General features: G+C 39.7%; 3 protein-coding genes across 4 annotated transcripts; 1 reads left to right on the top strand and 2 right to left on the bottom strand.

The window, feature by feature from the left end:
• Positions 1 to 60,471: 60,471 nt before the first annotated feature.
• LOC149313014 (meiotic recombination protein REC114-like) lies at positions 60,472 to 80,494 on the bottom strand. The gene is made up of 7 exons (XM_089525870.1): positions 80,367 to 80,494; positions 66,851 to 67,070; positions 65,297 to 65,386; positions 64,432 to 64,515; positions 62,474 to 62,680; positions 61,533 to 61,586; positions 60,472 to 60,648 (listed from the first exon to the last, which is right to left on the bottom strand). Exons 1-7 carry the CDS (start codon positions 80,369 to 80,371, stop codon positions 60,472 to 60,474), a joined length of 837 nt encoding a protein of 278 aa, XP_089381996.1. The 5' UTR covers positions 80,372 to 80,494.
• Positions 80,495 to 80,851: 357 nt separating this feature from the next.
• MAD2L1 (mitotic arrest deficient 2 like 1) lies at positions 80,852 to 86,068 on the top strand. Of its 2 annotated transcripts, none has more exons than XM_089525872.1 (5): positions 80,852 to 80,918; positions 83,580 to 83,726; positions 84,169 to 84,289; positions 84,551 to 84,654; positions 85,213 to 86,068. In XM_089525872.1, exons 1-5 carry the CDS (start codon positions 80,885 to 80,887, stop codon positions 85,383 to 85,385), a joined length of 579 nt encoding a protein of 192 aa, XP_089381998.1. In that variant the 5' UTR covers positions 80,852 to 80,884; the 3' UTR covers positions 85,386 to 86,068. The 2 variants fall into 2 exon arrangements, with proteins under 2 accessions (XP_089381998.1, XP_089381997.1); XM_089525871.1 differs by lacking the exon at positions 80,852 to 80,918 and adding an exon at positions 81,794 to 82,095.
• A 2,316-nt stretch (positions 86,069 to 88,384) lies between these two features.
• LOC149313016 (large ribosomal subunit protein uL30-like 1) lies at positions 88,385 to 97,684 on the bottom strand. The gene is made up of 7 exons (XM_089525873.1): positions 97,608 to 97,684; positions 96,118 to 96,226; positions 94,159 to 94,325; positions 93,614 to 93,751; positions 92,730 to 92,839; positions 91,053 to 91,267; positions 88,385 to 89,906 (listed from the first exon to the last, which is right to left on the bottom strand). The coding sequence occupies exons 1-6, from the start codon at positions 97,619 to 97,621 to the stop codon at positions 91,059 to 91,061; spliced, it is 747 nt and encodes a 248-aa protein (XP_089381999.1). The 5' UTR covers positions 97,622 to 97,684; the 3' UTR covers positions 88,385 to 89,906; positions 91,053 to 91,058.
• Positions 97,685 to 144,179: the final 46,495 nt, after the last annotated feature.

Raw genomic sequence — 144,179 nt, forward strand, 5'->3', positions numbered from 1 at the left:
ACCAGCATTGTAGTCACCTTAGGGCCACAGTGACTAAACCCAGGGAGTTGGTTAAAGGTTATGGGAGAGAGATGAAGAACAGGAGTCTAAGCACTGGTGTTTGAATAGGCAAGCTAAAAACAAGTTTTATACTTATCAAAACAAATCTTTTACATGGGCATATCTAAATAATAATGAAAATGACTACATTGTGTCCTTGCTCTCAGACTGTTCTTTTGCACCAATGCTTTAGACGATTACAAAGCTTTTCCTTTTAACAGGCTGCCCCAACATGGGGTCTTTGCAAAGTGAAAACTCAAAGTATGAATGGGTCTATTCTGCCACACTGAGCATAGTACAAAAATCAGCAAAAACAAACCAACTATTCTTTCAGATAGATGATTGACTTTAAATTCACTAAAAAGAATATCAGGCATGGTTGGTCCTCCTTCTTTTGGGGTTCTTTATTTTCATAATGCTTTACATCATGTGTGCCAACACATAAAAAGACATTTTATTTTGCAAATGAACTTGGGGGACATCATGAAAGAAGTATCATTACAGCAAGATCCATCAGAGTTGCAGGCATAAACAATACTGAATCTAAAAATAAATAGTGGTTCTTTATGCACATGCCAAAAAATGACTCAAAAATGCTACAGATACAAAACAAAAAAAGTTGACAAAAAGTGTGCTAAAATGGACAATTCCTTGCTTTAAAAGGAATTACTTTGTAATGCTTTTCATTTATTATTTAGAAAGAGCGGTGAACAAAGAATAAATCAACAAGTTTATATTGCCACCCCATTCTAGAATGTAATACATTATTACAATAATAATATCCTAAAGGAACTTTTAAAATCTATTCAGTCTCAGTTTAATTCTAAACTGTTATTGGCTTCAGACTAAACAATGGTATAGAAATGTACTTTGGAGAGAACTCCATCAAATATAATGGGCCTTACGTCTGGGTAAAGACTCACAAGATTAGATTGAAAACATTAACACTAAGATGGTAACATTTTTGAAAACTACAATGAATGGTTGATATATGGAAAAGTTATTGTCTGTGTTACATTGGAGTGATATATTGGAGGCCAGGATTTCAGGGAAGAAGGGTTAACTCATTTTTTTAGTAGCAGGGACAATTTTGTTAAGTAATACCCCTAAAGCCAAATTTCAGATGCAATTTTGGGGGGTATGTAGACAGCCCTCTGTATCCATGGACTCTGCATCTATGGATTCAACTATTAACAGCTTGAAAATACTACACACAAACACCAAAAAAATCCCAAAAAGCATTTTTGTCATTTTATATAAGGCAAAAATGGTTTTGCCACTGGGACACCATTTTATTACCCTAGTGTATATAATGGGACTTGAGAATCCATGGATTTTGATATTCACAGGGAGTCCTGGAATCAAACCCCAGGAGATACCAAGGACCCACTGTATTTTACCATGTAGGCTATAGCTTTAGATATGATGCTATCCTATTGTAATACAAAGTTTGTCCTTGAATGACCTATGAACACTCACTAGCCTCACAAAAGACACATTTCTGGTCAAGATAAACATTGTTACAACCATTTTGTTGATATAGAGCAATACAGTTGCCTGTATCCTTTGAATAACTACATGGTCAGTAATGGTAAGCACCTGTACTTGAAATTTATCCCTGCATCTATCCCTATAGCTAGAGTGTTCAATTAAGATTTTTGCTAAGTGATCACAATCACTCTAATTGTTTCAGGAAGAGGCGGTGGCAGAGGAAGAAGAGGCAGAAGAGGAGGAGGCAGAGGAAGAGGAGGAGGAGGAATAAGAAGAAGGGGTGGAGAAGAAGGAAGAGGAGGAGGCATACGAGGAGGAGGAACCTGAGGCCAGTGCCTGGATCCCAGTGGCTGGCTAAAGGGTGGTCTTCTTCCCCCTGCTGCACTCAGACTGCCATTTAGGTAAAGTTCCATTGACCCCAATGATGGCGAGGCTATGTGTATGTGGTCACACCACTGTTGGGGATAATGCAGACTCGAGCATCTGCAGATTATGGTATCTGCAGGGTGATCCAGATTGGATCCCCTGCAGATACTGAGGGCCAACTCTATACTTCAGCAATGTCCATGTGAATCTCAACTGCAACAACTGGTCAAGGTTCCGTTAGTACACTAGATTACCAGTTGTTTTTCCAGGGTTGTGCAGAAGCAGCGAGAGAAGACAGACAAAATCTGCTGACTCTGAGCAGCCTATATCTCCAATACCTTGCTACCTTCACAGCTGCTATTCTTGCACTCTTCTGCCTACCCCAGTGAAGGGTACTACAGTGTTCCCTCTCTGAAATGCCCCATCTAGAAATGTGCCTGCTTCGCATAATTGGAAAGGCTAGTGTTGGGTCCTCGAAGTTTGACATTGACAGGCACAATGTTTTTAAGTTTGCCTACATATTATATATTTTAAATAATCATTTAAAATACAGAATGGGTTGCATTTAGATAAGAAAACAACTGAGGCAGAAAACACTCTGACTGCTATGAAAACAAGAACAGAACACTTTTTTTAAAAAAATTACAAAGATGTGTAAACAAATTAAAATACAATTAATATTTCCAGCAAAGGAAAATATTTAAGAGCTTACTGAGTATAAATGGTATTACCTTGCCTCAGTGGGGGGATTACATGCTCCTGTGAGGTAAGAGGCTCTGCTGCTGGCAGCAGTGCTGCTAGTAGGGTCTGCCATGTCAGACAAATTTTGGATCAGGAGCCAGACTAAATGTGCCAAACAGCTACTGGGCAGCAGCAGTAGTGGGGGGTAACACTGGCAGAGGATCTCTCAAAGACAAGGGCGATGGCTAACCTTTACTAGAATAGCTCAGAAGGAGGCACAGTAAACCCCTTTTAAATTCTTTTTACCACAAAAACCCTATGATGGAACAATTCAAAATGAAACAAGAGATAGTGCCAGAAGATGCAACTCCCAACTCAGCTTGCTACTGGGTACAGCAGAGCAGAACTATGAGTAGTGCTATGGATAATGATGCAACTGGACTCAAGCCAAAAGGATGTTCAACTGTTGGTGTCTAAAGTCTAAAGCTGCACAACACATATTTTAGAAACACAGAATGTGGGACATATGAATCAGGGTAAACTAGATATAGTGAAAGAAGGAATTGAAGGTATAGACAATCAGATAATTATAGTGTTTTACTCAGGAAATGAAGATCTAAAAATAAATTTGGTGTTAACAGCAGCACAAAAGATGTTACAAGTATAGAGACCCTATACCATTCAGCAATTAGGCAACATACATATACATAAAGTAGACACATGATTATAATAGCCTCTACCTAGAGCCCAAGATAACTAAACTGAAATTGCTGTACTTTGGACAAAGACACGACTAACTAGAAAAGACAATAACACTTGGTATGGTAGAAGGCAGCAGGAAAAAAGGAAGACTGTTATATAGATGGTGGTGTTGTTAATTGTCCTCGAGTCAATTTCAGCTTATGACAACCCTATGAATAAGAGACCTCCAAGTCACCCTATCATCAACAGCCCTGCTCAGTCTGGGCAGGATCATGGCTTCCTTGACTAAATTGAGGATGTTGTACTGCAGCTACTTCAAGAGATGACATGACTTACTAGAAAAAAAGATAGTTATTGGAAAGGTAGAAGGCAGTAGGAAGAGAGGAGGACTGCATAGCACAGTGATGGTGAACCTTTTAGAGAGAAAGTGCCCATACTCAGTGGCATCCCCTCACTGGGTGTCACTGAGTGCTGGGAGTGGGACTTCTGGGGGGAAACCCAAGGCACACTCTCTCAACCTCAGGCTAGCAATAGCAACCCCCCTTCTGACAAAACCTGCCAAGAAAACTCCATGATAGTTTCACCTTAGGCTTGCCATAAGTGAGGAATGATTTGAAAGTGCACACACACACACACAAGTCACTCTCAGCTTCAGAAGATGGCACACAACAACAACAACAACAACAAGCATAATAAAGCACAGAAAGCACAGTACAATAACAAGAACAAAGAGAACAGAGGTTTCAGCATGCGACTCTGGAGACCAGGGCTTGAATCCCAGCTGAGCCATGAAACTCACTGGAAGATCTTGGGCAAGTCACATTCTTTCAGCTTCAGAGGAAGGCAATGGCAAAATTCCTCCAAAGAAATCTTGTCAAGAAAACTCCATGGATGGCCTCATTACACCTCACCCCAGAAATGCTTCTGTTGCATTCCTGTTGGGAACTTCAGGCCACGTGGAGCAGGCTCACCAGCCGATTGGCTGTTGCAGGCAGGCCATGCCAGCAGGCGCTTCCCAGTGACATCGTCAGGAGCTTGGTGAGCACACAGCCACATTCGGAGCCTGGCACTGACCCGGGAGGCTACTGAGGAGCAAGCTAACCAGTTCAGTAGTGGCCACTGAAGAGCAGGTTACCAAGTATGCCAGTGGGTGCATGCTGGCAGTATCAGCGGTTGGGGTGTGTGTGAGGCCTGTACAGCTCTGGCCATGGCTGCAGCCCACTCCATGGGGCATAAGGTGAGGTCCCTCAAGATAAACCAGACACAGGGCAGGTGTCAGCATTGGCCTGGGGCCTAGCCCAATGGCCTGCTTTGCACAGCTGGGGGAATCTCACAAAGAGAAGCAGGCAGAGCAGGCAGTGCCAGGAAGAGAGGAGCTGAGCAGCAGGCAAGAAGTGGTCTGGTGCCAGGAGTGGTCCGGGCTGCTTGGCATCAGCAGGGACGATCCAGGGTGGTGGTGGAGGCCTCTTGGCCAGCCCTGCTCTATCTTTAGGAGTGGAAAGGCCTCCCCTTCACCTCCTTGCCGTGGCCCAGTTCTCCTGAGGGAAACCGAACTGTGACAAGGAACCAGGCCTAGCACGTGCCCCGCTCCTACTTGCTGTGGCTGCCGTATGTCCTCAAAGATGACTTCGCATACCAGAGAGGGCACATGTGCCACAGGTTCACAAACACGGGCATAGCAGGCAGACTTAATCAAGGAGGACACAGCACTGAATCTGAAGGATCCGAGCAGACCTGTTCAGGATAGGATATCTGGGAGGTGTTTCATTCACAAAATCACCATGAGTTGAGATCAACACACCACTGAGTTCACAAGAAGCTTGCTACTTGGTTTTCTGTAATACATGATGTTTTAGTACTTTTAATACTCTATTTTTCACTTGACAAATGACTTACAGAGACTTAGAGAAAAGTTAAAACAGTAACATAAAAAAATACCAGTGAACATTAAAAAATGAAACAAATCATGCAGGAAATGTTCAATGGTAGCTCCATGCATAACATATAATAGTAATCCAAATTATATTTACCACAGTATGACAACAGGTAAATGGTTGCAACCAAAGCCAACATTTCTCTTTATCAGACTATAAAAATGCAAATTTTATAGACTCTGCCCAACATTATGACCAATGTGACTGAATAATAGATGTTCTTTCAAATGGTCTGATTATTTCGCTTTCTTTTTAAAAATTCATTTGTATAAATATAAGAACAATTATCCTAACTCCTATCCATTAATGATAGCTATCTCTCTTGGCCTGTAAAACCAAGGCATTTGAAGTTATTAAAAAGGAAATTGCATCAATTAATTTTGACCCACCACAGGTTTAAAAGAAAGAACAAATTGTTAAACTTAAAAGGCAAACTAGCCACACACACAAAAAAAAGCATTTAATAGATCCATGTGAAATATTTTGGTTACAATGAAACAGAATGTTGATGGCTGCCAGACACCCAGAGGTTGGTCTCCTGTGACTAATTCTTTTTAGCTAGTTTGTAAATTAATCTCTCTGTTCAGCTTTTCCTTCCCCCTACACCCACCCTAGTTACTAAACTAACAAAAGCAGTCTGTACCAGAACTCTACAGGTAAAGGATGGAAATTAAAACTACTTCACACCCTTATGTGACCCTGTGGCACACTTTTATCTAAAAAAATATTATTTTACAGGTTCCCCCCCACCCCTTACCTCACTTGAAATGTGTTTTTCATTTGCAGCCTCTGGACGTTGACTTGATTTTTTCCTGAGACAGCAAACAGTTTCTTTTTTAAAAAATATGGCTCTCTGTTGTGATGCCTTGAATAGTTCCTATGAAGTAGCAACCTTTGGTCTTGGGGGACATAAAAGAAAAACAACACTCTTCATAGGAAAGGAACAACATTTTACAAAGCTCTGTTGCAGGCATCTTTCTTAGATGGGTTTCCAAATCTGAGAGTTGCTCAAACTGATGCATGTTTTCCAAAGAAAATATTATATGGATCAAGGTCAGTTTACATGATTGCTGAGCATGGAGCCAAATTCTCTTTTTTTCTTTTTCTGTCAGACTGACATTGTAATTTACTTATGATAGACAAGTTGTGGGAGGATTCCAGTAACAGCCTCACTTTGCAATTGTTTCGCCAATGAATGCAAGTATTCCAAAAGTTGTTGGAGCAAGAGGGGTACTCTCAACCACCATCTTAACTCAAAGTAGAGCCCTCACTTACTTACACCATAAATGACTCCTATGCATTTTCTATATACAGAGAAGTTTTATGTAGGTTCCCCATGGGCTGATAACCGGGATAGTGAAAGAAAGGGTCTCTGCCCCCTTAGTATTTTAGGATAATATAGGGAAGGGTCAATAAGTTCAGGTGCAGCCATAAAAGCCAGCATGGTGTCATAAATGACCTGAAGGCATCCAACTGCACTAGACCTCTTCTGAACAAATCTTGCCAAGAACAGGGTTGCTTTAGGGTCACCATAAGTCATAGATGACTTGAAGGCATTATGTTAAAATGTTTTAAAAGATTTAAAAGTCCAATGGTTACAAAATTTTAAGGTGAAAACAGTCTTTGTTGCTGTCATCAACCGAGTTAAGGTATTTGGAAAGGAGTGCCCTGTCAAGCTTTCAAAGCAGCTTCAGTTCATATATCAGGCTACAGTAAAATCAGTATAAATAATTCTATGAACCAGGGCTGGGAATAATATAGCCTTCCAGGTGTTATTGGACTGCAGCTCCCAGTAGTGCTGGTCAGTATAGCCAAGTGAGATTAATGCTGAAGTTTCCAGTTCAAAATCAGAAAAATGTCAGCAAGCCACTGAGGTGAAAATTACTATTCTCTCCAAGAACAGCATTTCCCAGATTTAACATTCTCTTATGAGACCTTAAACCCTTTCTAAATAAAAAAAAGTTTAACAAATCTTCTTAATTCTTTCTTCGCAATTCTTTCCTGCACACAACAGCAAGCATAAATAGAAAGGCAGCATGTTTCAGACCAGCTCTGCTCCCCATTTACAGTAACACTGGACCAAATGGTGAGAAAGCTTACCAAGAGATTCATTGCTTTTCCAAGTAAATGTTATAATAACATGTCCAAGTTTCTCATGAAACACTTCTTCACAAACCAGCTGCTACTTTGAGCTTTTGAGGTTAAGGCACATGGATCTTCAAAAAGGCAGATTCATGCCCTGAAGGTTAAATCTGACATACATTAATGTGAACATTTGGAAGTTATACTTTTCATTCTTCATTACTTAAAAAAAAACTTGCTTAACATTTTAGAGGATTGTTAAAATGGCTACAGGAAGAGAATAATATTATTCTATAATCTTTTCATAGCCTATTAATGACAGGCAAATAGGAACCCATGAGGAAGGAAGGAATTGTTTGTCCCATATCTTTTTGCCCCTCAACTGCTCCTTTTCTCTTCTCCTTCTAGCCTCTCTTTTCTCATTTTCTGTGGCATAGACATTCCCTGCTCTGATTTAACCTACTAATTTATTAATTTTTGCAGGGCATTTTTTGCAAGGGCTTATTCAAAAATTCTGCTGTATAGCTGTTATATGAGGCAGTATGTCTCACACTCAACATTCCAGATTCAACTATCTCATTCTGCCTAATGTGTAGACATAGGACTTTATCACACAAGGCTGGCAAAGTGGAATTACTGCAGGATAGGAGCATCTGTGACTGTACTTTATTACACATTGCCATGCCTGTGGTGTAGCTGTTTGGTCTTCCACCTGTTCCTGGAGTGTTCCTTTTCATTGGCAGGCAAAACCCATCAATACCTCCCACAACACTATGGTTGATTCACATGTGATAAATTCCCTCCACTGTAGTTCCAATATGCCTGCAGTCATGTGGTGTGAGTAGGCATAATTATGCCTCTCTCTGTTACCAAGCTGTTTCTTCCCCCCCCCCCCATTTCTTTTCTTTTCTTTACTTAATTCCTGTGACTGTGCAATTGAAGGGTTTTTTTTTTTCAAATACAGTCTGAAAAGCATCCAAGAAGGCAGGGTTATGAAGAATGATGTGCAGAAGACAAAGCCTGAGACTATAGCAGCATGATGGCACTTTTGAAGAGATATGGGGAAATGGCTGTCTCTTGTGTTTCTTACACTAACTGTGGCATCTTAGCAGCCTGGTGTTATAAAATCATTGGCATTACTGTATCCTGACAAGGACTGGGTGAGATCTGGTTCCTGTTACGTTTTCTCAATCTGTTAACCGCTCTGAAACAAGATGACTCTGTGTCTTGATGTGAACAGAAATCAGATTCTACCTTTGGAGTTAGTACAGTTTGGGTATATTTGAAAGGAAAATGCTCTCATTTCTGGAGGGAGAAAAGAGGGATTGACGATTAAAACAGTTCTGTAGTGTACCACCAGGTAGTCAGGAAACCTTGGGGAGTTTAGTTCAGGGAAATACTTTTCTCTAAGAGAAGTCTAAGCACTGCAACAAACTACAGATTTATTTTATTCATTTATTTAAGGTATTTATCACTTCTCAATCCAACAAGGGCCTAAAATGATGCACAATAGATAAAAAATACTTAAAAGCACCAATATACAATACATGATACATATACAATACAATGTCTAACCCCCTTAAAACAGAATTAAACATAATACAATTAAAATTGATCTGTTAAAATAAAATATTATTAACAATACAATAATCCAATGGGCAAAGTGGTGGCATAATACATAAAATGGGGAGAATTCATTCATAGTTGAGTCATTCTATTCAGGGAAGGCCTGCCGGAAGAGATCCATCTTAAAAGCTTTTTTAAAGCTGTCTAAGCTGGTAATTTGACAGATCTCCTCTGGCAAGCCACTCCACAGTCTGGGATCGGTTGCAGAAAATATCCTCTGGGATTGGTTGCAGTTAGTCTGGTCTTTAATGGCTGCAATAAGTTCCTCCCAGAGGATCTGAGAGTGCAGAGTGGATTATCTGGAAGTAGGCAATCTCTTAGATAGGTTGGACCCAAGCCATGGAGGGCTTTAAAGGTGATAACCAACACCTTGTATTGTGCCCGGAGACCAATAGGCAGCCAGTAGTAGATTTTCCAGTGACCAGGGAATTTTGTTTTTACCTATGACCTATTTAAATTGTTTAGGGCCTGGGAATAAGCAAGTTGACAAAAACAAGGAGAAGCAACCTAGTGTGGGTCCAGATGAGGCCCAGATGTCAACTTGAGACACCTCTACATTTATCCTTTGGGAGAAACACCAGGTCATGAAGGCAATCAAAAGAGATTGGTTGCTATCTCAGACAGTTATATTTGGAAGGTCAAACCTGGAGTGCCCTCTCCCAAAGCCTGTGACTTTGTAAGAGAGAGTCAACCCCAGATCAATCCCAAGGACAGTCTCCTTCCACCACCACCTGGTCTCGTGCACTGCGGAAGGAGTTCCAGAGACCAGCCCTCCAACACAATGGGGTGCCATACTGATCTAATATCCTCTCCCCCAACAACCTGTCAAAAGAAACCTATTAATTGACAGTACCACAAGCCAATCATCCTAGTCCTGACAGGAACAGTATGGGGTAGGCAAAAAAAAAAAAAAAAGCCCCAGGTAATGGGGGGAAAATTCCTGCCTGGCCCCTTGGTGGCAAGCAAAGCGCATACTGCATTGTTTGCCGTAATTGTGAAGAGACAGTGCAAGGGAAGTGATGGCCGTATTGTCCTACACCAGAGGTCACCTGTTCTCAGGAGTGAGGAATTTAGGATCAGGGCTTTTGGGCAGAGCCAAAAGGGCTAGCCCCAACTCCCTGTCCAGTGTGGCTTTACTGATGAGTAAAGTAGTGCAGGGCAGGGACAGGGGGAGCTGGGCCCCCTCCATCCCTGTTCTGCATTGCTGAACTCTGAAGTAAGCCAAATAGGACAAGGAAGGGAGTGGGGGGAGCTGGGCCCTCTTCCTCCATGTCCTGTGTGGCTTTACTCTGAAGTAAAGCATCACAAGGCAGGGACGGGGGGGGGGAGGCTTGGCCCTCCCCTTATTTCAGTGGTATCACCCCCCTTCCGTGGTGTCACCCTAGTGATGCTACTGGGTGATGGGCTTAAACAGCCCTTCAGGCCACCCCTGACACCCAACCTCACCTGGCCAGTCAGGCCAGGCAGCTTGCCCCCTGGTCTCCATTCATGGAGAGCAACAAAGGGGCTCCCTCCCTGTGGCATCCTTGCTGTGCAGTTTGGAGACCAAGAAAAATAAAACACTCCCAGAGTCCTCTTACTTAAAAAAGTTCTAAACCCAGAGAATTAGAAATAGTTTGTTTGTTTCTTAAAGGCCCAACCAGACCACTAGAAACTAAGAAGGGATGGAGCCAGCCTGACCTCCACTGGGAGATACTTGCACAGTCAGGATGCTGCAATAGACAAAGCCTTGTCCTATCATGTCTACCCACATGACAGGCTTCTGCTCAGGATCTTAGACTTGGGGCAGGCTCATCAGGGAAAGAGAGACTTTTAGATGTCCTCCCTCAAGCCAAGATTTCTTTACCATGGTATAGAGTTGTTATAATTGTATAATAGAGATATCCCCTAGTGTGACAAGTTTCAGAAAGAGAACCAGGTACCTTTTGGGATGCACTCAGCCTTAGAGCTGGAAGGTAGATATATGTGCAGTTTTAACAATCACTGATTATTAGTTGGGACTATCAGGGAAATATAAACAGAAGCATCTAGAATGCTAGACTATAGAGAAGCTCTGGAGGGGAGGGAACCTCCACACATCTGGTTTGGGGAGATTAGGGCCATCTGGTCATGCTCTGATGTGACCAGTGAGTTATGTGTGAATAGCTCCCACACACTTGCTATGCTTGGCTGCAGACTGAGCCAAGTTGAGCCTTTGTGTGTGGGGAGAACAAAAGCACACTTTGCTTCTGTGGTACATTAAGCTTCTGTAAAACTTCTGCTCAGAGCTATCGTTAATTTTTCCAAATCAGCATAGTCATGCTTGCCACCTGCCTTGATGCTTACCTAATGCTGAAAATCTACTTCAGTTTTTTTAGCCTAAATGTAGGCATTTTTCCTAAAACAAAAAACAAAAACAAACAAAAAAACCCCCCAAAAACATTGCCTTTGGGAATTAGCCAAGGTTTTATGGAAGTAATGTCTGAGGTAATTAGATCTACCATGCTTTTCCTGGCACTGTTAAAGTTAAACTGAGGAATGCAATAAATTAAAATAGGTGAGAAAGATACAGTTGTGCTTGTCTGAGTATCAAGTATTAGTATGAAACTTATACTTGAATATGAACCATGCTTGGGGATGGTTGAACAAATTAGATTATTACAGCAAATGTCAATATTTAGAATTAAAACAGAAACAAAACTATATCTATAATGATTATTCTCATCATTTCTTCCAATCAAATATATACAGTGTAGGGTAACAATGGCAAAATCTACTACTTTGAAGCCTTATTTGATTATTTGGCTTTCTATCCAGTTATCAAGACAATCACTTAATTTGTGATTTATTCATTGAATTGTGATGAATGTGTTGATTTAAAAAAAAAACCCACAATGACCAAATGTTACCTTTTGGAGGTGATTCATGGGACACTAAATACCATTTGTTCTTTTATTAGAACACAGATGGGCAAAAATATTTGATGGATGCAACCACCACACAGAGAGATGTTACATAATTAAAGGAAGGTCAATCTTCCCTGCTAAGCAAGCTGAGAAAACAATGAGAAGACAACTAGCTGGCTACAGAGAATGTTGGAATTAATAAAGAGTGAATGTGAGAAGAACAAATAGTCTTTCCATTGTTCTATAATCTTAAAAATGGATTAGATCAGGTGTCTTCTCTTAACCAGAGCTGCTGTTGATTTTTACCTAATGTGAAATAGGAAGGTTACGACTCAGGATAAGCATTTAAGGGCTTTTTGGGAGAAAGAAAATCACATTAAAACTCCTGAAATTTATTTCATGTTTCATTTGCAGATTCTGCACATAATACAAGAGTCTCTTACAATTGATTATTTGTTTGTGTTTGTTTTCATGGCATCATCAGTGAGAGGAACTTTCCTGTCCTACAATTTAAAAGGTGAAGCCAGGGAAAGAAGCAATATGCAGCTTTTGTGTGTATAAGTTACATGCACTTAGGCTTAGTTACCTGTAAAGTTACAAAGGCGAGTGGGAACTAGGAGATTGTTCCAAAGGCTGCTGGGGGTATTTGAGTATACAATTACTCCCATGCTTTTTGACACCCTTAAAAAAGTCTAAACATTTGAAGAGACAGAAACCACCTTTCTAGAAACCACATTAATTTTTTTCACAAAGAATTTTTCTTCTAAATAATGGTTTGCATATATGCATCTGAACATCTAGTAATATAATTAGTATGTTTTTTTTTTAAAGCATAGATCTCTCAGTTTGGACATCAAAATGGAAGTCATAGGAAAAGTGGAAACTGGTGAAGGAAGTCAATGCTGCATGCATTTTAGAAGAATTCTTCAAGAAGTTTTTAGTAGGTTCAGGATTTGGTTAGGTTTGTTTCCCTAGCTGACCTGGGTTTCATCTGCACTGCAGAAATAATGAAGTTTGATACCACTTTAACTGCCATAGTTCCATGCTGTTGAATTCTGGGATTTGTACTTTTGTGAGATATATAATCCTCTCTGTCAGAGTGCTCTACTGCCACAACAAACTACAAGTCCCAGAATTTCAAAGCATTGAGCCATGGCAATTAAAGAGGTGTCAAACAATGGGGAAAATGGAAAACAAAAACAAGAGAAAAAAACAAGAAAAAATGATAAAAGAAAGAAAATCAATTATGGAATATTTTATTTTAGCATGATTCAGGAAAAACACAGACAAAAATGGTCCCCCTCCCCTAATTTTCCCACAGGCCTTCAAATCTCTTGTCAAACTGAATCATTTCTGCAGTGCAGATGCAGCCCTGGCTGTTTTATTGCAAATTTTTTTTTTTAATTTTATTTTTATTTGGTTTTTCTTTTCTTTACATCCTTATTTTCAGTAATCATCAATAAAAGATCATACATATCGTCTATACCTTCCCTTATCCCTTTCCCTTCCCTCCCTTTCCCCCCTTAAACCCCCCACCCTCTTACCCTTCCCCTCCCCTTCCCCCTGTACACATCCTAGTACTTCCAACCTATATAGTCCTTTATAGATTACATATTACTCTTTCGATTTTCCTTTACAATCATCATTCTTCCTTTACATATATCTATATACAAGTCATTTCTTTCGCTCTTTACCTCTTTACATTCCTAATCTTCCTTTTCTTTTCTTATTTCTCTCCTTTATTTTCCTTTTACTAACTTTCTTTTCTTCTTTCCACATACCGTATTACTATGTTCCATTCATCTTTATCCTTATCCTCTTCCTCTTTCTCTCCTTTTAACCTTTTAGACAATCTGTCTGAATCTCTCATATCTAACAATTTATTCGTCCATTCTTTTAATGTAGGGGTCTGTGTAGATCTCCATTTTTGAGCGTATAACAACCTTGCTGCTGTCACCATGTATAACACAATTTTCCAATATGTTCTTTCAGTCTCTCTTCCTATCACGCCTGTCATATTTAACAAAAATAACTCCGGGTTTTTCGGGAAATTCCTTTCCAACATTTCTTTCATTGCTTCATATATTTCCCCCCAAAACTGCTTTGCTTTGCTACAGACCCACCACATGTGGTAAAACGTTCCTTCTGTTTTCCCACACTTCCAACACATTTTGTTTACCTTTTTGTACATTTTGGATAGCTTAACCGGTGTCAAATACCAAAAATAAAACATTTTAAAATAATTTTCTTTCAGGTTCTGTGCCATGGTGAACTTACAGGTTTTCCTCCATGACAATTCCCAGTTTTCTAAGAATATATTTTGTTGTATTATTTGACTCCACTTTGTCATGTTTTCTTTAACCACTTCCTGTTCCAAATCTCTTTTTAGTAGTTCCCTATAATATTTTGTTATCTTTTTCTTTTTCTGTTTTTCTAATATTATTATGTCCAATTCATTGTTTTTTTTCTCTATTCCTTCTTGCTTCATGTCTTTCTTAAATCTTTCTTCTAATTGTTTATATGCAAACCATTCTATTTCTATATTCTCTTGTTCTAATTTTTCTCTAGATTTAAGTTTTAATACCGCTTTTTCCCCTTCTTCCACAATATGCTCATATGTTATCCATTTTTCTTGTACTTTTCTAAATTTTCCAAAATGAGCTTCTTGTGGTGATGTCCACCGTGGAATCTTATTGTAAAATCTTTTACTATAATATTCCCAAAATTTTAATAGTCCTTTTCTAATCACATGATTTTTAAATTCCTTATTTTCTTTCCATTTTTTATACACTAAATATCCATGCCATCCTGTTTTATTGTTATGACCCTCTAATCTTAGCACCCTTTCATTCCTTAGGTTAATCCAGTCTTCCAGCCACAACATTCCACAAGCATAATAATATTTTTGTAAATCTGGTGCACCCAAGCCTCCTCTATCTTTTACATCTATCACATTATTCCATTTTATTCGTGCTTTCCTGCCAGCCCAAATAAATTTTGCCAGTTCCTTTTTCCATTCTCGAAAACATTTATCATTGTCAATAATAGGCAAATTCTGGAATATAAACAAAAATTTGGGAAGTACGTTTGTTTTTATGGCAGCTATTCTACCGAAAAGTGACAAGTGTAATTTAGACCATCTGCTCAGATCTTCCTTAATTTCCTTCCACTTTTTCTTATAATTATCAGCAAACAAATTCCCTACTCTCTTTGTTATCCAAATTCCCAAGTAATTTACTTTGTTTTGAACTTTAAATCCAGATAACTCTTCCAATTTTTCTTCTTCTTCTTTTGTCAGATTTTTCGTAATCATAGCTGTCTTGTTCACATTGATCTTAAGGCCTGCTACTACTCCAAATTCTTGTAGCACTTTTTTCAGCTCAACAATACTATTTACAGGGTCTTCCATAAAAACCACCACATCGTCTGCATACGCTTTAACCTTATAAATTTGGTCTTTCACTTTGACACCTCTTATCTTTTCATTTCGTCTTATATTCTGCAGCAAAACATCAATAATCAAAATAAACAACAGTGGCGACATTGGACACCCCTGTCTTGTCCCTTTCTGAACCTCAAATTCTTGTGATTTTTCCCCATTTACTATTACACGTGCTCTTTGATCTTTATATAGCTCTATTATCCAACTCAAAAAGGTTTCTCCCACTTCAATTTTTTTCAACAGTTCAAACATGAATTTCCAGTTTACATTGTCATATGCCTTCTCAGCATCTATGAACACAAGTACCACCTTCTTTTCTATATGAACATTATAATACTCTATTACATCAATAACAGTTCTGAGGTTCTCTCTTATTTGTCTCTCTGGCAGAAACCCACTCTGGTCCATATGAATCCTGTTCTTCAATATTTCCGTCAATCTCTTAGCTAAAATAGATGTTAACAGCTTATAGTCATTGTTTATCAGAGAGATTGGTCTATAGTTCTTTGGATCAAAATCCTCCTTGCCTTCTTTCAGTAACACAGCAATATTCGCTCCTCTCCACGATTCCGGTTGACCCTCCTTTCCAATATTATTAACTACTTCCAGTAAACATGGTGTTAACTCTTCCTCAAATTTTTTATAAAAAATTCCTGGTAGGCCATCTGGCCCCGGTGTTGTACCACTCTTGGCCCGTCTAATTGCCTCTTTCAATTCCCCCATTGTTATAGGTACATTAAGTCGGTCTTGTTGCACTTTTTTCAAAGGTTCTATATTTTGTCTCTCTAAATATTTCGTTATTTTTTCCCGTTGTTCACTCTCTGTCTTATTTTCTTTATATAATACCTCATAGAAGTCTTTAAATACTCTTTTCAAATCCGCTTGTTCTTTATATGTATTCCCTTCACTTCTTAATTCAACAATCATCTTTCTTTCTTTCATTTTTCTTAACCTTTGTGCAAGCCATTTTCCTGGCTTGTTTGCTTCCTCAAAGAAGTTTTGTTTACATCTTTTTAGTTGCCATTCCACTTCTTTGCCTAATTCCTCCTTAATTTGTCTCTGCAAAGAGTTTACTTCATCTCGGATCTTACTACTCTTAGGATTCTTTCTTAACTCGACTTCTTTCTCCTGACACCTTTGCATCAAATCCTGCATTTTCTTTTCTTTCACCCTTTTCTTCTTAGTTCCTAATTTCAAAAATAAACCCCTAACCACTGCTTTGCAAGTGTCCCATAATGTATTTAACTTAATCCCCTCCTTATCATTTTCCTTAAAGAACCACTTTAGTTCCTTTTTTATATAAATCACGTTTTCTTTGTCTTCCACCAGGGATTCATTCAACCTCCATGCCCACTCTTTTTTTTTCCGGTTTAGATATAATACTACCGGATTATGATCCGACACTATTTTTGGTAACACTTCTATTTTCTTTATATCTGGTAACAGTATTTTGGACATAATAAACATATCTATTCTAGACATGGACTTGTGTCTATCTGAATAGAATGTATAACCCTTTTCCTTCCCATATTTATATTGCCACGCTTCCTGTAGTACACAATTATCTAACAGCTCAAACACTATTTTCGGCAGTTTCCCATGTTCTCCCTTATTTATTTTTCCTTCTCTACCACCTTGTCTCGTTCTGTCCTCTTTAGGGTCGAATACCCCATTCCAGTCTCCCATCACTATAACTTTCTCCTTTTTTTGGTCTAGAATAATATCCTGCAATTTCTGGAAGAATATCTCTTTTTCTTTAAAGGGTGCATAAATCCCTATCACTAACACCTCGTCTCCTCCTATTTTTATTTCTACCACCACATAGTGACCTTTTTGATCTGTAGCAATTTCTTTACTTACAATATTCTTATCCACATATAATGCTACCCCTTTCTTCCTTTTATTATTTGATGAAGAATATACAGTACCAAGCTTTGGTCTCTTCAGGTATTTTATATCTCTTTTATTTATATGTGTCTCTTGTAGGCAAGCGATATTAACTTTCTGTTTTTCTATATAATGAAACACATGGGCTCTCTTTGCCCCAGAGTTTAGACCTTTAACGTTCCACGTTAAACACTTGAACGCCATCGTTATCTCTCAGCTTTTGCCTTCTTGTTAGATTTTGAAAAGCGAACAACAGCAACAACAAACAAACAAAAAAAACCCCAAAAACCAACTGATTCCCTTCTTTTAATATATACTTTACTTCTTAGCTCATCTGTATTTCTTAAATTCTCTATTCAATTTCTTCCTCTTTTCTACTGTCTCCTCAATTCCTACTTTATTTCCTTGTTCCTTCTTCAATCTCTTGTTTAATTTTTTCATACACCTCTTTGGCCTTTTCAATTGTGTCTACCCTATAACGTTTTTGTTTATAGTTAAAGGAAATTCCCTCTACCCTATCCCACCTAAATTCTACTTCTGCTTTTAATAGCAACCTTGTTAAGAATTTATATTCTTGCCTTCTCTTTAAGATTTGGCTTGGAATGTCTTTAAACACTCTTACTTCTTCTTCTCCAATTACTAATTTCTTAGTGTAACTTTTTTGAATTATTAAGTCCTTTATCTTTGTCCTCAAAAAGTATACTACAATATCTCTTGGGACTTTCCTTTCTTTGGCCACAATTGAATTAATCCTGAACATTCTGTCTATCTCTAGCTCCAATCTTCCTTCCTCTATCTCCAGAAATTTCCCCAAATCCGGTATTATCTTCTCCTCTAACTTTTCCTTAGGATCTTCTGGTACACCTCTAAGCTTTATACACTTTTCTCTGTACTTTAGTTCTAATTGTGTCGTTTTCCATTCTTCCTGTTGTAACCTCTCATTGATAGACTTTGTCCCTCTTTCTAAGTCATGCGTTCTTACTCTAACTTCTTTTAAATCCTTTTTTACTTGTGTAATTTCTTCTGTTATTCTTTCTATCTTGCTACCTATCTTATCCACCTCCTTTCTCACTTCCTCCTTAATTTCCTCTCTGTTTTCCTTTAGCTCTTTCTTCATATCCCTTTTAAATGTTCTGAATTCTTCCAGCAAGTTTACCATCTGTACACCCACGTCTATTTGTCTTTCTGGTGACACTGATGGTGACCTCTCATATGTTTGTGACATTTTTTTTGTTTGCTTAAACTGCCTGGTAGTCGGTCTTCTGCTCATTCTATTTTTCCTTTTGTATTAATCTTTATTTCCTCCCCCCTTTTTTTACTACTGGTTTATTTATTTATTTCCCCTGAGATTCGTCTTCTTTATGAACCTTTTGCTTTCTCCGCACTGTTTTATTGCAAATTTATATATTGTCAGTTTTGAATAAAAGGTTTACTGATTATATGGTTGTGCGATTAATATCGGAGAGGGCTTCTGTATCTTTAAAGGTTGGGTAGAAGAAGGAATTTCAGTATGTGTTGCTTGTTATCTGATAGCATGAAACACAACATCATCTCACTTCCGTCTTCTGCACAACCATGAAAGATATAAGAGCCTTCTCCACTTTTCAGTCTGGCAGTCCTATGTTGCACTGCTTTTGTGTGGTTGAGTGTAAGAACCTATCTCTCTTCTTTCAGTGTGACATCTGGGAAACCAAAGTTGTTGTTAAAGAAGAAATGCCTAGGGACACATTTGCTTTGTTAATTTAGGTTGCATCCATACTGTAGAAATAATCCAGGTTGATGACACTTTAATTGCCATGGCTCAATGCTATGAAATTCCAGGAATTGCAGCTTGTTTCTCTCTGACGGAGAAGGCTAAATGTCTCAAAAAACTACTATTTCCAGAATTCTGTAGCACTGAGCCATAACAGTTGAAGTAGTGTCAATCTGGATTATTTCTGCAGTGCAGATGTAGCCTAAAATATATCTGCATCGCATTATATTGTTGAGCATTGGTTTGTTTTTTACCCTCCCTATTTTCCAAAGCTGGGACTTAAGACAGCTTAAGAAATAAAACAAAATACAAGTAAAAACACATATCAATTTTTAAAAAGCAAGTACAGAATGTCTTAAATGCAATTAAATTGTCTGGAGAATTAAAAAAACACACATCTGAAACATGTCAATTAGAAAGCAGATGAGAAAAAAAATAATACAGTAAATTAAGAAAAGCCCTTTCCTTGTAAAATAGTGTTCAAAGGCCTTTTGAAATAAAAGAAGTTTTCACCTTCTGAGAAAGGACTGCAAAGATGGAACATATTTAAGGAAGTTTTAGAGCTTAGGAGAAACCACTAAGAAGGCATTCTGGTCTGTTTTTAAACTGTTTGAAATTCTGTTGTTTTCACATGTTAATTTGAATATTTTAATGCTATTATAACTTTAATATTATAAGACGTTGTGTTTTTTGTGGTATTTTATTGTTGTTTTTGTTTTAAAAATCATATTGAAATCTTTGGTACCAGTAGTGGAAAGCAGCAGCATTTTGAAGAAATTAAGACAAAAGCTCAGTTTTTAAAATTTTCCTGTGTATATATTAGGATGCCCTTCTAAATCTTTATTTTTTGTGTGTATGTGTGTGAGTAATGATTGCAATAACAACAAAATCTGTTGTGTTTCATTCTGATGCCCATCCATCCATCTATCTGTCAATATATCCACCCATCACTATTTGTTTTCCAACTTTATCCCAGGCTGCAAATCAAGGTGGTTTACAAAAAGATAGAGATTACAATAAAACATATCTAGGTTGTAGTTTTTTGGGGAAAAACCTACAAATTTAAGATTAAAGAAGGATTAAATAACAATACAATGAAAACCAATTAAATCTTACTTTAAATTAGATTAAAAACAGCTCAGCAATAATTTATTTTTGTTAAAATTACTTTCCATAAGCTTCCTGGCAAAGAAAAGATTTAACTTGCTGCCAAAAAAGGAAAACAAAGAAGAACCCATCATAACAGTAGTCTAAATGGGAAGTTATCAGTGCATTAGCAGAATAGTTGGGTTCTCTCCATCCCTATTTAAATATTTGATAGAATGTCATACTAAAGATTGAGCAAGCTTGTTGTCACCAGCTCCAGAGAACAGGACCCGGAGCAATGGATTCAAACTACAGTGGACCATTGTTATACGCTGGGGTTTGGTTCCAAGATCCCCGCGTATAACAAAATCCATGTATGCTCAAGTCATATTAAATATAATGGCATAGCAAAATGGTGTCCCTTATAAAAAATGGAAAATCAAGATTTGATATTTGAAATTTATACTTTTTTTGAATATTTTAAAACCGTGGATGCTTGAATCCGTGTATAAAAAATATGTGTATAAGAAAGGCCAATGTACAGGAAAAGAAATCCACCTCAACATTAGGAGGAACTTCCTGACAGTAAGAGCTGTTCAAAATTGGAACACACTCCCTCAGAGTGTAGTGGAGTCTCCTTCCTTAGAGGTCTTTAAACAGAGGCTGGATGGCCATTTGTCGCAGGTGCTTTGACTGTGAGTTCTTGCATGGCAGGGGCTTGGGCTGGATGGCCCTTGTGGTCTCTTCCTACTCTATGAACTTTATCGCATGGGGTTTAAAACGTTCCCCAGCGCGTTCTAACGGGGGCGCGCGGGGGTGTACAAGGAACGCGATGAGCACCGGACGGGGCCCAGAATGTGACTTTACTGCATGAGGTAACGCCACCGCCGCCGCGCGTTCCCATTGCGTTCCAATTCGGTTCCAGAGCGTCCCCAGAAATGGCGCCCTCTGGAACCGAATTGGAATGCGATGGGAACGCACGGCGGTGGGGACAGCGTTACCCCGTGCGGTAAAGTCGTGTTCTGGGCCCCATCCGGTGCTTATTGCGTTCAGTGCGTGCCCCCGCGCGCCCCCGTTAGAACACGCTGGGGAACGTTTTAAACCCCATGCAATAAAGTTCTGTGTTTCTATAACTTCTCTAGAGAGGGAGTTCCAAAATGCAAGAACAGTCAGAGAAAGCTTTCTCCTACATCTCCACCAAACATGCCTGTGAAGTTGGTGAGATAGAGAAAAGTGCCTCAGCCGAAGATCTTAGACCTCATGCAGGCTCATAGGAGAAAGGTGTGTGTACTTTTAAGTTGCCTGTCAACTTACCCAATTAATTTCACAAAGTTTTTTCAAGCACTCAAAGCTGGTTTTGCCAATTCCTTCCTCTGAAATGTAGCCTGCATGCAGCACCTGGGATTCTTTGGTTGTCTCCTAGTACTATGTACTAAGCAGACCTGGCCCTGCTTAGCTTCCAAGATCAAACACAATCTGGTGCCTTTACAGTATTTGAAGGTATGGTCCTTCAAATAGCCTGGGCCTGAGCCATATATGATGTATCTGTCTCCTTATGGGTATTCACTCCCTGCAACATTACCAGTGCTGTTTGACAGTGAAACCTAAAGCTCGCGCACCAAAGCCCAGGAAAAATTTGGAAAACTATTGAGCTTGACTATCAAAGTGGTTGTCACCGGCAGTAGGGTGTGTTTGGATAGCTGCCCATTTTATAGTTCTATTCTGTCAAGTTCCAAATGCTTTGATGGTCTCATTTTAAAATCACCAAATTGCTATTATTTCAGCCTCCTGGCCCTGTTTCTGAATATTAAAATCAGAGCTGAATAATAATAGTACAAAGATTGTAAACACCAATTTGAACCAGGGTTTAGATGTTTCTGTATTACATAGTTATTAAAGGAAGGTAAAAGAAAACTCTTAGTTTAATTCCAGCTTCTTGCTTCAGTAACCACAGACCACCTGCAATCATTATTCACAGACATATTATAGGTTTTTATGCAAATACGAAAGGATATAGTGTTGTATTTTAACTGACTGCTTTTCAGATGTACTGGAAAAGGTTCTAATTTTCAGTAATTTCATATGTTTAAAAATGGATATGCCATTAAGAACTCAGGCCTTGACCCTACTTCAGTGGAAATAAATGGTTTCCCCATCCCCAGTATATTTTCCTAGAGGCATGAAATAATTAAAGTATAGTACACAATTTTCCAGCAGGTTCCAATTAACCAGTTTGTATCATGTTTATTTCTTGGCACAATGTTGTGTTGTCACTGTCCATATATTTCAGTTCAATTGACAGGAAACATGGAGAACTGAAGGGCAGCCTTGTGCATCTTTATTAGCTACCTTTTCTTTACAGCCTCTGATTAACAACCCTAATTACATATGCATGGAAAGTCTATTACTTCATCCACCTTGCCTTAACATATGGCAGAAGATCATTTTGAACAGAAAATGGGTCATTGTCACTTGGGACCGAATGAGATGTAGACAAAGAAATGCCACCAAATCTGTCCAGTTCTTCATTTCTGGTGCTTGTATTGACTCATGACCTGAGGGCATTATTCCCATTTCCTCACTTTTACTTTTTGTCCTTGAGTACCACATCACTTCTCCTTGTGTATAAAAGTGTCAAAAAAGAATACCTCCACGGACTGGCACCCAAATTTTGAAATACCTTCCCCATGAAGGCATGACTGGCACCATCTTTGCCTGGGCATTTTAATAGTTTGGTTGGTGTTACTGTATCTGCTGCTTTTCTTTATTTTTATGGTGATATGGAGTGCAATGCATGTGTATGTTTATTGTTTTAATTGCATTAGTGTACTACCCTGGTATCCCCAAAGGTGAAGAAGTAAATGCTTCAATAAATAATAAGCCATCAGCTTGAATCTATAGCACTGGTCCAAGAAGATATGTTGCGAAGAAGATATTAAACTGTGTTAAAAGCCAATGCAAAAAAGTGTTGAGCTGCTACCCAGATTCCATCAGTTCCACTGAAGCAGGCCACTTCACCTAGCTTCATGCAATCTGCCCAGCTTGGCCTGTAAATTCAGTCTCTTGATAGTTACATTCAGCTGAATTGATTCCCATATATTTTCATTCTACAGATAATGTAGAATAATGTATTTATTTTATAAGCCTTTTAAAGAGTAATAAAGACATCTAAAGGAGATACATGATAAATTTGGTCCTTGTAATTTAATAAAGTCAGTGCTTCCTCTGCTGGAATGCTATCCCTGCACAATATTGTTTAAAATTAAGGTTCTTTAGAGAGAATTAGCTTAAAGTGTGCCTTCTAGATGTCTTTAGTGTTCTGTAACAGTATTTCTTTCAAATATCATCTCAGTCAGGAACATCATATATATTTTGAAGTCAAGCTAAAGGTATATCAGGTACCCTAGAGATGTTGCCACTCATGACTTTTTCAGTTGTTTTATAGGCCATGTATTTTGCCCATAAAACCTATTCATGGGATATTTTCCCCTTGTTATAACATCTGGATTTGTATCAAGAAAGTTCATTATTTCTCTTTTTGTTATTTGGTGCTCTGGGGGGAAAAGCTGATATACTTGTAAATGTATGTATGCTGCAAATGTGTACAGGGAAAATATTAAAAGAACCTTTCAAGTATGAAATTTGCCTTAAGGAAAGGAAATTCAGAACTGGTGGTCAGACACACAGAAATGACTGATGCCAGGTGCTGACTACAATTTTTTATGCAGATGAACACATCTTATAAAAAAGTTGTTTTGGAGGTTCCGCCAAATTCCTTGCTGGCTGGGGTTGGGTGGGAGGTGTAGCGCAACTATAGATCTACTAGACTTAACTAACTGTAAGCTAGGCTTCCTGAAGTACAGATCTTTAAAAAGTTATGGATGTCATGGATGGTGGTTTCCCACTCATTCAAACACACACACACACACCCCTCTGCTTATTTTTCCACATTGGGGTCTACTCGGCATCCTGTCCCTGCTGCACATTGGAGGGGGCCTTCTAAAACTTTTCCTAGGAGCAGCAGACAAGACCTGTCCCTGTAGGGTATGTTTTTTAGAAGGGAACAGAAAATGCATTAGGCAATGGGCTTGAGCAGGTCTACAGGAAGTTGGGACTAACTGTACAGCAGATGTAAAATAACACTTCCGTCACATGACCAGTAGAAATGGAAGCATTGTTCACTGGAGGAAAACCATTTTCTGTTCTATAACATTTTATCTCTCGGGGATGCTTTGATTTTGAGTTCCTGCATGGCAGAAAGGAGTTGGACTGGATGGCCCTTGTGGTCTCTTCCAACTCTGTGAGTCTATGATTCTAAAGTAAAAATATATACAAGTCATAAGTCGAGTTGAGTCGGTGATTCATTTATTGCCGCATGGAGTCTAAGGGGAGTCCTTGAAATGACCTGAGTCCGAGTCAATTGATTTGAGTCTACAGCATTGGCAAAGAGAATGCCAATACATATCCCACCACCCTGTATTTCCTTAAAACTAGCAAGGCTTTCAAAAAAATTTATACACTGCTACAGAATTCAAACATACTAATTCAGTTTCCTTCACAGAAAGGAAATGAACAAGATATCTATGACTGTGAACCCTGGTGGCACAGTGGTTAAATGCCTGTACTTCAGGCACACAGTCACAAACCACAAGGTTGGGAGTTCAATACCAGACAGGGGCTCAGGGTCGACTCAGCCTGGTATCCTTCTGGGTTGCAAACATGAATACCCAGCTTGTTGAGGCAATTAGCTAACACACATTGTAAACCACTTACGGAGTGATTAAGTGCACTGATCAGCAGTATAAAAATGTACTTGCTATTGATGTTATCGTCATTGTTTGCACTATATATATATTCTGGTTTAGCCAGTACAGTGTGCCCGCACCATACGTGGGCGCGCCATACGCAGCCTAGAGCATACGCGCTCAAGCCGCGGCACGTGCGTGGGGTGGAAAGGGCTGCGCATCCCATTCAATTGAATGGGCGCCTGCGCCTGTTGCGCCCCGCGCGCACGAGCCCCATTGTTTCCAATGGGGCTCGAGCATAGGTGGAATTCGCCTTACGCGGAGGGATCCGGAACGGATCCCCCGCGTAAGGCGAGGACGGACTGTATGAAAACTTGCATGATGTGTTTTGTGCATTTTAGATGGCCAATAAAGGTAGCTCTCTTTTGTGGTTTTAGGATTTTGTTTTATTTTGCTTTATGGCCAGCATGGCTATAACGAATATATATTTTTCTGAATTTGAAAATGCCAGATTTAGACATAACAAGAAGTGGCATACCAGGGTTTAGTGTCACCTGGTGTGGGGGACAGTGGGGAAGGGCAGACTGCCTCAGCCTACAGAGGTCCATTTGAGCTCCAGTGTGGCTGTAATCATGCCGAAGCCCAAATGGAAGGAACTGCCACTGCCCAATAGCCACCACAACTGGAGGGGGCAGTGCCAGGCCCTCGAAGGTCCATTTGGTATCCAGTATGGATGCAATTAAGCCAAAACCCAAATGGAAGGCATTGCTCTAGCTGCTGGGCAAGTGAGAGGGGGATGTATGATTTGCCTGTATGATTTCTTTTTTACAACTTTTGCCTGATGAAGAAGCCAGTAGATTTTCAAAAGTCTTCATAATGTGTTTTGTGTGTTTTGCTTGGTCAAAATAAAGGTATCACTCTTTTTGCAGATTTTCACTTTTGTTTTATCATGACATTATAAAAGAGATACTTAAATAAGTGTAGAGTAGCAACATAGAAGCACTTCAGTCCCTGAATTCCTAGAAAGATAAATATATGTTTTTATGTGTAAATTTTAATCTTTTAAGAATGATTTTAAGGGAAAGACATCATCCAGCCATCTGGGAAGGGCCTAATCCGTGTAAATTGAGGAGATGAACTGGAGTTGTCACTCCTCATGTTTGAGGAATTATTAACACTGCACAATTGCAGATTTTAAGAGGTACACACCTCCTGCCACCGTTGCATCATTTCTCCACAACTACCAACAGTTCCATTGCTGGTGTAAAAATGTTATTGCTAGGGATGAAAATCTTGGCTTGATTTATCTTTGCCTTGTTACAAGATTTATTTTGCTTTGTTGATCTCTGGGTAATTTTATGATTTTTTTTAATACTGGATTGCACACCTTGCTGTAAAATGCACAGCACAGAAAAATATATTAATTGTTACTTTTTCACATGGACTAACAAAAGTATTACCATTTAATGGTTAGTGTGTTATTGTGATCAATCAGACTGTCTTTTTTTTTTGTGCTTGTTTTATACGTATATTTGTGTATATGCCTATGGGAAACTAGAAACAAAGCTTTGCCCTAGTTTTGCACAGAGACAGTTTGTGTAAAATATGGGAGACACACACACACACACACACACTGCTTGATATCCAGTTCTCATGCTGGAGTTTAGATTTCTCATGAGTCTGACAAATCCATACTTGCTGCCTCACTTTTCCGAGATTGACCATCTTGACCAAAATCATGGTAAGGTTTTTTTAAACACCCCTTACAATCCTAGACATACATGGATTTTCCACTATTGTATTCATAGCTACATGTTTGTTATGCAATACATTTTAAAGAGAGGTTGCACAAATACTTTCTTTTTGTTCTACACTCTTTTGTAGAATCCTTTTTTAAAAAAATTTGATTTGCCATTTTTGCAGTGCACTACCCAGAGCTAACAGTATGCAAAATGATTTCAAGACCTTTCACTTGTGGCAGCACTTAATTTAAGCATTGTGTGAAATAGTAAAGTTTTATTCTTTTTCCAATATGCCGTACTTTGCACTTGTCAACACTGAATTTGTTCCATCATTTTATTGCTCAGTCATCTAGTTTTGTGTATTTCTATAGCTCTCAAGAGGCTGGTATGCATTTCCTGTCTTGAATAAGTATGTGCAAATCATCTCATTGTTTACCTCCTTAGATTTTTCCCAGATCATACTGAATAGACTGTTTCCAGTAATACAAATGTTTCAACGGCTTGAATGCTTATTTTTGCAAATATAAAAATAACCATTCATCCCTCACCATTATCCATTATCATTTAATTATTAATTGATACTTTAAACTCTGCTCTCACCCTCTTTCTTTATTGCAAGTCAAATTACAACAAAATCCAATTCAAATAAACATGGACTCTTGTGTTCAGGGACTTAGTCCCACAGTAACTGAATTAGGGATTAGAGCCTCAGTTTATTTCATTGAACTACTTGCCCATAGCTTTGTAACATCCCAACAGTGCAATAGCAATTGGATTAATTTTGCCCATGTGCCTTCTAACATACCTAAAGGCCTAAATCCAATCGCTTGCCCAGCTAGAGTAGAACCAGTTGATTATTGAAACATAGCTTTTCTAACCTCTTTGGATTTCAAGATCAAAAGTCAAAATGATTTTATTGGAGACAAATTAAGATCAGTATCATGTGAAACTTGAAGTTTGGTTGATGGTTACAAAATCTGCCATTCTCATTTTAATTATGTTTCTCAGTATCTGTTAGAATTAGCAGGCATACCAGATTTCTGCTGGACTGAGAGACTCTGCTCCCACCTGAAACTGTATCTATTTTCTCCAAAATCTATGCATATTTCCATCCATTTACCATCCACAAAAGCTTTTTCGTACATTTTTACATACACGTATTTTAGATATGGTTAGTTTTAAAATGTAAATGTGATTTTGTATGCATTTTCCTCTTTCAAATTGCCTTGCAAAGTGCAGAAATGTGCAGATTCCTAAAATAGGATGCTCTTTTCTGGATGTGAAGTATTAAAGGGAAGTTTATGTACAGAACTGAAGTGTGTGCCTTTACCATGGCAGTTCCCAATGTTTTGTCCCCAAAAAGGGTCACACACTTAAAGCCAAAAGCAAACAAGCAATTGTCTTGACAAACCAGTTGTAGCAGTTTTTATCTCCACCAGGAACAGCTCTTTTGCACATTTAAATGGTCTTAACGGCTGTTTAAGGCCAAACCATTCCTGACTTTGCCTTCAAACAAAGATGTAGCAGGAAAATGCTGCAAAAATCACACACCTCACAGCTACTAGGAGGGTTACAGCTAAACCCAGAAGGAGCAGTGGCACCTGTGTTGTGGCAGATGACACCACTATTCTGATAACCAAAATCTTTCAGTGGTTTAACCCTGCAAGCCCTTGCTCCACCACATCATTCACTATATTGGATTACTACAACAGATCTGATACATACATTATGTTTATGTCATGCAGTGTTAGTATTTGCATAATGTTGCCATAAATTGACAATGACTTGAAGGCACACAACAGGAACAACAAAACATGAAGGTTATGAACATCTGCTCTATACTGGTAGATATTCTTTAAGAGAGATGGTCAATAGATGGTTCATGGGCTAGAGAGTGCTGAATATTCTCATGAATATACAGGGGGCCTGCCGTATCACCATGCTAGTCACCCATGAGTGTCCATGGATTGCCCTGCTCCATTATTCTCAGTGGTGGCACATGCCCATGGCAACGTCAATGCTCATTGATTATATTCATGCACAGTTTTTCTTATCTGGTGGGGTGGGGTACAATCAAACTGGCACAGATGGGAAGTGAAGATTGCATAAAGCAAGACTGGAGGCATGTTCTGGAGACCTTTCACATTCAAAAGCCCCAGCTGTCACTCAACTTTAGGTTTCTTGTCAGTCCATTTTACCTCCCACAATGGGATTTCCTCAGATATACATGCCTCATCAGTCAGACCCGTAAATGAAATCTATGTTTACTTTCCAGTCACAAAACAAAGGGCACTACACAAAAAGTACAAAGGTAAGGAAAATTGCATGTTTTGACAGATCCTTTCAGCAGTTTTGTATTTCTGCAAAAGTTATGTTAAACCTATCATCTGATCTGACCCTTCTTTGACCCTTGCATTTGATAACAAATAGCAGGGTTAACAGGGACTGTTGCAGACACCAATAAAGAGTGACACAACAGGATAGGATCCTGTTATGTTCTGTAATATGCCAGTTCAACAGTAGCTCCAGCCTATCTACTATATGTATTCATGTACAAGTCTAGAAATTTTAGTCAAAAATTTGACCCAAAAAAACCTATGACTTATTCATAGGTCAATGTAGGTACGGTATTTTAATAAAATAAGGAACCAACCACTAATGAAAAGGAAGAGCATAATCTGTCCTGGAAGCACTGACTCCCCTCTGTTCTCTCATCTATCCAGGCTTTAGTGTAAGCACAAACAATTATGTCTGCTGGAATTTTTAAGGTTCTTTGGCATTGTTTTCCTTTCCTTCATCCTTTTGATTCTTTGTTAAATATCCCTAAGTTTTACCCTTATCCAGGTCATATAAAAATCCCTAATTTTGCCCCCAATATGTGCCATCAACTTATACATGAAGTTGATGTATATGGTACGTTATGATGGCCTGAAACCAGTGCTTTTGGCCTGTGTGTTTTGGGTCATACTCAATTTGTTTACTACCTTGGGATTCCCATGGCTGTTCTGTCAGGCCTCAGACATACCTGCTCTCAGGTAGTAGCTCTTTTTCTGCCATCATGTCTTTCACCCTTTTCTTCACTTTGACATTTTTCACATAAGGAAATCTTGGGAAAGGTCCCAAGATTCTACAAACTCAATTACCCAGTGTTATCTGGCCCCTTGTGGCCTTATTGAGTTTTAAAGCAAGGTGTGGCAGAAAATTTCACATGGAAGAAAAAGAAAAGGGCCTTAGGGTTAGAATCTAGCAAAAAGGTGATGTCACTGTATTATGCAACCTTGACTATAGTGTAGCAAAATACATTTCTGGGCTCCAGACCACAGTACCTGGAGGATAAAGGGCCCTCAATTAGTACAGAAGGTGGTCATCTTTGATCTATAATATTAATTGCTTCATTTCTTTCATTCTTTTCCCAACCAAGGAATGAATTGCAACCTGAATTAACTCATGCTTCATATACCGTAGCAATGAAGTCTGCTATACTAAAAAATATTGGCATTTTGTCTTCCTTTGGTAAAATCATACAGATTGAAAGTGTCACTGTCAGCTACTCTGAAAAAGAAAACAAGCAATGCACTTGGCTGACTATATTTAAATTATCTGGATGGGTTTGAAAAGTGATGTAAATAAAGAAGAGCACATGGAATTTAGTGCGAGTGACTGATTTACTATTATATCTTTATTTCAATTCTGTAATTTATTTGTTAAGGACACTTCATATCTAGCTAATACAGGATGTTGTAATTTCATCCAGGGATTTCATCCAAAATTATTGAGAATGAGAGAGCCTGTCAGCTGAACCATTCAAAAATAAAAGTTCCATTGCAACCAAACCCTCTAAATAAACCTCCTGCACAAAGCAGTTTTTTAAACATCTGGTGGTATGAATTCATATGTGTCTCTTTATACACACACATATACATACAAAAGAAGGGAAATTGCGCATCGAAAGCCTACCGAGAAAGCAGTAGCTAACCATTGTGTCAGTAGGGCTGCAAATACTTGAGTGATCCACTCATGATGGTAGAGCCATTGAACAAAATTACAACATTCTCAGCTTTACAACATTCTCAGGGATATGTTGTCTGTTAAATAAAGTAAGCAATGGAAAGACCCAAAAACAAGGCAAAACAAAAACACCAGCTTGACAATTCAGAACTGGCTCTTTTATAATAAATGCTGAGCATGTCGTACAGAAATAGTTGTACTTTGTGGCTTTCCTGCATGAGCAACTGAGCAATAGTTCATCAGCTGAGCTGAAAGAAAATGCAACAATAAAACCCAATATATTAAGTAATTTGTTAATAACACAGGCCTGGGATGGAAACACTTTCCCCCAAAATTGTAGCTGTTTTTAATGTATTTTAAGGTATTGAATTTGAAAAACACAATAAAAATGCCATACCACACAGAGTTCTTTGACAAATTTAATATTCTTTTTATCAGTTCAGTTGTTACTTAGCTTTGACTAAGTACAGACACTGATGTTCCAGTGTAATTCTTTTAGTGCTTTTGAATAGATTTCTGTGCTTCATATCAGCGAATTAAAGTATTTTGAAAGTCTTTAGAAGACTTTCTCCTTTTTTACTTTTTGCAGGATCATTTCATTCAGTCATATATTACAACATAGAAATATCAAAGCAAACTGAAAAAAATGTACATGATGGAATAAATTTATGGTCACATTTGGATTTAGAATGACAAATCCCTAAAAAAAACCAATACTTTTTTTTAAAAAAGTTTTTATGGCCCTCAGTTTTTCAGGTCTGTGGAATTAATTTAAAATACATGCTGGACTACAAATAAGAAGCTACTTCAAAATTGCATAAGGCTTTAGTTTTTCGTAATTGATGTGTAATATATGATACAGCACAGTGATGAAAAAGCTGGCATCTATAGTTAATTCCATAAGAAATAACACGACAGATTATGAATTATGGGTCACTTGGTGCCCATTTATTGTATACATAAATGAAAGCTGTGAAATAAGCAGGCCTCAAAACCACACAGCAGGTTTTTGGATGAGATCTTTCAAAACTTTCAGTTTCAGGAATATTAATAATTTGGATTCAATGTAAAAGAAAATGAGAAAGAAAAGTTATTGAATGTAATAAGACTGATGAATTGTAAAAAATGATGGGATTATAATCAATTGAGAAGAAATTACACTGAAAGATGTAGTCCATTCTCAATCAAGTTTATAGTATGTTATGTTTTAAACTGTAATGAACAGTTATATGTACAGTATATTGCAATAAAGAATGGAGATCATTTAAAATTAGTAACATGAGATTTAACAATTTGACTCCTGTAATAAAATAAGAAGTTAATTGTTTCCTATTTCAAGTGTGCTTTCATGAACAAGTGACAGAAGCGTTTTTCATCTCTCTGTGATGAATCTGTCATATTTGCTTTCTTCTATGTTCAATTAATTTCAAGATTTTTTTTATCAAACTTATGAAGACTTTTTGACTATTGGTAATACTTTCTACAATCAAGTTGAACAGTTATCTTCCCCTTCCTCCCTTCCAGACTTTCTTTCTACACTGGCGTTATTGTTCATGCAATTAAAACTTAATTTTATCAGTAGGCAAAAATCACTTAATTCCATTCTGGTAATACAGCATATGATGATTTGCATATTATATTCTAAATTTGTGGCATGCTGTGATGCATCCACTACAAAGAATCTCTGCAAATTGTAAACTTTGCAGGTATAACTGAAGCCACATAAACTGAAAATATAAGCCATTCTATGTCTTTCTTCCAGGTCCTGTAGCAAACCATTTTTACTAATCTCCCTGAAAAGCATGTGTCCTTCCCTGCCATCTGCCTTTATTTGCATACTTACCTTTTCCCTCTTGCTTTTTCTTCTCTCCTTCTGACATACTAAGCATAGCTCATTCAAAACCAAATAAAACACATCTGGTTATTTATGGCTTGCTTCAAACTGTGTATATTGATTTCTTATTTGTCAAAAACTTGTTTTTAATTTTCTCTCACCCAACCTACTGAGGCAAGGCATTCTACAGAATGATCAATTGTAAAGTCATGCCCAATTCTAGATCTTTATTTCAAAGACTGCACAAATGTCTATGTTATATGAGAAAACTATCTGGTTTACATAAGTATTTCTTTCCTTGGGATACAACAAGAGAGCTGGGGGGTGGCAGAGGGGGGCACAGAGGGTGAACAGACTCTATCCTTTGATATATAGACAGAATAAAAAGCTCTTTATCTGCCATACTGCACCTAAGTAGGCGATCCTATTAATACCTCCATGGGCTATGTCAGAGTTTATCTATTGATTATCTAGGTCCAAAGTGATGCTGATGGAATGCAAGATAACAAGCTCTAGTGTCTTTAAGTAACACTCCATTCCAAACTTCTGGGAGAACAAGAACAAAAGACATTTTGTGACCACCAGAAAATCTGATTAATTGAGAGTGACATGCTGTGCTTCGTACAGGTGACCCAGTGATTGGGTCAAGCCCTGTAGGTTTAAAGTCTCATATGTTTCCCAAGGAAGGAGTCAAACAGGCATTGTTAACTGACATTAGCCAACTACTGTTTACAAATTTAAAGAGCGCATATGATGTGGCTATTGTTGGCAGAGATAAGTACAAGTTGAATTCACATTTGAACTCACAGACAGTTTGCCAACCATCAGTATGGACAGTGTTGATGGAAGAATGCTAATTATCCATGGCATTAATGATGAAGTAACCTTTCTGCCTTCACATCATGAACTGAAGCAATCTGCTCATTTCTCTTTCCCTCCAATTGAATAAGAAATTACATGTTTTATGATTAATATGGTAACAGAACTAAATTACCTGATCTTTAGGGTGATTTGTTTTCTCCTAATTGCTTTAAACAAATCAATGGAAGAATTATCACTGGCTTGAACCCGCGGAGACTAGAGGTAGCAAAGACAAAGTCAATTAGTTTCCCGCAGCACAATGCACTCAAATAGAAAGAGTCATTACACCCAAATGTAAGATTCAAGCTATCCAGTATTTCTTTCCTGTGGAGAGAAAGGTTAGTAGGGAACTCTATACAAAGAGCCCACACATGCTGCCAGTTCTTTGTCTATATTCAGGCTTTGGAATAGGTTTTTTAAAAAGAAAAAGAGAGAAAAAGATCCCCCCCCCCCCACAAACCATTGACATAATCTTTAGACTATTTGCTTTTAACAAAATTGAGAGATTCTGCCTCCCCCATCTTGTGCCCTAAAATTTCTTATTTCACATAGCAAAGACTACACATCCGCAGTGTTTAGTCTGTTATGATGGCAAATGCTGCTAACAAAGTGTAACATGATTGTTCTGGTTTCAGCTGATGTTAGACATCTGAATATTTTACTTGGTTTTCTCTAGTATTCAGATAAACACAGCAAGATGAAATAAACATGTGAACCATTCCATATGTCAAAACAAAAGAAGTATTATTACTTCATTTTTTATCTATATTTGCATGTCTGGTGGTACATCCACAGTCAGCAAAAAGGTACACTCAAAAATACTTCGGACAGTCAAATTGAACAGTTGTCCTTTTTTTTTTCTTCTTCTAGATTTTCTTTCTTACATCAGGCTTATTATTCATGCAATTAAAGTGTCATATTCTCATTAGGCAAAAATCACTGGCCACCCAAAGTTGTAATGCCTAAAGCAGTCAATTGAACTCAACAGTGATGTAATGTTGTATTTGAAAACACATTATCTTCCTGGTTTCTGTTCTGTACTTGTGTACAAAGAAGTCAATTGATTTTTCCCACGTCAACACAATGTCAAAGACATCCACAAACTGTTGTTAAAGGACCATGCACAGATATCAGAGAATACTGAACCACTCTATTTAGAAGCAGCTAACAATACAAGGCTGTTCTAGGCAGTAGAAAGATTTATACATATGGCCATGGTTTCCTCTATTCCAAGCTTATAAATTACAAACCAACAACAGAGAAGCCCAAAAGCCACTAATTTAGTGCCACATTAAAACTCATTCTGTCTCCTTCCATTTGCCTCTAGCAAAGTCAGGCCCCACTGACCTCTTTTTGGCCATGAAGAGAGACTGATTCAAGTGAGGCGGATGGAATCTGAGCATGAATTTGAGCAGGAACCAGATAGTCATCATGATCAATGAGAAAATAGTTTTAAAAGAGCCCCACTAGTTTTAACACATCTTATGTTGTTTCTATTTACCTTTTTTTAAAAATACATATTTCCTATGACACCTGATATTTTTAGTGATTAAATAATCAAAGAGTCACTAAGAAATATGAAGGGGAGAAAATTGGGCTTGACTGCTTTCACTAAAGAACCAATGTGGTGTAGTGGTTTCAGTGTTGGAGTAAAACTCTGACGATCAGGGTTCAAATCCCTGCTTGGCCATGAAAACCAACAGGATGATCTTAGAATCATAGAGTTGGAAGAGAATAAAAGGGCTACCCAGTTTAACCCCACCCCCCCCACCCCGCTACGCAGGAAGACACAATCAAGGCAATCCCAACAGACAGTCTTTGCTTAAAAACTTCCAACAAAGGAGACTGCATCACACTCTGAGGCAGTATATTCCACTGTTAAGTAACTCTTGCCATCAGGAAGTTGTTGCTAATGTTTGAGTGGAATCTCTTTTCCTGTAGTTTGAATCCATTGCTCCATGTCCTCGTCTCTGGAAAGAAGAAAACAAGCTTGCTCCATCTTCAATATGATACCCTTTCAACTATTTAAACTGACATTTATTTATTTATTTATTTATTTATTGGATTTATATCCCGTCTTTCTCCAAAAATGGAAATCAAGATGGCTTACAATAATTTTAAAAGATAAAATTAAAACATTAATTACAAATGTTAATACTAATATTAAAATATAAGTTAAAATAGCATAGTTAAAATTATTTTAAAAAGTAAAAAAAACATTAAAACAGAACACCACACTACATAAGTTTAATCCATAGGTAAAATATTATGCCATCTCTTTATCTTTTCTAAGAGGCCTGTTGTACAGTATGGTTTCTAGACTTTTCACTATTTTGGTTGTCTTTCTCTGGACACGCTCCAGCTTGCAGTGTCCTTCTTGAACTGTGATGCTCAGATCTGGTAGCAGTATTCCAGGTGAGGCCTGACCAAAGCAGAATAGAAAGGTAATGTTGCTACCCTTAGTCTAGACACTATACTCTTATTGATGCCACCTATATCTCTGCATTTATTTTATTTTATTTTTTATTTGTGCTTAAATATAGTACCTTACATTTCTTCCTGTTGAAATTCATGTTGTTAGTTTTAGTCCACTGCTAAAATCTTTTGAAGTCATTTTTAATTCTGTTCCTGTCCTCTAGGGCATTAACTTCCCCTCCTAATTTGATATCATCTGCCAGTTTGATAAGCATGTCCTCTATTCTTTCATCCAAGTCATTTAGAAAAACGATGAATAACACTGGGCCCAGGACAGAACTCTGTGGCACCCCACAAGTCACTTCTCTCGAGGATGAAGAAGAGCCATTGGTGAGCACCCTTTGGCTTTGGTCAGTCAACCAGTTACAAATCTAACAGTAGCGCTGACTAGTCCATACTTTACTAGCTTAACTGCAATAACAGCATGGAGGAACTTGTTAAGGTCCTTACTGAAATCATGATATGCTGCATCCGCAGCATTCCTTTCATCTACCAAACATGTAACTCTATCAAAAAAGAGATAAGATTAGTTTGGCTTGACTTGTTTTTGAGAAAGCCATGTTGACTGTTCGTTATCATGACATTCCTTTCTAAGTGCTTGAAGACTATCTCTTTAATATCTGCTCTAGAATCTTTCCTGGTATTGATTTCAAGCTGACTAGTTAGTAATTGGGTCCTCTTTTTTTCCTTTTTCAAGATGAGGACAACATTTGCCCTCCTCCAGTCCATTAGGACTTCTCCTGTTGTCCAGGAGTTTTCCAAGATTATTGCCAGTGGTTCTGAAATTACCTCTTCCAGTTCCTTTAATACTTTGGATGGAATCTATCTGGCCCTGAAGATGAGAATTCATTAAGAGTAGCCAGGTATTCCTGTGCCATCTCTTTACCTGTTATGTGCTGGATTTTCCCTACTATATCGCCTGTACCATTTTCCCCAGGTTGAGCACTGTTTTCCTTTTGAGAGAAGGCTGGCGAAAAGAAGATGTTGAACAGTTCTGCCTTCTCTCTGTCCCTTGATAGCATTTCACCATATTCTTTACACAGTGCCTCTACCATTTCCTTTGGCAAATCACACTCTCTCAGCCTCACAAGAAAGCAAAGGAAATCCACCCCCATCAAATCTTGCCAAGAATAAGTTTGCCTTACATTGGTCATAACATAACATGATGTTAATTGAAGAAATGTTGCTGAAGAAACTTTTCAAGATTACTTAAAAGTTGGATTAAGAATAAATACACCGAATAATAAGAGACACATAACAATTTGTTGCCAATTCCTTAAACAATTTAATTTTCACAAATTCAGACTGAGGCATAGTACAGTGTGCCCACGTCATATGCGGGTGCACTATACGTGGATTTGAGCATACGCTCAAACCCGCGTAGAGCCACGCAGGAGCATGCGGGGTGCAAGGGGTTGTGCGTCCCATTGGAATGAATGGGGTGCATGCCCATGGCGTGCATGCACTGCCACACCACTGCATGCACAAGCCCCATTCATTCCAATGGGGCTTGAGCATGTGTGGAATTCAGCTTACGCGGGGGGGGGGGTCCAGAATGGATCCCCCGCATAAGCCAATGGCGCGCTGTACATACCACCATAAAGTGGCATGCCAGCACCAGTTCTAGGGTTAAGGACTGCACGGCAACCGCATGGTCCCTAACCCTAGAACGTGCAGATGACATAACAATGGTGGCGCCCTGTGTGCATGGGCACTGCCATTGTTACGTAAGCGCTGTGTGGCATCCTTACGTTGGTGCGCAGCACTTACATAATGAGTGTGCCAGTGGCTCTCCTGTTACACCACTGCTGCGGCTTAAAAAGAACCCACTTTTCTTGGGTGCTTTTTCCTCCGCAGGGAAGCCACATGGTTTGGCGGCTGCAGCTTCCCTCCAGAGGAAAAAAGGCCGCCAGGCCGACCTTTTTGGACAGTTTGTCCCAGGCCTTAGACTCTGGAGACTAGGGTTCAAATCCCTCCTCAGCCTTGAAAACCTACTGGGTGACCTTGTGCAAGTCACATTTTCTCAGGCTTACAGGAAAGCAAAAGCAAATTCCCTCTGAACAAATCTTGTCAGGAAAACCTCATGCTAGGTTTTCCTTAGTGTTTCTGTAAATCAGAAACAACTTGAAGGCACACAAAAACAATAATAACAATACATACTATATGTGTGCAATAAAGTACAACTGAAAAATTATTTTCTTAATGTTTAAAAGACAAAAGTGTAACACAGAGCTCTTTTGTATGGGGGCTACATATTTGAAGTTTATACAGAATAAACTGTGCACAGACGTGCAGCCTAGGACTCCTGAGACATTCAAACAGCTTGTGATATCTAGCCCCATCTAGCAGATAATGGTAATGCCTCTGAATTTGTAATGTTTGCTAATGTAATGGAGCTTTGATTAGGGCTTGTATCATGCAATTATGCCTTTTGACAAGGGCTTTAAATTACCCTTATGATATGATTAATTTCATTTCCCCCCCAGCATTTTCTTCCATTAATTTTCTTCTAGAAATTCATATTTATTGCTACCACCTTTGATGACTTAGTAGTAACCAAATGCATACAAAACCTTCACATTACATTCTCTTTTTTCAAATGTTTGTTTGGGGTATTATTTTCAAATGCACTTTTCTTTTATTTGTTCTTATATTGTCACTGTTATCAGCTTTACATGATACCCTTGACACAAGAAAATTGTTTTATTTAAATTTATGTTCGGAGTGTTCTTTACTCAATGTTGCTTTAAATGTCTCCTTTATCTGTTTGCATGCTTATTATCAGTATGTCTCATGAAACTTTTACCATCAAGCTTCAAGATACTGAACTGGTGTTCCATCCCAAATATTGTCCAGGATACAATATAAAAAGCATCAACATTCAAAAAGACCCAGAATGGTGTAGTGGTTTGAGTGTTGGATTGTGACACCGGAGACAAGCATTCCAATCCCTCATCATGTGTGGAAACCCAATGTGACCCTGGGGAAGTCACAATCTCTAAACCTCAGAGAAAGGTAAAAGAAAAGGAAAAGGCCACTCTGAATAAATCTTGCCAAGAAAACCCTGTGTTAGGGTTGCCTTAGGGTCACCATAAGTCTGAAATGATTTTGAGACACACAATAAGAACAATATTCAAAACACAGCATGGCTATTTCATTTTATTCTATTCCTTTTGGACACTACTATTTATTGTTTTAACAAGAACTTATTAATTCCATCAGGGCGCCATCTTGGCATGTGCCCATTTACACGGAGCACACCATGATGATGTCCGTCATGTGCAGCGCCCAAATGGCTCTGCGCACGAGAAGTGTCATAACGCCGCACCGCAGCAGTTATGGTGCCTCTTCTATGGCACAAAAAGAAGCCCTTTTTCAAGGCTTCTTTTTGTGATGTGTGCAGGCCATGGCGTATGGTTGCCGCAGCCTACTTCTGGGGCGGAAAAGGGAGATTTCTTCCAATCTGTTGAGCTCCTTAAGTCTACTTCCACAGATGCATTCCTCAGATGTAATGCATCTGAGGAAGTAGACATAACTCTATGAAAGCTCATCCTGTCAACTTCTTTCATTCAGTTAGGCTCAAAGATGCTACAAGATCTTTCTATATACTGATTCTACAGACTGATTCAGCTTTAACTTTGAATTCTGCCTTTATTACTGTCTAGGTCTAGGTTTATTTTATGGTTAATCTTTATGGGCTAGATACAACACTTGTCCTAATTAGAAGAAATCCATTCAAATAAATGGGGCACAATTAACCCATTGGTTTTGATAGATCTGTTCAAGGCAGGAGTAATACTGAGTTGTCATGCATATTAAACTGTGATTATACTCTCTCACACACACAAACATCTTGTATTTTATCCATTCTCATCCATGGTGCCTTAGGACCTTTGGTTATTAGTCATCCTAGAAATACTCTAAATGAATTATTATTATTATTATTATTATTATTATTATTATTATTAACCTTTATTTATGAAGCGCTGTAAATTTACACAGCGCTGTACATGCAATCTTTTTAGTTAGACAGTTCCCTGCCCTCAGGCTTACAATCTAAAAAGACATGACACAGAAGGAGAAGGGAGTGGTGGCGGGAAAGGGTAAGCGGTCCAGCAGTTCCTCTCTACCTCCGAGGCCTGGACCAAGGCAGATGGATTGGAGGGAGGGCTTGGCTTCAAAATGGAAGGTTAATCTTCATCCAGGGAAAATACATACTCTCAAGTAGGATAATACATATACAATACATAGCAATACAGGAAATGGTTCGATAAATAGGCAACAAAAGAACATCAGATAGTAAGCAACAATTAAGCAATGCCTGGGAAGGCTTCTCTGAACAGGATGGTTTTCAACTCCGTTTTGAAGCTAGTTAAAGAAGTGATGGCTCTTGCTTGTGGGGGAAGAAGGTTCCAGGAGTGAGGGGCAGCAAGTGAAAAGGGGCGAATCCGGGATGGGGCAGAGGAAATCCTGGGCTGAGACAGGAACCCTTGACTACCAGAACGGAGGGCCCAAGTGGGAAGGTGAGGAGAAAGAAGGTCTGATAAATAAGGAAGGGCCAGTCCATGGAGGGCTTTGAACGTCGACAGCAGGAGCTTGTACTGAATGCGGAAAGGGAGCGGGAGCCAGTGAAGGGATGCCAACACAGAGGAGATGTGGTCAGAGCGGTGGGTGGAAGTGATAATGCGTGCAGCTGAATGCTAGACAGAAATTAAAGGACGGAGGTGAGAAAGAGGAAGCCCAGCCAGGAGGACATTACAGTAATCAAGTCGTGAGATCACTAAGGCATGGACCAGGATCTTGGCAGAAGAGGCGGAGAGATATGGTCGGATTTTGGCAATATTGTACAAAAAGAATCTACAATATATTAGATACTCTAACACACACACTTTGAAGTCATTTGCAAAAAGGTTAAAAATAGATTTTTTACTTTCCCCCCTCTTGACCATTATTTACTTACTGTACTCATAAGGAGAAATGTGAATCTGCTGTGTCTTTCTGTTATATGCATTCCTCTCAAAGACAGAGACAGGGAAGGTAGTAGATATACAGCAAATTGTTAAATATATTCTTAAGGAAAAAAACTTCCCTCAAAATATGGCCGTGCTTTTATTTTCATTGGGAATAATAGTATTAGCACAAACCTTTTTATGGGTTTATTTTGGTGGGAAAGTAGGTAGACAATGAACATCTGCATTGGGCTTGTTTAGGAACCATTCTGAAACACTCCTAAGCTTTTATAATGACTGCTAAGGAGTGAAGGGATTTGAGGCTTAAATAAATGTTCTCCATAAACATAATTTTCCTCATCTGTGCTTCCTGAGGTACAGATAGATCTCCTGCTGAAAATTTGTTCTGCAGGACACAACATTCCCTTTGCAGAGTTTTCATAATCCCAATGAAAGTTTGGCCTGAAGTGCTGTTTATGTTCTTCATAGCCCCTTAGTTACAAGTGGTATAAATGGGCCTAGTATACCTCAAACAGCTACAGAAATGTTGGCAAACAATCAAGCTGTATACTCTTTCACATATTCAAAGTGTGGAAGACTTTTCAGACTTCCCTGGCCAGAATATCACAAGCACAGAGATACATAAGTGCCTGGTTAAATCTCGCAAACAGCAACATTACTCTCTCTAAATATAATAGGGTGTCTAATGAAAAGTAGGAAACAAAAATGGCAGAGAAAAGGCTATACCTTCTGTGGACCCGTGATGCATAAGGAGAAAGAAAACTCACTCCAGTACATAAAGTGCTCCTAGTGCTACTACTAATGAAAGGAGTGATGCTGCTTTTATTGTATTTGGTATGGGAGAGATTGGCTTAACTCATTTGAAAGTTCCTTGCCCTTCAGGATTTATCACACTCATCTCTTCCTTTCAGTGCAGAGTGGAGGCTGTTGCTCTTAGGTGGTGGCACTTGAAAGTTAGAAACAAAGAAAAGAGAAACATAATGATAACGTACAAGTGGCCTGGGATCAACAAGCTATAACTAGTAGCCAATATAATAAAGATTTGCATACTTATTAAAACATGCACAGCATATTAAATCTAATTCTGTGCAATGGTATTTTTAACTCTGTTAATAACATTCCATTGTGGAAGATAAATCTAAAAAGGTTTTACATCCATGCAACATGGTCGCTTTAGAGAATCAGCCCAGATCCTTCCTTGATCCACTTGACGTGCTTAGAAAAGGAGATAATCTCCCACACATGTGCTTCTGGTAAAATGGCAACCATCCCTGTCTAAGAAATTAACACCCCCTTTTACGTTTATCCCCTTTTCTCAGCTTCCAACAGATAAATTAAAAACAGCATTAAGCAAGTGTAGTTTCACTTCATGTGCAATTTCCGATCTTCGCTCCACAAACACTGGATAGTGGAACAGCCTCAGGCACTGTTACAATTGAATCATAACCAGTGACATTCTGTTTCCCATCCTGCTGTATTGATTTATCTCCATGGCCCCCTGCAGAGGACTCTACATGCATTCCAACAGGGAACAATGTTGGAAACAGCTGAAATGTGTTATTAAACATCTCTTTCAGCTTGAACTGCAACACTGGAAAACTCAACTGATCCCCAAAATGTCAACTAAATAATACTGCACATAAAGACATAACTAGGGAACCATTCATGGCTCTCAATTAACTAAGACATGCCCCCCATTGCTTTTGACCTCTCCCCTCACTGACAGCTGCTGCGGTCTACATATTCAAGAGAAGAATAGCCACCACATGAAAGCATCATACTAATGTATCATGTGGTAATTAGAGTTTTGGGTACACTTCACACATGTGTACCTCACTTAATTAGTCCACTCTTGATATCTTACAGCTGAATGTTCAAAAGTCAGCTGAGAAGCATAATGTTTGAGGTGATGAGAGGTGATATCAACATTTGTCCAACATCAGCAGTTGTTCCTTTACAGTACAGGCACCATTAATTATAATGGATTTTATGATAAGTGTATATAGGAGTGGGAAACATGTGGTATGAAGGCCACATGTGTCCCACCCAAGATCTTTTCTGTGACCACCCAAGCAATCTCCTGGAGTATTTCCAAATTGCCTTCCATAGCCCTTCCCCACTGCCATAACAAAAGGTGTATTAAAACAGTAAACCCCGGGTGACAAACAGGGCATGTGATGATGCAGAAGCTAGAGTACTGGGGAAAGGGGCATATAAAGATAAAGCATTAACACACTATTTCTTTCCTGGCACAGTTATTGGGATGGAATGATAGACAGGAGTTTCCACCTTTCCTATTTGCATTTTATATGATCACTGGCACCATATTTAACTCTTTGGGGGCATTCTTACTTACTTTTTTGTTTCAAGGGGATGCGGCTCTCCAAGATGATGCAATACTGCATCAGTGTTCCCCACTATGTTTCTGTTTCTGAATCTCTCCATGGCATTTTGAGCCTGTTGTCATTTACACATGCTACCATTTCGGTTTAAAATGGAGGTACCTCAATTTCCAGGAACAATTATGGCTCTTAAAAAAAGATGACCCAGTATCAAATGTACCCTGTTAAGTGGAGGGGTTAGTATCCCCCTCACAACTGCACTGAGTATACTCGGGGCAAGTGTAAATGCAACAAAAATAACCCAGTTTCACACTGGGTTATTTTTGTAGTGTGGATGGGGCCCTGGTGTCTCAAAACCTCTTCTTCCTTCCTGTAACGAGAGGTGTATGTACATCTTTAGTATTGCTTCACAAAGTATGTTGTAGATCCTGTCAGCTGACTAAGGAGTTTATCACATGAGGCTAGTAAAACACAATTACAGTAAGATAATACCAGCTTTGGCCGGTACTTATCACAAAACATCATGTCTCTCCTGTTGCTGCTTTGCATTTCAGCCCTTGGCAGAGAGCACTTTTTCACTGATGTTTTACTCCTGTCAATGAAATGCCGAGCTCCACCAATTGTTGAAACTCAAAGCAGCAACAAGAGAGACACAAAGTTATGTCGTAAATCTCCTTACTGTAATTGCACTTTCTTGCCCTGTTCGATATACTCCTATTTATACACAATCACCCCTGGACAACTTAAGGGTAAAGTAGGCATTACTAGAAATAAGTAGCCAGCTGTCCTTTTTGTGTGTGTGTTTTCCTCTAAAATAAGGAAAAGGGCCTAACTGGGCTAGGCTTTGAGTATAGGGTAAGAATGTTTTAATCTTCCCTCTGCTATGATCCCAGTCCAGATCTTGACCACCTTGCCTGCAATTATGTTGTAAAATATAACATAGCTTCAATGGCACTCCAAAAATTGCTATTGAGTTTTCTGCAAAGGGAGCATAAGATAGATTTTTCTTCTTCTTTGAAAGTAGAAAGATCAGAAAAGTATTAGTGATTGACTCTAATTGGAGTCTGTGTTGACAGTTACTGCAGAATTATTTTACATTAGCATTAAGAATTGACCTCAAAATCTCACATAACAAAAAAGAAGGCCTACAGGTAAAGAATGAATTATGGAAAGTTGTTATTTTAGCTGTTCTGTATTTTTAATACAGAAAAGAAAGCAGAAACCAAGATCAGAGCTATTACTGATAAATTATTGTTGTGTAAATACCCACGATTACAAGTGTCATGTACCAAAAATTAAAGAACAGAATACTGTTGTATACTAGATCCGATTATTTGTCAGTTTAGCTCAGAAAACTGTTTTCTGAGTAGATGCTGTTCTAACTGGCAGTGATTCTCTGCCTCAAGCAGGGATCTTTTGCGTTACTGGGTTCTATTAACTGGAGATGTCAGTTTAGGACTGAATCTGATATATTCTGCATACATTTTATGTGGGCTGCCACTAACCTAATCATCTCATCATCAGAAAAATACAGTGACTTTAATTTATATTACCAAATAATGATCAATTAAATTAACCATGTAGTGGTCTTATTGTGGATTAGAACCCCACAGTCTCAGACCAACCTATTCTTTAAGTAGTCAGAAGCTACTATAACAATTTAAAAAATTGGCTGTGGATGAGGAATAGGCTATTGTGCTTGTAGCAGAATGTCATGCAAGATGTTGAGGGGCACACATATGTTCTCTGACTGACCATTGACTTTTGTACAGCAAGAACATATACTTACAGAAATACATACCTCAGCAGTCAGGTATTTCTTCCAAAGACTGTTACAATAAGAACAGATAACTTTCAACCCCTGAGGCAGTAGCTCTTCTAAATCATGCTAAAATATCTTCTAGTTTGAGCCTGATGGTTATCAGTGCTCAGCTGTAACGTGTTGAGAGCATCTAGAAACCAGGTGACTCTGGTAAAGTGCACTGATGCATAGCCACCTGTGGTCAGCTATTGATGGAACAATCTCCAAGTATTGCTTAGTCTTTAGATAATTCATAATCATCCATAATTATCATGTATGGCTCTGAAATCTTGGTGGGCTAGGATAGAGTAATTCAAAGAGGTTTAAAGCAAAAACAGTTTTCTCCTCTTTCTAATCCTAGTCTTAAAATTGTACTTCTTAACTCAGCATGCTATTTATTTTGGGGAAATAGACTTGCATCTTTGTTTACTGAAACCAAGGTTAACCAAATGGTAATCATGAACACAGCTGAAAATCAACATGCATGATAACAGTGTTGTTGATCTAATGAGGACAGTGTCTCTTTCTCCTGGTCATCTGGGAAGAGCATCACAGGACAAGTGAGGTAAACTAAATGTTTACATCCTCAGATGAGAGCTGCACTGATCTCATTCATTTGGAAAACAGAGCAGACAGTTAGTTGTGCTTTTCTGGATTCGCTTTACAGTTGTCTTTAATCCTTTTGGCTTGAGGTTTCATGAGAGAATAGAAAATAGCTTGGAAACGTTAATGGCAAAATTCCTCCTGGCTACAAACAACAGAGGGACAGAAACCAAAGCAGCAAGCAGCATATTGTTGAAACTTGAAGCAAAAGTTATCTTGATTCTAGTCTTTGAGTGCTTTCATACAAAAAAACCTGGATTTCACTGAAACTCAGCTTTGGTTTATTGTCAGTATGGCTGAGGAAAACACATTATATAGCCTTTGTAGACCAGAATAAAGCTAAACATGAATATCATTTATTGGAGATAGTTTGTGATCAGTGCTTGTTAGAAAAATAGGCAATATGTGCCAAAATAAATGACCTGGAAATGAACCAATTTGTTTTTGAACAGTTTAAAAACAAATTAGTTAACTTCCCAAACAAATCTGAGGGCCTAGAAAACAAAAAACACTTCTTTGCCAGCTCCTGAAACTTTTCCTCAACTTCTTAGATATGAGAATAGTAATAGCAGAAGCAGAAATGGGGAGAAAGGGAAGGTTTTCTTTGTTTTCCTTTCCCTTCTGCTATTCTGATGTACTCCATAGCTGCTCAGAACTGACAGAAGGATGGGTCTTGAGATTTGAAGCCACCACAAGAAACTACCACACTTTCAGCCTTCATGTACTACAAAGTATATCAGGATGATGAGATGGGGAGAATCTTGTCAATGCCTCTTTCAGCTGTTACTCACTGACATCACTAAGAAGTGCAGGGGTTGTGAACCACGCTGGGTGACACCCTAGGGGGTGTCACCTTGGGTGGTACACCCAAAGGGACTGGTTTGGCTACTGGGCAAGCTTTCTGCTTGATCAGCAGCCACATCAGTGCCTAAATGGGCCCTTTGGAGGCAACAGCGCCATCTTCCCTTAGGGGGCTGTGCCTTCAAAGTCCAGCATGGCAAGATCCTGAAGGAATCCTGAAGGACTGAGTGTCTGGCACAACAAGAGCCATGCTGAATCCTGGAAGCCTTTGGGAGTGGGGGTCTGGCCAGGCAGGGAGGAGGGTAAGGTAGTTTGCCCCCCATTACACTGGGTGACACCAACTTGAGGGATGTCACTGCTGCTACTATTCTTTGGCTCACATTCAGTTAAACAAAGAGAAGGAGGATTCTTCTCCACCTCCCTAGGACACTGAAAATAATTTTGGCAACAGCTGCAGTACTCACCCTCCACTGTTCTCAAGCCTTCGCCCTATATGTCTCCTCCATGCCACGCAGACAACAGAGAGAAAGATATCAGAACAGCTGCCATGGCTAAAATCTATTCCAGCATCAGAGGGGCTTTGAAAACCTGGCCGAGGCATTCCAAGGGAGTGATGGGCTGGTGGTGTTGGCAAGAAAGGACAAAGAGGAGGATCAGCTACTGCAAGAGTCAATGAGGTGGATTGGCTACAGGCTGCTTAAATTGGTTTTGATGTCTGTGGAGCTTATCACATTGAGAAAAAAATCCAAAATAAATTCAGGATTGCAAATTCAAAAGTGGATATTACCTCAAAATTGCCACAGCTGCCACCCAGGTCCCAGCCAGCCACTTTGCAAAAACGGAAAGCTCCCATTTTGGAAAAGCAGCTGGCTGGCTGCTGGCCATGTGCAGCTGGGACCCGGGTTGTAGTCGCCCAGCAGCAGTGACTGCGATTTTACGTGTGGTAATACCCACTTTTGAATTTACAATCCTGAATCTATTTCAGGTCTTTTTCTCCATGTGATAAGCTCCCTAGAGATATGGAGGGGCTTTGGAGTTGGATGAGGCATTAGGGTGCCAAGGATGGAAAGGGACTATTGCTGGGAAAGAAATCTGTATATGCATACAGATGTATGATGCATGTTTGTGGGGGGGAGGCTTACAATATTCTTGGTTCTTTCAACTTTTGCATGGATCCTGTGCCCCTAACCCCTGCAAGTGTGGACTGTACACAGTTAAAACACTATGCTTGCAACTAAAGGCAACATCCTGTGGAATTCTGGGATTTGCAGCTGGAAATACCATAGAGCTCTCTGGCAGGGAATTCTAAGCAGCCCTCCTAAAAACTGCAAATGCCAGTTTTCCATAAAATGCAACCATGGCAGTTACAATGGAACCAGAGTGCTATAATTGTATAGTATGAAAAGGCCCCAGGGCAGTATCTGACTCTCCCGGTCATGACTCCAGGATGCCCAAATAGCCATGCCCACCATAATTTGGCATTTTCCCTGTTTTTGTGTGATATTTTTCCTTTCTAAAACAGTGGTGGGCAACTATACCAAGGCAGAGTGTAATTTTTTCCTACATACCTGCTGTGACTGCATAGATAAGTTACTGCCAAACCAAAAAGTGATGCTGCATTTTTTTCTTACACTATTTTAGGAAGATATTTTTGTGTGAGTGGGGAGGGCTTGTGGGAGTTGAATAAAGCTAACCCACAGCATTTGGGGATGGTTTGTAGCCTTTTGGGAGCAAAAAACAAATATTTCTCCTAAGGCTTAAGTATGGGTACTAATAGCTTTTTAAGATCAAATACATTGGTATTTTGATCCCACTGTTTTATCTTGCTCAGTCTTTCCTCAGACTGAGTTCCCCACCTGTGCCTTATGCCAAAGTGTTGTGTCTTTCATCCTGACACTCAGAATATTAAACCATTTCCAAGAACAATTTCTCTTTTTCTTCTCTTGTCAGTATTTTTTCATTGTCCATTCATCCTCTGCTCTTCACACCTGTTGGAAACTCCTAGTCACATTAGTCTTCTGCTTCTCTCAACATGTGCAGTTACAGGCAGAAGTAATAGTGAAAACAAACTCATATAGCTGAATTAGAACATATTACCAGGCAAACAAGTACCAGGAAAGATCCACTACTATAGAAATTACTTTCACTGTCTACAAGCTTTTCAATTGTTTCATGTCACTTACTGACTTACCTATCGTGGTAAAGTAAATTGGGAGCTCAATAACGTTTCCTCTAATTGCAAAGTGTAAAATAAATATTTCTGGTGCATCATCTTCTCACATACTCTCACATGAGCATACTAAATAATAAATAGTCTTTGCTAAGTTTTAACAATTTCAACATTCAAAGGGTTTTCAAACACATTTCAAAATGTTACACTACTACCATCTTCTGGGCAATCTGTGGAAAATGCTTTAAAAAAAAAAAGCAAGGACTTTTCATTTCTGCAAGCAGGGCTGGCATCTCTATTCAACTAGAGATGCCAAAAAAATCATAATTTGCAGTTCTCAAAGTAAAAATGTCTACATTTCCAACTACAGATAAGTGATATCTTAATAAAGCAACACATTTCTTTAAAATATCCCCCACTGCCATGTCCCCAAAGAAGTGATTTCATCTTCTAGAAATGGATGAAATAGGAAAATAAATATAATAATCTTAATGTTTTGATCAAAATTTAAAAAGAAATTGGTCAGAACTTTGAGAAGCAAGCTGAAAGAACTTTGAAGGAGGACATTTTTTTAAAAAATACAACCTGTCAGTATACATAACTGGAAACAAGTCATATATTTGAATAGGGAACAATGTATACATATGTGTATGGCATCCTGTTAGTGGAATACATTTGGCCATAATTTTTTCTTACTCCCTTGTGAAATGACCAACATCACACCCCGACAATCCATCTTCTTCAATCACCCATGTAGTGCCTGATGGAGAACAAGGGATGGCTGAGAAGCTTCCAGCATTGGGACTATAGCTAAGCACAAAACAACGAAGGCATCTCCCATGATTCCCCAAGTATTCTCCGAACTTCCTGGAAGATGATGCCATTTTTGTACATCTGGCTACAATCACAGCCAGGCATTTCTCAGCTGACCTCTACTACATGACCATAGTGAAGGAGAGACATGGGACCAAAGTGAGTCCTGAGGAAGGCATTTTGTAGTTCCCCTATGGTTAGGGTTGCCATAATTGTCCACTATTACCAGGGACAAAATGTAGGACAAATTCGAGACCAAACTGTAGGACAACTGCAGGACAAAACTCAGCCCAAAATGTAGGACATTTAAGGTCCTCCATTTTTTTAAATATCCTACATTTTAAAAAATAGAATTTGTTCCACATTTTGTCCCTGGTAATAGTGGACAATTATGGCAACCCTACCTATGGTAGAACTTTACCATACATCTACTAATGCAGGATATCAGCCTGAGCATTTAAAAAATTCTACCTTCCTGAAAAATTAGTAATAAAGGCTTAAGTTTGGGGTGGTCAACTACAGTGGGGACAGAAGGCAAGTTTTCCCCACACCGCAGCCCATACTACTGCAACTCTGCCAAAAAGTCAAGTTGAAAATGACTGGAAGTTTCCTGCCTTTCCCAGGAGTCTCCCCCCCCCCATTTTTTTTGGTGGTGAGAGATGCAATCCAATGCATAGTGAGGGAGGAGGGGTGTGGCAACATCAGGCATTTCTCCCTTCCAAATTTAAAAAAGAACAACAACCAAACATTTAAATACATGACCATCTTAAAACATCACCACCACCACAACCACCATCATCATCATTAGTTAAAGTAAAGTAAAATGCTTTTACAAATAAAGTTTTAACATGGCACCCAAAAGACCCATGTTGGGGGAAGGCATTGCTATTGCAGAAGCCAACTTGAATCCCATTTTGGGAGAAAAGTGGGATTTAAATCCCATAAATAAATAAATAAACCTAATTGTAGTGTCAATTTGTAGATGATGTGGCAGTTTTTTTTATAAAAAAGAGCACAGGTAAGAATCTCCTCTGTTAATTTTTGTGCACAGACAGGTTTATATCACACTTTTTCAAATATGTTTTTCACCTAAGCAAGGAAAGAGTATGCCTGGAATAATTTGGCTTCCCCAATAATTATATATCCCCATCGACAGATCAACGTACATCTTGTAACACAAACGGGGTATTTTCTGTAGTTACATACACATAGAAGCCTGTTTTGTACCGGACTTCACTTGTTGCATAATGAGCTGGGATTTTTCCAAATTATGGAACTATAGAAGTACATGAGAATGATCATAAATAGCTTTCAAAATATTACTTAGGGAGAGAAATAATAATAATAATAAAAAATATTGCTACCTGCACTCAACAAGTCAAAACATCAAGGGATAAAAATATGGCCATAAAATTGCTGGACACAGGAAGCACATTACTGCTAGACCTCTATGGTTTGCTGATTAATGGCGTCTTTGAGTATAAGATTTATTATATTAGACCTACAGTCAATAATTGGATAATCCCTGTGAAATGCAATAATTTTTCCAAAGGGTTTGTAAAGTTAATTCACTCCAGGAGAATGGAAACAGCTAGGAATCTGGTTTCAGAAATTATTGGCAGAAATGTATAATGAGCAGATTTTAGTTATCAGAAGTATGTATGAGAAATATATGGATGGTATGAAAAAGAAAGGATATTAAAAATGCTGCCCAAATAATACAGTCTCTGATCTCGTGCCAATTTTTCTGTGAATGTTGATTTCATATTGTACTATCTCAACATCCTTTTTTATGAGCATGGATTTGGATCTAAACATATTTATGACACCTGCTAAACTGAACAAAACTTAAAACCTCATATTAAAAATTATATTTATAAAACAGCCACACAAACTGAAAGTCCCATTTTAAAATTACAGTGCAAGATTGAGCCAAAGTTAAGTGTTTCTAAGTCAAACTGTTTTCAATAGAGGACTAAAGAACATACCTTACTTTTCTCCCATATATTTTTTATTTTAAGTCTGAATCTGTTGTTACATGCCTTCAAGTTGTTTCTGACTTAAAGTGATCCCATGATGAACCTGTCACAGGCTTTTCTTGGCAAGATTTGTTGAGAGAGGCTTTGCTTTTGCCTTCTGAAACTGAGAGAGTGTGACTTGCCACTTGTTTGCCACCACTTTCCTTTTAAATTACCATCAAATCATACCTGTAGGACTATCACAACGGGCATATGGAAGATTCACCCTTTCAAATAACAGTTTTACATTCACCAACTGTGTGCAGGAAACAAATTTATCATGTATATTTATTAATTATGGCACGGTACATACTGCCCAAATGCACCGTGCGATACTAGAGTTAGGGAGCATGCACCAACTGCACGCAGCCTAACCCTAATATCGTTATGCGGTGCCGTCCACATGGGGCGTGTGACGGAGCAGAGGCACGGAAAGGAGCTCTGAAATGGAGCTCCTTTGGAACTTTTGCATCATTGGCGCGGCAACCAAATGGCCATGCCAGCGATTCAGAGGGAAAGAGGCTGCAGCGGCCGCTCCTCTCTCCTCTGTAGTGCCGGGGGTGTCCAGGGTCATGAAGCCCCAAAGACACCCTTTTTCCAGGCCAAAGAGAAGCAGTATTTTGCCACTTCTCTTTGGCCTGGAAAAACACCGTATTGGGGCCTCAGGGTGAGGTTGTCCTGGCCCCAATCCAGCGGAGAAAGGAGCGGATACAGGCCGCCCCTTTCGGGCAGTCTGTACCGCACCTATATGTCACTTATAAAGCCCTTGATTATATAAGAAAAGAAAAATGAATGAAAGAAAGAAAGGAAAGATTAAGGAGGTATTACATTTTCTGTTAATTTGTGTGTGTGTGTGACTGTATGAATGTATTGAAGCAATTAACAAACAGAACTGAAAAATATAAGCACAACATTTCATCTTCCACCTTCTTCATTTGCTAAAGATGAGACTGAGCTACATACAAGGTAGCAGTTTAGAAAACACGGTTTCCAGCATTCTTTAGTGGATGGTGGCATTATCCTGTACACTAAGATTGTGTGGTTTTAGGGTTTTAAGTCTATAGATCCAAAATTCTCCCTTTTGTCCAAAATGAAGAGAAAACATTATTAGAATTATATGAGTTGGTTGCCTTCTGATAAATCTCTGGAATAATGAAGATTGCGAGAACTAGTACCCTAATGGTAGCAATCTAAAAGAAAACTGAACCTCTTGCTAAGTAGGTGGATTTGTAGAAGTTTATCACACTGAGGCTGATTTTGACATTAAAGAGTGATTAAAGCACATGTAAAGCATCCCGTAAATGAAGCAGAAATGGCGAGTAATTGCATGAATGATTATCACACACATTTGTGCAAATAAAGTGATATTAGAAATGCATTGTCGCTGAAATCTCAAAAGTAAAAAGATGCACATTCATGCTTCTTTGTGACCACTTTAATGGCGGGTTTTGTGCAATGTTGTGTGAATCATTACATGTAATTACACTGTTTTTCTAGGATATTCACAGGATAAACTGCCAATCTCCTTCGTGTGAAAAAACCTTATGTTAGAATAAATCAAGACATTGAGGGGAAGCTGTCCTTCTCAAGGGAACTCATGCCACAGCAATCTGTATATAGCCCACTTCATTGCATTCAGGAATGGGAGACACACATCCCATGATCAAAACTCTATTCTTCTGCAGTAGTTGTGATAGTTGCTGCTGATGTTTTGTTTGGTTTTTTAAGCTTTATTTATATCCTGTCCTTTCTCCAAAAGTGGGAACTGTAGCTGCTTAAAATTAAAATATGTCATACAATTTAAGGCATTTTATTGACTACTGAATGGCAACTGTGTGGCCCTCCTGAAGTTGTTGAACCACAACTCCCAGGAGTCCTTACCACCAACTAGAGTGACTTAGTGTTGCAGGTCAACAACTTCTGGAGGACTCTACTCTTTTCACCTGGTCATTAGAGCAAGAAAATATCTCTTATACATGCACTGCACACATTTGTTAAAGAATTGGTTTTGTTCTTTGTGAAAATCACAAAGCTGTTTGTAATTTGCTGCTGGGCCAGTTCCATAGGTGCAATAAAGCAATTGGAAGGTCATTTGCACAAACTGTGGAAGAATTTATTAGCAAATAAACAAATTAGAATCCAGTGCATTCATGCAATCAGGTTTCAAGCTGTACAGTTTTAAAACAGCTCTCAGTCATGTCCAAATGTAAAATCTTTGATGAGGGACCAGACTTTATTTCCATAGTAATGGCTATATCTGTTGTTTACCTTAAATTTAATGATTTCCATTGCCCTCACTGTATCCAAAATCTTTGAATGTCCCCATAGACAAATCCCATTAAACTCTCTGTGTCCAAACTAGAAGGGAAGAAAAACATTTACACTAAATTGGTTTGAAAGTTTAACCTTTCAGTACGTTTGGGAACAGTGATCAAGAACAAACCTCATCTTACAGTAAAAATACAATTCTCTCAACCACATACTGAATCTTTTGCTATCATATCCCTTGATAGAACATGTTTCCTGCTTTTCCTACATCTGTCTTTTGGATTATTACTGTCTTCAGGACAGAGACAACTTTTCCCCATCCTGCATAGAATTAAGCCCATATGGGTACTTAATATATTTCAGAAACTTAACAAAAATAATTAAATCCAATCAATGCAGATTACCTATTGACCATTACGATATTTTTCAAGTATTGTAGAAGAATAGAAAGGTAGTGGAGTATATTTTCCATCCTTTCTCAATGCATGCCTAAGAGCAAAGCATAAATTCTAATGTACACAGCCTATTTATTTTCAGTACAGAAAATCCATTTATTGTAAATTAATCATTGCTGGTCTGATTTTAATTGCAGATTTTAATCTCTTTTGCTTCCACTGTTATATCACAACTTATCAGGGAAAATTTTGGTGGCAATGAGTGTTGGTGAAATGAATAACATCTTAGGTAAAATTCAGTCAAGATTTTTTTTAAAACCCTTTAATTAGAATGGTGCTGATAAATAATTATGTTCTGTTTTTACTCTTGGAATGTAGCATAAACTACATTTATATTGCATATATAAAAGAGCACAGTTGCTGCATGAAGTAATCCTACTTTTGTATACCTGCTTAGGAAGATTAATGACTGGTCAAAGGACTGAGAGCAGGAGTCCAACCCAAAAAGGAAGTAGTTACTAATTTTAAAAAATGTCAGTGCTCACAGTGTTCAAAGGTAAAGGAAGCAATGATTCAGGCACTTGGCTGAATCTCAAAATGTTATATATACACAAAATGCTTCTGGGGATGTATAACTGGCAATTCTGGCAGGTTAACTTTCAAAATCAGTGGCCCTGGGTCCATGAAGAGACTGCTGAGACATATCAGAATGTAATGGATTGGAGAGTCTTCAAGTCCAAACCCCAGTACTTAGGGATAATTCATACATTTCTGTACATCACCTGATCTTTCATCATTTGGCAACCCATGGCTATCTGTGCAAACTGTCTCCACTGAATATTATTGTGTCTGAGGTGATGTCAGGTAATATGAAAGCTTTGTCTGTGATGTTTGATCTATCTGGGATGGTACTTCACCAATGATGACTTGATACACTCCAGTCCTTAGATGATGAATATGCATTCATGGACATGTCAGCACACCAAATTTAAAGTGTCCCTCACAGATCTCGTAAAGAGCCTCTTGTGATATATTTTAGAACAAGCTTGGAAATCTTCCCTTGTTATGGAAATTCATTAAGAACATTTCTTCAAGAATTCTAGCTGAAACACTTTCTGTTTCATGTAAAGGACGCAATCTCCTTTTTCAGAAAGAGACTCTCAAGATGCAGCCGCCTGTCTGTTACAAATCACTCCTCAAATGCCCAAAGAGTGTGTTTGACAACTGAAAGCACTAGCTGTCTATAAAAGTAAGGGGATGAAAGGCAGACAACAATTAGGAGAGTTCAGATGATTTAGGATGCCTGCTAACGATCAAATTGCAATATGGGAAGATATTCTAGCTTTGTTGTGACAGGAAACTATTGCCTGCGTATGATCTGTATCGTTTGGAGACAGGTTAAAGTAAAGTGAACTAATCCTGGTGTAAACAGGCAGAACTTTATGCATTTTAGACAAGTTCTATTCATACCTGAAAAAATTGTGAGATAATTTATAATTGTTACAGTTGTTCATTTCATAGGCATTTTGGCATATATGAACTGGAATAATTTTAGGACTTTATGCTAACATAGGAGAGCCAGTGTGGCATAGTGGTTAGAGCATTGGGCCATGACTCTGGAGAACAGGACTGAAATCATGTCTCAGCCATGGAAACCCACCGGGTGACCTTGGGCAAGTCACATTTTCTCAGCCTCAGAGAATGGCAATGGCAAACATCCTCTGAAGAAACTTGCCAGGAAAAGTCTATGAGAGGTTCACCTTAGGATCACCATAAACTGGAAATGACTTGAAGGCACACATCAACAACAACAAATGCTAGCACAGGCAGGGATAACACTAGCAGATCTCCTTTTTCCAACATTGTGTATGGAGGTATTCAGCATCCAGGACCGCTTTACATAACAGTTTTTGCTCATCAACAGATTAACTGCTGCATGGTGTCAGGGCACAGGTCCACTCCATGACTCAATTGGCCATTGACTGTCTCTGAGCATTTGTACCAAAACTTTCCTTTCAGAACTACTGGGGTTGGTCAACTTTAGTCTCCCTCTCTGGTGCTCAGATCTCCAGGTAAATAGCCTGGCCAAACTAATACAAGAATTTAAAATCAGAGCTCATGCACACTGTGCTGGAAGCAGAATGGAACTGGCTGTAGGTACTCAGTGAGGAGAGAGAGAGACACTCCGCAGATGTTCTGTAAACATTTCATTTTCATATTTTGGAGATGAGCTATTCCACAAGTACAGGCTGTCTTGGTCACCCTGTAGCAGCAATGAGAATTAGAACATGCACTCTTAGAACCTTATCACGTAGAGCCCTTACCGTGGGCAAAACGTCCATGAAATGTCTCTGAAGCATGAAAGTCTGATCATCCGTTGCTCTTCTAAAATGTCATTGAGGCATCCCACTTCTCTCCCATCGACAAAGCATTCTCAGAGAAGCCTTTTTTTGAATAACAGGATCAATAATCCTCTTATTGTCTGTTTGCAGTAAGTTCCTAGTGTTGAAACCTCCTGATTTCTCCTTCTCTTTACCCCTTCCTTTTTTCCTGTTTCATTCACCGGTTACAGACTGGCACTTGGGACATCCGCAGGACGTCCCATTTTAAAAAAGGGGCGTCTCTTCTAGACGCCCCTGGCTCTAATACGGACTCTGTCCGTACAATATGGCGCCGGCCGTTCCACACAGCCGGCACCATCTTTACGTATCGGACGCTGTGCGTCCGAACGTGTCGCGGTGCTAATGACGTTGCGAGTGTGCCAGCGGCGCCTCGTGACGTCATTAGGGCGCCGCAGAAAGAAGCCCCATTTGGGAGCTTCTTTTTTGCTCCGCGTGGGAGCCGCGCGGTGTGGCTGCAACGGCTCCCTTACGGAGCAAACAGCGGCGGCGGCAGACCGCCTCAAAGCGGCGGTCTATAACCCGCCCCTAACTCCTTATTCTTGGAATCTTGTTTCAGGTGACATGAGGTCTTATCTAAGCAGTTTTTGGTTTTTTAATAGGAGTCTTTCTCTCTATTTCAGTCAGATTCCTCCAGCTGTTTCTTTCTGCTTTTTCGTTTTCCTTATTGTCTAATTTTTTAGACTATAAGCCTAAGACCAGAGCCTTTAAAAAAAACCCTATAATCTATTGTATAGTTGTAATTGTTTTAGGCGCTCAAGAAATAACAAACGTTTTATTGAAAACAGGAGAGGCAAAAAAGTGACATAAATGTCCCTACTAAATAATTTATCCATGATTTGCCACACAGTTGGGGACTGAAAAAAGGTTTTGCTAACAACTTACTATTTCCTGTTGATATCCATCATCCTTTCCTATGCATTCAGAGAGTTTCTTTTTCTGTGAAGTGTCCAATATGAATGTCAAGTCAATGGAATTGTCCTGGTTTATACTAAGCAAAGATGAGACTTCATGGTCTTTTGTCTGGCTCCCAGAGACAAATGAGATTATTTTGGAGAGGAAGGGTATGACTGGAGTGTGCAACTAACACTTTCAGTATTATCCTCAAAGGACCAGTAAGTTGACAATGTTTCTGTTTTGTTGTTAATTAATACTTTCTCAGCCAGACACAATACATTTTAGCCATTCTTATTCTCAGAATAAATACATATGGGAACAACTAATGCAATTCCTTTAACATTAACCATGTTTATTGTATCTTTTATATTGCAGAATTCATACTGCAGTTATACCAGTAGCATATATATAGGAAAATGTTTTCAAGCCATCATATGTATGAAAATAGTTGAATTTTTCATAACTATGAAAAGATGTACAAAGGTGAGCTGCTTTGGCATATTTTCTGTTTCAGTATATACAAATATGTGTAGAAGATGGTACAGAACTGCAAATTAATTGGGTTTCTGGCTATTTTATGGCAGGGGTGGGAAAGTGCATCTGAGCCAGGGACTATTCTATAAATTGGCCTAGTGCTCAGGGGCCACACTTTTTGTTAATCCTTTAATCCTTTCACATTTTTGTTGTTAAAATTCAGAAAACATAGGAGCGGGAATGTTAGCCAGGCTAAGCAGGGAGGTGGGTACTCTCTTCCAGCATCTCTCTCACTTCCTTTCCCTCTTTGCAATATGTTGAAAGCTCCACTGAATAGGAATAGGGCATTCTGTAATATTTTCTCAGGCCTGTTACAGACTGCCAAAATAAAACCGCTTCGGGTCTCTTTGGAGGTATGCTATTTAAATGATGCATGGGTCCTAAGAGTCCGGAGGTTGCGCCAAAGCCACACTTCATTCCTAAGCACTGGAGTGCAGCTTTGGTGCAGCTTCTGGATTCGTAGGGTGCATGCATCATTTAAACAGCATGCCTCCAAAGAGACCTGAAGCAGCTTTATTTTGGCAGTCTGTAACAGGCCTCAGTCTCTTTTCTTGCAGTTTGAATCCATTGGCTCAGATCCTATCCTAGGGATCAGCAGAAAACAAACTTGTTCCATCTTCCACTTGAAAACCCTTCAGATATTTAGAGATAGCTATCGTATCCCCTTTGAAACTTCTTTTCTTCAAGCTAAACATGCACAAGTCCCTCATTGTTCCTCAGAGAATTTGCTTTCCAAATTCTTTACCATCTTGGTCATCCTTCTGTGAACATCAATGTGTCTACATCTTTCTTAAACTGTAGTGTTCACAACTGGAGTTTGGAAGAAGTCTGAGCAAAGCAGAATGCAGTAGTACTGTACTATTACTTCCCTGACCTGGACACTAGAGCTCAGTTGATATAGCCTAGAATGTAATTGGTATTTTTTTAAAAAAAATTGATTTATTTTTATTTTTTGCTGCCACATCACACTGTTGACCCATGTTTAGCTTGTGGCCCTCAGATCTTTTTCATATGCAGTGCTATCAAAGCCATGTGTCTCCCATCATTTATTTGAGCCACTGGTTTTTCTTGCCTAAATGTAGAATGTGTCTTGGGGGGATCTTATCAATATCCTTACCAAAAACAAGATATGCAGCACTACACCCACAGAATCCATCCATCTGCCAAGTATGAAATTTTGACTTTAAAAAAAAGGTGAGATTAGGATGATTTGTTTTTGTGAAAGTCATGCTGACACTTAGAGCCTTATCACATGTGTAAGTTAAATGTGAAATAGGATAGTAGCACTCCTGGAAGGGGGTACTACATGACATTGTTGCTCTGTTCTTCTCCCATTCAGATATGTTACTTGGAAAAAAGAAGTAAAGCATGATTTTTAAAAAATATATGCTTAATATAATGTATAATTTAATTGCTGAGTAAACTGCTACCTTCTGTAATTTGGTAAACTGTTGCAAAAAAAAAAAGAAGAAATATATTCTGTGCATATTCAAATCCCATGTGCAAATCAAAGTACAATAAAAGCAATTTATATTTAGAGTGCTAACACTATTATTTATACAGTATTGTATGTCTGAGAGAAGAATTATGACAAGTATTTAGGAAAAAAATAACATAAGTAGAAATTAACTTAAGGACCTAACTAGTATCACCTGGAGGCAATTCTTGAGTAATGGGAACTGCCTCTGCTCAAGGATATTGAGACAGAAGAGAAAACCTATTCTTAATAATAGCAGTTAAGAAATGGCAGTTAATAAAGTGATTGTCTCATTCTAACCTGCAAAATCTTACTCCCAGTGCCATTGTTCCAAATCCAAGCAGTCCAGACAACACTGTCACTATCAGGCCTGGAGGAGCTACCATCCAGCTCCGTCTTGAATGAAATCTTGTGATGGCACTGAAGACAAGGCCATCAGGAGACTTTAGTAAGAGGTCTGAGCCCAAATCTCATGTGAAATCTTGCGAGGCTTCCTGGGATCTTGGCAAGCCTTGATATAGTTTGAATCTCCTCCATATGGAAATTTACTCCTGGAACCACTAGCAGCTGATAATGACTTGAAGTAAAAATGTTTTTAAAATAAATACAATAGTTTTTAAAAATTGCTGTTAAACGGTATTATATACCAAATCCTCTGGGGGCATATCTACACTGCAGAATTAAAGTAGTTTTAACACTACTTTAACTGTCATGACTCTATCCTACAGAATCCTGGGATTTGTAGTTTGACGAGGCACCAGAGCTCTCTGACAGACCAAATTTATCAAACTACAAATTTTAGGATTCTGTAGAGTTGCAAAAGCAGCAGTGTAGAATCCATAGTACCCAGAGTACTATTATGTTCAATTTTTGCATATTCTGTTTCATCATAATCTTATAGGCCTGTTACAGACTGCCAAAATAAAGCTGCTTCAGGTCTCTTTGGAGGTATGCTATTTAAATGATGCATGGGTCCTAAGTGTCCGGAGGTCGTGCCAAAGCCACACTCCATTCCTAAGCACTGGAGTGCAGCTTTGGTGCAGCTTCCGGATTCTTAGGATGCATGCATCATTTAAATAGCATACCTCCAAAGAGACCCGAAGCAGCTTTATTTTGGCAGTCTGTAACAGGCCATAATCTGCTTTTTTTGTCCTTGGAATATCATACTATGATGTGTTGTTGCTTATGTTTCAGTTTGACACTAATATTACATGTTGATTTAAACATACTAGTTAGAAGCGGTTTATGTATAAAAAGTGAATTCAAATAACAACACTGAGCTTGGAATTCTTTTTTAATTATCTAATTATACTGAAACATATTTTTAACACTACATTTGATATTTTAATACTTTGCTTCCTGACTGTTTGTAATTTTTTTCAACTGTTTCTCCACTTCTTCCACAAATGCTGGAAAGCTCTGATCCAAGAGGCACAAGCGAATGAAGCTGCTTAAATCTTCAGCATTCCACATGGAATGTCGATAGGCCAGAGGTAGCTCAACATTTGATGACATCATATACTGAAAAAAGTAAACAGTTAAGGTCAACTTTTTTAAAAGTCTGTAGTTTTAATAGTTTGTCCTTTTAAAACAAGTATTTTAGTGCACATGTGATATTGCCTATTCAACACTTTCTTTGATAAATCAACTGTAAAACCTTAATACCAATTTAAGTACACTTTCAGTATTTTGACACCTATTTAATCAAAATGAGATCCCACTATGGAAGTAGTGTAAAAAGTATGTCATCTAAGTAGACTTTTCAAGTTCACTAAATATTAAGAATACAGTACAATCTCTGCACTGAGGAGCAGACATTTACACTATGATCTAGGTATCCTGTCAAATTTTCTCGATTCCAATTTGAATTAATTTTTGTATCTCTGTTCATTTGACTGAGCTAGCTGAAGCCTGGGGAAATAATACACCTCACCCTTTTAGCAATTTCCCTCCTGGATTTATTTAGACAAACATCATTCTGCTATATTAAACAAAAAACTAACTGGGGAAAACATTCTGGTTGGAGTCCTTTCCATGCATCCAAGGACAAGGTCAGGGGGAGACAGAGGGCTCCAGTTCCACCTAAGACTAGGCTAGGGAGTGCTGACTCCTACCCCATGTTCAGCAGAATTGCACCATTATGACTCCTGTGTAGCTTAGCCCCATCAAGAACCATGATCAAGCACAAACAACATTAACATTAAAACAGCTATATGTATTAATATATTAGCCATTCAAATGGGTCCATCCAGTTGCACTGTCACACATACAAGCATATATTCCACCTATCCCTAATACTTTGAAAACAGGAAATGTTTGATTCCTGAAATTATTACATGTCTACAACAGCATGCTGCCCTTTCTGTCCCACTGAATAAGTGAACTGCCCTACATCAGCTATTTACCTGTGCCAGCTCTGCCACAGATACTCTTCCTTGATCTGAAGGAGGATTTTCAACCTAGAAGGCATTGAAAACACATTTACAGAAGAGCCAGCATAGGAAAACTGGTACAAAATATGATAAGAAAGCATTTTCCCCAATAGGGAGAAGAACATATGCCTCTTGGTACATAGTTTATATGCAGTGTGCATGCACTTGTATGAGGAGGGAGATGGGGATAAGAGAAAGAAGGGTCCCTATCCATAATAAAAGAGCTGTAAGAGACAAGCATGAATTAGAAGAAAAATGGGACGAAAGGGACTGCAAAGACTCTTTCCAAACAAAATAAGGATACCTGCTTTACCTAGGCCTCTGGATAACCAATGGATTATCCTGTAGACAATAAAATGTTAGAGAAAACAAAAGATAGATAAAGACTCTAATAGATGAGAAATGATTTTTCTCCAACAAAACACTACAAGACAAAGAAGAAATAAGACCCAAGACAGAATCCTTGGGCGAATCAAGAGCAGGTTGTCTGAGACACAGACATGGAAGGAATCCTTATCCAAGGTAAGTTGATTAAAATTTCCTCCAGTGTCTCTGACAACTTCCTCTTGACCAAATTCCTCCAAGGATTTGTGCAAAAAAAAAATGTGTTTTTTTTTCACAAAAACATGTTTTTATGCACAGAAAAATTCTGCAGAGCATTTTGGGATACTTGAATATGAGGGGAATTCCTGCAAAATTATTCATTTTACCCCCAAGAATTAGTTCCCCCAAGAATTTACAAGAATTAGTCATTCTTGCATGCACGGATTAAATAATCAAGGATTTACATCCAGAAGCTGCAGCTGACTTGCTCTTTCTATAGGACAAATGTTGAACAATCAGCCAAAGTGGGGGGAAATATTTTTCTCTGATCCCTGTCTATTCAAACTCTACATTCACCCCCATCATCTTACAGTGTGTGGCATTAGTTCATTTTGTTCAGCATCTTGACATTGATCATCAGGTAGCAGGCTATGAACTTGAAGCAGCTCCTGTCTTCCTGCATCTATTACTTGAACTGGAACATAATCAGCAAGCTTCTGCACACAGTTACAGCAGTTCTCTTCTGACTGTGATTTGGAGTCTCCCATAAACTGAACACGGAACATACGATGTTTATTCTATTTGAAAGAGAAAACAAATATAACTTCCGTTTAATCCATTTCACAGTGGACTTTGCACGGTTTATACATAGATCCCCCATGAATAACAAAATCCGTGGATGCTCAAGTCCCATTAAATATAATGACATAGCAAAATGGTATCCCTTATAAAAAATGGAAAATCAAGGTTTGAAATTTGAAATGTATACTTTTTTTGAACATTTCAAACCATGGATGCTTGAATCCATGTATAAAAAATCCGTGTATAAGAAGGGCCGACTGTACAACTATATATACTTTAAAAAATCAGTGTCCATACATATTTTAACAGCTGTGTCATTGTGCATCCACACTTTTCTGGTGGGTTTCAATGTTATACATTATGCTAAAAATATGAATATTAGGTTTTGATGCATAAGACAGGAAAGCTTTTTGCTGTCAGAGTCTAAAGAATTCATACTGGACAGACTAGGGCTGCTGTGGCCTGGACCTTTCGTCCATCTTGGAAAAGGCAAGCCTTATCATAAAGAAGAACTGGTAATTTCCAAATCCCTCCTCCTCCTGCTGACATGGAAATGGTTTCTTGATTGAGAGCATTCATGCCTTAACTGTCTTGTTTACCTTCATGGAATTGGAGACCTGCCGAACTGGCTCAGACGGTGTCTGGTATGCACAACCTATTGTCTCTACTGATCAGATCACTTAAGAGTTGTTAGCAGAGCCTGAAGAGCATGTTCACCTCTGCCATTTTTCAAGCACATGCTTAGGCATGTTTTACCTTACCCAGAGGTGTTCCCTTTACTCTTAGGAAACTTCCCCACAAGTTAGGAAAAAGGTTAAACACAGACACACACACAGAGAAACTCTCTTTTGGACCTTTCCCTTTGACCTGCTTCCTTCCTAGATCTTACTCTCTGGTGTCTGGTGCTATAATATCCTGTCATCTTCTTTATGTCTAAGTGTGAGAAAATCTATGTGTGTGTTTTAGCCTGTAGCACCATAAACGTAGGTCAAACTCACTTAGGCCTGGGAATTCCCCTTTTTGTGGGGAATTCGTTCCAGACCCCTTTGTGAAAATGGAATTTTGCTTATATTCCAGTCACATTGGGTTCAATACAGGTGCACGGCTGCGGGAGCGCAGGGCATTCGCCTTAGGCACGTGCCCCATTGTTTCTTCCTCTGCTCATCCCTCACAAATAAGCAAGGGACACATGCTCCAAAATCGCGAGAACGGAGGGAGGACTATATATTAAACGAGACCTATTTACATGATCAAAGATTACTGTTTGACAAAATGCAACATATTTTAAAATATATATTCCAGATGTAATTAGTATCTTTAACTTTGAAATATAATATAAACAAATTGGGTGTTAACCAGTTGCTTTCCATAAACCTATTTTAAAATACTTAATCATCATGATCACTTCAATTTTTCTTTGAAATCATTTTTTCATTCTTTCATCTAGATTTATAAAATAAGACCAAAAAAAGAGCAGAAGAGATGTCATTTTTAAATGGTAAAGAGGTCTATATGTCATTTTAATTGTATATGTTCATGAACTGCTAAGAGTGTATTGACAAATGTAGAATTTGTTAGCAATTTTATGCTTCAATGTTAAAATGGGTATGTGCCATGGTTTAGTATGCAAAAACAATTACAGTAAAAAATGAGGAGGAAATGGTCATCTGGACAACTGCTTTAAGAGATCACCAAAAATAAATATGAATGAAAATATTTTTGGAAAAAGTGTCTGAAACAAACATACCTTTGACTTTGAACCAAACAACATGCAATCTGCATTTCTTACTATCTTCAGCCACTGAGAAGCATCAATTAATGAAAAGCCTTCCTGAAATACAGACAAACATTACTGAACCTGGCTGCTGAAAAGCTCTAAAGCAAGTGAACTATTAAAAAATTATATAAAATATACAATCACTGTAAGCATATAATTAATTTTGTTACTCCTCCCCAATTGTCCTTTTTCATGGGTCATTTTTTTTGCAGTTGATGCTTGCATTTTTTGCTAATTCTTTGCTGTTGTTACGAATCATCTATTTTTCATACCAACATCTGTAATGTCAGCTGACTCACATAATTTCATACTTCACCTTACTGCCCAGCTGTGCTGTTTCCACACAATACTTGTTGTTTTTTAATATTTCACCTCATATTTTGATAAACCACTGAAACTGATCTACTAGAGCTTTGTGGATTCAAAATGGTGATACATCACAATTTTGGAAAACCATTATTTATCATACTCTTAACACAGTAGAAATAGGAAGAGCCATAGGGTGGCATGAATGAAGAGGCAAAGTTTAATTGTCTGTTTCAAACATATTTTGCTTAGGTTTTTTTCCCTCTCAAAAAGAAAGAGAAATAAGAAACGCTGATCCGCGGGTTCATGAAAACTCCAGAAGCATAAGCACCACTCTGCCAGTAAACCAGCATTTCCATATCATCCAGCTGATGGGCTGTTGATTGCAAATATGAATGTGGAAGTATATAGTGCTTGTTAATCTATATTTATTTAAACACACATAGAAAACTGATTTGACATTCTTTGAAGAGCAATTTTTTTTCAAGAATTTCTTTTTTCAAGAATACTTACGAAAACTAATACTTACCAGTACATCCTTTCCTCTAGAAATGAAGAAATGTCCTGAAATAACGATGGTGAGTACAAGAAAGCCAGATTCTTCATTTGACTCCAAAACCTTTTTTTTGTAATTAAAAAGAAAAAATCTGTTTGAGAAATGATATAGCAATATAAGAAACATTTCCAGTCTGTAAACCCATAATTGCCTTTTTAAAGCTCAGCGATGTCAACAAAATGCAAAATCTGTTATTATATTCAATGTTTGTTTATAATTTGTTGTTTGTTTTGTTTTAAGCTTTTACTAAGAGCTTTAGTATCGGCTTAGTTTGGGCTTTTTATGTTGGCTATGGCGGCAAAGGCACCCTTTCGATGGTGCTAAAAGGAGCCACTTTTGCGGCTCCTTTTTGCCCAGCGGAAATGCTAGATCGGGGCCGCGGCATGTAGTTGCCGAGGCCCCAATCCAGTGACAAAAGAGGTGGTCTGTTCAGCCCCTTGGGGTAATCTGTTCAGCCCCTAAGCCGACTTATCCATAGGTCAATGTAAATACTGTACTTTAACTCATACACACACACACACACACACACACACACACACACACAAGCGAGAACCATCCCCTGGTGAACACAAGAACATAATCTGTCCTGGAAGCACTGACCCCACCATTCTTTCATCCATCCAGCTTTTAGCGTGAGCACAAACAGTTATGCCTGCTGGGATTTTTTAAGTTCTTTGGCATAGTTTTCCTTTGCATCATCCTTTACATCCTTTGCTATATATCCCTAAGTTTTACCCTCGGCCTATCCATGGGTTCATATCAAAATACATAACTTTGGCCCTAAAACCTGCCTTCAACGTATACATGAGGTTGACTTATAGTCAAGTGTATAAGGTAATCAAATCTACAAAAGTCAATGCCACAAATGTGGAGGACCACCTGTATGATCACATCAGAGCCCCTGCATGCACCTAGGGATGGTTTCAAACTTCCTCGGCACAGCCAGTTTTTATTTCAACATCTTCCCTCAAGTAAATGAAGACAATGCAACTGGTTTCTTTTTTAGCAGAGGAAAGTGCATTTTGAAGTAAAATATTTCCACCAAAACATGATAATTATGGCGCTTTACAGAACGCCCAAAAAGGGTGCCCTGCCGGAGCCCGTGATTGCTGCGCCAGGGAACCACAGCGGACAAACCGCGCGGTTTCCTGGTGCAGCAAAAAGAAGCCGCAAAAAGTGGCTTCTTTTTGCGGCATGGTAATGACGCCGCAAGGCGCCAATGGCGCACTTGCAGTGTCATTTCTGCACCGTGACGTGCGGACGCTAAGCATCCGCAATGTCAAAATGGCAGCGCCCATGTAGAATGGGTGCCACCATTTTGTACGTGCTTGGCACGTACTAGGGATAGGGGCATCCGGAAAGGATGCCCCTTCCTAACCCTAGTACGTGCTAAGCACGTACTTTTTGGCGGTGTGTAACCCACCTATGCAAACAACATTTGCATTTTTGTTTCTGGGTCAAGAAAGATCATACGTCAGTTCAGTGGCATGCAGGCATCACCATATAGGCCCAGTGAAGTAAGCATACCTTCCAGGAACCTGAAGCAGGGCCCAAACCTCCAGGCATGAATCGGCCATAACGCCTCAGTGGCCACTCTGCAGAATTGAGGCATGAAGAAATGCCCCTTGACTCTTCTGTTGCTGGAAGAAAGCTTGGCCGTGGCTGATTGTCTTCAGGGCATGAAACTGTACTGTAAGTGGCGCAGATGCTGCTGCTGTCGTTTCCTGCAGCCATGTTCCTACAGTCACTGGAGGGAAGTACACACAAAATGGAGAAATTTTATAGGCTTACTCTCAAGCGACAGATTTTGGGGTCTCATTCTTGTAAGGAGACATAGCTGAGCAGTTGGACTAATTAAATGTCCAAATTTGAATCTCTCTCCAATTTTACCCCAGAATTATGAACATATTATGTAGTGATAATAACGATTTGTAATGTTCTTGTTGTTGGTCATTTCCAGCTTCTGGCGACTTTAAGGGGAATCTATCACAGGGGTTTCTTGGCAAGTTTCTTTGGGAGAGGTTTACTGTTGCCATCCTCTAAGTCTGAGAGAGTGTGACTTACCCAGAGTTACCCAGTGGGTTTGTGGTTGAGTGGGGATTCGCACCCTGTTCTCCAGAGGCATAGTGCAATGCTCAAACCACTACACCACACTGATTCTCATTGTTGTAATAGATCCCTGTAAATTTTCCATCTGTAACCTTGTTCTAAGGTTAACTTCTCTAAGGGATATAATTGGCTTTTTTGAGTCTCACAAATGCACTTCAAAATATAACATTAAATATATTATTTATCTACAATGAAATGCAAATTTTCATGTTTGCTATAACAACCCTCAGTCTCAATTTCTTTCTTCAGCTGTCCCATTGTAAGGGCAAGCAAGTGATTTATTATTATAACACAATCCTATCCATGTCTCCTCAAATTTAGCCCCACTGAGTTCAATGAGATTTGCTTCCAGAAGTAACCCTAAAGAAATCAGATCATGTGGTAGATTTTGGAAGTTAAGTAGGGTCAGCCTTGGTTAGTACTTGAATGGGAACCACCAAGGAATACCAGGTATTATAGGCAAAACCACTTCTGAATATCCCATGTCTAAGAAAACCCTATCACATTCATGGGGTCTCCATAAGACAACAGACAACTTGAAGGCACACAAACACACACACTCAAGAATGTCTTAAGTCACTTTACGTGTGATCCCCTTCCAGTATAATTGCACAAAACACTATTACAGTCATCCCTCCATATTTGCGGATTTGATTATTCACGGATTTAATTAATATGTTCTCTCTAGGACTGTCTAGGTCCTCCAGTGCAACTCTGTGGTCAACTTTAAAAGTTGCACTGAAAGACCATTTGTAGCTGCTCCAGTGCCATTCTATGGTCAGTGTATGTTGGACATTGACTACAGAGTTCCACTGGAGGACCTAGAGATTCCTAGAGAGGTGTCCTCTCAGGTAAAAACAGTGTTTTTGTTATTTGCAGTTTTTCCATATTCACGGGGGTCTTGTTCCCCTAACCCTAGTGAATATGGAGGGACAACTGTATTTTCAAGTGTTATTCCAATTTTCTATACAAAACATAACACCCAAATAGATACTGATTAAGCAGACATATCACGAAGGTTTCTGGCACATTCTTAAATGCATTTAATTAAATTATATAACTCTTTGATTTTGTATAACAATTGTTTCTATCTGGAGTTCAAATAAGGAGGAGATAAAATTAACAAAATTGTCTGCACGTGAAATTTATATATAAAATTATTGTCACCAGTATAAATCAACATTATTCTAGAAAGTCTTGGTCTTCCCACTGCATCTCCTTCTGTATATGGCCCTAATATTTCTTGTTGCAGAAGAGAATGCCAAGCACTGAGTCCTACGACTTGACCCCATTCTTATCCCAATATTTTAAAACACTTTTAAGTCAAGCACCAAATTTTTGGTTGGAGAGGTGAAGCCTGCTGTTTATGTCAATTGTAGAGGTTCAGGCTTCTGCCAGTGAATACCACAACTCTCAATGTCACATCTGAAAATGATTACACTATCTGGTGGTTATTTTGGGGGCATAGTTTTAAAACTTCCACAATTCTATTATTGTATAGTCACATAATACCTTTTAAGGTTTGTTTTAAAAAACAAACAAACAAACCTCATGCAAACAGCGAACAAAGCATATTAGCGTAAAATGGCAGTCTTTAAAAGCATAAAATATCATGTGAATAACAAAAATAAGTATCTGTCTACACAAACATGTACATTTACTCGGTTTGTTTGTTTGTTTTCCAGAAACTGCTACAATCTCACACACACACACACACACATTCTTCTGAGGTAAAAGATAAGGGCAGACATTTAATAAGGCTTTCTGAAAAATTCTCTGGAGAAAAGGGCTTCTTTCTAAGCAAACGCCCCGACAATTTGGATTTCTTCAGAAGTCAGGACAAGTTCATCGTCAAATCCCCTGCAATTTCCTCAGCTAAGAAGTACAATGACAAAACGAGACAGAGCCAGCCAAAAAGAGTGCTGACTATGGGGCCTCAGGCCTAAAAGACATGGTTACAGATAGGAACTGTCTTCTCTTTATCTTGTCTTGTGAAAACTGAGGGAACCATGTCAACTATTTTATTTTTGAAATCTTTAACAGGCCACCATCTATAACTATCTGAGAAAAGCCTAAGATGAAAGAACGCATGAGGCCTCTGCATTTCTTGCACAGTCCCCTTCCAAAGCTTCCAAATCCCCATTCTCACATTATTGACTTCCCTGACACTGATTATTATGGATATTATTATTATGGATATTATGGATTGTTGTTATTATTATTATTATTATTATTATTCAATTGCTACTCCAAACTAGAGTAAATCAGTTACTGAATGGTAACTCAGCATTTGTGTAAAGCCAATTGATTCAATGGATTTACTCTAGTTGCAGTTCATTTAGGCATATTTCTACCACTTTGTTTTTGCAAGTCTTTACTCAGTCATATGAATGATTATTTATGAACTGTGTAGCATTATGGAAAACACAGCTACAGTAGGCCCTTGGGATCCACTGGGATCCGGTTCCAGAACCTCCTGTGGATGCCAAAATCCATGGATGCTCAAGTCCCATTAAACACAATGGCAAAGTAAAATGGCAACCCCTCTATAACATAACAAAATCAAGGTTTGCTTTTTGGAACCTTGAGATATTAAAAATATTTTCAAGCTATGGATGGTTGAATTGTAGATACAGAATCTATGGGTACAAGGACTGACTGTACATATGAATCTGTTACAGGACATAGTGATGTTTGAATCACCCACCTTGAATCCCATTGTGGGGGAAAGGTGGGATATAAATCCTTTAAATAAATAAATAAATAAATAAATAAATAAATAAATAAATATGTTTGTAGATTTTTTCCTTCAGGAATCAAGTCTAGTAGCTAATGGGGGATAGGAAATGAGAAAGAACCAACACAGTACATGGCCCTTTTGGTCTCTTCCAACTCTATGATTCTATGTTGCACACAGCAAAATACATGTTTATGTTTAACTTATATATAGGCACTGAAAACAGACGCTAGGGTTAGGATCTGTTGAGCTTTGGCAAAATTTAAGTCCTGCCTCATACAAGAGTTCCTTCAGGGGTGTTTTCTTCTTCTTGTGTGCCTTCAAAATTGACTAATTTATGACAACAAGTCTGCAATACTCAACTTTCCACATAGGTCCAAAACACAGAAATAATCCAGTTTGAGACCACGTTACTGCTCTGGCTCAGTACTAGGAAAATCTGGGAACTGCTTTGTGAGACATGTTTTAGCCTTCTCTGTTGGACAGCTCTGGTGCCACAATAAACTACAATTCCCAGGATTCCCTAGCACCGAGCCAGGACAGTTAAAGTGGTCTTAAACTGGATTATTTCTGCAGAGAACCTGCTCCAAAGCACTTCAAGTGTTCTCCTTTTTATTTTTGTAAAAGGAGAATAGGCCACTAGACGACCTGTAATCCAAGAAACACTTTACCTGAAAAGAAGGCTCACTGATTGAGTGGAAAATCTTGCTAGACATGCATAGGATTGTACAATAAAGGCTCTAGTTCACAATGGCTGTTCAGGCAAATAATTTTTTTTTTATTAGTAGCTGGTATATTGTTTTGAGAGATAAATGAAATTCCTAGCCCCACTTCCTATCCAGGCTTTTCTCTGCTTCTGAATATAATCTAAAATATATCTTTCTCAAAAAGAGAGGAAAGTGGTGAGGAATGCTAGTACATGGAACTCCCAGATATACACAACCGCATAAGACAGTAATAGATATCTAGTCTGTTTTTGGAGCAAATAGCAATAGTCACGATTCATGAAGCACAGCTCAGTGATAAAACATCAGTTTTGCATGCAATAGGTCTCAAACACCTTCATTCCAGATAATGCAACGCAAGTCTCCTATCTGAAATGTTGGAGAACCTCTGCTGCAAGACAATACACAACTAGAGGGACCAATTGTCCAGCTTAATATAAGGCAGCTTTGTATTCTAAAGGCTAGCACTTGAAGTTTCATTCCTTTTAAACATTAATTATTGCTAACACAAATCTGATGAAAAAATGCAGATGCCACTGGGAATAATCAAAAATAGATTGAGATGATTCCAGTGCACTGAAACAATACAGTTCTGTCCCAGTTAATGAACAGTCCTTTTTTTTTGGCTAATCATTTTGTATATATCCTTGTGATGAGAAACTCCTCAATCCAGACAAGGTAAACAAATGAAAAAGAATTAAAGTACTCCAGACTTGAGTCCTCTCCAGGGAAAACAAGATTCTTTCGCCAAAATCTAGTAAGAACATTTATGTGAGATTAAAGCAGATGGAGGGGAAAAAAGAAAAGAAAAAGTTTACTCTTGGGGGTGGGGAGAATGAAGTTCTATAAATCAAAGAGGAAGGCCTGGTAAAGGTCAACATTCAACTAATTTATTAGCAAGAAACAAGGTTGGAGGCAAACACATGAAAGGAGTCCAAGAACAAGTATTTTATGGGAAAACATACTTGGAGGCCTAAGCCCCTGAAGGTTAGGTTACTGTTCCAAGTAAAAGGCAATTGAAATCTATATGTGACAGAAAGATATGAACTGTAACGTGCAATTGTAAGAAAGGAATGACACTACTACTCAATATCAAGAAGCAAGTACACAATCAGTTAGCACACCTGATAGAAAAACCCAGAGCAGAACAGAGTTAATGAACTGTTCAGTTTTAGAGACAACTTTTACTGCCCTGGCTCAGTGATAGGTAATCTTGGGAATTGTAGTTTATTGTGGCTCCAGAGCTTTCTGACATAGAAGGCTAAATGCCTCACAAAGCTAAAGTTCCCAGAATTCCCTAGCATTGAGTCAAGGCAGTTAAACCAGTCTCAAACTGGATTATTTCTGCAGTGTGTTTTGGACCTTAGTTAGTTCAACTGCAAGGATGGTGTGCATGCACACACACACACACACAGTTTCATAATATTATTTTCAATGTTTGCATTCTTTTTTAGGCATTAGTTATTACAGTGCTTTTGTAGTATTACATATGCACCAAAATAAGCCATTTTCTACCAAGACGTTGTGTATGTGCTTAATATTAGCTATTATGTGCATCTACTGCCCTGCGCCAAATGACAGTAATGCAACAGTTTTGGCACAACCTTTCACAAATACCTGAAAAAAGTAAGATAATTTTGCCAAGCTTTAATTGTCACTTTTTGTTTTAGGCAGCAGTTTGCCAACAGTCGAGAATTGTACAAACAGTTCATGAATTATAAGAGTAAGACTTTTATAAGAACACAATTCTCTATTTATCTTTCTTAAAAGCATAATGAAAAAAGGATCTCGAATTGCCAGTGTTATTGAAGAAACAGAGTACGTCAAAAGTAAATATTGTTTATTTATAGAAATATTTATATCCTACCCCATATCAAAATATCCCAGAATGGCATACAGTAATATCAATTTAAACTGTTTAAATCAATAAAAATAAAAATAAACAATTAAAACAGATTGAATAATGCAATAATTTGAAACAAGCTAAAACAGATTAAAACTATGTACATATAAAAATGGATAAAACCATGTTGGATAAAACTATGTTGGGTAAAAATGTATAAAATTATTAGACCTGAACGCTTTAGTAAAAAACCATAATGAAAGTACTGTACTTTTAGTCACAGTAACCCTCTCATGCTTTCAAAATAATTTATGTTGGCAAATAAGGGAACAAGCATGTGTTGTCCAAATGACAAGGCACAATCATCAGCATGATCCATGAAATGAACTTTGTCAAATCATAATTTAATTCCTAAATGTAATGGCTAAACAATTGTATTGTTAAATTGTCGCAGTGTAACTGAAAAATATTTAAGATAGACCTCTATATAGTTTTGTTGTTGTTGGCTCACTTATGGCTGTCTGAACACAATCTGGCTAGTCCAGCTTTCTTTAAAATGTCTGGTACACAAAATGTTCATATTTTCCACAACATTTGTGCTGCTGATATCATGACTTGACACACCGAACTCTATATTACAATCTGCTTTTGATTTGAGAGGAGTGGCAATAGTTAATTACAATGCACAGCTTCTGTGACTCAACCATTTTGCATTTAAAGGCATTTGAAGTTGTCCAGAGCAGGAGCGTAAAATCTATTTAATTTAACCAACACATATTTGGTTAAAATACTATCAAAAGAGTGACTGGAACCCCTCTGTGTCAGCTGGAAAAGTCACTTTGAAGAAGGTGTTTATTAGTAACATTTTCCATGATCGCAACAGGTGGCTCAGAAATGTCTGGGGAAAATCAGCTGCTGCTTATTAGTCCAGCCCAGACATTCCCAACAGGGCAAAGCATCAATAAATAGTGGTGATGCCAGGTTTTGGAACTGGTTTTACATAGAGCATGTAGTTAAACAAAATAAGCCAATTTCTATATTTAACAGGGTTGCACTACCTGACATGTAATCCTCCCATTTCAATCACTATAGATAATATACAAAGTAACCATAAATACATAGTATAAAAGGGATGGGACTGGGAGCCATCTTGACTTCAAACATACCTTCATACCAAATTTGTCAATTGTTCAAGATTATAAATAAATATAATAAGCAGTAGCCAGTGGAATCACAGCTGACTCCTTTTGTTTAATTGGTCTAAGTAGAATGGAAATATTGTTCAATTAGAATGAATTATTAACAGAATACTTGAAAAACGTACATAAAATCCGTCAGTCTTTCACTTCAGATTAATGGTCACAGGGGAAAGAAAACCAAAGTGAAACTTCTGTAAAATCTTTATTTAAGTTTTGATGATATAGGATGCTGTTCAGTGTAAAATAATAGTGAATAAATATCTGCAAGGTATAAAATATGCTCTAACTAATACAAGGTGGGATCAGACTAAGTCAATAACATATTGATAATATTTTTATTCTCACCGAAATGAAAAAGAGTTCACTCAAGTTTAAAAAAAACTTGCTTGAAGGGCTCATCTGAATATTACCATAAAATATTATGCTTCTTGTTAAGAGGGAAAAATATTTCAATAGAAATCTGAGAGAGAAAAAAATGATGTGGAGGAAAACAAATTGAGTGTGGATAATATTTTGAGACATTTTTCTATTAGGGAAAAAGACATGAAAAATTAGAAGGTGCTAGTAAAAATGTAAAATAAGCAATGTAATTTCGTCTCCGCCCCCCTTAACACACACTTGTATGAAAGCAATTTGTATTAATACTTCCTTAGTGCCAATTCAGTAGCAAAAGACAAAGCTGCAGAATATTTGCCTCAAGAATGAATAAAGAAATTTAAAAAACCTATTATTTAAATTTTTATGAGGTATAATATGGTTAGGTTTCAGATAGCAAGGGCAATGATATATGGAAATATTCTAGATGGAGGCTTGGAATTCTAGCACCAGGATCCAAATTTGGGGCATTATTTCAAAACTATAATTTTGGTAAATAAAGACAAGTGGAATGGAGTTTATACAATCAAAGAATTTAGTAGATTTTCTTCCTCAAGGATGGATAAAGGAGGAATGGGGAAATGGATTTGGAAAAAATAATAATTAGCTATTCAAACAGGAATAAGCCTCGAAATTGTGTTAAAGGAAAAATCAACCAACCCCAAAACAAAAAAACTGTAATATTACAGCTGAATAATTTTTAAAAAACAAAAATAGTGATTTGCATAACTTTAAAGCGGATGATGAAGACATCAAAATAGTTAAGGAAAATCATTATACCTTGGCTTGGTCATAAGTTAAATGGAGACTGGATTCAAGAAATCAGAAGAAGGCTACAAGATAGAAGGACAGATATGAAAGAATTAGATAAGATCCTCAAGTGCAAATATATATCATTAAATACCAAACCATCAAAAAGTAAAATAAATGGGTCTGAGAACAAATCAAGCTTGAAGTCTACCTAGAAGCCAAAAGGACTAAAGTTAGGCTATCAAAAGTGCAAACCAATAGGAAAAGAGAAAGACCACATTTGCTAATAAATTGATTCAACCAAGGAAGCCACGGCCATAAGGTGAAGACATGCATTGGTGACAAATATCAACACAGCAAGCCAACCAATACCACCTCAGTATCACTTGAAGGAGAAAAATGATTCTACACCCCTATTCTAGAAACCAATCTGATGCTGTTCAAATTCAAGTAAAAGCTGTGTATAATTTCAAATGATAAACAAGTTTTGGTATGATTTATTTTAGGAACCAGAAGTACATTGGAAGATGAACCAGTGTTTCTTTTGTGGTGGAAATATTCCTTGTTGAAATAAAAAGCTATAGAAAGATGGAGTCACCTTTGTCAGCCAGAGAGATGGTTTTTGAAATAAAGGCTTGGAGTTTAGAGAAAACTAGAGCAAAGGAATAAGGAGTGCATCTTGACCTGGATGGAAGCTGGCACCAGTAAAAAGACATAACATAAACTACTGAGATAAGGACACATAGTTGACATTCAGAAGCAAGGTTAGGAGGAAAGCCACTGAATTCCTACAGGAGGGGGTAAGGAGTGATGATGCAGTTTTAATGTATGCATGTATTTCTGTTCTGATTGTAAGAATTCTGTATGTTTAAATTGTAATTAGCCAATCAGGTGTATTGAAGAAGCTTCTTTGTCTTGAATAATATAAAAAGAGCCATTTTGTCTTGTTCGGGGCCTCAGCTTTTGGAACTTGAATTCCACTGAGTTCATTGTTTTCCTTTGTCGACAATTGGAAATAAACTTATGGATTTTCAATTACTAGGTCCTCTTGCCAATCCTTGCTCTGTCAGTCCTAGAAATTTAAGTTTCCTGAAATTTCTGTTACACTTTTTTCTGTAGGAAAACATGTTTGAATGGCATAATGTAGGAGCAATGCAATATTATGATTTTAATTTTACATAGAAGCAGCTAAGAGAGTGACAAGCACTCTTGGTTAAACACTACCATCTTGTGGTAACTTATGTGCAAAGCTATAGAAAAACTGTTCCTCTAAATATTTTAGAAAAGACAAAGAATTCAATACCACTCTACCTTCACATTCTTATTATGTTCTGGGATTTATATATCTAAACAACTCTGCTCATAACGGGGAAGAATCTGGTGTGTTTAAATACTGTTTAAATTTCTTTTCTTTTTATCATAAACTTCATAGAACTTGCTCAAACTTTGCTGTATTGTAGCAAATATAATGAAAGGTAATATCATAAAGACTTGAAGGAAAAGAAGAGGAGAAGGAGGAGGAGGAAGAACAAGAAGAACTTGATGTGTAGATTCATCCATCTGATAAATCCAAGTCCCAACTAGTGTTAATCCAATTAAATAAATGAAACTCACATATGTGATGTCTAACAGATCCTCTTTATTTTAGTGGGTCTTTTCTAGTTGGAAATAATGCTGGATTTAAGCCATGTATATAAGGGAAGAAACTGAACCATGGTTTGTTTACCAATTTGCAATATTATTGCCCTGTAATTCAGTAGGAGTGAATGGGATGTTTGAAAGTGGGGAGAGACAGCAGGATTTGCACGCAGGAAAATCTATCTACCTAAGGAGGGGAAGAGAGAATGTAAAATATCTTCCAACAAGAGTTGCCGTAAGTCAGAAATGGTTTGAAGGCACACAACAAAAACAAGAAATATAGTGTTTTAGAATGGCATAGTAAAAGTCCAGACCTAAACCCTAATGAAATATTCTGGCAGGACCTGAAGCGAGCTGTTCATGGAAAGGACTTAGAATGTCACTGAGGAGGCCAACATTCAAATCAATGTGAGAGATGAAGAGTAACAGGAAATGTTTACATAAATCTTTACTGCCTCCAAGTGCAGGATCTAAAGGCTCACATACTTTTTTACACATGGATGTGGACTACTGTTGTTGATTAAGAATCTGTTGTGGATTAAGAAACATTTAAAATGCATCATTTGCCTTTTGTCTGCTTATTCTTATAGGATTATAGGGTTACCTTATACTCTAATAATGTTTTAGCTTGGAAATATTTGGCAGGCTTGGGTTCACAGACTCTATGGCGGGTTACACACCACCATTAAAGTACGGAGTCAGTCCGTAATAGGGTTAGGAAGGTGCAGTGCTTCTGCACCTCCCTAACCCAAGTACGGACTGAGTCCGTACAAAATGGCGGCCCCCCTTCCACATGGGGGCCGCCATGATGACGTCACGACCGTGCCACCTCTACACGGGGCGGTGCGGACGTGACGTCGTCGGTCCGCGCCAGGGCGCTTAGTGCGCCCTTTCCGCGGACCAGGAAGGAGCTCCGTTTCGGAGCTCCTTCCTGGTTTGCGGCACCGCTTTGCTTCGCTGGGCGCAGGCTTCAGATGGCTGCACCCAGCGAAGCAAGGGAGAAAGGGGCCAAGCGGCCCCTTTCTCCTCCTCCCGGCCGCCACGGGGTGTCCTTGGGGCTTGAAGCCCCAAGGACACCCCTTTTCAGGCTGCGTTTTGCCGCTTCCCCGCAGCCTGAAAAGCGGCGGATCGGGGCCTCAGCGGCTGCCGTTCTGACAGCAGAGGCCCCGATACACCGGGGAAAGGGGCGGGTGCAGCTCGCCCCAAATGGGCAGTCTGTAACCCGCCTATGACTCTAAAATTGCAGTGCTGCATCATGGCAAATTTGCCACCTTGGAGGTTTGGGGGGTGTACCAGGGCCGAAGCAAAGTTGCATTCCACACCAGAAAAATTCGGATTGAAAGCGAAATGAGCTTGGAAACAATTTTTGTGAATTCGCTTGTTTCCAAATTCACCAAAATCAGGAGTCACTTTGGATTGACTTTGGATCTGCCTCAGAACACCCCTCCCATAGAAAGCAATCACGTGTGATAATACATCACGTTTTAACGTGAATTCGCATGGTTGGACCAGGAGTGACTTGAGATTGGAGCTGCAAAACCCGTCATGTGATATCATCCATGACGTCTTCACTTACTAGATCAACTTAACATGGTTTTGCAAATCACTACATAATTTTTAAGGAGAATTGGTTGTTGATATTTTTTGTGTACTTTAAAGTCATTTCTGACTTATGGCAACCCCCCCCCCCTATCATGGGGTTTTCTTAGCAAGTTTCTTCAGAGGGGGGTTGCCATTTCCTTTGTCTGAAGCTGAGAGAGTGTGACTTGCCCAAGATCACCCAGTGGGCTTACATTGCTGAGCTGGGATTCAAATCCTGGTCTCCAGAGTCGCAGTCGAATGCTCAAACCTCTCTTTGCCCAAAAAAATTGGTGGAAATATATTTAAATTTTGACTTTAAAGCCAGCATTCTTCCAGTAGTAGCTGATCCTATAATATAAGCCTTTCTAACAAAGCCATTTGCTACTATCCTTTCTTTCTCCCACAAACAAAACTCAACATCAGCTTTCATTACAGTAGAATTTGTAGGCATTAAAAAATTAACACCTAATTTAAGAACATACCAATAAGGAGTAGTAGTTCATTACCCAACCAGTTAAATTCCCTTCCTGACCAAAAGGTCTATTGCTAATGTCTTGCAAAAGGAAACAGCACTGAGAAATGTCAAGCCACTGATGGGGAACTTATGGTCCTCCAGATGCTAGACTGCAAGCCCCAGCATTCCTCATCCTTGGCTATGTTGGCTATTTGAGTGTAAACATTTCTGATTTTTGATTTGCTGTTTTTGGGAGCCACCTTGGGTTCTACTTTGGGAGAAAGGTGGCATATAAATGAAGTAAGTAAATAATAAAATAAATAAATAAATAAATAAATAGCACTGATATAAATAGCCACACCTGTTGTCCTCTATAGGCTAGATTGCAAGTCCCAGCATTCCTCATCATTGGCTATGCTGGCTAACACTATGGGAGTTGCACTCCTAATGCAACAGAAATTTCAGGAAACTTAAAGTTCTAGGCCTGGCAGAGCAAAGAATTGGCAAGAGGACCTAGTAAATTGAAAATCCATCAATTACACGAAGAAGCTCCTTCTTCACATTTCATTGGCTAATTACAATTTAAACATCCAAAAATCTTACAATCAAGACAGAGATACATGCATATATTAAAACTGCATTTCTTACTCTTTACTCCACCCTTAGGAATTCAGCAGCCTTACAGTAGCCTTCAACAGTTGTATTTTCTTATCTAAATTGTGTGTTATGTCTATTTCTGCTGGTGCCAGCTCCTTGCAGGTCACGATGCACTCTCCACGCCTTTGCTCTAGTTCTTCTCTAACTTTCAAACCTCAATTTAAACTATTTTTCTTCTTCTAGCCAAAGTGACTCCATCTTTCTATAGCTTTCTATTATAACAGGGAAATTCCACCACTACACTAACAACCAGAGGTGTCACAAGTCATCCCTGGGTTAACCCATAATAAATTAGGTCCAAAACACATGACAGAAATAATCCAGTTTGAGACCAGTTTAACTGCCCTGGCTCACTGCTAGGGGCCTGTGGGAATTGTGGTTTATTGTGGCACCAGAGCTCTCTGATAGAGAAGATTATCACACCAGGGTTAAAATGTTCCCCGGTGCGTTCTAACAGGGGCATGCATGGAGCGTGACAGGAACGCAATGGGGCCCAGAATGCCAGTTTACTGCACAGCAGAATGCCGCCTTTGCCGCCAGGTGTTCCCATTGCGTTCCCATTGAGTTCCAGAGGGCGCCATTTCTGGGAACTGTTTCAAAGCGTCCCCAGAAATGGCGTCCCCATAATTCGATGGGAACGCCCAGCGGCAAAGGCGGCGTTCCACTGTGCAGTAAACTGGCGTTCTGGGCCCCATCGTGTTCCTGTCACGCTCCGTGCACGCCCCCATTAGAACGCACCGGGGAACGTTTAAACCCCGGTGCGATAATCTTCAGAGAAGGCTACGTGGCTCACAGAACTACAGTTTCTAGAATCCCTTAGCACTGAGCCAGGGCAGTTAAAGCGGCCTTAAACTGGATTATTTCTGTAGTGCATTTTGGACCACAGTCTTTAAAATGCCACAAAATCATTGCTAGTTTGGTTATTACTGTTCCTCATGAGGGAGCCCAAAACACAAAACACAAACAAAAAAATACCTCATAACTAATGGGAGAAGTTTTCCCTGACTGCATACTCCTTCAGACTACACAGTTATAGCACTTTGATACCACTTTAACTACCACAGTCGCAACCTATGCAATGCTGAGGTTTGGAGTTTGGGATGGCTCTTACAATCTTCTGCTGTAGCGCAGGCAAATGCAATAGGCCTGTGTTTACTTTTCTGGCCCCACTTTAACTGTCCTGGCTACATCCTATGGAATTCTGGGATTTGTAGTTGGGGAAAACACTAGCACACTAGTTTTGTTGTTGTGTGCCTTCATGTGGATTCCAGTTTAGGGCAACCCTAGGGTGAGCCTATCACAGTCAAGTATCTTCAGAGCAGGTTTGCCATTGCCATCTTTTGAGGCTGAAAGAGTGTGACTTGCCCAGGGTCACCCAGTGGGTTTACATGGCTGAGCCAGGATTCGAACTCTGGTCTCCAGAGTCATAGTCCAGCGCTGAAACCAATACACATATTTCTTCCAGCAGGCCTATCCAGTCTCAATTCTAAAGCATGATTTTTAATCTGTACATGAACTTTTATGAGGGTATTTTAATGATTTTATAGTGTTGTATTTTAACTGTGTGTTTATGTGTTTTTAATTGTGTTTTGTATTTGAACATGCTGTGCCCAGCCTTAAGGCTTGAGGAGGAAAGGCAAGAAAGAAAGATTTGTTAAAAAAATAATTATTGTTGTTATTACATGACACTGACTCTCTAGTGCACTCTAGGGCTGCATCTGCACTGCAGAAATAATCCACTTTGGCACCAGTTTAACTGCCATGGCTTCATGCTATGGAATTCTGGGAACCGTAGTTTATTGCGGCACCAGAGCTCTCTGACAGAGAAGGCTAAGTATCTCACAAAACTAGAATTCCCAGAGTTCCACAGCATAGAGCCATGGCTGTTCAAGGTCTGAAACACACAGCAGGAACAATCCAGTCTGAGACTGCTTTAACCCAGTGCTAGGGAATCCTGGGAATTGTAGTTTTTTGTGGCACCAGAGGTCTGTAACAGAGAAGGCCAAATGTCTCACAAAACTACAATTCCCAGGATTCCTTTGCACTGAGCCAGGGCAATTAAAGTGGTCTCGAACCAGATTATTTCTGCAGTGTTTTGTACAAAAGTGGTGTCAAACTGGATTATATCTGCAATGTGGATGCAGCCTAGTCATGAAAATGCCACGCAAAACTACAAAGTGCAAAATTTTATTGAAGGGGTATAACTGTGAGAGAACATTGAGACAGTTTGGATGGGAACCACAAAAAAAGAAGAAAAGAAAAAAGCGATCATTCATCAACTTCCTCTCAGGTTTAATTTGTTTAAAAGCCCGCTTCAGACTCGCGCATGCGCACACGCAAGAGCTGGGGGTCGAAAGCAGGCCCCCCTTGTGAGAATTTTCTCCCTGTGCGCATGCGCAGTAAGTCGCCAGCGTCACGTCGTACGGTTTGTGTCCACGTGACGCAGAGCGGGGGCGGGGTTGTCGATTTTTGAAAAACGTGGCGGCGGGAAAGGCCTCCCGAGTCGCTTTCTTCGCCTTGGAAGAGGAGAGAAATTAAATATTCTTTGGTAGGGGTGAGGGGGAAACTGATTCGTCGGGTGGTCGCCCGCGCCGCCCTTTCTCGTTCGAGTTTCTGACTCCGCGGGAGCCAATGGCGAAGCAGCAGAGCAGGGAGCAAGGCATCACCCTGAGAGGCAGCGCCGAGATTGTGGCGGAGTTCTTCTGTGAGTCGCGGGGGGCGGGGTGGGGGCAGCGTGGCTCAGAGCGATAAGCGCCCGATTTGAGAGTCTGAGGGTACCCTGGTTCGAATCCCGGTTTGGTCACTAAGCCTCTTAGGCGAGAGTCTCTATTGGTGGTGGTTTCAGCGTTGAGCTCTGTGGCTATTATTTCAGTTTAACAGCCAGGGCTCCACTCTGGGATTCTGGGAATGGTAGTTTGAATGGTTTGAGCATTGGGCAGAGTCAGGTTAGGGCGCCATTTCCTTTCTCTCTCTGTGTGTGTGTCTTCAAGTCCTTTGTTGTTGTGCACTTAGGGCAGGAAGAATGAAATGCACAGATATAGGATGAGGGGACCCCTGGCTTAACAAGGCTGCTGCATGAGAAAGGGATCTAGGAGCCCCAGTAGACCACAAGTTGAGCATGAGCCAACAGTGTGATGCGGCAACTCAAAAGGCCAATGCGATTTTGGGCTGGGACTATATAAGGGGCTCCCATTTTACTGTGCCATTCATTGTATTTAATGGGACTTGAGCATCCGAGGAGTGGGGCTGCCGTTAATAAAAACAAACACATGTTGTACTTGCAACTGGAGGTCAAACTGAGCACTTGTTGGGTTGATGAGACTACATGCGAAAGGGATCTAGGAGTCCTAGTAGATCACACAAGGTGAACATGAGTCAACAGTGCGAAGCAGCAGCGAAAAAGGCCAATGCAATTCTAGACAGCGTCAATAGAAGTATAGTGTCTAGATCAAGGGAAGTAATAGTGCCACTCTATTCTGTCTTGGTCAGGCCTCACCTGGAATACTGAGTCCAGTTGTGGGCATCACAGTTCAAAAGAAGCTGGTGTCCAAAGGAGGGTGAGCAAAATAGTGAAGGGTCTGGAAACCATGTCCTATGAGGAGAGACTTGGGGAGCTGGGGATGTTTAGCCTGGAGAAGAGAAGGTTAAGAGGTGATAGGATAGCCCTGTTTAAATATTTGAAAGGATGTCATATTGAGGAGGGAGCAAGCTTGTTTTCTGCTGCTCCAGAGAACAGGACTGTTCTCTGGAGATGCAAGCTGCAAGCTGGATGCAAGGTCCAGGAAAAGAGATTCCACCTCAACATTAGGAGGAACTTCCTGACAGTAAGATTTGTTTTACAGTTGAACGCATTCCCTTGGAGTGTAGTGGAGTCTCCTTCCTTGGAGGGCTTTAAACAGAGGCTGGATGGCTATCTGTCAGGGATGCTTTGATTGTGAGTTCCTGCATGGACTGGATGGCCCTTAGGGTCTCTTCCAACTCTGATTCTACGTCTGCCTTCCAAGTTGTTCCCAACTTAGAGCGACCCTATCATAGGGTTTTATTGCCAAGTTGCCTTGTCAGGGGTGGGGTTGCCCTTCCTATCTGGGGCTGAGAGTGTGTGACTTGGCCAAGGTCACCCAGTGGGTTTCTATATGGAAAAGGAGAGTATGATGAAGTGCTTATTCCTGAATTTGTTTTCTCTTTCAGCATATGGCATCAATAGTATTTTATACCAACGTGGGATCTATCCTGCTGAAACCTTCACACACGTTCAGAAATATGGACTCACTATGCTTGTAACAGCAGACTCTGAACTTAAAAACTACCTGAATAATGTGGTGGGGCAACTAAAAGGTATTATTATTAGCACTATCACGAAGGGTTTACTTAGAGTTTCCTAGGGGCTATAAAGGTTAAGAAAGCAACAGTTGTTCCTTACAAACTCAAGAAATGTTGAGAGAACAGAACAGATTGTATATTCAGCCAGGAATCTTCTTGGTCCACTATGATAGTGTCCCAGACTGCTGTGCTAGCATAGTACACTTTCTTGCTGCTCATGCTACTGAACCAGATCAAAATTATAGATATCTACGAGTGAAGTATGTGCCTTCATTGGCTTTCTTAAGCAAGGAATACTCAAAGGGGGTTTGCCATTGCCTTCCTGTGAAATGAAGCTTAAAGTACTTGGTACCCCCTAGTTGTCTGACTTCCAGGTAGCAGCCAGCTCTCAACCTGCTTAGTTTCTGAGATCTGGAATTTAAAACTGAAAACTAATTTCCTTCTTTCTGTTTCTCAGAATGGCTCCATGACTGCCTGGTTCAACGGCTAGTAGTGGTGATCTCTAATAAAGAAACAAGTGAAGTTCTTGAAAGGTGGCAGTTTGATATTGAATGTGACAAAAGTGCAAAGGATGAAAAGTAAGTATCATCAAACTGGGTGTTGCAAGTTATGCTCAGTAATATGACTGCTGAGTATAGACTGTCCTGTTGGGTTTCTACTGCTGTATTTTTCAGTATTTTTAAATAAAGAAATAATTGTTTTTGCAATTATCCCGCGCACACAATATACACACACAGTGTATATAGCGACTGAACTCTATACATATGCAATCATAAATAGGGTGTTTCAACGATTTGTAAGATTTCCAATCTTTTGACTATTTTTTATTGCTCTTTCAGTGTCCCAAGACAGAAATCTCAGAAAGCAATACAGGATGAAATTAAATCTGTTATCAGGCAAATAACAGCTACTGTGACGTTTCTTCCACTATTAGAAGCTACCTGTAAGTAATATAGCATGATGTTAACTGAACACAGCAAATGGTTGAGGGTTGCTTTAGAAAAATCAATGAAGCAAAGAAATGGACTGCTAACAGTCTTGGTATTTACAACCTTATTTTTGTAAAATAAATAAAATCTTTCAGCCAAGGAAAATTGCTTTGCATTGGGTAGCTGGTATAAAAAAGTCTGATTGTATTAGAAGCTGACAGAATCTCCTTGATCTTTCACTTTGTAGCCATTTGCACAAACAATTTTACCATATGATATTGTTGGTAATTACAGCCGATCACAGACAAAGGCAGCCTCAACCATTGGGGGTAGCATGGCATTTTTACCTTTCTGGACTCACTACAGGCTGCACACCTAATAAGTGTTTTTAATGGACATTTTCCAAAACCAGGAATGACTGGGAGTTTATTTCTAGAGGAGTGGGTGGCAGAATAAGATGTAATTTCTACCAATAAGTGATGCTATACACTTTACTTTTTGCACTGCTGAATATGACACTATGCAATATAAACACAGTAACATCAATGTGTGTGGCTGGTTTGTTTTTACAGGTGCATTTGACTTACTAATTTTCACAGACAAGGACTTGGAAGTGCCAGAAAAATGGGAGGAATCAGGACCACAGTTTATTGCCAACTCTGAAGAAGTCCGTCTTCGTTCCTTCACAACCACAATACACAAAGTAAACAGTATGGTGGCCTACAAAAAGGACACTTTTCCATGACATAGCAAATAACACTGTACATAAATATCCTCTTGTAAAGTTTCTGAACTAGTTGTAATTAATTTCTAAATAGATCCTGTCACTATTGTTCTATTGCAGTCTAGATACAAATATGTAGAATGTACATATTTCATATTTTGTCAAATTCCCTAAGACTGATGCTTTACCATAAAGTTTCTTCCATATATTCCAAATTGCACAAGTCTGTAATTTGCCTATGGGTAAGCAATCAGGTCAATACACCATTCTGCTTTTAAAATACTGAGTGGGTGATCTAGAATCACAGTCTTAAGAATTGCACTGTGGATATATTGCCAAGAATCCTGGAATCTTTCTTTTATTATGTAACAGAATTCTCTTTTCTTGATTTCTACCTAATAGTAGTTGTAATATGGAAGTGGGAGGGATGTCTATTTTAATGTGTTTTGTAGAATAAAGTTTCAAAACATAAAATGTTCAAGAAAGCTATTAGTTTTTTCTTGAGCTTTATAACTGGCTTCTATAGGTTGGGTTCAAAGATTCCTAGAAATAAATATACTTGTATTGCCCAATTGTGTATATAAATGCATTGAATTAAAACTGTTGACATAATATGTAAGCCAGATTTGGGTCCAGTTGTGATTCTGCCATTGTAGGAAACTCCCACAATGTAAGGCCAGGTGCTGGGTTTTGAACACTGTCAATCTCCTATGACTCTTGATAAACTTTTTGAGTTCATAATCCTCAAGTATAGTACAGGACATGGTTCTGATGACTGGTACAACAGGGATACAGTGGTACCCTGGGATACGAATGCGCCGCCTTACGAAATTTCCGGGTTACGAAAAAAATCCATTGAAAAAAACATTTCCGGGTTACGAAGGTTATTTCGGGTTACGAACAAAAATTTGGTGCTTTTCGGCACGATTTCACACGGAATCGCGGCTTTCGCTATTAGCGCCTATGGGCTTTTCGGCTAGCGAAAGTTTCCGGGTTACGAAAGTGGCGGCGGAACGAATTAATTTCGTAACCCGGGGTACCACTGTATTAGTAGCAAGCAGTTTATTGGCCTTGCATGAAAAAAAAACTGTCTCCAGATTACCATTAAATACAATCTTGGCCAACTACCAGTAGTAAAAACAAGGGCGTAAGAAGTAAGGATCATGTAAAATGATGCAACATTAAAACAATGTGAAAACCTTCATAGTTATCAAAATATGGATTGAGTCTTATCTGAAATGCTTGGGAACAGAAGTGTTTTGGATTTTGTAATGTATTTGCATATGTGTACATGGTGACATATCTTAGAGATGGGCCCCAAGTCTAACCCCATAATTCTTTTGTTTCATGTACACCTTATATAGCCTGAAAATAATTTTATACAATATTTTAAATAATTTTTGTGCATGGAAGGAAGTCTGCGTACACTGAATCATGAGAAAGCAAAGATGTCACACTATCTTGGCCACATGGAAATTTTGGGTTTGGGAGTTCTGGGTAAGGGAGACTCAACCTGTACTTTAAAGCTAGCGTTAGGGTGATATAGCTATAACTACTTACTATAGTGGTCTAGGAAATCTCTGCATTCAGCTTTTAGGCAATGCTGACTCTTATTGTCTTAAATCATTTGGGGGATAGTATTGAAAAAATACTTACAAACGTTGGCAAGCATTTGCTAGATGAAGTGAACCTATAATGTACTGGTCTATACCTTTCAACTCATCTTCTAGCTTTACTTCTTTAGCCATAGTACAGTACTGCAACAATTTTTGTTAAAATAGCACTGCCCTTGGATGCTAGATTAAGAAAATATGATGTTTGGAGCTGAGTGGTAGTGAGTTGAGTGTTGAGACTACAACTCTGGAGACCAGGGTCTGATTCCCAGCTCAGCCATTAAGCCCACTGAGTGATCTTGGGCAAGTAATGTTCTTAGCCTCAAGGAAAGGCGATGACAAACCTCTGAACAAATCTTGGTAAGAAAACCCCAGTATAGGGTCATCATAAATTGGAAATGAACGCACACTGCAATAGTGTTGGCTAAATTTTTCATACTCTAAAAAGAACCGTTCATTTTGCCGAAGTCAGATGCCTAGCAAGTTTCATGGGAAGTATAAAATTGTATCAAAATGATCTGAGACAAACAAGGGGGATTCATAAAGCCCAGTATTGCCCCTATGTAGCAATACCACCACGGTCCAGTGGCAGTAGACATTTGTACTATTCTCATTATATCACCTCTCCCATACATTATGGAATTGTTTTATAGCTGTCATCTTTACCTTTAAAGCAGTGCTACTCAAAGTTGTGGTCCATGGAGAGATACTACTCCATGAGCTATTAACTACTAGTCCAGGGCAGTTTACAGGAAAGAAAGAATTGTAGCTGGGGGCACAAATCAGTCCCTGCGCATTACAGGAAAAACACCCATCCTTCAATTCAGATGCACTGCTATAAAGTACACTGGTGCCTCGGGTTACGAAATTAATTCGTTCCGCCATTCCTTTCGTAACCCGAAAATTTCGTAACCCGAAAAATAATCCGTTAGCACTGGAAAGCCTATAGCTGCACTTTGCAGCATTTGAATTTCGCGCCGAAATGAATTTCGTAACCCGAAAAATATTTCGTAACCCGAAACAGTTTTTGCCAATCCAACTTTTTCGTATCCCGGAAATTTCGTAACCCGATCATTTCGTATCCCGAGGCACCAGTGTAATCAGTTATACGAGTATACATGCCCCAAATAAGTTGGTCTATTGATCCTAATAGCCAGTTGTGATACAAGTGACTTCTCACATTTAGCATCTTACCTCATTTTCATGACCTCAATTCAGACTAGTTCACTGCAATCAGAAGCTAAATGTACTGGCCCAGATCATGACATTGGTTTTCTATCACATGTATGTTAGCTATTTCCTAAAACCTCTGTTACAACCAATTTCAAATGAAGACAGTACATCTGGTTTGTATAACTTCTATATTTTATTATTTTTGTTATTCATATGAAAATACTGTACACAGAATGGGCTTAAAAGTATTTTAATAAGTAAATAACATTCTGAAAAGCACAAGTGGTACATATGCTGTAAGAATTCAAAATCAGTGAATAAACTTCAGCAGCCAAAATGACAAGGTGTGCTGCTCCTGAGGCAATGAACCTGTTTTAACTGGCAGAATACTCCAGCAAATGAGGATTCCTATCCAGTCACTCCCCAAGATTAAGTCTGCTCACTGCTCAGCATCATGCAAGGCATCAGACCACCCTTTGCTCAGTGTTACCACTTGGAAAGCAGGGTCTGTGCTGAAGACATGAAAAATAAAACATTGCACATGGACTGCTAGGTAAGTGTATACCTTAATTCTTTCTGCAGCTTAGATGGGGTACAACATACTTTATATGTCTATTGTACTATACTCTATTATATGTGTTTTTTTACAATTTAAAGCAGTATTTCCAGATTACTGGTCAAGAGGATGCATTTGCTATAGTTATTAGTCTACTAAAATCTCACAGTGGTACAATTCTTTATTTTGCCACTAGATGCCACCTCTTCTACAAAGTAGAGGGGCTACATAGCCACAAATAGTTAATTTCCAAAATTATGTCTTACTTTGAAGACAGTTCCATTTCAACTTTGTATAACCTTAGCAAACCCACTGCTGGGTTTGGACAAACACTGCTTTCTGGATACATTTGAGAATAGAAGTTTCCATACACCAGCTTTAACTGGCAGAAAATAAGCTCCAGAAAACTGCAAGGCTCTCACTGAACAATTTTTATCCTGCCAGACACATTCAGGTTCTTTCCACATACACATAGAGGAAATAACCTAATACTGTGGATGCTCATTCAGAAACAAATATCAACAGAATCAAGTCCTCCTTTAATGTTGTAAGGCATCAGTATGCTCCATAAAAAGTGAATTATTTTACTTGAATCTCAACAAAAAGAATGGTTGAAGGGCTTAAAGGCTATTTTAGATATACAGAAAAGAGGGCTTGATATCAAAGCAGAATTTAAGACATGAACTCTCGAAACACTGCAGTCTCTCTACTAGGTTTAAGTCAACCTGTTTTTCAAGTATACATTTTAATTAAAGTATGTGTTCTGGGGAAAAGCACAACCAAAATGCCAAATGTTTTGAACTTAGCAATCAAAAAGTTCAGCTTCACAGAAAAGGCAATACTGGAGTTTCAAAGCTTCCCCACTGTCTTTTTGACAAGACAGTCCAAAATAAAACAACAAACTCATTTCCAAGAAGAAGGATGCCCAAGTGTATTTAACAGCGAAAACCTCAGGCAATAGTCTCTTCAGTTCTTCTGTTTTGGTCGGTGCACAGGATCTTGATTAGATTATAGCAGTTCAGCTACATTTCAAGTGTCCTCCAATTTACTTATGGTCTGCTTCTCCATCACCTGTGTTTTCATCCCATGAAATAAGAGCACACATCATGCTGGACAGTCTCAAGAGTTTTCAAGAAATAGTTGTACATCACAGAGTACAAATAATCCTTCAGAATATTCTCAGCATGCTCAAAAAGGTTTCTGGCGGAATAAAAAGAATATGTCTATTATATACATTTTAAGTAATTAATTAGGAAATTTTAAATTACGTTTTATGTCTACTGAAGAACTGGGAAAGTCAGTAACAAAGTAGAGAATAGTATCTACTGCAATGAGGTAGTTGGCAAGATTTAAGTTCATGTCACTAACTGAAGCAGAAATGCTATGGGGTTTATTTTTTAATCCACCAGTCACTGCAAACCTAAATACACTACTTGGAATTAAGTTAATTATAAATTGAGTTTACAAATTCTGAACCTCGCCTTCATGTTATGCAAAGACCTATTGTCTACAGCATGTTGAAGGGGAAAAACACTTCTGAAGGGGCAATACAGTTTTGCCCTATTCTCCTCTAAAGCAGTGCTCATCTAAGGAGTGATCTACTGAGTGGTGCCAGTTCACAAATCATCTGCTGCTGGTCTCTGACAAATTTCTAGGAAAGGAGCAATAATAAAATAGTAACAGTAATAATACCTCGCTCTTCAACCAAAAGGCTATCAGAGTGGCTTACAAGTACAGCCACTGAGCACAAATATACTACTGGGCTCTGCCACACTGGGGAAAAAATGGTAGTTCCACACAGCATGTAGCTTGAGATGCACTGTTCACACCTGGGTTTATAAACATGGTCCACTGCAGAATAAATCTTGCTCACTATTGTGCTTTCCATACATACGTAACTTGTTCGAAGCACCTCGAAGCAACCAAATTAGAAGACAACTCCTAAAAACTGTCATGTGTACTTGCTTTACAGAGTTTGACCAATAGTCCATCCAGCCCTATACTGTGTACTTGATCGGCAGCAACAAGCTTTAGGATCTCAAATAGTTCTTCCCATAACTGCTACCTGATTTGTTTAAAACTGGAGATGCTGGGTGTTCAGCCTTGGACTTTGGACCACTTCCCATCTTTAGGCACCTTTCCCAACTAAATATCCTTCAGATTCTATTAGCTTCACCTCGTACATGTTAGGATGGCTGATGAATTAAAAAATATTTCCTTTCCTTCATTTTTCTTAGCAATTGTAATCCTTTAAAAGGAAACTATCAAATATTGATAAAGGACCTATTTTAACATATAGGGTAAGTTTTGACAGAAACTCAAAGAAGGTGACATTACAGTTCCCACCTGAATCTAGTTCATAAAACGTATGAGCTGGTTGATCCCGTTGCCTCGAAATCCAGTATCACCTATCTCTTTGTGGAATCCAATTTTATTACGGGCAGCATGGCGAGCCACTGACAGGTGGAATGGCCACAAAAAATTGTTGATTTCATGGAAGTGCTCTCCAGCTGAGTAAATTTCATGAATAAGATCTTCAAGACAAATGATACCATGGGTTCCTAAAGAGAGGGAAGAAAAACATTTAAGAACATTTGTTGTTGTGTGCCTTCAAATCATTTCCAACTTATGTTGACCCTACCAGCCCAAGGTTTTCTTGGCAGGATTTGTTCAGAGGGGTTTTTTGCCTTTGCCTTTCTCTGAGGCTGAGAAAGTGAGATTTGCCAAGGCCACTCTGAATTTCCATGGCTGAGCGGGGATTTGAACCCTGGTCTCCAGAGTCATAGTCCAGTGCTCAAACCACTACATCATACTTGCTCTCGTTAAAGCCATATTCTCTGGCTTTGCTTCACGAACGAAGATTCAGGAAGGACTCATCCCACGCTTTGTACAAGCCATATGTAAAGCCATATTAATCTTCCTATTAATCTTCTGCTAGAACAGTGATGGTGAACCTTTTCGAGGCCGAGTGCCCAAACTGCAACCCAGAACCCACTTATTTATTGCAAAGTGCCATGTTCCTCTGGCTTTCTAGTAGCAAACACTGGCAAACTCTGTGCTGGGACGATGGCACATGTGCCCACAGAGAGGGCTCTGAATGCCACTTCTGGCACGCGTGCCATAGGTTCGCCATCGCTGTGCTAGAACAATAGTAATAAATAATTTTATTTTTCCCTGCCTCTCCTCGAGGCACAAACAAGTTAAACAGCAAGTTAAAATACAAAGCACAATTAAAAATAAATAAGCCCACAGATTAAAATACAATACTACAAAATCATTAAAATATATTCACAAAAGCACATATACAAATTAAAAAAGTCAGTGACTGGGTAGGCCTACTGGAAGAGAGATGTCTTTAATGCTACTTTAAATGCAATTGAGCACTTTCATCTGTCATATCTTCCCAGCTCAACCATGAAACCCACTAGGTGACTTTGGGCAGCCTCAGGGAAAGACAATGGCAATCCTCCTATGAACAAATCTTGTCAAGAAAACCACAAGATAGGTTCGCCAGAGGTTGGAAATGACTTGAAGGAACAGAACAATACCAACAACTATATCTCTTCCTGCAGGTCATTCCAAAATCTGGAGGCAGCAGACAAGAAGGTCCCCTGGGAAACCATTGCCAGTCTAGTCCTGGCTGGTCAGAGCAAACATTTCCAAGAGGACCTGAGTATACAGGGTGGATTATATGGGAGGAGGTAACCCTAAAGGTAACCTGGACCCAAACCTTATAGGGATTTGAAGGTAATAATAAACACTTTGTATTTTGCCCAGAAACTAATTGGCAGCCAGTGGAGTGACTTTAAGATTGGTGTAATGTGATCACTCCTGGATGTACCCTGTAATCAATCTAGATGCTACATTCTGAACCAGCTGGGAGTTTCCAGACTTGGTACAAAGGTAGCCCAATTTTAAGCATATTACTGAAGTAACCAGCGTGTGCATTACCATCATGATGAAGTATAGACAGCTACAAAGTTACAGCATCTTTTATCCTACCACCACCATTTTGTCACTTACCCAGATGCTCTTCTATCAAAATGTTGTCTGTCAACGCAAGCTTTTTATTTTTTATCTTTGCATGGCCTCGTTTCAGGATCAACTCTCGAACAGATTTCAGGTTGGGATAACTGTAAATACAGAATTGGTGATGGTACAGAAAAATATTAAATATCAAGAGCCTACAAATACTGTAGTATATTGCAAGTAATGCCAAGTGTCATGTCATCTGTTTCCTTATAAAAATTTAAATTCCTCATTCTCCCTCCTCAGAACAAACCTCTCCCCATTAGAACACGCAATACTAAGTTGCAATTTGTTCCAGCACCAATGTCTCACAAAACTACAGTTCCCAGAATTCCATATCATTAGGCCATGGCAGTGAAAATTGGTGTCAACCTGGATTATTTCTGCAATGTGGATTCAGCCCCAGTGGGTTTTCCATGACTGACTGAGGATTCAAATCCTGGTCTCCCAGAATTCTCATCCAATGCTCAAGCCGCTATTGTGAGCCAATAAAAGAATACAAAACAAAAAGTTAACATTCTTTCAGAATCTCGTTGCTTCTTTAAGCATTTAGCAATAGCCATAGCAAGTACATTTCTATGCCGCTTATCAGTGCACGTAAGCACTCCCTAAGCAGTTTACAAAGTGTAAGCTAATTCCCCCCAACAATCTGGGTACTCATTTTAGCGACCTCGGAAGGATGCAAGCCTGAGTCAAGCTTGAGCCCTTTTGCTGGTATTGAACTCACAAACCTATGGTTTGTGAGTGAGTGGCTGCAGTGCAGGCATTTAACCACTGCGCCACCAGGGCTCCTATTTCCTCTTATTTTCCTCAATTAAACTTGTCCTTGATGCATGTGCACACATACACCAAAATAAATAAATAAAATAAATACTTACCCCCATGCTACATAAGGCTCCACTATATGCAGCATTTTTAGTGTTTCTGGTGACAATTTAACAAATGTGCCACTGTAAATCTTTCTCAGTCGTAGTCTCTCTATGACACGCCGCACTTGCAAACTCACTCCTTTAATTCTAAATCAAAAAGAAAAACAATTATTACTAGCTGTCTTTTTGTGGAGGGAATGCATATTCTTAGGAGTATCACAAATAATACTGCTTCAGTCTCAGTTACTGAACCGTAAGGGAACTTTTCACTTCAAGTCAGATGAAACCTGACAAAGGCCTACAGTGAAATAAAAACTTGAAAGCATGTGCAGTATGTCTGAAACTCATATCTTAAAAAGGCCAAATCCAATTTTAATTTACTGCCCCACTTTAAAAATATTTAATTGTATCATAATTCTCAGAAGCTACCTATTGCCCAGAACATGGATACCTCACTTTTTTTTAAATTTCCCACAAAATAATCACAAATCAAAAGATGTCAAACCAACAGACTGTTGGGAAACTAATCCCACAGAAAATTAATCATGTCTTACTCTGCAATCCGTACAACAAATGCCAGTTTGTGTCCCTCCTCAGGCACTAGCACCAAACCAGGCTTGCGTTCCATGCGTCGCAGGCGGACATCATCTCTGTGTTTCCGATGAGAGTCTCGCAAAAATGTTTCAAGTCGTTTGAATTTAATCTGTTTTCCTTTCTGGTGCTAAAATAAAGTTGTAACACATCTTAATGTTAGCCATGGCATCACTACATTACATTATCCAGCTTTTTCATATAATGCTTGAAGTACTTTAATTTTTTCTTAATCTTAAATACTTATATCTCATCAGTGACATACCAACTATTATAAACTAAGGAGAAGCCCAATTCCTATCCAAGGGCTGTAACAATCTACAGATGCTAGGGACATATGCAGTACAGACTAACTCAACACAGCAAAAGAGTCAATGGGAAAAAGCAGATGAGATGAGATAGACTAGGATTAATGAGTTTTGATGAAGACATAAAATCAATTTAAATTTCACAAAGTAGTTAAGATTAAAATGCTTCCATCATAACCCAATTCGGTGAAATGTAGACACTTTCTTTACAGAGATACATTCTAAATATGAAGTGTCCAAGGTATCAAGAACACTCTTTTGCACTGTCCTGAACAACTTGATTTTTACCTGCAGGCTCCATTGTATCAGGCATATCCTAGTATGAATCTCCCATTTTTGCTTTTGTTGTGTGCCTTGAAGGCGTTTCCTACTTAAGGCAACCCTGTAACAATGGTCCAAAACACATTGCAGAAATAATCTAGGTTGAGACCGCTTTAACTGCACTGGCTCAGTGCTAAGGAATCCTGGGAACTGTAGTTTTGTGAGGTATTTTGCTTTCTTTGTCAGAGAGCTTTGGTGCCACAACCAACTACAATTCCCAGGATTCCCTAGCAATGAGCCAGGGCAGTTAAAGTGGTGTCAAACTGGATTATTTCTGCAGTGTGTTTTGGACCAAGGTTTTCTTGGGAAGGTTTGTTCTGGGGCAAGGGGGGGGGTGTTCAGTTTGCCTTTGTCTCTTTCTGAAGCTGAGAGTGTGCGACTGGCTCAAAGTCACCCATTGGATTTCCATGGCTGAACAGGGATCTGAACCCTGTTCACATGAGTCATAGTAAAGTGCTCAAGTCGCTACATCACACTGACTCCCCCATAAAATGGGGATATTCCATATCAGGATGTTTCAGACAATATGTCTGTCAATGAAGAGAAGATAGGAATAAAGAACAAGAATCTTATTTTCTGGTAAGGCCACTGGAAGAAGACAGAAAAGCTACTGGCCACGACTCTTTCCAGCCAGAATCCCAAATAAGAAAACATGTGCCTTTGTTAATTTTTATTTACCTTCCCCAACTGTTTTAACTTAATCCTCATTTTCATCTTTATCTGGTTCTTTCTTTTAAAAAATTATTTTTCAATGTATCTGCTTTCATTAAACTTAGTAATAATAATAATAATAATAATAATAATAATAATGATTTATTTATAGCCCGCCCAATCACAAGGAATCCAGGCGGGTTACAACAGTAAAAATAAAGATAATAAAATAAAATACAATAAATAAATAAAATACAATAAAATTACAGAGAGCGAAGTGAGTACATTCACAGTTAGGCCTGATGGAAGTTGGGCCTCTCTTTTTCACTCCCTCCTAGGCCTGATGATGATGTCATGGAGGGAGGGCTCTTCTTCTTGAGGCAAGGATTTTATTTTAATTAATTTTAATTTAATTCTTCTCATTAAATTTAAGAGAAGAATTGGTGGACAGAGTGACATAAGTCACAGTAAATGGGGAGTAGAACTAGGTAGGGAAGGCCTGCCGGAAGAAGTAATCAAAAGTTCACTGCTTTAAAAAAAGTCCCTTCCATTGAGGATCTCTTTAACAGATTGGAAAGCTTTCAGTTTTCACAAACTATAAATACAGCAAAGGATACCTGCCCTACATTACATCTCCCTTACCTTTCTCTTATCCTCCAAGGCCTGCTTTGCCTGGGTGGCCTTGATTGCCTGGTAGGCCTTCCTTTTTTTCAGCAGGTTTTCTGGCACCAAAGGGATCTTCCTGGGTGCTCTAAACAGAAAGAGAGAGTGGTTGACAACAGAACATATTTAACATAAAACAAGATTTCCAACCATGCGAATACACTAGATTAGACCCAGACTTACTCACTGAAATCAATGGGGACACAAGCTAGTCGTTAATAAACTGAATCCCATGGATTTCAATAGTTCTACTTCTGGATCCAACTCATAGGCCCAGAACACATTGCAGGAACAATGCAGTCTGAGACCGCTTTAACTGCCCTGGCTCAATGCTAGGGAGTACTGGGAACTGTAGTTTTGTGAGAGATTTAGCCTTCTCTGTCAGAGGCCTCTGCTGCCACAGCGAAGTACAGTTCCCAGAATCCCCTAGCAGTGAACCAGGGCAATCAGCAGGCAACCGTCTGTTATCCCCTCTGTTGTAAACCACTCCGATTCCCAGTGATTGGGCGGCATATAAATAAATCCTATTATTATTATTAATTCTACAGTGTGTTTTAGACCATAGTTTTGCAAAAACCAAGTACTGCAAGAAGTCATTTTACAGCTGAAAACACTAGCTGCATTTAAAACAATAAAGGCATATCTTTAACCCGTGCCTTGAGGAAAAAGGTATTTATTATTATCATCATCATCATTATTATCATTACTACGATTACGAGCAATGAAGACAAATGTCTTTCTTTCTATGTTTACTGTTGAGGGGTAAGAGGCTTTTCTTTTGCGACGATACCTTTCCAGGATGTCAAGATATTCTATTTTATGCTGCATAGTGAATACAAGATCACTGCAGTATATTTTGGAGCTGTGTTGACTCTATAATCACATACAGGTTAAAAAATTCACAATTTAAAATTAACTGGTGGAATATCTGACACCTTGGAAAAAATATTGCGACAAAAGACACAATGCAGAAGTAATCCAGTTTGAGACCACTTTAACTGCCCTGGCTCAGTGCTAGAGAAATACTGCAGTTTATAGTGACACCAGAGCTTCTCTCTGCTATAGAAAAGGCTAAATGTCTCACAAAACTACACTTCCCAGAATTCCCTAGCATTAGAGCAGGAGTGTTAAAGCGGTCTCAAACTGGATTGTTTCTGCAGTGTGTTTTGGACCACGGTTACTCTGGAGTTCCAATCCAATCAATGGCTTTTTCAAATCGACCCTCAAACTGCCCCTTTGAATTTGCCTGCATTGTGCTATAATCCCTATCCAAACCCAGAGGCTCCAAGAAGAGGCAGCCCACGACACAGAGCAACATTACTTCCATCAATGAAGCACAGCTACAGACAGAGGAAGCCTTTCTGACCACGAATTTGTCCATCAGACATGGCAAAATTCCTCCTTCCTCGAGGATGGATACGGATTCTACCTCCCCCCCGCCCCAATCCCTTACGACCCGCAAGACTCACTCCATCGCCGACATTTTAGCTCTCCTCCACCTGGACCGGTCACGGCGCCACTGCGCATGCGAACGCCGGCTACGGAAGGAATCGCTTCGGGCCTGGCGCGCATGCGCATTACCACCTTATTGGACCGACGTTGAAGCCTCTCCCCTTTTTATCTCTATGATGTCTAGAGAGAAAGAGAGATCTATGTAGCAATGTAGAGATAAGAAAGTCAAGAAAGGTCAAGCGGAGGAGGAACTTCCTGGTTCGCTTTCTTTCAGGAAAACAGGTCCCAAAACCATTAATGGAAAGCCCATTAGGTCCAAAACACATTGCAGAAATAATCCAGTTTGAGTCCTCTCTAACTGCCCTGGCTCTGTACCATGGAATCCTGGGAAGTGTAGTTTTGTGAGACATTTAGCCTTCCATGTCAGAGAGCTCTGTGCCACAATAAACTATGATTCCCAGGATTCCCTAGCACTGAGTCAGGGGCAGTTAAAGAGGTCTCAAACTGGATAGTTTCAAGCCATTTTCAGTGTGGCAACTCTATCCCAGAGTCTTCTTGATGTGATTTGTTCAGAGGGGGTTTGCCTTAGGTTCATTAAAATACATGGACTTTAATTATCCTAAATGTTGTGTTGGAATCATCCCTTTGTTTGTGTGTGCTTTCAAGTTGCCTGTGACTTACAGTGACCCCATTAATTTCATAGGGTTTTTAGGGAATAGTTCTGCCATTTCCATCCTCTGAAATATAGCCTACATCACTGGGGTATTCATTGGCAGTCTCCCATCCAAGTACTAACCAGGGCTGGCCCTGCTTATCTTCCAAAATCAGGTATAAAATAATTATCCCAAGAGAACTCTTCTTTCTAATTAACATCTTGGGAATTTGTACTGTGAGCTTTTGTGAGTGATATATTTTGTTGAGACGTGCCAGAATTCCTATCCATGTTATAATTTTGCTTTAAGTAGTAATTGCCACTTGATTGCACTGTCCCTCTCTTCAGTTAATTAATGCCAATTTGCACGAACACATATGGTATATAGGAGATCAATCACAAAATTACTTGATCCTTCTTTTGAAAAAAAGAGGCCCTATTATATAATACAAATATTGATATTATGACCCATCCATGAATCAAGATTTTTTTAAACAGCTGTGTGTATATTTGTACTCCTTCCAAGACATCTGCAAATGTCTTTGAGCAAAACTCTTGGCCAGGGAATAAATGTTACATATTGTGAAGAATAACATTGACATCTTGTATAGCATTTTCTTAATCATAAATTATTCTTTCACAGGACTGCTATGTAAGTGGTCTCTTCACCTTTGTTTTATAGGGCAAATGGGACATGCATTGATCCTCAAAGGACGATCAAACAGTCAGACATTTCTTGCTGATGCTTATAGGAATATATGTAATTTATGTTCAACGATATGTTTATTTATGTTGCTTCAAACATATTCCATGGATGATTGGGGAAAATGTAATCCCTCTTAAATTATGGTTTTGCAGAAACTCAGATCCAAAACACACTGCAGAAATAATCCATTCTGAGACCACTTTGATTGCCCTGGTTCACTGCTAGGGAATCCTGGGAATTGTAGTTTATTGTGCCACCAGAGCTCTCTGCTAGATGTCTGACAAAACTACAGGTCCCAGTATTCCCTAGCACTGAGCCAGAGCAGTTAAAGCAGTCTGAAACTGGATTATTTCTGCAGTGGGTTTGGGCCTCAGATGGCTAAAGCTTCCATTGGTATAGATGCCGAGCTGACACAAAAAATATGGCAACTACTATAACTATAAATATTTAAATAAAACTATAGTAGTAGGTTTGGAGGGTGCTTCTACATAATAACCACTATGAAAACTGGTGAGCACAGCCAACATGGTAAAGTGGTTTGACAGCAGGATTCTGGGAGAACAGGTTTCAAAACTCTGTTCAGACGGAAACTCACTGGGTAATCCTGGGCAAGTCACTTTTTCTCAGCCTCAGAGGAAGGCAATGGCAAACCCTGAATAAATCTATAAAATAGGGTCACCTTTTGTTGTTGTTGCATGCCTCCATGTCATTTCCAACTTATGGTGACCCTAAAGTGAACCTATAGTGGTGTTCTTGGGGTTTTGTTTGCAAGACTTGTTCAGAGGAGGTTTGTCATTGCCTTCTCCAGAGGCTGAGAGCATCTGACTCACCCAAGTTCACCAGTGGGTTTCATGGCTGGGCAGAGAATCAGACCCTGATTTCCAGAGTCATAGTCCAGCACTCAAACCAGTACACCACACTGGCTCTCACTAAGAGTCACCACAAGTCAGAAACAACAAAATTAGTGACTCTGGTTCAAATGATCCCAGCTTCAATTTGCCACCCGCCTCAATCCAATACAGGGAGAGGCAGGATACAAATTATTATTATTATTATTATTATTATTATTATTATTATTATTATTATTACCATTGCAGAGCTTGCCAAATGGTTTGTCTTGGTAGTTTTGGATTATGCACAGGAAATATCACCAGAATGAAAGCCAGTGTGGTATAGTGGTTTGAGTTTTGGACCAAGACTTCAGAAAACAAATGTTCAGTCTGTCAACTCTGAGCAAGAAAGTTTAGACTATTTCCCCCTTGCCTCCCCATGGTCAAAGTATATATTGTGAAACCAAGGCCTTGCCTGTGCTGGCCAGGTTAACTCCAGGGCAGCCTGGAATATCCTCACCCCAAAACTGCCCCAACATGCTTCCATTACCTTGGCTTCCATTTCTGCACTGTGGGGGCTGTCTGCATAGATGTCTTGCCAGGCCATCCAGCATGTCCACCACTGTTATGGGTTGCTCGCTTCTGAGGTCAGAATGACGTGTCCAACAATAGTCACATATTCTGTGCTTCTTTCTGACCTCAGAAACAGCATCCTGTGATGGCAGCAGATACACTGGGCAGATCGGCAGGATTCTTGTGCAGTCAGCCACCACAGTGCAGGAACAGAGGACTCTGGTTCTCCCTGGAAGATCCGGAGCGACAGGTAACATTTTAAACTTCATATTGAAGCTGTTAAACCCCAGTTCTAGTGCAGAATGTGCTGCACAACATCTGAATTGCCTGCTCCAGTGCTTAGGTTTGGGTACTAGAGTTGTCCAAATGTGACAACTCCAGAACAGAGGCGGGGAACAGGGTCTGGTCTCCATTAATGACCACATTAGCCATGATAATTAAAATGTATGCAGAGGCAATTTTAACCAGATAGTACCATCCTGGGAAAACTATCAAGACTCATAATCACATCCTGTGTATGGACTTCCAGATTCATCTGACTTCATCTGTTACAATGCTGGACTAAATACCTCTTTGATCTAATTCATCAAAGCAACTCTTACAGTGGAGCCCCATACATTTCTACTCAAAACTAAGCCCTACTGAGCTAAATGACATTTAATCACAGATAAATGGGTATACAATTGCAATCCTACTTTGCAATTTGCTGTTGATTTACGCAAAAGGAAGCCTCACTCTGTTCAGCTAAGTTTACTTCCAGGTGGATCGCTTCCACAGATTCAATCCCATACATCTGGTGTTCTGTGTTTTTCTCCAGAAATGGACATTCTTTCTAGTATCTTTTGATTAAGACACAGAACGAGTATTTGGATAGCTTAAAGGCAGTTTTTTGCTCCTGCCAGAAAGTACTCTGAAGCTACAAAAGGGCTGGACTGATCTCTCACAGCTGCAGTGTTATATAAACTCAACACACCATAAATTCAACACTTTTTTAATAAACAAGGATTTGGACTTGTCATTCAGCACAGAAGATTAAGGGTGACTGCATTTCTTTGGGGAAGAAAATAGTCATTCCTTGCATTTGATATGCTGATCAGGAATTCTTCTGTTAGATCTATATGGACCAAGTAAAATTGAATCAGTAAATTTCTTACATACCCCCTCTCCAATTCTTCCTATGAATATAAACAGTCATTAACTACTTGCAATATTTATATGACTCTATCTGTTCTCTGGTAATATAATCAGGGCTGATTTCAACATCCTCTGGTAGCCACCAGGGTCCTATCAAGGTCTTCTACTGAATCATGCCATAATTTTTCCCCTTTAAATGTTTTTCTTTACACCAGCATGAGAATCATGCAACTATCCAGATGTTGTTGGACTGCCACTCCCAATAACCCAGGCCTACATAGCTGAAGATGAAGAATGCAGGAAGAGGCAGTCTAATGAGTTCGGGAAGGCTGCATGATTCCCATGCTGAACTTCAATATGAGCAGCATCTCATGATGGGGTCTATTTGCTGTTTTAATTTCCTATAATATCCATGCATCATCCCAGACACTGTGACTATTAACAATAGCATTTACATTTCTATACCATTTAATAGTGAACTCAGCACTCTGTAAGTGGTTTGCTATCTGTTAGCTAATTCCCCCAAACATGCTGCATACTCATTTTACTTACCTATGAACGGATAGAAGGCTGAGTCAACCTTGGAGCCCTGGGATCAAACTCACAACTTTGTGGCTACAGTACTGGTATCTAACCACTGCACCACTAAAATTATGTACAGAACAAATTGTCTATTGTTTTTGCTACCCACTTTTGCTTTTGCTAACCACAGACACTGCAGTAGAGTCCACAAACAAACTTTTGCCAAGAGCCCCATCACACTTGGAGCTGACCTGAATATAATGTAAGCATATCAATGGGGCAGTACAAATCACCCCGAAAGGGCGGGTTGGACTCACCCGTTTTATCTCACGGTGCCCCTGCATAGTAAAAAGAACCTGGTTCTTCAAGGTTCTTTTTGCAGTGTCCGGCATACGCCATCGTGACATAAGCAATGCATAGCGATGTGCAGAAGCTGCGTGGCGGTGACATCATTATGGCAGCACCCGTGTGGACAGGATGCCACCATGAAGCCATTACTGTGATGTACTAGGGTTAGGGACCATGTGGTTGATGTGCAGTCTCTAACCCTAGAACCGCCACCGCCACACCACAAAGCACCCGTCTGTATCAGGCCGAAGCCTTCTGTTTCCACTGTGTTTTACTATATTGTGCATTTTGGGAAATTATACACTGCATGGAAGACTCTGGTCTTTTGTATAAAGGTTTCTAGGAAGATGATGAACTGCTGCCTGCTTGATATACCGTATATACTCAACTATAAGTCAAGAAATTTTTGTCCCAAAATAGTCTCCAGAATCCTGGGTAGACTTATGCACGGGGCAATAGGTCTTTCACTAAGCTTCTCCCCAGCTGGGCTGCCTCCACAAGGGGCAGCCCAGTTGGGGAGAGCCTGGGAAGGGCACGCGTTCACCCTGGAGTCTCTCCTTCGCTGGGCTCCCTCCGCAGAAGAAGCCCAGCGAAGGACAGGCTTGCCAGGGTGTGCGTTCGCCCTGGAGACCTCTCCTTCGCTGTCTCCCTCTGCAGAGGAAGCCCAGCGAAGGACAGGCTTCCCAGGGCATGCATTCGCCCTGGAGGCCTCTCCTTCACTGGCTCCCTCCGCAGAGGAAGCCCAGCGAGGGACACGCTTCCCAGGGCGCACGTTCACCCTGGAGACCGCTCCCTCGCTGGGATGCCTCTGTGGGCGAAAGCCCAGCTGGGAACAGGCTTGCAAGAGCGCACATTCGCCAGCAGCCTCTCCCCAGCTGGACTCTCCCTTAAGTCAGACCCTCGACGTATCCACAGGTCATATATATACCCACATTTTTGGCCCCAAAAGTTGACCTCAACTTGTACACGAGTATATATGGTACTGCAGGCCCACGTGTTTCATGGTGTGAGGAATTTGTTTCCTTCCTAGTGTCCATTGCAAGACTGCACTTTTTGCAGGAAACAGTGGTGATCTGTAGCTTCACAAATGAACCTTTTTATGATCAACACATCAGGAAGGCCAAGGGTGCCTAGTTCCATGTTGCATTCACAAATTAATGTTTACAGTCAGAAAGATGATTATTAATTTGATGGAATTCTAGCACAATAAATCACTTCTTTTACTGCAAGAAACATTCAGCTTTTGCACCCAGCGAATTAAGATTTGTTTGTTAGGTGAATGCTACAAGGCCACTGTGGAGATACAAGGTAGTTTGAGTATAAGAACTGTAACTAAGAGGTGATATCCTGTCAAAAAATATTAGGAACGCCTTATTTTAATATTTAATTATTACTAAAAATATACTGCAGGATTACAAAGCTATAGTGTGAAGGAACAATTTCCTCCCCTCTGATTTTTTAAAAGATCTTAGAGTTGTAGCATTATGGTGTAAAATTCCATTTCACTGCTGCACTACAGTTTATTTTTGACAGAGTAAATGTGCTGGGAAGTTGTAATATTTTTGCAATAGCTCTCAGGGGCCTTAAAATATCTAAATAATTCTTCTGTTGCCACAGAATATTTTCTGGCAATTTCTGGCACCAACTACAGTACTGCAGTTTACTCCCATCATCAAGTGGGTTTCTTTATCATTCTGAGATATGCTGGAAAAATATATTCCTTTTTCTTTGGGGAGTTTTAGAGATATAGTATATCAGTAAAATTGCATTTCCACACTAAACTCTTTCTCTTTCTCTGTGAGTGCATGTGTATTTGTTCATATTCAGAGGATAATAATTGCCCTTTACACCAAAGACCATATCAGCAAACCATGCCCTATTTTGTTTGCTTGTTTGAAACACCTTTGCAAGAGTCCTAGCTACAAGCAGTCCCCCAAAAAGAATGAAACAAGTGCTACCGAGGTCACAACAAGCAGCAACGACAAACAAAAATCAGTAAAAACCAGTAGCTCCGTTTTGCACAGAGGAGAAGGGAAGGATTTTTTTGTTGTTCCAATATGTCTTAGAAGTAAAAAGAAACTCATTTGCAAGTGCAAATAAAATGTTGCAGCTGATGCTAGGAAGGCAACAAAATAGTCAAGGACAATAGAAAGGTTTGACATAATCTACATTGAATCAGTCCTGGTTCCAGAATAGGGAATACAGTTATAACTTTATTTACTTTTAGTATTTTGTTTACATGTTATTGACACCCATTAGGACTGGGAAAGTTAATTTTGTACTAGGAGATATGGCCACCTTACTGAGATATTGCTACTCTGTTGCTTGCCTCAGCTGAATTACCTATAACTTCTGCATTGTAACAACAATACACAGTGGGCCCTAAGGTTTGGTCCCAGGACTCCCCGTGGATACCAAAATTCACTGATGCTTAAGTGCCATTATATAATATGGTGTACTAAAATGGTAGCCTTTATATAAAATGACAAATCAAGGTTTCCTTTTTGGAATTTATTTATCTTTTTAATACTTTCAAACTATAGGTGGTTGATTCCACAGATGCAGAATCCGTAGATAGGAAGGAGTGGCTGAAAATTGCACAACATAATGGGTTAAATATTTAGGGAAACTCTCCCAGTCATCACTATCATTTTTGAAACAGATTTTGCAAAACACCAAAGAAATTATTTAAAATCTGGACGAATGGTGAAAACATAGTTGTGAAAAATACGTGTCAGTGAAATCTAGATAGTGGAACTGAGGTTTGAATTGAACATGATTCTTCCATGCCTAACAACTTCCACCACCATCCTTTATCTCTTGAGGACTCCAGAATATTACTGAAAGAAAGTCTTTATTCTGTTCTAACAACTGAACTCAGTAAAACATGGATCCATTACATATCATAACAAGATATGTGGATGTCACCACTCTACTGCTGAACACAAAACAACAAAAATAATGACCACGCAGGGTCTACATAAATTCAACCTAGATAATGAGGAATTCGAAATAATGAAAGACTTTCTGTACCTTGGATCAAACAATGAGCAGAGCGGAGACTGCAATAAAAAAAAATCAGAAGACTAGGAATGGAAAGGGAAGCCACGAAAGAACTAGACAAGATCCTAAAGTGTAAAGATATACAACTGAACGCTAAAGTTAGACTCATACAAGCCACTGTATTCCCTCTTAACATGTATGGATGTAAGAGCTGGACAGTGAAGAAAGCTGACAGAAAAAAATTCAACTCATTTGATATGTAGTGCTGAAGAAGAGTGCTGAGAATCCCATGGACAGCCAAGAAGACAAACAAGTGGGTAAAGCCAGAAATTCCTCTGTAAGCCAAGATGATCAAATTAAGTCTGTCATACTTTGGCCCCATCATGAGAAGGCACAACTCATTAGAAAAGACAATAGTGCTTGGAAAGGTAAAGTGAAGCAAAAAAAGAGAGGAAAACCGCATGCCAGATGGTTAGACTTAATCAGGGAGACCGTGAGCTTAAGCCTGCAGGACCTAAGCAGAGCGGTTGGTGATAGGAAAGACTTGGAGAGGTCTCATCCACAGGGTCACCATGAGTCAGGGCCAACTAGAGAGCAGTTAACAAAAACCATAAAATTTTGCAAGAAGGTTTATATTAAAAGATACTTCATCTCCTGGTGATTGTTTTCTTCTTATAAATGGAGACATGGACCACCCAGTCTACCCCGCAATTAATCCCCTGGTATGTGTTTGTGTATATAGCTGTTGGTAGGTCTCTTTCCAAATCATATAAACTTGCCCCTTCTAAGAACCCAGACCGAGTGCAATTTAAGTTCACAAGGTGTTTTTTGTCATATACTATTCCTCATCTGAATTTAGTAAAATGAATCAAGTTTAGTCCCTTGGGTCTCTGAAGAAAATCACAAGAGGAGCTTCGTAACTCATAAACCCTTTACAATTATGCAATGAGACTACAGAGACTTCATAATTTTACATAGAACATAAAACCTTGGGACCTTCTTCCACTACAGTGGGACATTTTAATCCCCAGAGTCATGTTTCATGGTAGAATCTGAACAGATGTAGACCTACAGAGGAGTCACTCAGTGTTATTGTCAGTTGCACAGTTATAAACAATGTGCCCAAATTGCAGCCATTTGCCACGTCTGGTTTGTTTTCTACAAGAAAATAAAATGGCTAGAACAAAGAAGAAGTCCCAATGTATTTATTGCTGTGGATTTTGTGTTTTGTTTTTGTTTTGCCATTGTGTGTTTAATATACCCAGTTCAGGGGGTAAAAATGACTGGTGTCATTTCTGGCAAATTTTAATGCAGTGCAACCAAAACAACATGCTTAGCTTGTCAGTAGACTGGCCCCATTTAGGGGGAATTGACATTGCTTCCATTGGCATTCCTGATTTTTTGCTCAATTTTATTTGATTATATTTATTTGAGTTTATTTTATGTACTTTATGTTTTGTTCTGGCTCTGTATATTAGGGTAGCAAACGCTTGATTCTGCCCACACAAGCACTTTTTTTTGGATATAGGGTATATTTATACCTAAAAATATATTGCAATTATCCTTGGGGCCAAAGAATTCTCCTTGGGGGCAAACAATGTATGCTTGCAGTGGAGGAAGGTTAAATGAGGTGCAGACCATATGCTATAGCATATCTGAGGGCCTCTAATCGAGCCAGTAGCTTTTTACAATATTTATACAGATATTAATCTGAAAGAATGAATTCAGAAATAGAGATGGATTTATGTACAAATCTACACACATGCATATCTTATTACAGTACTCCCACTGCCATATGAATATGTCATATTCAGCTTACTTCCTTTCATCCTAATTTGCACAATTATAACACTATTGTTACTGTGGAATCCCAGCTTTAGTGGCTTGTCAAGGCACTAGAGATTTCTGTCTGAGAATACCAATACCCTTCCCTAAACTATAAATTCCAAAATTCCATCGACTGGAATCATAGCAATTGAAGAGGCATCATACACTATAACTGTATAGAGTGAAAGAACCTCTATTTTTCACACAAAAGGGTAAGACAAGGATGTTATCATGTGAGAGGATAGATGGTCTGCCGGAGAACTCACATCTCCCAAGCATCTCCAAACTAGATAATTAATCCAACACTTATTGTTGTTGCTGCATGCCTTCAAGTCATTTCTGATTTATGGCAAACCTAAGGCAAACCTATCGTGGGATTTTCTTGGTGAGATTTGTTCAGAGGAGGTTTGTCATTGCTATCCTCTGAGAGAGTGTGATGTACCCAGGGTCACCCAGTGGGTTTCTATGGTCTCTAGAATCATAGCCCAACAGTCAAACCACTATACCACACTGGCTCAATCCAACACTGGGATGTGGGAATTCTGACTTTTTGGATCAGATTTTACAGACAGATGAATACATATGGCTGCATGTATACAGAATTATTCTTCATTGAACCATTAATTTATTCATTCCATTATTATGCCTAATTCCCATGACCATAGTTGAGCAGAAATGGTTACTATACTGTGACTTCCCATTTTAATACATATGCGGTGAACCTTATGTGATAAATACTAAGGGGAAAGCAAATGCAAAGAGTACGGCACGTTTTCACACTGATGGAAACTTGAAATCTTATCCCATGTGGTTTACACCTTCATTTTTTCATAAAAATTACTTCAGTATTCTCCTTCACTGGATGACAGCATGAAGATTTTGCTACAGTTTCTGACCACTGCCTATGTTTCAGGAAATATTAATCCAATGTACAGAAGTAAACATGCTTTTTCTGTGCAGAAAATGGGTCTTCCATACAAAAATATACTTTCTGTGCAGAAACAGATGTGTTTGTGTGTTTTTTTCTGTGCAAAGATCATGTTTTCTGTGTAGAAATACACTTGCTGTCTCTTTTTGGGCAGAAAAATGTACTTTCTGTGCCAAAATACAGATTTCTTTGCAGAAAAACTACATGTATTTTTGTGCAGACAAATTCTTCACACAGTGCAAAGAATCTCACAAGCAATCTCACAGCTCTCTGCATTCTTCCTGTTTGGCTGAGAAATGAACAACACACAAATCTTTCTTCACTTATTATACTCATAAAAAGTGGCACTATGGTGCAACAGTAATATATTTGTTAATATTGGAATCACACAGCATAGCAACTCATCTTCTACAGTAGAAAAAATGGACCTTTTTGTCAATGAAATGTTTCTTTAAGGGGGAAGGGGGGGAAACCTCAGAACTTTCCACATTATAACAAAAAAGGTTTGCACAAACATAATTTCTAAGGCTTTTCCTGGGATTTGTCTGCAGACTGTTTCTCAAACCACTCAGCCACAAGAGCAGACAGCCAGCATCACATCATGAGAGCTTTGTCTTTCTAGTCACAGATGCCAGGAACACAAGGGCTGACAGAGCAGTCTGAGCCTGGTAAGCCACTTAAGTTTTACATGCCGAAAGACTTTACATGGTAAGAGATGTTGGTTAAATTCAGGGTCCCTAGGCCTGCAAAGACAGTGTCTGGTTGATTCAGCTTGCTGCTCTTTAAACTTAGTAAAGGAAGATTTTTGGATTTAAAGTTAAGAGCCACAGAGATGCAGCCTCATCTGGCTACCATGCTTTCATTTTTGTTGCCACAACTTCACTTCCTCTCTGTGGCAGCCACTACTATCCCCATCACGGCTACCTACCTTGTGATATTTCACAGACGGAAGTTGTGACACATATACCGCATATACTCAGCTATAAGTTGACCTCATGTATAAGCTGAGGGCAGGTTTGGGGGCCAAAAGTAAGGATTTTGCCATGACTCGTGGATAAGTCGAGGGTAAAACTTGGCAGCTTGGCTCAAGTGAAAAAGAAACTCTCCCTCAACCGCATGGGGAAATCTGAAAGAGCTGCTATCACATTAGCATATTGACTCATAAATAAATCGACCTGGATTATGAGGTCAATTTTGGGGCATAAATTTTTAGACTTATAGATGCATATATATGGTAGCCAAGCAATATCAGAATGTGGTCAAGAGGGCAAAAGTTATTAATGAAGAAGAAATCATAAACAAGGAAAAGCTTGAGCCAACTGGGAAGCAGTGGTGTCACTAGGGTTGGTGTCACCCAGTGTGTGTGTGGGAGAACTGCTGCGAGGGATTCTGAAGGTGATGTGAGTGGTGCGAGGCTCACTGGGAAGAGAAAGGAGAGACCCCAGGTTTTAAATAAACTTTAAATTTTAATTTTTTAAAAAAATATTTTTAAAAAAGTTTTTCAAAATTTTAATCTTTTTATTCTCTTAAAATTTCCTTTAAAAACATCACATCTTACCAAATGTCCACTTTAGCCACATGAAACAAAGCGTATATGAATACATTTAAGCTGTGCATATGGTGTGTATGTGTGTTGTGTTCCTTCAAGTTTTTTCTGACTTACGCTGACTCTATGGTGAACCTATCGTAGGGTTTTCCAGGCAAGATTTGTTCACAGGAGGTTTTCCACTGCCTTCTCCTGAGGCTGAGAGCATGTCACTCAAGGTCACCCAGTGGGTTTCAAGGCTGGGTGGGAATCAACCCTGGTCTCCAGAGTAACAGTCCAATGCTCAAACCAATACTGTAACTTAAAGGTATACTTTTAATTTTGCTAGTTGTTTATGTTGCAACTATTGCCTTTACATTCAGTGATATATGAGAATTACGATTTATGAGTTACATTACAATGGTCCCTTGGTGTACCACTGGGGTTTAGTTCCAGGGACCCCTGTGGCTACCAAAATCTGTGGATATTCAAGTCACATTAAATACAACGGCAGAGTAAGAAAGTGTCCCTTGTATAAAATAGCAAAATCAAAGTTTGCTTTTTGAAATTTATATATATTTAAAATATTTTCAAAATGTGATAAAAATTTGTGGATAGGGGGGGCTGACTGTAGTATAAAAACGTGACTAAAGATTGTGTATTGTGTGGTATGGAAGGAGGTCAGTGTGTTGTGGAGGTGGCACCCAGAGTTACCACACCAGTGACACCAACCCTAGTGACACTACTGAACTGAGCGCATACTACTTTCACATTTTGAAATCAGTTTGCAGCCTTTGAAATAAATGAAAGACAAAGGGTCAAAGGATGGGGAAGAGAGAAAAATTAGATCATTTTAAAAACAGCTGAAAAAGTGGGACAACAAAGTGTTAATCAGGACTGTCCCTGTCAAACTAGAATAACTGGCAGGTATGAGGGCATGGTGAAGCATCTCTGCATTTTATTCCAGACTTTTAAGACACTGTACAAGGTGCTAAACCTAGTTTTGTAATAAGATCCAACAACTTAGATAGCTCCTTTAAAATTTGGAATAAAACCCAGAGCAAATTCATTGCATTCCTGACGTGGGGGTCACTGGTCCCCAGGAATGTCTGTACACCAGATTGTTGGGCCTTGTACCTCATGTTCCAGATCTGGCAGTGCCACCAGGCTGAAAGCCTGTGGCTCACTTTTAATGTGTAACAGGGTGAAATATATTTGTTTAGTGAGACTGAAATTACACGCCCTGGTTTTAATAGAAACAACGTCTAATGTATTGGAGCTCCAATTTTCTCCTCACATGGACACTAACTGTTAGAAGGCTTTCCTGGCTAATCTAATTAGAAAAGGAAATGTCTCCCTGCTTTTATTTCCCTTTTTAAAAAAATGACAAGTCCATCTATTGCTAATATCATTGGAAAGGGAAATGGCTTCATTTATAATTAACAAAGGCTGGCATTTATTGTGGATTTTGTGAGCATGAGACTTAAGCATGCATAATTGTATTCTGCCCTGCAGCCAAACATTATATTTCTGTTCCAGGCATATTGAAATGTTTGAACAAATACTTTTTATCGAGACCAGGGTTAACTTTCAGTTCATGTCTTATGGGGATATCCATGCTAGAAACATTCCCAGAGAATCAACTTTGTTTGAATTGGAACTATTGAGATTATATTAACTAGTGTTAAACTATGTACTAACTCTGAAATCTATAATTAAACTACATTTTCATTTAATTTCTGTGTATCTTTTATGAGCTAGTCTAATAACTTGGTCCTTCCCTCAGCTTTTATGGCTTCAGAAGCCAAGGCAGTTCAGTTTTGTGCGTGTCACTGTACAAAGCTGCTACATTTTTCCTCTTTATGCAAAAATACACCAGTATGAAAAGAAGGGAGCACCCCAGCTATCTTATAATGAGGCATACAATACTGTACCAAAGCAAAATGATGCTCACTTATGTTTTCACTGAAAGCAAATCTGTGAGACTGAATACTTTTGTAATTTTCAACACTCCAGCAAAATTCACCTGATTTATATATTCTAGATTTCAGTCAGGGTTTTTTTCTTGACAGAGTTTCTTTTCTTGCTGCTTTTCCATCACTTCAACACAAACTTTTAGAATGAAATGCACTTAAATCTATGAAAGCTTATGTTACCAACTTTCTTTCTTTCTCTTAGGTCCAAAACACACTGCAGAAATCATCCAGTTTGAGATTGCTTTAACTGCTCTGGCTCAATGCTAGAAAATTCTTGGAACTGTAGTTTTGTGAGACATTTAGTCTTCTGTCAGAGAGCTGTGGTGCCAGAAACTACATTTCTCAGAATTCCCTAGCGCTGAGCCAGGCCAGATAAAGTGGCCTCAAACTGGATGATTTCTGCAGTGTGTTTTGGACTTTAGTTAACCTCAAAGACGCACGTATCCACAGCTATGTTTTTAAATTATTTCAAAGTTCAACATATCCTTTTAGCACATCAGACTATTATCAGACATTCAGTACCTGAAGGGCAATGTGTATAGAAAGCTCTTTCCCTGCTGGTGGAAATGGTTCCCCTTCATTTTTTTGGAAGCAAGTTCCATTATCTGGAAGCAGCTACTAAGAAGAACTTTTCTCATGTCTGCAATGAGTATGTTTGAAGGTGATGGGGCCGAGAGAAGGGCCTGTCCTTCTAATTACATAGCCCAGGCAGAAACATATGGAAGAATAAAGTATTTTAAATGTTCTGGACCCAAAGTGGAGTCACAAATCATAATCAGCAGTTTGAATTCAGCCCGTAAACCTATAGTCTTATGCCAGTGAAACCACCACATACATACGAAAACTCATAGCCACATCTGCATATCATCCCATTGCATAATAAAAACCTGCTGCTGCAAATATTTGTGGAAAACATATCTAGTTGGGAGCATCATCAAAGTATCTATGTGCTTTTTAGCTGAACAAATGTTTGTGAATATTTTCAATGGCCTGCTTCCAGCTCTAATTAAAATTAATAAGAAGCTAGGTGAGACAAATGAAAGAGAAAATGTGGAAAATAACAGTTAGAATCTTCCTGCCATGTTGCTGTGATACGGTGGCACACATGTTGTGTACAGTCACTTGGTGTTCCTGATAAAGGACCAGATGGGTTATAGCAAGAGGAAGCCTAGATGCAGTAGCCTTGAGTCTCAATTTCTTTCTCTAATCAGACTGCATTCCAGTCTGAACATGTTCTTAGCTTGTTTATTTTAATAATTTCCATTCTCACCCACCCATTAATATGCCATCCCTGAAATGACTAATAGTTCTGCTTTGGTGCTGGTACAACTTTCTTTAAACATCAAGAAATCATTGACCATGTATGATCCAACCAGGGAAATAAATATCTTCAAAGGATACATGTGTATATTCCTTTATTCACATGAAGAGTGAGGGCTGGGGATTACCATGTTAGCCCCTTCATAGTTTGGCCAAAACTCAGAGCAGATTGACATGCATATCCAGATAACCTTTATTGGATAGCAATACCCAATATTTAATTCCTTTTTGTAGATAAAACACTTTTCATACATCTTGTCAGTCCATACAGGAATACATACTTCCCTATGAAGAAGGCCACTATCACTACACTAAATCCTCAAGGGATCTCTCTTCCCTGAAGCCATCCATGCCACCCAAAAAGCTGTTCTGGAGGACTGCCATTCAGACCTCCACAGGAGGGGCCCTTTCACATTACACATTTATAGCACTATGATTCCTCTTTAATTGTCATGGTTTTATCCTGTCAAATACTGGCATTTGCAGCTTGGAGAGAGGTGTTTAAAATTCTCTGCCAGAGATCTCTAATGCATCCCTAAACTGTAAACCCCACAACCCAATAGAACTGCACATGGCAGTTAAAGTGGAATCATAGTGCTATCTATAGTTCTTGAGTGTGAATGGGCCCTAGGTTGCAAGCATGCATGGGAAGGCTGCAGGGGAGAAGAGGTATTACACAGACACACACATTCCACTGAGAACAGTAGTTCCATCAGTGAAACAGCCACACTGTTTCCTGGCATTTACTTGTTTATTTAAATACCTCAAGCTTTCTGCTGGATTTATGGCAGATACAAGATGGATTTTTGGTCTTGATATAATAGAGAAACTGGAGTTCCAAATTGTATGGAGAAACCTTCAAATATTCTTGAAGCACTGTGAAACTGTATCTACATTAATGAAAGGAACCAAATTAATTCAATTGCCCCATCTCTTAGGAAAGCACTCCAGCCTCAAATTTTTCCTTACTTTCTCTCAAGGTAAACACATGCCATATTTTTCCATTTCTTTCAGGAGCTTCTTTCTTAACAAGGCTTTTTGTCCCACTTCATCAGCTTTACACACCTATTAGTGAGGTGTGACATTGTTCCCTTGGAGACTTCCTGCTAGTTGCTGAGAATGAAGGAAAAAATTAAATTCAGAAATGAACCTTCTCATGAGTTGCATTCAGTTTAGTCCATTAAAGATTGTGGTTTTGTTGCTTGTCCATGCTCAGTTACCTCCCTCAATTATAGACATTTATCCTGGTCACAGTCCTGTTGCTTGTGCTTTAAAATATTTTTGAATGTTCCAAGAGCCACTAGACAGCTTTTAACTGAATCCAAAATGGCTGTGACACTGGCGATAACCTTGCATTTATTACCATTTTCTTCAAAGATTATTTTTAATGTTCAAAGTTTAAACAAATTTCAATGATGGATAAAGCCTTTATCTCAATAAATTCTGCTGATAAAATATGGTAGCTTGTGTTTCCACATCACCGTTATGTCCTGTTCCTTTTTGTTTCTCTTCTTCTGGTTCTGCAGCAGTAATTTTGTAGCCTCCTCCTCCTGATCAGCTCCCAAAGATAAGACAAACACATTATTGTCTAACTAATGTATCCCTCCAGATGTCAATGCTTAAACAAAGAGTTCAAAAGTCTTTAAAACACAGGTGGGGAACCTTTGGCCGTCAAGATATTTTGAACTAAAGCCCCAGTAATTCCTTATGACTTCTCACATTGGCTGTGGTTTCTGCGACTTGAAGTGCAAACTAACTGGAAAGCCAAGGTCTCCTATTTTCAAATAAGAAGGAATTAGGTTCAATGATAATAGCTCAGCAGGCAGTCTTCCATCCTGTTTAGAAAAACTGCTGGGCTGGGAAGTTTTTAACAAGTTTCATAACAAATAATAATGTACAACTTCCAAAAGCATGCCATGAAAAGACTTCAAAGAATATTTCTTTACTTTCCAGAAGAAAACACATGTTCAAAATAAAAGACTACTAGGATAAATTTTCATTTTAATTTCCCATCCTAGGTAAAGGTGGGCAAGCAATTGCTCCATCAGTGATTTTTTCCTAAATTGGCTGAGGAGGTTATCACACACAGCTTTTAAACTGCAACTGAAGTTGCAAAATAGTGTTTTGGCAAGATTTATTGCACAACACCACCTCTGACTCATTGCTACTGTGTCTCCAAAGCATGGTTAGAGCACACTTTTTTTAATGATGAGGAAAACCTGTCAATAAGTTCCCAATCTCGCTGTTGTGCCATTAGTTGTAAGGTTCCTCTTACGGCAGTTCCAACATCAAGGAGTCAAGTAGTGTCAGTCCACTTCTCTCCACTGTATTCTTCCCCTTTGCTTTCTTATGCTTATATATGTGCATTGATTTGTTCATTTTCCATCATCAGATTTGCAGAAGGATATGTTTTTTTTCCTCTCTCATAACACAAGAACTTGGGGTTGTAACTACTGGCAGCAATTATTGGCACACATGTACACTGTACTTTTTAACACAACACATAACTTATAAAATTTGTTGTCGAAAGACTGGGTAATGACCACAAATTTAGTTTTCTTGAAGAGAGAATTATTTAAATTCATAAAGGATAGCTTTTTAGTCATTATGGGAATGTGAAAATTAAATATTCAGAGGTATGCCATACAATATGATCCCAGTTTGTGGCTAGAAAGCAACAGTAAGAGAAAATGATTGCCTCTAAACTACATTTCCTCCTCTCCCCTGCTGGTCTTTGAGAGCTGAGGGATGGAGAGAGAGGTTTTGGACATTTCACAAAAATAGAATATTAGACAGCCAGCATGGTGTAGTGTTTTGAGTATTGGACTATGGTTCTGGAGACCAGGGTTTGAATCCTACCTCTGCCATGTAAACCCACTGGGTGACCTTGGGCAAGTCACACCCTCTCAGCCTCAGAGGATGGCAATGGCAAAAACCTCCTCTGAAGAGATTTGCCAAGAAAACTCCATGACAGATTTGCCTTATAGTCACTATAAGTCGAAAATGACTTGAAGGCACACAACAACAGAATATTATCTGGTACTACATCCCAGAAGAGACATATGAGCATGTAAACCATACTTATGTATGTGCATGACATTGACAAGATCACAACCATTGTCTTACTGGGAACTTCAAAAAAGTTACTTTTTGCAACTACAGCTCCCAAAATTCCTCAGCCAGTTTTTCCAAGCTCCAGACTTATTGATGAATAAATTCTATTTCCTATTAAACATTAATCAGAATCAATTTGCAGACCACTGAACAACAGAACCTTCTACTTCCTCTTCTACTTCCAACTCATCCCTTGCCTGAGAATCTTTTCCCTCTCCCTTGTGAAGGTGGGCCCCTTTCCAATCTTTCAAGCTCTCAAGGACACTCATTATATAAGAAGGCAGATTTTAAAAACACATATCCCGAGTTCTTGTTGTTGTTTTTCATGTTGGGTATGTTATGCCATTGCTTTCTTTGGCAGCTAATGGCTGATTGGCTGATGCTCTTTTATCTTGCTTTGAAGATTGAGTTTTCAGCATTATTTAAAGATGAAAGAATATAAGAGTGGTGTAATAATGCTTTCCCTTCCTGGTGCATGCATAGTGGTGTGTTTAAATGTAGTACAGAAGTAAGATGCATCAGCAAGAGAGGACATGCCTCACCCACAAGCAAAGCAAAATTGGCATATTTAAAATTCATTATTCTAATTCAAAGAGAAGTGCAGTATATTTCATCCGAGTGGGGATGATGTGACTGGGTCACCTATATGCTTGCATGGCCTGCTTTTATCCAGACACTAACAGTGGATGACCAACCTTAAGAAGCTCCTCTCCTCACCATTTCTTGTGGCAGTTCCTTAGCCTGAAACTCATTACATATCCTAGTATAATTTGGGAATAGTAGATTTAGACATCTCCTGATTAGAAAGATGGCCCAAAATCAACAAAATGAATTTCAAAAGAGACAAATGTAAGCTACTGCACTTAGGCAGAAAGAATGTACAGATATAGGATGGTTGACACCTGGTTTGCTAAAACAGTACATGTGAAAGGGACCTGGAAGTTTTAATATAACACATGCTGAACATGAGTTAACAATGTGATGTGGTATCTTAAAAAGCCAATGCAATTCTAGGCTGCAAAAATAGGAGAATAGTGTCTAGATCAATGGAAGCAATAGTACCACTCTATTCTGCTTTAGTCAGGCCTTACCTGGAATACTGTCTCCAGTTCCAGGCACCACAATTCAAGAAAGATATTGGCAAGCTGGAGCATGTCCAGAGAAGGGTGACCAAAATAGTAAAAGGTCTGGTAGTAATAGTAAAAGTCCCATGAGGAGTGGCTTAGGGAGCTGGCTACAGTAGGGTCTCCTTGCCCATGGACTTACTATCTGTAAATTTCAGCATCCACAGATGACAAGTCCACATTGTCCCCAATGGTGGTGCGTGTGTGTGGCCATGCTGCCATTAAGGACAGCTCCCGTTGTTGCCAGTGGCAGTACAATGACACAGCCGCACTGCCATTAGGGACAATGGGACTTCATCTGATGTCCCATTGTCCCTAATGGCAGCATGGCCACATGCATGTGCCATGGTTGGGGACAACGGGGGCATATCTGAAGCCTTTGGGTTGCCATAAGTCAATTGGTGGCTTGAAGGCACATACACACAGAGAACAACATTGCCCTCTTAACTAAAGATATAATGCCCAGGTAATTGATTTCTTGTTTCCCTCATAGGAATACACATAAGACACTGTTCTGCTTATATAACCCTTTGATTTCAGGATTTTGCCTATAAGCTAAGTTCGCATAATTGCCCTCTGAACTTGTTTGCTGAAAACAAGAACACACAGGAAGTAAGGAAAGTACAGGAAGTTCCTGGGGAGAGAAGAGGTCCCTGGTGCAGAAACAAAAACTGCCTGCCTCTTTGTAGTGCTACACAGAGGTTCATCTGGCACTATACCAGGAACATTAAGCCCTTGGCAAGGACACTGAACAGGGGGAGGGATGGAAGAATGGAGAAATACACTCATTAGTTCATATGTGATGGGAGATTTGAAAAGAAACATAGAAAAAAACGGTAGAGAAAAAAGCAAAATAAAGATTTTAACAAAGTGATAGATTGTAATCCATGGGTCCCAACTGATATTAATTACATTTATATTCCACTATTCCTCCAAGGCCATTGAGATGCTGTATAGGTCAACTTCCATGCTATCCTCACAACTAACCTGTGGGATAAGTTACACTAATGCAAATGTACCAGTGAATTTCACAGCAGGGTAGATATTTGAACATAGTTTTCCCTAGTACTAGTCCAGGGCTCTAGCCATTATACCACACTGGCTGTTCTGGGGCACAGTACTCCGGCCTATTGTTGAAAGGCACAATCTTGGTTGTTTGTTTCCCAACTGAACCAAGTTCTAGTGATTCACCTACACTTTCTCCCTATACACAGGTGAAAGTAAATGAAGGAATATTAAGGTTGATAGCTTGCTGGGGAGATAAACAGATAGTTTTGCAGTTGATCAGAGAGAGATTGGAAGTCTGTTCGGACTGAAGCACCTGGCAAGACACATAATCAATTGTATAGGACCAGAAGTGTGCCCAATCCATGCTGAGTTTGGCAGTTGTTGTAATATCCACCAATCAACTTTCACAATGCTTGACCTAATTCCCTACCATCATGCATTACAATCTATCACACTTCTTTAGCTCTTAAAATGTGAAGAATTTCTTTGCTAAATCCAGAGATGATAAGTTATTATGTCATGTCCATCACGACAAAAGGATGTATGAATTAGGAAAGAAATGTACAAAGGATGACAGTGGCCATAACTCATTCCACAATGCTAGATAAAATGAAGACCATTGAAACAAAACAGAATAATTAAGGGGAAGTTTAGAGAGAAAGCCAGATACTGCTGGTACTGCTGCCATTGCTTCAAAACAAAAGTATCCTGACCAATTAATTACTGTTATTATTGCTTATTATTACTAATCGTTACTAATTAATCTTTGGCAAAGATTAGCCCTTATTCAGGTCATCAATGTTTGCATGGGACGTTTTGGTGGTCTGAAACAGAGGCAAGATGTCCATCAAAAATTACCTCCTTTAAGCAGACTGAAGGATTGACAACTGAATCTTCCTTCTGCAGTGGTAATGACACAGAATTGTCTGATGACTGCAGGCAATCTTTGGGAGTGGAGGCTGAAATCTATGGATGTACACAGCTTTGGTTCTAACACTAGGGGGGCAGCATATTTGAAGTAAGAAAGAATACTGTGATTAAAATTGTTATTTAACTTCACTGCTAGTACTGTTGGTTTTTCTGCTTCAGGTGGCAAAAAAAATGTTGGCTGTAGTTAGGGACTGTGTACCTTCAGAGTGGCAGGCAATACTACCCTTCACTGTCATTATGTGCTTTCGAGTCAACTTTGAATTATGGTAATCTGATCATAGTGCTTCCTTGGCAATTTAGGAGATTATCAGGTGGAGGGGGGGAAGCCAGGAGTAAAAGACATACTCCTGGCATAAGTGCATGATCACACTGAAGATTTTCAGACCCATTGTGCTCAGCCAGGGCTTATTCCATGAAGATCCAGGAATGATGCAACTAAACCATTCCCAAGAATTCCCTGAGAATGGTTTGTGGCTGGAGCATTCCTGGGTCTTCATGGGATAAATTCTGGAAGAGCACTTAGGGGGGTTACAAACTGCCACTAACGACGCACTCAGTGCGTGTTAGGGTTAGGAAGGGGCATGTTAGGGTTAGGAAGAGTTGCCCCTTCCTAACCCGCCCCGGCCCCAACGCGCACGGAGCATGTCATAAACGGCGGTGCCCATCCACATGGGTGCCGCCATTTTGACGTCTTGGACGCTGTGCGTCCAGACGTGTCGCGGCGGAAGTGACGCCGCGAGGGCGCGCTCCGCCCCTCACGGCACCACTTCCGCGTTTGGAAAAGGAGCGCCATTTCGGCGCTCCTTTTTCGCTGCGCGGGGAAGCTTCACGGTCTGGCCCCTGGGGCTTCCCTACGCAGCGAATAGCGGCGGCGGGAAAACGGCCCCTTGAGGGCCGTTTGTAACCCACCACAGTATCTGAAAATCTTCAGTGCAATCATGCGATTATGCTGGGAGTATGTCTTTTACTCCTGACTTTTTCCACCATCTGATAATCTCCTAAAAAGAGTTAACCTGCAAAAGATGACCAAACAGGTTTCCATGCCAAGTGGGATTCAGATCCTGGCCTTCTAAGGTCCTGTCTAACACTCAAATTCACTGAACCACTCTGTTTCAGCAAAATATAATGGGCCAGCTGAGTGTATCAGGTTGAAAACTGGCAGGGAGAAGCCCAGGAATTAGTTTAGGAGATTATGACTTGGCTTTCAAATTCAGTTTACCTCTGTCCAGTTTAAAGCTTAATCCAAGTGGCATCCTGATGTTATCAGAAGGTTTTTGCCTCTGAATTTGCTGCCCGAATACAGCCCGGGTCTATCCCCGCTTCCAGGAGCACTCCAGCAGCCATTTTCTTAAGCCAGAAAAGATCCAAAAGATCCGAATCTGAAAAGAGCTGTGCTGTCCTGGAAGCAGAGATGCACCCGGGATGTATTCAGGTAGCAAATTCGATGGTAAAAACCTTCTGATAACATCAGGATACCACCCGAATTAAGCTTTAAACCAGATAGAGGTAAGCCGAATTTAAAAGCCAAGTGATAAACTCCCTAGTAGAGGCACTATGTTGTATGGACAAAGGACAAGAGACAAATGACATTGGGAGAGATTTTCCCAGAAGTAAAAAGCAGCCAATTTTGTCCACTTTCTGTGTGGGTTAATGTCAGATTAAAGCTTAATGCCCCCAATGTGTCTGACTTTTGCGGGATTTTTCTGAGATTTGTATCTGCATAAGATTTGGGCATTTAGCCACCCATGCGATAAACTTCTAGGAGAGGCTGCAGCTGTTTGCATTTGCATGAATCTTCAGGGAAGAGCAAGAATTCTGCCCCCTCTTCTCCTCTCCCACCTGCTGAGTTAATTGAGTGCAAACTACCTTTGTACATTGAACTCACTTTGCACTGAAGGCAAAGGGGGAAAATGGAAGGAGGAGATAGAAATCAGGACATTTTAAAAGGAGCTGAAAAAGTGCAATGACAGAGGAATAACTGAGACTGTCCCTGCCAACTGCCATTATAGAGGATGTTGTCTGTGTATTTGGATAATTGGGATGATATATATGAATGTAGGGAGGTTGTCTGGCATAATGGTTTGAATGATAGACTAGGATTCTGGGAAGCCAGGGGTGAAATCCCTGGTTAGCCATGGAAACCCACTGGGTGATCTTGGACAAGTCCTGTTCCCTCAGCCTTGGCAAAGGCAATGGCAAACCTGCTCTGAATAAAATGTTGCAAAGAAAACCCTGTAATGGGCCTTCAGATCTACCATACTGATTTAACTCAGTTGAGGTTACTGGTGCCTGTGGCAACATGGCCTTTACAACAGTATTTGTTGCTACAACATCAACAATGTGTGTGTGTGTGTATGGATGTGGTTGACACTTGAAAGGCTGTGGTTTTGTATGGGGGAAATGGGGCAGTGCTGTTTGTGGTGCCCTCACCATACAAAACTGCACAAAGATGCTTGCTTCTGCCCTTGGAGTTTATTTCCAGAGAAATAGGTTCAGATTGTGGAAACTTCCTGCCAAGCAAGTGCATATATAGGGTTGCCTTAGACCAGTGCTTCTCAATTATTTTCTGTCATGCCCCCCCTAGGAAGAAGAAAACATTTCACGCCCCCCGCGTGACTGTAATTAGTATCATTAGTCTATAAAATTGTTATAAGTACACCTCTGCATAACAGAGCCTCGCGTCCCCCCTGGGGGGCCCGCCCCACTATTTGAGAAAGGCTGCCTTAGACAGTCTTGGAGCAAAAACAAGTTGAACTGTTTTACAAAATTCATGTTAAACTCCAAGCCCTTCAGATCTACCATACTGATTTTACTCAGTTCAGATTACTGGCGCCTGTGGCAGCATGGCCTTTACAAAAGTACAAGAACAGCTGATGATGAAGAAGATATATTAAAGAGTTTTCTGTTTTGTTTTAACAGTAGCCATTTCAGAACACTTATCTGCAAAATACTTTCATTAGAGCAGAATCCAAATGGCAAATATATATATAAACATGTTGTTCTTGACCAGAGCTATCCATTCATGGGAAATCTAAATGTGAAGGATGTTCATAAATTAAGTTACATGTTTGTATGCTATGGGCTGTACCACATACTCCTGTCTGGATGAGATCTCAAAAGAATGACATTATTAGATTTTTATTGTTTCTCTGTAGGTTGAAGTTGTGCTCATCAACTAGTGTTGTCTGGAGTTCTGCAGTATTATATGGGTTAATCCATGAATGGCTAGCATGCATTTTATGCAGAGTCTAATCTGTACTCTTGCCTGATGCTCAAGAACTGTGTTGTTGTCTTCTCCTTTGCTTAGATGTGAAACTATCTACCCATAAAGACTTATAATCACACAACGATAAAGGGAGTGATTCAAAATATGTGGAGATAAGTTTGACATAAAGAATATCCGATCGGGACTGAATGTTAATGGGTGCCTTCAAGTCATTTCTGATTTATGTTGACCATCGGAAGAACTATCGGGGGGCTTTCTGAGGCTGAGATTACCTAGTGGGTTTCCATGGCTGACTGGAGTAATAGTCCAATACTCAAACCATTACACCACACTAGCTCTACCCGACGTAAAACATTATAATAATGTCAATAGCATTATGTTCTATTTTCTACACCACATGCCCTCAAACTGAGAAAAAAGATGGACACAGAACCATAGACAAAGAAAGTTACTTTAAACTGAGTTTCAGATCTTTATCTGGGCTATGTCCTTTGTTGTTATTACCTGCCACCAAGTCAACTTTGACCTATGGCAACCCTATGAATGAGAGACCTCCAATTCATCCTATCATAAACAGCCCTGCTCACATCTCACACACTCAGAGCTGTGGCTTCTTTGAATACAGTCTATCAATCTGTTATGTGGTCTTCTCCTTTCACTAATATTATCTAAATCAGTGGTTCTGGAAGCACTTCAGCTCCCGTAAATCTCAGCCAATTTTGGCCAATGGTCAGTGATTCTGGGAGCAGATGTCAAACTTTTGGATGACAAAGACTGAGGGACACTGCTCCAAATCCAATTGTCCAAATTAGGGCACACCCACTAAATCAGTGAGATTTACATGAGTGGTGGAATCTATACCTACGAGAAAACTCTGTTGGACTCTTTCTAACAAATATGCAGAGGTTTGATCATCAGTTTCCTCAGGACAGAGACAAGTCAGTCAAGAAAAATAGAAAAATTCTGGCATGATAATGTGTTTTGACAAGTTGAATCTGTGGAGGAAGAAATGAGTTATACTAAAACAGTAGGAATGAAAGAAAATGGCAGAGTGACTTCTACATTTCCTGATTGTGCTCTTGCTTTACTTTTGGGTGAAAATATGGATGAGTAAAATGGTATTTATGAAAGCAAGGACTCCATAGTTACAAATTGGATTTATTACTGTTTTTTCCTTGTAGTTTTACAAACTTGAAAGGGTGCACAGTGATTCTAGAAGACTTTGGTCCATGTAAGATACTATCTTAACTTTCTTTAAACCCCTTTATGTAAGCACCCTCAAGATTAGCAATAGCCTGGGGCAGTTGTATAACTAATGCCTTGGTTACTTAGTGTTGACATGGTATGTTTTTATACACTGGCCAAATTTATCCTCAGTCTTTCACTTTCTTTGCTCTCTGTTATCCAAAATAATTGGATTTTGGCTGTTTTCATTTTCTGAAGTAAAAAATGTTAATTGCTAAACTAAACAATACATTGGAGATCTCACACTGGTTTCTTTAATATCTTTAAATATATTTTTAAAATAGCACAAGAAAGGCCCAAACTGGATCTAGCCCATAATACTGAGGAATTAGCCTCTGAATACTCTGTTTCATGTATTAATTCTACCCTGCCCTCTTGCTGATATTTGCTGGGCTGGAGAAATGTGTGGGTATATCAACTGGGGAAAAGGGCTTTAAAGAAAAAAAACCATAATTTTTATTAATAATAATAATAATAATAATAATAATAATAAACTTTATTTCTACCCCGCCCTTCCATAGAAATGATCAAGGCGGCTTACAAAATATAAAACATTACAGTACAGGAAGAACATTCAATATAAAAGTTAAAAACATTACTAGAAAAACAGGAACAGGAAATCAATAAAATACACATGTCAAGGGCAAAGAGAAGGAAAAATTAAATTACAACGATCCGGGGTCGAAAGGGAAAAATAAGGGGCAGGAAAATAAACAATTTAACTAAGGTGGGAAGGCTAACCGAAATAAATACGTCTTCAGATTTTTCTTGAAAAAAACTAATGAGGCGGCGGAGCGAAGCTCTACGGGGAGCTTGTTCCAAAGTAAAGGGGCAGCGATGGCAAAAGCCCTCTGTGAGGTCCGTGCAAGGTTAGACCTAGGGACCTCCAACAAATTTGTCCCGGATGTTCTGAGTGTGCGGGGCGGATTATATGGGGAGAGTTTACAAGTTTACAAGTTGGCTTTGAACCAAAGTAGAACTTAAAATTAAAATTTTAAAACATTATAATAAGCAGAATTAAGCGCACAAGACAGTCTTAAAGACAGAGAGTGGAGTGAATATATAGTGAATATATTTAAAATATTAACAAAATCCATAACAAAAATGTTCTAACAGCATAGCTAAAAATTGAACAAACTTCTAAATTCTTTAAGGAGAGTGTTGCATAGACTGGGTGCTGACACAGAGAAGGTCCTGTCAATCATTTGTAATGGATTTACAGATGATTTCTAAAAATGTTCTGAGGATCACTCTCATACCTTCTAACTGTCCCAATTTATTAAGTATATTTCTGTCCTCTGCTGCTTTTTAAATGTCCCACTTTCTCTTGCTTCTTCCCACTTTCCCCTTCCTCCTTGGCTTTCTTTAATTGTTGCAAATTGAGTTCAAAGTGCAGAAGTAGTTTATAGTCAATTAACTCTGCAGGGGGGAATAGAAGAGGAGGAGGAGGCAGGATCTTGCCCTTCTCACTAAATTCAGGCAAAAGAAAAGTGCTACAGCTTCTCCTAGCTTGTGTGTTCTTTCTCTTCAATAACATTTGCTACACCTGAGCTGGGAATCTGCACACAAGCCCTTTCTCTTGCCTTGGACTGAGCCCACCCACAGGAGAATTTGTAGCCCCATTTCCTCCCTGGAGATAATCCATGAAAACTGGAGACTCAAGCAGCAGTGTCACTACCCTTGGTGTTACGCGATGTGAGGGGGCTGCCATGGGTGTGGCAGTGGCATGGTCTGCCCTGCCCCCCCCTTCTACCTTGCTTGCCTGTCACTCCTCTCCAACTGCCAGCTGCCTGGCCAGATCTTGTAAGGAGTGGCAGTGGCAGTGGATTTTCCTGTCTCTCCTCCCCTCCCATTGCCTCACTTACCTCTCGCTTGCCTGGCCACCCACCTAGGGCACCTGAGGCACAGCTGGGAAAATGAGGCAGTGGGTGGTGATAGAAAGGGTGCGCTTGCTTCTCCTTCTCCTCTGATGCCCAGCTTCCTCGTCAGAAGAAAGCTGAGCAGCAGAAAAAGTCTTGAGAGGCTTCTCAGCAGCAGGAGAGAAGTCTTGAGTGTTCATTCCTCCTCTACTGTCTGGCTTCCTTCTCAAGAAGAGGCTCCCCAGAACGGGAGGAGGGCCTGACCACATCTCACCCCATCCTTTTGGGCGTCACCTGGTGTGGTCCACTTTCCCTGCACTCCCCCGGTGATGCAACTGGACTCAAGGCTAGGTCCTGAGACTGCCATCTGTAGTCTACTCTCTCTTAAGCTTCTTGTATAGTGATTCTGTCAAGAGAGAAATTATTTTTATTTTTATTTTATTTTATCCCGCCTTTCTCCCAACATAAGGACTCAAAGTGGCTCCTGGAAATGCTCCTGGCAAGAAAGAACTGCAGGTTTTTCTCCCCTTCTCATCTTCAAGTATAAGTAGTGTTTACTCCCTCTCCCCATCTCCTAGCTGTGGTACAGATGAAGAGGTGAGTAATATGTTGGGGGCATCACTGCTTCTAAGACCCCAGCCTTGATCACACTCACCAGGGCAAAGATAGGGAGGATGTCTAGAGCTACTTTCCCTTGGATGCCAGCCATGGGGAGGGCGTATCTTGGTCTAGCAGTGTTTCCAAGCCTAGTCTGCCACAGTATCAAGCTAGTCCTGTGTTGGTGGAACATGCACACAATGATGGCCCCATTCTGGGTAATCAGGTCTTGTTTGCAGAGATTTTTTTTAAATAGGTTAAGGGCCAAAAAAAAGATGATACTAGGGGGCGCAGGATGTCCTCACTTCAAAATAGACCAGTAGTAATTTTTAAGTGGGATTAACCTTGAACCATTTTCTAAATAGGTGTATATCCCTTATTCCATTCCACACCATGACATGCCAAAAATTTTAGACTGATATTACTGAACTAGAAGATTTGAAACTGGACCTAAATGCATTTTACTGGGCATATACAAATTGCATATCCATATAGGGGCAATTGTCTTGAAACAATTCATTGTCCCTCACTTGTAGCGGTTCTTTTAAGCTTCTGGCTTGGAGGCTATCCAACTAAGAGACCAATGAACAACTATCAGGGCTTTATTTCTGCCCACAGCTATAGTTGCAGGAAAAGTCAATCCTCAAAGAGATTTAATGTGTTTGTTCAGCTTAGTCTGGTATTCAAAACGTTATTATATACAGAAATCTTGTCAGCTGACTGACATGTTAAAACCTTCAAGAAAACCATCTTTTAGAAGACATTCTCTTCCATTCATGAATTAGAAATAAGTTTCAACAAACACAAAACTAGTTTGTAAATTTTCTCAGGGAAGAATATATTACATTCTCTTTCTGCTACTTCTTGTGCAGCATTTAAGCTCTGGATTTACATAGTATTTAGAAACTGTTTACAGTTCTATCACAGGGATATCACAGTGTGACAAAAGATCACATGCTAAAATCAAAGGTCTTTGTGTCTCAAAATGTGCAAATAAGTCTTTGTATGAATAATTTGCACACAAAAATGTATAAGAGTGTACAAAATCTTGGAAGCTGGGAGGACGCCCTTTCAATGACCTTCAGTGGTTTTCTTTTAAAGACAGCCTTTTCCTATAACCTATGCTATAGTTTTTTCTTTTTTCCATTTTTAAGGCCAAAGCTCTTTGTCTAATTCATGAGCTTGGCTGAATCTTTGCTGAGAGGCTATACTTTATATGGCGATCTTGAAGCTGAAGTGGCTGGGCTTTTTTCTGCATAGCTTGGGAGGCTTTTAACATTCCATTTTCCTACGAAACACCACATAATCTCTCAAGGAGTTGTATAATTTTTATTCTGATGCTCACCCTCCCCACCCTGATATCTAGTTCTCTGCTAATAAGAGGGAACAGCTGTATCATTCTAATACGTATATAAGAGCTAACATTCTTTAGTTCGTTTGAATTGTATTAATTTTAATTTCTTTACACAGAATGTATATGTGTTATACTGTAAGGAATTAATTTTCTTTCCCCAAAATATCATCTTAATACTGAGAGTCCTGTCTCTTTGGTCACAGATGTTTAAAAACAGTGTCACAATCACATCAGTGTGCTTCTGTCAAGATGCTCAATCATGAGTTATGCAATAGACCTTGCAGTCAAATGGGTGTTTGAGGCACTGAAAGGACAGGACTATGAAAATCTATATGCAGGCCATCTGTTTAGCAGGGGGAACTGGTAAGTCAATACACTGACAGATAACAGATTGGCCATCTGCATTTCAAGACTGACAAGTAGGTAAGCTCAGATAGACACGTTGACAACTGCCACATTGCTCTCCCAATTTCTTCCACTTGTGCAAGAATTATGTGTTGCACTGCTGTTTTTGGATTATTAGTTGTAAAAGTTACTATTCCTCCACTAAGGAAAAAAAGTGTTTCTGTTTTGAAGCTGATAGCAAGTATGATGAGAAGCTGTACTAGAAAGGAAACTTTAGATGTCTGGAGAGGTGTAGAGTTTAGTACACTGCTCTCCATCCTTAAAACTGAGCTTACTGCTTTTATCATACAATACCTGTCAGACATTTGTTTAGGCTCAGACATATTCTGCTATCATTCCACTACCAAAAATATTATTAGAAATCTTAGATCAGTTAGTTCTCCACCTCTGCTTTTGGAATAAGAAACAATTCAGCAAAAGCATTTGGTTTTGACTTTTAGAATGTGTGACTATAATTTTTTTCAAGAGGTTTTCTGTCTATATTTGCATTATTATTATTATTATTATTATTATTATTATTATTATATTTGTAGGCTAGAAATGAATGAAGTGAGCTGTGTATGTAGGACAGAATATGACCAGATGCCAGGATTTTCTTTACGGTTTTCTGTACAGAAATCTCCATTACTAGGGACAATACTATTTGGTTTAAAAAGTAGCCCAGTTCTTCAGGAATAGAATCCATGGTTACTCAGCATCTAGCTGTGGCACACTCAGATGATAGAGAATGTGGCTTGCTGGCTTGCTTGCTTGCTTGCTTGCTTGCTTGCTTGCTTGCTTGCTTGCTTGCTTGCTTGCTTCCTTCCTTCCTTCCTTGCTTCCTTTGTGCTCCAAAAATTAGACTTGGGAACAGGGTAAAAAAAATATGAACAGCTATCTGAAGACTCAAGAATACTGTTTGTGGATTTCAATGGCTTCCCTGTGCATCCTGACATGGTAGTGGTTGCCATGGTCCAGAATTTCACTGTTTTCAAACAGTATTTTATTCCCAGGATGGTTTGTAACATGTTCCACTACTGCTTATTTTTTTGGCTGGCCCAGTCTGCACTGTCTCTCGTGTTCCTTGATTCTTGTTTGCATACTGCGTTTGGTGGTCCTTATGTAGACTTGTCCACAGCTGCATGGTATGCGGTAAACTCCTGTGGCTGTGAGAGGGTCTCTCTGGTCCTTGGCTGAGCAAAGCATATGCTGGATTTTCTTCATCGGTTTGTAAACCATTTGAAGGTTGTGCTTCCTCACCACCTTGCCTCTTCTATCTGTGACTCCTTTGATGTATGGTAAAAATACCTTTCCTCTGGGTGGCTGCTTGTCGTCACTCCTCTGGGATTTTCTGGGTCTTGCAGCCCTTCTGATGTCTGAACTGGAATAACCATTAGCCTGTAGAGCCCAGTCCAGGTGCTTCAGTTCATCTTCCAAGAAGTGGGATTCACAGATGCATTTTGCCTGGTCTACCAGTGTTTTGATTTTGCTTCTTTTTTGTCCTGGGTGATGGTTGGTGTTCTTGTACAGGTATCTGTCTGTATGTGTAGGTTTCTGTATACTGTGTGACCCAAACATTGGTACAGTTTGCAGATGACTGATGCTGGCGAAACGTCAGGAAGAAACTCTTCTAGAACATGGCAACATAACCCAAAAAACCTACAAAAAACTATGGATGCCAGCCATGAAAGCCTTCGACTTCACAATACTAGGACTGTCACTAGTTGTGCCACTGGAAATGAGGAAACAGCAGCAATGTTATATCACTGTGTACATTGTTTGTGCTGTTGTATAGGGATGTATCTTGTGCATGAATTCACCAGTCATCATGAGTTCATTGCCTCTCTGTGTACAGGAAGCATGTGGGTGTTGTTTACCCTGTTCCTTATTAGTGAGTGCTAGCAGGATGTCAGCAGTGTGGAGATTCTGTGTTTATTCCTCTCTTAAGTCAAGACAATACAACAAATGTTCTACTGGCATAAAAGCATTATATATCTCACCCCACCACATGTAATTGGAGTAGCAGTTGGCTGTGCCCAAGATCATCCCCCCCCCCCCCCCAAATGACATGAAAAAGATCTCAGGATTGACTCCAGATGAGCATCCTTGATGACAGCATCAGTAAACTAGTGCACCACAACCAAAAATACCATGGCCCAGCTTACCATCCACTTGGAAAGTGCAAGGAGCTGGAAGGCTTTTTGGATTGATATTAATGATGGATGCAGGTTAATGCACAAGACAGTAGTTTTTGGGGCCCAGGTCCAAGTCATTAAAGTGTCACAATTAAAGTCACTGTTTTGTTTTGTTTTTTTAAATACTATTTCATTAGTCTGTTTTCTGGGATATATTCTCTTCTTTATAGTATTATTTCATGAAATCCAGATCCCCCCCCCCCCCCCCCAATTCCATTCAGCAACTTCAGGCAATATTTCATTGACCTGAACTTCCTTCTGGGTTTGAAGTGAAATATGCCTAACTAAGGCTACTGCACTCCAGTCTGTTTTATCATTTATACTTCTGCCGTCTTCAGTGGTTTTAACGTAGCCAAATAAAACTAACTGCTGACTGCAGTTTCCCAGCTCCCTCCTGTTACATAACATCTCACTACCCTTGACTGACAGAAAAACGAGAAATGACAGCACAGTCTCTCCATGTTTGGCTTGCCTGCCCTCAACAGACCTCTGAAAAGAAAGGTCACCTTGCAGATAATGACTAAAGCTAACCATACACAGCATTTTGCAGGGTAGATATTCTAGAACTATGGATCTTACAGAAGATAATGGCACTCGTGCCATTAGGCAGAATATGGTAGCTGCCTCAGGCAGCAGATTTTTATCTGTCAAGAAAGGGCAGCAAACTGTGTGTAATTCATGTGTTCAATGTAGCTTACACCCAAGTAAGTGAGCAGAGAATGGATTGCAGGCTGCCATTTATTACTGGGAGGTCTCAGTGACAAGTTATCTTAATTTTTCCTAGTTATTGATTATTTAGCACACTTCTGAAGGGACTTATAGTAGCCCTTAATCCTCCTGTAGCAGGTAGGCAGGCCAGCAGATGTTCAGTCAGCTGCTCCTCATGTTCTTGATGTGGCAGACAGGAGTCGCCTCCAGCCCAGCTTGCCTGCTACTACAGCTGCCAAACTGGAGGAAGATAGCTGGGAGAAGGTCCTTCTTTCAGGTACAGCTCCTCCTTAAGAAGGAACCATGTCAGAAGTTGATGGCCAATGGCATTGCTGCTTGCCTCACTGGAAAGGGATGGGAGGGAGACACAGCAGAAAGATGCTGCAAAAGACAGTAAAAAGGAAGCCAAGCCAAAGTGACATTTTTGTGTGATTCTGGAAGTCTTGTGTGGCTATGCACACAACCCTGGAGGAATGCTTAAAATAGCCAATCCCAACCACCCCCCGCCACACACACACACACATTATATTTTCCAGTCAACAAAATCATACATTTATTAAAGAGAATGAAGAAAAAGGAAAGAAGGAGAAAGAAAAACTGTGGCACTTTTATGCTCCAGAAACCAAAATACTTCTGATTTCCCATGTACTTTGCAGCTGCCATAATCTCAGTGCTTCTGTGTGTATGTCTATGTATGTTTGTGCCAGAGGCACTGTGCTTCTTTTAGTGCTGCTGCCAAGCCCACTATCAGAAAAGTGCTATTGAACTTTCACACTGGAAACCATATACAACAGAAGCATTAAAAGTGGTCATTACTGGATTATTTCTGCATGTAAAAAGAACAACTTTTACAATGATATCTTATACTATACTGATGGAACAGCACTGACATAATGCGGGAGGAACTGAACTGGTTGTTATCCTGCTGTTTACTGGCCTTGGGAGATAAGCTCCCCAACCAGTTTTGACGTGGAAGGATTGTCCGAAACCTTTGTCTTGTAATACTAGGTTCTATGTGAATGACTCTGTATTATAGCAATAACACTTATAAGTCTGAAGGGCTCTAAAACAGTGGTGGCCAACCTTCCTAATGCCGCGACCCTTTAATACAGTTCCTCGTGTTGTGGTGACCCAAACCCATGAAATTATTTTCATTGCTACTTCATAACTGTAAATAAATAGGTGTTTTCCAATGGCCTTAGGCGACCCCCATGAAAGGGTCATTCGACCCCCAAAGGGGTCCTGACCCACAGGTTGGGAACCACTGCTCTAAAATGTGTCATTATCCCCACATTATGAGTCATAGATGAATATGACTTCCCTGAGGCCACTCAGTAGAATTACATCTAAGTTGAGATATACTGTGGGTGTTTGGCTTATAGCTCATTCTCTTGAAAATGACATGGCACATCTTAGCCATTTCCAGCAGCTGGTGAGTAATCCTTTCATTGGCACAATGCTTTTAAAAAACACTGTAGATGTTTAGAAACATCTGACCAAATTGTCTCATCCTTGCTATACATTTGGTTTGGACTTGACAAGGATTTGGGTTGGTTTGCCAAGTGCCTTCCACAAATAGTCACTATGGGGAAATTGTTTGCTCCACTAGTGTTATATTTGAATTGGAAAGTCATCCTGGGTTAGGATGAAGAGCCACTGGGAAGCAGTAGGAAGGTTTCCAACATATGATACTACACGTAAGGTAGAAGAAACTTGAAAGTATATGGACTCATCCAATACTTTCCCCCATGACACCATATTCAAAACATTGTATTATAAACTTCATGCTGATTAAAGGCAAACTCCCTGTGCAGTGCCTGCCTGTTTCCCTGGCAATTCCATGACTGTCTGGGGGATTCTGAGTGTGCAGTCCAATTTTTCAAGCTATGAGAGGCCCCACTAGATTCCTTGTTCCTCTTTATTACATTTGAATAAAGTTGGAACATCTCTGAGGGAACATTGAATACCACAAAAGCATAGTTTATATTTATTTAGAAATACCCTCCAATGTTTCACAGATGAAAACTGGGAAACATGTGGCCAAGCAACATCAGAGTTTGGCAAAAGTTCTAGAACACATACACTTATTATTATTATTATTATTATTATTATTATTATTCTGCTTTTCCCAAAAGGAATCAAAGCGGATTCCAACAGTATAAATAAAACACGAAACAATTAAAAATTACAATTTAAAAACCCCAAGGTCCCATCCCTCCCCCCCCATAAAAAAAACAGTGATCGACTCATAAAAAGAAATTAAACATTGAAGGATTTAAAACTATTCAATAGGAATACATTAAAATTTTGGGCAGATTAGCGGAAGAAATGAATCTTCCTCTAGAGGAGGGGGGTGATGGGGGTGATCTTGGTATCAATAGCAATAGAGGTGTCAATAGAGGAGGAGGAAGTCTAATGGATCTAATAGATCTAACCTAGTCTGGGAAGGCCTGCCGGAAAAGATCCGTCTTAATAGCCTTTTTAAAGGCTTCCATGGTGGTAATATGGCGGATCTTGTCCCGCAAGTCATTCCAGAGCCTGGGAGCAGCTGATGAGAATGTCCTCTGGGTCACCGCAGATAGTCTGGCCTTCTTAGGTTGTAGCAGATTCTTCCCAGAGGACCGAAGTGTGCAGGGAGGATTATATGGAAGTAGGCATTCCCGCAAGTAATCAGGACCCAAACCATGTAGGGCTTTAAAAGTTAGAACCAAGACCTTGTACCTTGCCTGGAAACTGAGGAAATCTGTAGCAGTTTACTGTTCCCTGAGCCTGCTGGGAAGGGCAAGATTTTACCCTCCTCTCCTCTTCCTCCTCATGAATTAATTGAGTGCAAGCAATTTTTGTACTTTTAAGTCTGCAGCAATTGAAGCAAGCTGAGGACAGATTGTCTGGGGTGGGTGAGTGTGACATAAGCAGCTTGAAAATGGGATGACAGAGCTTTAATCAGACTGTCCATACCAAAATGGTATGGGTGGAGGGTATGTTTAGATAAATTATCCACTATCATAAATTAGGGAAATTCGGAGAAGATCTGAAACAAGGAGAAAATGCCCAGTATTTGAACTTTGTGTGAAAATCCCTAACAATATCTTGGAGAAGAACCTGTGAAACCAAAGTTGTTAATTTCCCTTTGTTTTGCTTCCACCTTTGCTGTACTGATTATTCCCAAAGAACAAGTTTTATGTCTCTATTTCTCCTAGAATTTGCAGTTAGGCAGAGCTGAACAGTTTTGTTCTTTTTAAAAACAGTAACCTCTCAACAAGTCTTGGGAATATGAGCTTATCTTGTTCACAGGGAGGCTAAAAGAACATTACTTATTAAAACATTTAGTCTCAGGTGAACAGTTAAATATAGTTCTGGCACAACAATAGGAAAAAAATTAGATAAAACTTTCTTCTGTTCTTCATACCAGTGAATCTAATTTGGCCTGCTAACAAAAAATTGATCATCTGAAAGATGTGCTTAGCAGTAATCTTAGATATCTCATATAAATACTGTTAAAAGATTCTCTGGTGTTCAACAGCATAATACAAAAGCTCTAGACTGGAATGACCACTGTTAAGAGAATGCATAAGAGTACAGTCAGGTGATTAATCTTCAAATATTAAATATTAAATATTACTTATGCTATTCATGTTGAATAAATAAATAAATAATAAAATAAAAGTTTTATTTTTATACCGCCCTTCTTGTAATCAGGGCGGTGTACAGCATAATAAACAAATACACAATACAATACAATATGCAATAAGAAAAAATACATTAAAATTTACATTAAAAATACATTCTGGCCAGCTCGCCATTGCCGTCAGAGGGGGGGAGACTAACTGGAGCTTATATCGGGGAATGCTAACTTGAACAGGAAGGTTTTTAGTTCCTTCCTGAACTGTGCCAGGGAGGTGGCCGAGCGGAGCTCTATGGGCAGCGTATTCCAGAGGGTCGGGGCCAAGATGGTAAACGTCCTCCTCGCTGTAGAGGCTAATCTTGCCCCTGGGACCTCAGTAGCTGCTGCCCAGATGTTCTGAGTGTGCGGGGCGGATTGTATGGGGAGAGGCGGTCCTCAAGGTATCCTGGGCCCAAGCCATGTACGGCTTTATAGGTTATAACCAATACCTTGTATTGCGCCCGGAAGCGAATAGGCAGCCAATGCAGATCTTTAAGTACAGGTGTTATATGACTGGCGCTGGGTATGCCAGTGACCAGTCTGGCTGCCATATTCTGTACCAGTTGTAGCTTCCGGGTATGGTACAAGGGTTGCCCCATGTAGAGCGTGTTGCAGAAATCCAGTCGAGAGGTTACCAGAGCATGTACCACCGTTTCAAGGTCCCTCTGGCCCAGGTAGGGACGCAGCTGGCGAATCAGCCGGAGCTGGTAGCAGGTGCTCCTGACCGTCGCGTCCATATAAGGTGAAGCGACGAGTCAAGGAGCACCCCCAGGCTGCGTACCGAGTCCTTTACGGGACAGTCCTTTCAGGACAGGTGGAACCACCGCCATCCCCGGGCCAGGAGAACCTATCACGAGCACCTCCGTTTTCTCTGGATTCAGACTGAGTTGGTTTTCCCTCATCCAGCCCATTACTGACTCCAGACAGGCCACGAGAGGAGAGATGCCATCCCCAGTCACTGAATCAGTCGGAGACATAGAGAAGACTATTTCGGTGTCATCAGCGTACTGATAACCCCGTGCCCCATGTCTCCAGATGATCTCTCCCAGCGGTTTCATGTAAATGTTGAAAAGCATGGGAGACAGAATGGCTCCTTGAGGGACCCCAGATGTAAGGGCCCTCTTATCGGAGCACACATCTCCCAGCTGCACCATCTGGAACCTCCCAGAGAGGTAGGACCGGAACCACTGGAGCGCAGTGCCCCCGATTCCCACCTCTGCCAGGCGCTCCAGAAGGATACCATGGTCTATGGTATCGAAAACCGCTGAGATGTCCAAGAGCACCAACAGGGACACGCTTCCCCTGTCGATGCCCAGACGGAGATCATCGACCAAGGTGACCATGGCCGTCTCAACCCCGTAGCCCGCCCGAAAGCCAGTTTGAAATGGGTCCAGATAATCCGTTTCATCCAAGATCGATTGAAGCTGGATTGCAACCGCCTTCTCAATCACCTTCCCCAAAAATGGCAATAGCGAGACTGGCCGATAATTGTTATGCATCAGGGGGTCGAGGGAGGGCTTTTTTAGCAGCGGTTTTACAGTGGCCAATTTCAAGCTGGATGGAAATTGCCCATCCCTCAGAGATGTATTTATGATCCGGTGTAACATTGAAGTTACCACCGGTCCCCCCTGAGCCGCTAGCCATGAGGGACAGGGATCGAGGGAGCAGGTTGTCTTCCGAACGCTTCCAAGGATTTTGTCCACATCATCGGTACTAACCGACTCAAACTGATCCAGTTTAATGGAGTCCACGGAGGCTCTGGATACCTCTACCCTAGGTTCTGTCCTAATGCCGGCGTTAAGACCTTCGCTTATCCGAGAGATTTTATCCGCGAAGAAGTTGTTAAATTGGTCACAGCAGGCCTTAGAAAGTTCAAGGATCTGGTTCAGGGCAGGAGGGAGCTGAGTTAGCTCCCTAACTACCCTGAACAACTCTGCTGGACGCAACTCCGCGGACGCGACACAAGCACCATAGAACGAGTTCTTAGCTGCTCGTATCGCCTCTCCATAGTCCTCCAAAAGGCGGTCTAGGAGAGCCTTGTCGGCTAAGCGTAGGTGTTTCCGCCAGCGGTGCTCTAGCCGTCACAGAACTCGCTTCCTCGCCCGGAGATCTTCCGTATACCAGGGCTTACGTTTGGAAGCAGGCCTGAGAGGGCGCTTGGGAGCGATGCTGTGTATAGCCCTAGAGAGACCGGTATTCCAAATACCAGTCAGGGCATCAACAGAGTCGCCGTCATTTCCAACCATGTGCCCCTCTAAGGCTTCCTGGAACCTCTCGGGTTCCATCAGCCTTTGAGGGTGGACCATCCTAATAGGTCCACCACCCCCGGGGGGGATCTGGGTAGAGGCCTTGATTTTTGCCTCCACGAGGAAATGATCCGTCCATGACAGGGGGGAAATATTAGTTATTTCCGCCCACGGATTTTCCGCATCCGTACAAAAAACCAAATCCAGTGTATTACCCGCAAAATGCGTTGGACCCGAAATCAGCTGGGACAGGCCCATGGCCGCCATGGTATCCATGAATTCCCGAGCCGCACCGGATGGAACATAGTTGGCCGCAAAGGGGATGTTGAAGTCACCCAGGACTAGCAGCCTGGGTGTTTCCAACATCAGCTCTGCAACCAACTGTGTCAGCTCGTTAAGGGAGTCCGTTAGCGCATGGGGTGGCCGGTACACCAACAGAATCCCCAGACTGTCCCTAGCCTTCAGGGTCAGGTAAATATACTCGATAAGGGAAGTTTGACGGATGTGGTTCCTGGTGAGAGACAAGGTGTTCTTATGTACCAAGGCAACACCCCCCCCCACCCACCTAACCTGGACTGGTCCTTCACCGAAAACCCGGCAGGGAGGGCCTGCGCCCACACAGCATCTCCCTCATGCCCAAGCCAGGTTTCGGTAATGCAAGCCAGGTCGCAATTACTATCTTCCAACAGGTCGTGGATAATGTGGGTCTTGTTGTTAATCGACCTGGCATTGCACAGGAGCAGCGACAGGGTTTGTGGCACGGTTGGAATGACCCTCGGGTCCCTTTGGTTAGGAGGGGGACTGGAAGGAGAGATAGATATAACGCATCGATCTCGCCTTCCTCTGTAACGCAAGTCCGCCCTCCTACTGCCATACCTCCCCCTGCCCCACACCACCTCAATAGGAGCTCCGCTCATGCAGATGTTACCCTCTCCCTCCCCAGCCAAAGCATTCCCCACATCCATATCCTCCCCCTCCCCTTACCAGGCAACTAAAAGAACAGAGGTATGACACGGCCGACATCCTCTGTTCCAAGGCTGGCATGGACACAAACCCCCTCCAGCCCCTTGCGCCGCTGCAAAAATGCGCCGCTGCGCAATTGCGAAGCTGCGGAGTCCCCAAATTATCAGTCCGTAGGCGGCCTCCCCAGGCCGGTGCGCAGATGCGCACCTCCGACAACCCGGGAAAGGCCACCCGGCAGCAAACGCAGCTCTCGGTGGAGTCCGGTGGCAAGGGGAGGCGTGGCGGAGGAGGAGACCAGGCAAGCTGGCTTTAAGCGTGCCACTGCCCCGACACGCCCCTCTCTCCGCCTTCCTCCCAGATGTCCCAAATTTGGCTCACCAGAGCCGCCGCCGAGGTGCAGGAAAAGCGGAGTCCCCAAATTAGCAGTCCGTGGGCGGCCTCCCCGGGCCGGTGCGCAGATGCTTTCATATCATTGGGAAGAGCCCAACATCCCTCCTCCATTCAGGACGCCGGCTGGATGGTAAAGGGACAGTCCTCCCTCACAGCAACAGCAGAGCAGAGCACTCCTCCCAGGTGTTTTTGGGGGCTGGAGTCGGCGCCTTCAGGGGGCTGGCAAGCCGGCTTTTGAAGGAGGGAGCCTCTCTCACTGACCCCTCCTCCCTTCAGGACGCCGGCTAGATGGTAAAGGGACAGTCCTCCCTTACAGCAACAGCAGAGCAGAGCACTCCTCCCAGGTATTTTTGGGGGCTGGAGTCGGCGCCGAATGGTTCAGCAGCTCTACCAGTTATTTATCACATTATCAGTATTTGGTTGGTTCTGTCTTGGAATGCTTCATATATCCCAGAATATAATTTATGCATAATTTAAAAACCCATTGAGTTTATGATTTTTAAGATATGTAATCATGTTAGTCTTTTGCAGCAAAACCAATGAAGACTCTTGTCACAGCTTGGAGATAAAATTTTTTTATTTGGCGGAAGGTTTAATGGACTCTAGCCTATACATCTGATGAAATTATGGACACTTTAAAAGGGTGCTTTAGTTTTTCTCTAGACGAACTTGGGAAAGTTACCTTTTTGTATTACAACTCTCACAGTGGGAGTTTAAGCAGCATAACAAATTGCCAGGGCAGCAGCTGTATTGGATGAAAGAGTAAAGTTGGCCTTCCATATCCACAAATTCATAGAGTTGGAAGAGACTATCCAGTCCAACCCCCTGCCATGCAAGGACTCACAATCAAAGCACCCCTGACAGATGGTCATCTGGCCTCTATTTAAAGGCCTCCAGAGAAGGAGACTCCAACACTCTCCGAGGGAGTTTGTTCCACTGTCAAACAGCCCTTACTGTCAGGAAGTTCCTCCTAATGTTGAGGTGGAATCTCTTTCCCTATAGCTTGCATCCATTGTGCTTTATCCATAGATTCAATGATCTATAGGTCGAAAATCCAAAAAAGATACAAATTCCAAGTAAACCTTGATGTTGCTATTTCATGTAAGGCACACCATTTCACTATGGCCATTCAACTGTTTTTCCACTGTGTTATCAAGTCTGGAATTTTATAAAAATACCCCCAAAATCCCTATCCCAAAATGCATCTGTGGAGGTAATCAGGTGGCCCCTTTCCCCTGGCATCACTTGATCATAGAGGCCTCCAAGCAAGTTCTGCATCTATAGGGTGAAGTATGTCTCCTGATGACCCTAATGGAAAGGCATTATGGGAGCTGTCCCTTGGCTGCCGTGACCTAAAAGCGGAGAGACCACGTAGGCACCAGCCTCAGTTAGGAGTTGCAAATAGGAAGATTTCCTTCACACCTAGGAGACAGATTTACAGAGACAAGCCATTCCGGTAGCAATCGTTTTCCCATGACAAAGGATGCCTATGGATCAAGTGATGTGTAAATCTGGTTTCCCTTTTGAGGTAGGACAAAAGCCTCCACTGACTACGTGACTAGGAACCTATTTAAAGTCCAGTTTTTCCTTTGTTCGAAGTTCCATGTTGGTGGCAGGCAGGCACTCTGTCAGTCTGCTTCTCCTGGTTCCACATACCTCTTTCCCCTTTTTTTCTTCAGTGTTGCTGCAGCTACCTTGATTCCAAGGGAAACCATTGCAGGCAAGTATTTCCATTAGCAGGCCTTGTGTTCTCTTTCCATTTTTCTTCCCTTTCTTCTATTAGCCTTGAGTGATTGCATGAGTGAATGTATGTGTGTGAGTGTGTCCCCCTGTGCATCAATAAACTAGATTAAAATTCAAAGACTTTGCCTTTGCCTCAGTTCCTGGAAGTTCTGGTCCCTTCGTAAACACTGCTGGGATTCGATCCAACAAGGGTACTTGTAAGGAGCCCTATATTGGTGTATTGAGCTAATTAATATTCCCCAAAATTTGAGCAGATATCCTTACAAATTGGTCAACTGTACTTTTCTCATTTCTCTCAGAACTGGCAGAGCTTGGAATGTTACATTTTGGATTACAATGCCCCCAAATTTTGGAGTTGTAGTCAAAAAGTAAAAATTGCAATCTTTGAGGGATGGTAGGAAATTTAAATTAGGTTTATTAGTACTATATAGATGACTCAGACTCCACTGACCTGCATGCATTTAAACTGGGAGTGGGCAACTGTGGTACTACAGATATGTTTGGACTGCAAGTCCTATAATGCCTCTAATGCTGGTTACAGCTGATAAGAATTATAGGCCAAAAACACCTGGACAGCCAGTTTTCCACTCATGAATTACAAATTAAACACTTAAAAATTAGATCAAACTTGGTATTGGAGAAAGATAGGATTCTTTATTTTGGTCCTAATGTTTGCTTTTTCAAACATTAGATATAGATTCAGCAAATACACACAGAGCAGATACACTGTGGCAGAACCCTGCTTTTTATTGTGGCCTAAATTTAATTGCTAGTCCAGCTGAAGGAGATGCCTACTGAAAAACAACAACTGCTAGGCCCATCAAAGAGCAGGCTCATTGATTCAATTGGACTGTGTTAGTTAAGACTAGATATTGGGTCTAGGTCAATACAATATATTTAAAGTAGAATTCAAACTACAGCCAGCAATGGAGTTAAAAGAAATCAGTCTGAATCACAACAATTCATGAAGCTTAGGTCAGCTTCTAGTCATCATGAGTAATTCTCTCAGGATTAAGGCTTTATTTACCTATATCATTTTTCTTCAGTATAGTTAATTAGAACCAATTCCCCCAATGAGCACAGCGTTTTCTAAACAATAATTACCAAACTCATTTTTAATAGAGTAAGAGTTGATGCTTCTGAGATGCACATCTCTTGGGGGTGCCTGGAAAAGCACATAAGCACTGCCTGATAACTCTTGGGTTGTACAGAAACAAGATTTTTCTCTCATATAAAGAGGTGCAAACTGACATTTCTTGTTCACCATTTCACCATGCAGTCTATAACTTTAAAATCTGTTAAATTCAAGTAAAAAGGTCACCGTAACAGACAAAAATTATAATATTTTAAATATATGGGGAATATCACACTATAGTGGGTACAATATATACTAGGATAATCCTGTGCAGTGGAACTGAAGAATCCCTTTCTCTTTCAATATACCTATTAGGAGAACATTTGTTAGTGAAGATGCAGTCTTGGTGCTCTCTTTCAGATAATAAGTGAGTTACATTTCTCCCTTTGTTGAGGCTTAACATATTTTATTTCAATCTGTTTATTTTGTCATGCAGGGCAGCATTTCAGAATTGGTAGGGTTGTATATAGTGGCAATAGCAAATTGTTAAAATATAGTTGCTATGATTTTCCTGATGAATAGAAAACGTCAGTGTCATAAATTGTATGACAACTGCTTTTTGGAATTTTTTTTAGCATACAAGAGGATCTCATGGCTCTTATCAGGATGGAGCGTCTCAAAGTATGTTTGCATAGCTTTTGAAAAAATGCAGGAGTTTAAAACTACTCAGAAAACAGCCCACCAAAGTATGTGGACTTTTCAAGCAAATAACTGACCATACACTCTTCAGTCCTGATATAGTACAATCAAAAAGGAGACATAGTAGTCTCTACTTCTATTGTGTTTAGAAAATTTAAAAACTACTGAGCACTACTTTCAGAAAATATAACCACCTTCTGGTACCTGAGGGAGTTTTAATTCACACCAATTCAAGTTTTGTACCCATGGTCTGAGGCCAGTAGCTCCAGACATGGTCAGAAAGATGCAAGAACAATGCATTCCATGTATTTATTTCCAAAATGTGAAAAGAGAAAAGATGAGTACAATTCAAAATGCACAGAAAAACACTTTAGTCAGTGAGAGAAAAGATATTGACTAAAGTGCATACACAAGGAAGTATCACAACTTGATAAAGCCAAAGAGGGGATGTGAATAAAAGTGGAATTTGGAGATATGCAACAAATTCAAAACTGAATGTTTCATTTTTGTACTGTAGATGAGATGTATGACTTCCATTATCACATAACAGCAGAAGCATGGAGGGAAATGTTAATCTTCTGCACATATTCCTCTGCTTTTGTGTAATGTAAGAACCAGCCCTTAAACTTGTCAGATATAACAGCAGATGTTCACTGTTTGTTTTGGGATCATGTACTGAGTCAGTGGAGGTGACCATTACTGTTAGGTTTTGAAACTACTACTAAGCCTGAATTTGTGTCCAGTGCACCACAAATTTCAGAAGCAAGGTTGGAAGGAAGGGAACATATATTTTTACAAGTGGAAGGTTGGACTTTGTGACCTCTAAACTATGACATAAACTATGTCATAAACTGGAATATTTCTGTTGTAGAACCAAATGGGAGCAAAAAAAACCACACACACACACATCTTGGCATATGTTTACTATATGTGCAATGAAATGAAGCTGGGAGCTTCATTATATAAATTGGAGGTCCATGAAGATGTTAACATTCCAGAATCCTCTCTGATTCCTCTAAAGTGTCTTGTCCTTTCTGCTTCTCAGTTCAGCTGGAAAACAAGAGAGAATGAGAGGGAGGGAGGTAGAACCACCCACAGTTCCATTAAGACTAGACTCCACTATAATGTCCAGAATTTTCAAAGAATTACATTCAATAATGTGCTCTGTAGAGAACTGAAGGGCATACGCCCCCAACTGAGATTTAAAGATGCTTTTAAAATCCTATGCCCTTAAAGCTGGTGATGTTGTGCATTTTAAAGACAGCTGATTAGAATTTCATTTTATGTTAGAAAAAGAAACTCACTGGGACTTTATGAACTAGAGCATCAAATGAGATGGACTTAGGATCTGCCTTCTCCTTGTGGAAAAGCTCTGATCCCAGAAGGTCCCTCTGCCCAGTTTTAAGCACTTCTCCCTGCTTTATACCATTCATCAGATCATATTTTCAAAGAGCTAGGGGGCTGCTATGGGAAACTGGTTTGCCACAATCCCATTATCCACTCCTAGATCAGTATTGAAATCAATGGGTTTTCCCCCTTCCCCACTTCTCAGAATAGAAGTTCTAGGGTGATACTTTCTGTAGTTTCATTGTGAAGAGAGAGTTCTTAAGGTGCTTTTTTATGATAGACTGTTTCCTTACAAATATATACATAAAGCAGTAAAAGTAGGGAGAGAAAAATGTCTATATTATATAGTTGTCAGTCATATTATAAGGCTAACAATAAGACCAGCAGATCTAAGACTGCCCTGGCATACACCTGGTACCCCCCGGTTGGGCAGAGAGCTTTTCATATAGGCTCTGGGTTGGATGTGTAACACACACAACTACAAGAGAGAATACCTAAATCTTAAGAGATAAAGAATGGCCTGTTGTCTATTTAGATGCCCTTTGCTGAATGTGTTCTACAGGTTCTTTTGGCATGTTTCATCATTCTTGCTCTTGGACAGCTCGCAAACTACTGTTAGCAACATTGGATTCCAATCAAGAATTCTTGCTTGAGTTCAAGAGACAGACAAACTAAGCTGTTTTCAAGACCTTTCTAGTTTATGATTCTATAAAACATTCACAATACACTGAATATTAGATGAGCCAATTGGACAAACACGCCTGCCAATAAAAACAACACCAATTATTGTGGAACCCTAAAAACTGATACTTTTGGAGGGATACGTTTTTGTGGACTGTAACTCATTTCATCAGATACATCAAATGTTACAGATTCTAATATATGTATGTGTATTCATGAAATCAAAAGGTCTATCTGCAAAGCAAAATAAGCATTTGTTCCTTTGATGATAACACATCAGAAAATAAGGCTTATTGCAAAAATATATGGGAACACAAGGAGAGAATGGCTCAGAGTGGCCATGAATACAAACCTTGTGATAAGTATGCTTCCATTTAAAAAAAAAAATCCCTTCATGATCTGCTGTCCTTTGAACTAATCGGGATGGAAAATAGGATGCAGCTGTGAACTGGGACCATATGTTAGCACATGATATCCTTGAGCAGCTGCTGGGATCTCAGCACCACAATACCAATTATTGATGCCTGCCTTCAGTCTGTCTTTCAAAATGCTGTTCCAACCAGCATTGGGGAACTGCCTCTCTCTCCCAACCCCAGTGCCTCAGACATTAGAAGACCAAAATAACATCTAACTGAATGAATGATGGGGCAGTCTGCTGCCAACAGGTAAACCAACTACTGGCTCACCAACAGA

The sequence above is a fragment of the Sceloporus occidentalis genome, unplaced genomic scaffold, assembly GCF_023333645.1.
Source record: "Sceloporus occidentalis isolate IW3139 unplaced genomic scaffold, rSceOcc1.0.p SCAF_5, whole genome shotgun sequence".
In the NCBI taxonomy this organism is placed as follows: Eukaryota; Metazoa; Chordata; class Lepidosauria; order Squamata; family Phrynosomatidae; genus Sceloporus; species Sceloporus occidentalis.

Bases quoted from the DNA above. Each gene is read 5' to 3' on its own strand.
- LOC149313014 (XM_089525870.1), bottom strand. The intron at 65,387-66,850 runs GTATGCTTACTT...TACAAAAAAAAG, and splicing joins CTGCTTCAGGTTCCTGGAAG to GTTTTGGAGTCAAATGAAGA. The intron at 62,681-64,431 runs GTATGTTTGTTT...TCTTTCAAATAG, and splicing joins TGTTTGGTTCAAAGTCAAAG to AATAAACATCGTATGTTCCG.
- MAD2L1 (XM_089525871.1), top strand. From the start codon at position 82,023: ATGGCGAAGCAGCAGAGCAGGGAGCAAGGCATCACCCTGAGAGGCAGC. The intron at 83,727-84,168 runs GTATTATTATTA...TCTGTTTCTCAG, and splicing joins TGTGGTGGGGCAACTAAAAG to AATGGCTCCATGACTGCCTG. The intron at 84,655-85,212 runs GTAAGTAATATA...TTGTTTTTACAG, and splicing joins TCCACTATTAGAAGCTACCT to GTGCATTTGACTTACTAATT.
- LOC149313016 (XM_089525873.1), bottom strand. The intron at 93,752-94,158 runs GTAAGACATGAT...TTTTTGATTTAG, and splicing joins TTTGTTGTACGGATTGCAGA to AATTAAAGGAGTGAGTTTGC. The intron at 91,268-92,729 runs GTAAGTGACAAA...CCCTCTCTTTAG, and splicing joins TTTGATAGAAGAGCATCTGG to GAACCCATGGTATCATTTGT.